General features: G+C 41.7%; 1 protein-coding gene and 3 pseudogenes across 4 annotated transcripts; all 4 read right to left on the bottom strand.

Annotated features, from left to right (window-relative positions):
- Positions 1 to 2,269: 2,269 nt before the first annotated feature.
- On the bottom strand, positions 2,270 to 2,417 carry LOC112624037 (annotated as a pseudogene).
- A 1,278-nt stretch (positions 2,418 to 3,695) lies between these two features.
- On the bottom strand, positions 3,696 to 58,771 carry LOC112622559 (annotated as a pseudogene).
- LOC112624036 lies at positions 37,258 to 37,406 on the bottom strand (annotated as a pseudogene).
- An 8,950-nt stretch (positions 58,772 to 67,721) lies between the features above and the next one.
- On the bottom strand, positions 67,722 to 82,821 carry LOC112622413 (HLA class II histocompatibility antigen, DRB1-1 beta chain-like). 4 transcript variants are annotated; one of them, XM_025382046.1, is made up of 6 exons: positions 82,615 to 82,815; positions 74,285 to 74,593; positions 71,767 to 72,048; positions 70,956 to 71,066; positions 70,486 to 70,509; positions 67,722 to 69,413 (listed from the first exon to the last, which is right to left on the bottom strand). In XM_025382046.1, exons 1-6 carry the CDS (start codon positions 82,712 to 82,714, stop codon positions 69,400 to 69,402), a joined length of 840 nt encoding a protein of 279 aa, XP_025237831.1. In that variant the 5' UTR covers positions 82,715 to 82,815; the 3' UTR covers positions 67,722 to 69,399. The 4 variants fall into 4 exon arrangements, with proteins under 4 accessions (XP_025237831.1, XP_025237832.1, XP_025237830.1 ...); XM_025382047.1 differs by having other exon boundaries at positions 74,285 to 74,554; positions 82,615 to 82,759; XM_025382045.1 differs by lacking the exons at positions 67,722 to 69,413; positions 70,486 to 70,509; positions 70,956 to 71,066 and having other exon boundaries at positions 71,377 to 72,048; positions 74,285 to 74,554; positions 82,615 to 82,821.
- Between the last annotated feature and the right edge of the window lie 19,428 nt (positions 82,822 to 102,249).

Below are 102,249 nucleotides of genomic sequence, written 5' to 3'. Positions count from 1 at the left end.
AAAAAAAAAAAAAAAAAAAAAAAAAGTATCTTCTAATTTTCTTTCTGATTTTATTTGACAAATTATAGATTATTTAGAAACATATTATTTTACTTCCAAAAATTTGGCCAATGTTCTTCATCTTATTTGTAATTTGATAAGACTGTGTTCAGATAATATACTCTGTAAGATTTTATGCTTGTGAAAGTAATTGAGACTACTTTTATCATCACAGTATTTGTTCTATTTCATGGATAATCTTTGTGCAATATAAATAAATAAACATTCTGTAGTTCTCAGATGTCAGTATATATGTCAATTATAAATGCCAGCTCAGTCAAGGTGGTTGAAAGCATCGTTCCTATCTTGATTTCCTTCCTGATCTTTGTTTGTATGAAGCTACAGAGATGTTTGTTGACTTCTATCTACCTCCCTAGTTCCCACACCACCAGCATGAAGTCAGAAAACGTTCTGGAAGGAGACTCAGCTGGCAGGGTAAAGTAGATATGTATTATTCAGGGGGCCTCTATAGATTTTAATGCAGCACACAAGCCCACGGGGCTGTTTAACACAACTCAGCTGCTTTGTCCTCAGTCCCTATCTCCCTTCTCAGCCATGCTCAATATTTCACCCCGTTAAGATTTCGTAAAGGGGTCAAAGAATAAGAGTGGACATTTGTCCCTGCTCACCTAAGTGGAATTTATTTATCTCTGGAATTTGGAATTTTTATGCTTTTTGATCTATGGCTCATTAAAATTTTAAAAATAAGATTATTTTCCAGTTTATCCATTTAGTCTAGTCTATATATTTTTTGTTCTTATAGTAACAATGACAATTCTTATAATTTTCTACTTCCTAATTGGCATTATGTTAGATGATTTTTTTTCAATTTATGTTGATAGTCCTCCATAATTTACTTAAAGCCCTGTATATTATTCCTTTCTATGTCTATACAATTTACCTTTCTTCTAAATATTGAGAATGTTTCTTTTCTCTCCTGCTACATTTTTTACATGTCATCACGGAAGTACAAGGAAAAATGTACAGAGACTGTAAAAACCTAGAGTGGAAATACTGTATTATCCACACGACTCAGGGTTACACCAGTCTATACTCACAGTGCCCCACACGACACCAAATGTCATCCTGCAGTGTGCTGTCACTTCACATGCTGCATAGTTTTTAGATGTACAAAATTTTTATAATCAAGACAAATTAATCAGTTTTTCTTTTAGAATTTCAAAATGTTTTTGTTATTGCAAACCATGGCTCAAAACAACCAATTTTATATTTCTTTGGGCTCATGTAGGATTGTTTCCTGAAGACAGATGTTTAGAATGGGATTTTTGTTGTTTTCATCAAGCATGTAACAATTGCATTTTGAGTTTTAATAGCACACTGCCATCCACAAAATCCTAATAATATAGAAGAATCTATTCCCATAGAATCTTCTAAATCCTTGGTTTTAAAACAAGCTATTGTATTTTCCAGTTTTTGGGGGGAGAAATTGCTGTTTGAATTTGGATTTTTCCGTTCGTTGGTGAGTTTGAGCAAATATTTGACTATTGGAATATTCTCTTCTATAGTCAGTCTATATCTTTTGCTCAATTTTCCGGGGCATTTCCATTAATTAATTTATTGATTAGTTAGCAATTTTTCATAAGGAAGTTAACCCATTGTCTGTCTTATGTGATCAAATTTTTTTCTGAGCATCATATACTTCTTTTAATTTTGTTATTTTCTTCAGGCAAAGAAGTCAGTAATTTTCTTCAAATATTTTTTCATTTGACAAAATCATTCTGGATTTTGTCTTGTTTACAAAGTCTTATTTTTTAAAAAAGAATTATTTTAACAGGATTCCTAAGGCTTCATTTACATACTATGAGATTCATTCATTCTATATGTAAAATGTAATGATTTTAGTAAATCAGTACATTTGTGCAATTATCACAACAATCCAGTTATTTTTTTAACATTTCTGTTATGTCCAAAATTTCTCCATTTACAATTAATTCCCACTGATACTCCAAGTCCTAGGCACCCAATGATCTGCTTTTTGCGTGAATCAATTTACCTCTTCTACATATTTCAAGTAAATGAAATCATACATTATGTAACCTTTTGTGTCCAGTTTCCTTCACTTAGTTAACATTATTGAAGTTCATCAGTTTTGTAGTATGTATCATCATTTTGTCCCTTTTCATTTCTTTTTATTTATTTTCTCTTTTTTCATTTGTGTAAATTTATAAGGTCCAAGTGTAGTTTTGTTACCTGTGTAGATTGCATAGTGGTGAAGTCAGTGTTCCACAGTATCCATCACCCCAATCACATGCATTGTACCCATTAAGTAATCTCTCATCACCCGGAGTGCAAGGGTTGAAACTTGCCTTGGGAAAACTACCCTCATGTTCATGGTATCTCCCCTGCCAGATAAGTCTGGTTTTGTTCCCTTTTATTGTTGAATGATATTGCCTTGCATGGATATAGTTTATCCATTTTCTTAATCCATTTACTAGTTGAAGGACATTTGGATTGTTTTCAGTTTGGGCCTACTATGGCTAATGCTGTTCTGAACTCTTAAACATGTATCTTCATGAGGACATACGTTTTTATGTCTCTTAGGTAGATTCCAAGGAGTGAAATTGCTGGGTCATATGGCAAACATATGTTAAACTTTTAAAGAAATTGCCAAATTTCCAGGTATTTCTAAAATCGTACACGCCCACCAGCAACACATAAGGGTTTAGAAAATCTGTTTGTCTTCAAACATAATTATAATGATGATGATAGTATTAGAAATAACCTCTGTCTTGTGAATTTTATATTTTCTCTTTATGTTTCAATTTTTATTCATCCAGGATCCAGTTGGTGAAAGAAATGACTTTGAAATACAACGTACCACACTGAAACTAAATCTTAACTCTTTCTGGTTCTAATTCTAGACTCTGTTTTACTGGCATATTTAACAAAAAATAAAGAATCAGTAACAAATTTTTTTTGTTTGTTTTTGTTTTATTTTTTGAGATGGAGTCTCTCTCTGTCACCCAGGCTGGGGTGCAGTGGCATGATCTTGGCTCACTACAAGCTCCAACTCCTGGGTTCACGCCATTCTCCCACCTCAGCTTCCGGAGTAGCTGGGACTATAGGTGCCTGCCACCATGCCTGGCTAATTTTGTTTTTTGTATTTTTAGTAGAGATGTGGTTTCACCGTGTTAGCCAGGATGGTCTTGATCTCCTGACCTCATGGTCCACCTGCCTCGGCCTCCCAAAGTGCTGGGATTACAGGCATGAGCCACCACACCCAGCCAACAAATGTATTTTTTGAAATAAATGTATAGAATGTTTTAGCACCTTATAGAGCTAGTCATTCCTATTTTACTTTTTCTCAAAAATTTCCCCGTAAAAACAACATGTCAGCATACAGAATTGAGTTCTCATATCAATCCTTTTTCCTTGCCTTTCTGTTTTATTCTAATTGAGTTCATGGCAGACATTTAATGCTCAATACATATGTATTAAAAAAGATCCAAAACGCTGAATGGAGGATGCCTATCAGGAATCTCTAGGCCTTCATGTTTAATTTAACTACAAATACTAACAACCTAAGAGTACCACAATCTATCATTTCCGTACCCTGAAATCAACCTCTCCTACTCTAGCCGTCATTTCTTTACTTTTAAAAATGTATGATTTTGCTCCTTTTCTCCCCATGTGCATCAGGCCCACTCTACAAAGGTTGAATCCTGGCCTGTCTGAGCCCGTGTGATCCCACAGTCATTCCAGTGAGAAAGTGGGTACTGGGAATACTCTGGAAACAGTGTAGTTGCTCCTTATAAGGGCACATAGGAAAAAGTGCTATCCTTTTCCTTTCTCTGAGAGCTGTTGTGAAAGAATAAGAAACCTAAAGCTGCTGCAGGGGTCCTTCTACCATCGCAGGAAAGCTGACGTGCTGTGTGTGACAGAGAGATGAGCTATGAAGTGCCAGGGTCGCTGGTGATGCCACTGGCCTGCTGAGTTGAGCAACCCTGGAGACGCCCAGCCTCATATCTATAACCTATGTGAGATCATGGGTCAAGGAAAAATAAAGCCCACTAGGTGGGATTTTCTGATATTTGCAGCAGAAGCATCTTCATTCAAATATTCATCCCGCATATTTTAGTTCCACACCACAAGTCTCATATAAAATGAGATAAATCATTTCCTCAACTTAGGGAACAAGGCCTGTTTGTTGCAACGCTGGGATCAAACAGAACAGACATAATTATTAACTTAATATATTCCTATAGGATTTATGTTCTTATAGGATTTATATGTACTTGTACTGATGTGTATGTACAAGTAACACATAACTAAAAATAAAATATGCATAAAATAAATATTGAATTTGATTGAAAACAAGTTGTCTCTGACAATAGAGAAATTATGCTCAAATGATTATTACTTTGAAATAGACTTTTGCATTGAGTATGTACTTTTTAGATTTGACATATTTGATACTCTCAGAACACAATGGAGAAAGCTCCATCTTCTAAATTTGTCTTTCTCTGAAATCTGTACAAGTCCTTTGGTAATACTATATTACTGAAGTCTCTGGAATGAAAAACCATATACTAATTTGCAGTAATAGACACACAATACGGTAGACAGGATTAAGAAAGAGCTCTGGGCTGGGCGCAGTGGCTCATGCCTGTAATCCCAGCACTTTGGGAGGCCAAGGTGGGTGGATCATGAGGTCAGGAGACCAAGACCATCCTGGCTAACACGGTGAAATCCCGTCTTTACTAAAAATCCAAAAAAAATTAGCCGGGCATGGTGGTGGGCGCCTGCAGTTCCAGCTACTCGAGAGGCTGAGGCAGAATGGTGTGAAGCTGGGAGGCAGAGCTTGCAGTGAGCCGAGATTGTGCCACTGCACTCTAGTCTGGGCAACAGAGTGAGACTCAGTATCAAAAAAAAAAAAAAAAAAAAACAGAAAAAAAAAGGAAAGAAAGAGTTCTGATGTACTTGCTAGCTGGTTTCTCATCTCATGTTGGCTAAGTTTCTTTCAGTTGTTACAGTCTCTTCTCAGTTTTTATGCATTGCTTTTGTAAACGTTAGGTTTACTTTTTTTAACTGACAAGTACAAATTTTATAGTGTATTTAGGTTGTAGAGTCAAAGTTTTGATACATGCCTATAGTGTGGAAAGTCTAAATCAAGCTATTAAACATATGCATTACCTCACATACTCATGACATATACATGAAAACCATTATTCTATTGGGAAATAATCTTCCCTTTTTCTTTTCTTTTTCTTCTTTGTCCTTGGAGCCAAATGGACCAGATGATTTTTTTCCACCTTCTTTATTATTATTATTATTATACATTAAGTTCTGGGCTACATGTGCAGAATGTGCAGGTTTGTTACATAGGTATACATGTGCCATGGTGATTTGCTGCACCCATCACCCAATAATCTACATTAGGTATTTCTACTAATGCAATCCCTCCCCTAGCCCCCCACCCACAGACAAGCTCCAGTGTGTGATGTTCCCCTCCCTGTGTCCATGTGTTCTCATTGTTCAGCTCCCAGTTATGAGTGAGAACATGCAGTGTGTGGTTTTCTGTCCTTGTGTTAGTTTGCTGAGAATGATGGTTTCCAGCTTCATCCACGTCCCTAAAAAGGACATGAACTCATCCTTTTTTTATGCTGCATAGTATTCCATGGTGTATATGTGCCACATTTTCCTTATCCAGTCTATTATTGATGGGCATTTGGGTTGGTTCCAAGCCTTTGCTATTGCGAATAGTGCCACAATAAGCATACGTGTGCATGTGTATTTATAGTAGAATGATTTATAATCCTTTGGGTATATACCCAATAATGGGACCGCTGGGTCTAATGGTATTTCTAGCTCTAGATCCTTGAGGAATCGCCACACTGTCTTCCACAATGGTTGAACTAATTTACATTCCCACTAACAGTATAAAAACTTTCCTATTTCTCTTCCTCTCTAGAATCTGTTGTTTCCTGACTTTTTAATGATCGCCATTCTAACTGGTGTGAGATGGTATCTCACTGTGGTTTTGATTTGCATTTCTCTAATGACCAGTGATGATGAGTTTTTTTCCATATGTTTGTTGGCTGCATAAATGTCTTCTTTTGAGGAGTGTCTGTTCATATCATTCACCCACTTTTTGATGAGGTTGTTTTTTTCTTGTAAATGTGTTTATTTGTAGATTCTGGATATTAGCCCTATGTCAAATGGACAGATTGCAAAAATTTTCTCCCATTCTGCAGGTTGCCTGTTCACTCTGATGATACTTTCTTTTGCTATTCAGAAGCTCTTTAGCTTCTACAGGGAGAAGAAAAACAAGTTGCTAAGTCTCCCTGAGCCAATACTACTGCAGAGCACTGGCCTTTTATTTTTTATTTATTCATTTTATTAGAGGGACTTTCACTCTTGTTGCCCAGGCTGGACTGCAATGTCGTGCTTACCACAACCTCTGCCTCCCGGCTTCAAACCATTCTCCTATCTCAGCCTCCAGACTAGCTGGAATTACAAGCATGCACCACCAAGCACAGCTCATTTTTTTGTGTTTTTAGTAGAGACGAGGTTTCTCCTTATCGATCAGGCTGGTCTCAAACTCCTGACTCAGGTGATCCACCCACCTCGACCTCCCAAAGTGGTAGGATTATAGGCGTAAGTGGAGGCGTAAGTCACTGCACCTGGCCGAGTACAGACCTTTTCTAAGTGGAGAGGAGGAGTTTTGGTGTAAATTGCCCGATCAGAAATTTGGAGCCAAAGTCTTTCCTATTATTTCTGTCTCATGCCTCATCACCTCTGCCATCATTCTAGGAAAGTGAATCTGTTTCTAAAAGAGAATGAAAAGGTATTACCTGTTGGCTGAATTCCATAGTGTCCTGGGGAAAATGGGAAAAGATATACACTTAAAAGATATGGAAGCAGGCCAGGTGTGGTGGCTCACGCCTGTAATCCCAGCACTTTGAGAGGCTGAGTCAGGTGGATCACGAAGTCAAGAGATTGAGACCATCCTGGCCAACATGGTGAAACCCCATCTCTATTAAAAATACAAAAACTAGCTGGGCGTGGTGGCAGGTGCCTGTAGTCCCTGCTACTCGGGAGGCTGAGGCAGGAGAATCACTTGAACCTGGGAGGAGGAGGTTGCAGTGTGCCGAGATTGCGCCACTGCACTCCAACCTGGAGATATGAGACTCCGTCTCAAAAAAAAAAAAAAAAAAAAAAGATATGGAAGCAAATCTGTCCTCCAACATAATATCCCAGCCCCAGATCTCCCACCTGAGATTTCTCTAACACCACAACCTACATGAACCGGGGCAGAGAGGAGAAGAAACTCACCACATGACCCATGAAGTGTGAAGTGTCTGTCACAGGATCCAGTGTAATTGCATTAGCTTTAGTGGCTCTGCCTTAATTTGCTCCAGAATCTCCAACCAAAGGATCCCTACTTGTTAGCCTTTTTTTTTTTTTAATCTTTGCAGGCCACAAGCTATTAAACTTTGACATAGTAACCATGCACTGATGATTTCTGGATTAGTGCGACACTGGAGGTCATCTGGGGAAAAAAAGGCTTTATCCAGGGCCACTCATATACTGAGAACTAACCTCAGCAAAGCCATATTTCCTTCTCCAGAAAAGTCTGTGGAGAGAGTCAGCTACCAAAGGCTCCTCACCTTTCTGATTCCTGAGGTAGATGAACAGCCCGGCCCCAAGGAAGAGCAGGCCCAGCACAAAGTCCCCGACTCCACTCAGCATCTTGCTCTGTGCAGATTCAGACCGTGCTCCTGAGAGAGGAAGCCAGGTTTAGTGATGTTTATCCCAAATGGAACCCTCTTTAACTGAGATCCTGAGATTCAGAGCTTTGAAAATGGGAAAAAAGACTGCCCTGCAAGAACTGAAATAACTATTCCTGGGGAAAAAAGGGGTTTTCAAATCACACTGAACAGTTACAAGGTTAGGCCTCAAACTCATTCAAATATTACAACCTGAGGTAAGGCATGACTTCAACATCTGATCAACAGAAATCCTGAGACTCAAAGAGGTTAAGTAGTTTGTCTAGAGTGACAGAGCTAGTAAAAGGCAGAGCTGGGATTGGACTCCCCTCATGCCAGGAAGGCCACTACACGTCTCTTCTCAGATCACAACAAACAACTCCAAGCAACAGCACAGAAATATAGTCTCAGACCCAGAGGCAGGGCCTGGAGCCCAGGGAGAGTGGGTGACCGTGACCTGTGCCGTCATGGGGAGGTTTAAAAGAGGGACAGCCTCTCCTGCCTGGCAGGCATGACTGCTTTCCCCGGGGTACAGGTGTTTTTAGAAATGATTACAGGGCTATCCCCAGTGATATGTGCTGATGGAGATGAGAACATGGAGCAAATGAAAATAGGATGTGGGAGAGGAGAAACCTGACACTCAGGGATTAGCAAAGTCCTCCACTTACCAGGTGAGAAATGTATGAAGTCAGAAAGCTGCTCACTCCATTCCACTGTGAGAGGGCTCGTCACGCTTAGAGTTCTCCACTTGGCAGGTGTAAACCTCTCCACTCTGAGGAACTGTTTCCAGCATCACCAGGGTCTGGAAGGTCCAGTCTCCATTCTGGATCAGGCCTGTGGACACCACGCCAGCCTTCTCTTCCTGGCCGTTCTGGAACCACCTGACTTCAATGCTGCCTGGGTAGAAACCACTCACAGAGCAGACCAGGAGGTTGTGGTGCTGCAGGGGCTGGGTCTTTTCAGGATACGCAGTCACCTTAGGTTGGACTAGGAGAAAAAATGGTAGAGGGAATGAATCAGGAAGACAGAGTAAGTCTCCTTGTTTGGCTGTTTGTCTGCTTCTCTGCAAACCCAGACTCTGACCTTGACCAGCCCTCAGCACAGCTGGCTACGTGGCCTCACAGTGTCATCAGCCTGGAATTTAATCTTGATAGTTAGCACCCATTAGATTTGAGAGATGCTGTGATAAATTATGTTTGTTTCTTCATAGCTTGAAACGGCATGCATTGTCATAGTGTTTACAAATCTTTGAAAGTACAGAGTGTCTTAATTAAAACTGATTTCTGAGCCAGGTTGCTGTTTTCACATCCAAGGTCTGCCTTTTACTCGTTGATCCTGGAAGAGTTTTTCAATTCTTCTGTGTCTCAACTTTCTCACCTATAATGGAGGATAATTATACTCATTTACCTCTTGAGATTACGTGAGGATTAATGCACATACAATATATAAAACAATGACTTAAGATAGCCCTCCTTTTATGAGGTCAGAAAGCTTCTCACTCCATTCCCCTGTCAGAGGGCTCATCACACTTGCGTGCTCCACTTGGCACCTACTTATCATCCTTGTACACCTTGAGAGAAGAATATGATTTAAAGCAATGTGGATAGATAAAGGGGCAGAGTAGGGCCCGGCGTGGTGGCTCACACCTGTAATCCCAGCACTTTGGGAGACGGAGGTGGGAGGAACACAAGGTCAGGCGATCAAGACCATCCTGGCTAACATGGTGAAATCCTGTCTCTACTAAAAATAAAAAAAATTAGCCAGGCGTGGTGGTGGGCGCCTGTAGTCCCAGCTACTTGGGAGGCTGAGGCAGGAGAATGGTGTGAACCCGGGAGGCAGAGCTTGCAGTGAGCCAAGATCGCACCACTGCACTCCAGCCTGGGTGACACAGTGACTCCGTCTCAGAAATAAATAAATAAATAAATAAGAGCATTTTACTTTGTACTCAGAATTGTACTAAGGGTTTTCTATACTTCATGTTTTTATTTAATTCTCATGTCAGCTCAGTAAAATAAACACCCTTTTCATGCTTACAGGTGGAGAGAATAAAACGATGGAGATAAAACAACTTGTGCAAAGATACAAAGCTAGTAAATGGTACACTATAGATTAAACCAAATTACATACCCCTCAGGCTCAGTCACTATATCATATTCCTTCATATTCCATTTCTGAGAATAATGTCCTTTGTATTAAAATTATTTATAACCCTCTAATTTATGGATGTGCACAGCAGTAAGACTACTTCTTTTAATGAACGGCAGCATTATACAATTTGAGGGAGATATTGTGTAGCAATTCTAGTTCCTCCAAAAGATTCCCCTCATCATCATTACCCTCCTCTGGAAATGACAAGATTTGCATTTTTCCTATGTGATGAGACCTGTAGCTCCTGAGAAGTTTCCTTTTTATTAAAGGTAACAGTGGCCTCAAAATTCCTAAATAGAAACTATTGCTCAGAATTATCATTTCATATTTCTCATCATAAAGTAGTAAATTTGACCATCTCAAAATAAAAGAAAAAAGTGTTTTATTTACTTTGGAAAAACACACCTCTATTAGTACAGAAAGTTCAAAATTTCTTGGGTAAAAGTGACTATTGTCCCTGAATTTGAGAATAGCTATGTCTGTATACCCCAATAATAATTCAATACTATTGGAAGTTGTCAGTTGCAACCAGAAGATCACATTTAATTTGGTCAACAGAAAATAACAATTTACTTAGAAACAATTTAGTCCCAGTACTCGGGAGGTGGGAGGATTGCTTGAACCTGGAAGGTCCACACTGTAGTGACCCAAGATCATGCCACTGCATTCCAGCCTGGGTGACGGAGATCCTGGCAAAAAAAAAAAAAAAAAAAAAAAGGCCGGACGTGGTGGCTCTCGCCTGTAATCCCAGCATTTTGGGAGGCCAGGGTAGGTGGATCACCTGAGGTCAGGTGTTCAAGACCAGCCTTGCCAACATAGCAAAACTCAGTAAAGTACAAAAATTAGCCAGACATGGTGGCAGGCGCCTGTAATCCCAGCTACTCTGGAGTCTGAGGCAGGAGAATCACTTGAACCCGGGAGGTGGAGGTTGCAGTGAGCGGAGATTGCGCCACTGCACTCCAGCCTGTGTGACAAGAGTGAGACTCTCTCAAAAAACAAAACTAAACTAAACAAAAAACAGAAAAGAAAAATAAAAGAAGAAATAAATTGTGAATAAAAGTAACTAATTGTGATGATGGTAATCTAGGAAACCCGGCTAAGGTTCACCTTAGTATTTTAGGATAAAAGGGTGGTGATGGCGGCAGTGACAAGCTGTCCAGAGTGTCCCACTACAGCGGGAAGTTGCAAGCAGTGGCGGCAGAAGTGGGACCCCTGTGCCCCATGTCTCCTGTGCCTTGTGTCCCTCAGGCAGCGCACTGTGCTGTCCCAACCCTTGAGCAGCCGGCGGGACCCACCCCCAGGCCCAGAGCCTCCACCACTCCTGTCTTGCTGCTTCACCCTGCAGCTGTGGGCAGCGCATGGAGCTGGGACCAAGCTTCAGAGGCCCAGAATGGGAAGTGGGAGTGGCCCTGCTTTGGGGACCTTGGCCACTGTCCCACCCTGTGAGGGTGCCCAGTTCCTACACCTCAGGAGGAGGCTCTGCCTGAGTCTGCCCAGGATTGTTTTCCGGGGGGTGGCCAGTGAGCCTGATACTCTCGATGGCCAGGCCCAGGTCGCAATCTGCTCCCCCAACTTGCCTCCCCCACCCCATCCAGGCAAGGGGGAGCCCTGGGTGAGAGGTGAAGCCGGCTGGGCTTCTGGGTAGGGTGGGGACTTGGAGAACTTTTCTGTGTCTAGCTAAAGGTTTGTAAATGCATCAATCAGCACTCTGTGGCTAAAGATTTGCAAACGCACCAAGACCCACTCTGTAAAAACAGACCAATCAGCAGGACGTGGGTGGTGCCAAATAAGGAAATAAAAGCTGGCCACCTGAGCTAGCAGCAGCAACCTGCTGGGGTTTCCTTCCCACACTGTGTAATCTTTGTTCTTTCATTCTTCACCATAGATCTTGAAGCTGTTCACTCTTTGGGTCTGCACTACTTTTATGAGCGGTAACACTCACCGCAAGGGTCTGCGACTTCATTCCTGAAGTCAGCAAGACCACGAACCCACCAGGAGGAATAAACAACCCCGGATGCGCCACCTTTAAGAGCTGTAGCACTCACTGTGAAGGTCTGTGGCTTCACTCCTGAAGTCAGTGAGACCACGAACCCACCGGAAGGAATAAGCTCTGAACACACCATCTTTAAGAACTGTAACACTCACCGTGAGGGTCTGTGGCTTCATTCTTGAAGTCAGTGAGACCAAAAACCCACCGGAAGGAACGAATTCTGGACACATGGGCACCCCTGAGTGCTAGGCGAAGAACTTGCAGACATCACTTTTGCACCAGATGCCAGCCTGGGCCGAGCGAGGGGAGCTGCCTACCCCAGGCTGCCAGAAGGTGTGTAACGGGCCACCTACCAGCTCCACTGACTGGGTGTGAGCACCGCCTTCCTCCCAGGAGGATCCAGGCCTCTGCATTCCAGGCTTTCAATGCCAAGAAGGGCCTCCTGTCCCTGCTTGGGGGATGTCTGCTTCCACTGCCTGACCTTTCCCAGCTCTCAGGCGCCCACTGTGATCTCAGAGTGTAGTTGGGGCCAAGCCCCAGTGCTGTCACATCCTGGCCCAGTGTGTGCATGCTCAGGGCAGCATTGACACACCAGCCTCTTGCCACCTCAGCCATAGGGAAGCCGAGGAAAAATGGGCAGAAGGCAACTGCTGCTGGCCTACAGGTGCCCCTTGGCATGAGCAGCCTGAGTGCCATGGATGGCAGTGGGAGGCAGACAGCCTCCTGGGCAGAAGGTGGCAGGTCTCTCATGAGGCCTTTCCTGCAGCCCAGGGAGGGCTTGAAAGCTGCTGGCTGGGTTGCCCGTCCTGCTGACAGGGTTAGGAACTTGTGCCTTTTCTGGACCTGCGCCATGGTGGTCCGTGGTGGATACTTCCTCCCCTCTGAGGCATTTTAAAGTCCTGAGCTCAGGCAGACATGAGCAGAGGATGGAGGAGACAGAGGACGGGGAGATGAGGGATGACCTGCTGCAGAGAGGAGTTGCTCTCCCCACGGTATCCTCTCAGTGGCAGAGTGGAACTGCCCTCCCAGGGTCTCCTCTCTGCTGAAAACTGAGGAGAGGACAGGACGATCAGCTGCAGAGTGGAGCTACTCTCTTTGCTGAGAGCTGAACAGGTGTCGGGACAACCTGGCTGTGGAGAGCAGCTGCCAACGGAGGATCTCTGAGCTCTTTGCATTGCTTAATAAAGCTCCTCTTGGTCCTGCCCACCCTCCACATGTCTGCATACCTCATTCTTCCTGGACTCAGGGCAAGAACCCGGCATCTACTGAATGGTGAGGCTAAAACTGTAACACAAACACGGCTGAAACATGCCCCTTGCTCGCCATGCTGAGCAAAGAGAAGAGCAGAGCTGTGGCTCTTCAGGGAGCCCGAACCTGGGAGCTCACCAAGACGGGGATGTGACTCCGTTTTTGGGGCCTGTGGTTCCTGGGGTCCCCAATCTTCCAGGTGCCACCATGTTCCCCAGTGCCAGTTGTGGAAGCTGTTTGTGATGGGCCTCGTCCAGCTGCAGTCTCACAGGCAGCTGGCACCCATGCTGGCGCCTAGAGCTGCCCACCCTGCACAGCCAACATTCCTGGCTCTGCACAGTGTCCGGATCACACGCTCACTTGCTTACACATCCCTCGCCACCTGACTCACCCTTGGCAGGTGTGGGATCCAGGCCAGTAGAGTGAGCCGAGTACAGCCTGCCAGGCGAAGTGGGTGGAATGAGCTCAGCTGGCCCAAGCAAAACTCAGGCAAAGGCGTTACCAGTCACAGGATTCTGGCAAGAAAACCAACACCGCAAATGATCCTGTAACAGTGACATGGTTAGGCTGGCTGTTTCCCCACCCAAATCTCTTCTTGAATTACAATCCTCATAATCTCCACGTGTCCATGGTGGCATGTGGTGGGAGGTTATTTGATCTGGGGGCCGTTTCCCCCATGCTGTTCTTATGATAGTGAGTGAGTTCTCACGAGATCTGATGGTTTTATAAGTGACAGTTCCTCCTACGGGTGCATTCTCTCTCACCTGCTGCCGTATAAGATGGGCCTCTTCCCCTTCTGCCATGATTGTAAGTTGCCATCCCATCCATACAGAACTGTGAGTCAATTAAACCTTTTTTCTTTAAAAATTACCCAGTCTCAGGTATTTTCTTATGGCAATGTAAGAACAGACTATTACAGGTGGCAAAGAAAAGTAATTCTTAATCAGTAACATACTGAAATACGGTTAAAAGGAGCACTTTCAAAACTTGTTCCCATCATTTTATTATCACCATGCAATGCTTCTGGAATATATTGCGTAGGATTCTTTCTCTACTGCAGAATTTTCCAAACATTCTATGGGGACGTTCTCCATGTAGTTATTGCTTCAAGTTTCTTCAAATAATGATTTTTCTGAATATACTATACTATTTTGATGGTTCTTTGGTGAATTTTCTGGTGTTTGAACTGGTTAATTGCAGTGAGGGGAGCGGGAGGATTTGTGTGATCCCTTCATCCTGAAATGTGTGAAGGTCGAATGTATCAAATAAGCTCGGGAATTGTCAGAGTAGACAGACAGCCCGAAATGAGCAGGCAAGGGAGCCCCTGGGAAAAGAAGTCTTGGAGTCACTGCCCACTGATCATCAGCACTGTGCACTAATAGCAAAAAGGACAATGGCCACACTGGCTATACCTGGCCTTGTGGTTGGTCCCTCCATCCCTGGAGGGAACTTACCAGGCCCTAGCCAGAAACAGCCATGGCAGGGACTCTCTGCACTGATGAAACGGTGCACTCCTCCAATAACTTCCCGTAGAATAGCCTGTTGCTCATTATAACAATAAAAACCACAGCGCTGAGTGGAGATTTTAAATACTGAGACATTCAACATGTGTAGTAATATGTACAACCCCAGAGCATATGCACCCGAGGAGTCCTCCCGAAACATGTGTGCAAGTGACACCCCCTCAGACCCCTTCATGAATAACCATGTGAGATTCTCATAGAGAGTCCTTCAGCACTGGCTGCTTCTGGCTCCTTCTTTTGAGCAGCCCACTCTGTCTCCTCTTTCAGAGCGTACTGTCTCTTTAAATAAACACTGCTACTACTATTTTTCCCGCTGGAACAGCCCAGAACCGTTTTCCACTCCTCCCTAGGAATGTACTTTATTTTCCTTCAATAATCTCTGCTACTCAACCCTTGCTATGCATCTCTTGGCTGAATTCTTTCTTCCAAGTTAGACAAGAATGGAAGATTCGTACACTTGTTAGTAACAGAATTAATCAGAGATATCCAGGCTCATTGGGTTGGTCTCTTTCTGAGCATGTGCAGGCAATTCTGTGTTCTCCTTCTGCGGAGGAAAACGCTAAAGCAGGGGTTTTTGTTGTTGTTGTTGTTGTTAAGAGACCTCTACTGGGCAATGGGCTCACAATCAGTTTTTGGTTCTTGAGCCTGCAAGTCAATGACATGCGTGTATCTTCAGTAGAGTAAATCTGAAATCCCAGGGTTTGGCCTCTGAGAATGGGTGAAACAGATGGAGAGGAGGAGATGGGGGTAGACTGAGGAGTAGAATGAGAAGACCTACAAATATGACAAGATTTACATATCAGCATTGCTCATTCCAAACTTAATGAGGACTGAGATCAAACACTGAATATTGACATTGCCTGTTCTTTAAGAAAAAGCCTTGGATGCCTGTTTTATTACCAGGAGAACAGTCTGACTTGTTATTGAAACCATCATATATTTGGACATGTGTATTTGGGTAGAAAAACTGAGTAATGGGAGCAGGGGCAGGATATAGCATTAAGATGAGAAGAAAATATTAGAAACACAGTGAGCTCTTGCTAATTTGTATGTAAAAGTACGACAGTATTTGTTTCTGAAATGGTTATGAGAACCTACCACGAAACATAAAGACAAATTATCCTTGTCAGTGTGATAGACTGCAAATAAATATGAGTTAGATTTGGATTTCACCTGGGCTGTATAACTCACTAGCTATGTTTTCACTGATATCTTGCCTACATTAGCCTTGGCTACTACCCTCATAAAAACCCTGATAGTAATTTTTACTGCACTGAATTATTATCAAAATTAAAGGGAAAATGTAAGCAAAGGAATTAGGCACCATGTTTGGTGATAATAAAATATTGCACAAACTATACTTTCCATTTGTTTCTCAAAATTTCCACACCCGAATTATAAAAGATAAAAAAGCACACCCCAAGCCAGCACGGCCTTGTAAGACTTACTAATAAATAACAAATTTCTCGCATATGGTTTAGAGAATCCAAGCAGAATTTCTAGCACATTACAGATAGAATAGGCATACATGTTTTTTTTAACATATCTATAATTTTAATATAAAATAAGTAGATGTGTAATAGAGAATGCTGTCAAATGCAGACAAATATGGAATAAAAAAGCAAAAATAAATCCATATCATTCTATGTAAGGAGATCATTTTTTAGAGTAGTTTTAAATGTACAGAAAAATCGCAGAGAAAGTTCAGGGAGTTGCCACACCCCTTTTTCCCTAAAACACCCCTCTGTTCAGTTTCTTCTATTATTGACATCCTGCATCATTGGGGTACACTTGTTACAATTGATGAACAAATACTAATACTTATTGTTAACTCAGGTCCATAGTTAAATTATGGTTCATTCTTATTATACAGCTCTATGGGTTCTGATAAATACATAATGCCATATATCCACCATTAAAGTGAAATGGTAGATCTTCAGGTCTTAAAGCTTGAAACTTACATTTGTTTTATCTGAGTTTCTTTCCAAAAACAGATCCTACAGATCTCTCAAAAAGTATAAAATAACGAACTCACCAGATCATCTCATCCAGACCATGAGACTCCCTGTTCCTCATTCATCATGATTGTTCCCTTACCCCTCCCTAGTTCCTGTTTTCCCATACCTAGCTACATTTCTTGCCGGATATATAAACTCCTAATTTTAGTCAGTCACACAGATGGATTTGACACCGGTCTCCCACCTCTTCAGCTGCAGCACTTGATTGAAGATTAAAACCTTCTTCTTTGGCAATACTCATTGTCATCTCAGTGATTGACTTTCTGTGTGGTGAGCAGCAAGATACAGACTGAAGCCCTTGTGTGCAAGACCTAGACTGAACCTGGTGTTTTAGTAACAAAAGTATCCTACGAAGTAGTTGCATTGACCTAAAATTGTCCCGGACTCCACCTCCTCATTCATTCCTCTTCCTCCTGAACCCCTGGAAACCACTATTTACTGTCTCTGTATTTTTGCCTTTTCCAGAATGTTATATAGTTGTAATCATATGGGATATAGTTTTTTCAGACGGGCTTTTTCACATAACAGTATGCATGTAGGGGCCGGGCCTGGTGGCTCATGTCTGTAATCCCAGCACTTTGGGAGGTCGAGGCGGGCAGATCATGAGGTCAGGAGTTCGAGACCAGCCTGGCCAATATGGTGAAACCCTGTCTCTACGAAAAATGCAAAAATTAGCTGGGCGTGGTGGAACACGCCTGTAATCCCAGCTACTTGGGAGGCTGAGGCAGAAGAATTGCTGGAACCTGGCAGGCTGAAGTTGCAGTGAGCCAAGATCATGCCACTGCACTCCAGTCTGGGACACAGAGCGAGACTGTCTCAAAAAAAAAAAAAAAAAAAAAAAAAACAAAAAAAAGAGAGAGAGAGAAGAAACAGTATGCATATAGGTTTTTCTCCATGTCTGTTCATAGCTTGATGGCTTGTTTCTCTTTAATGTAGAATAATAACTCATGGTATAGATATGCCAGAATTTGTTTATCCACTCACTTACTGGAAGATATATTGGTTGCTTTGAATTTTTGGCAATTATAAATAAAGCTGCTATAAGCATTTGTGTACACTTGTTTGTGTGGACAGACGTTTTCCACTCATTTGGGTAAATATTTCGGATTGCAATTGCAGAATCTTATGGTAGAGTGTGATTAGTGTTGTGAGAAACAGCCAGAGGGTCTTCCAGATGAGGCAGGAGAATAGGGTCTGGAGGCAGGGAACTTAAGGCGGTTTCACGCTGACTTCTTTTTTTTTTTTGAGACGGAGTCTCGCTCTGTCGCCCAGGCTGGAGTGCAGTGGCCGGATCTCAGCTCACTGCAAGCTCCGCCTCCCGGGTTCACGCCATTCTCCTGCCTCAGCCTCCCGAGTAGCTGGGACTACAGACGCCCACCACCTCGCCCGGCTAGTTTTTTTTTTTTGTATCCTTTAGTAGAGACGGGGTTTCACCGTGTTAGCCAGGATGGTCTCGATCTCCTGACCTCGTGATCCGCCCGCCTCGGCCTCCCAAAGTGCTGGGATTACAGGCTTGAGCCACCGCGCCCGGCCTCACGCTGACTTCTGAATAGAACTAAATTCAAAAGAAAACCCTAACTTTCTATGCCTAAGTAACAAAGTAACCAGAGACTCCTACTCCCTTTACAAACCCCCACCTTTTCTGCTTGGCAGATGGTAAATTGAAAGTACCTCTGATTGGTTGTTTTTTGCAACTAATCAGATGTTTGCATAGAAGTATAACTTTGTAACTTTATTTTGGCCTCTTATTGGTTGCAGAGTTGTTTTCCTCAAAATTTCTACAGCCTAGTGATAAAAATCTAAGAAAAGTAAGATAAAACAAGCACAAACCAAGGTGGCATAACCTTGTGAGAATTACAAATAAATTGTAAGTTTCTTTATCTGTAGTTTAGAGAAAGCTGACTCGAAAATGTTGCAAATAGAATAAGTTTTTGTTAACATATCTACAATTTTAATATAAAATAAATAGATGAACAATAGAGAATACACTCAAACTCAGACAAGTATAGAATGAAAAGCAAAACTAAATCCATATCTTCCCATGTAATAAGACCATTTCTAAAGCGGTTTTAAGTGTAGAAAAATATTTCAGAGAAAGTTTAGGGAGTTCCCACATACTTCCTTCCCTAAAACAGCCCTCTGTCCAGTTTCTCCTATTCACATCTTGCATCAGTGTGGCACACTTGTTACAATTAATGAACCAATGATGATACTTACTGTTAACTGAGGTTCACAGTTATATTAGGGTTCACTCTATTACACAGTTCTATGGGTTCCGATAAATACGTAATGTCATGTGTCTACCATTAAAGTGAAACAAACCCAATAGTCCCATAGATAGTTATTTGGATAAACATAGAAATTGACCCTTCTGCTCTTAAAACTTGAAATTTACATTTTAAAAATCTGAGTTCCTTCCTCAAGAAAGGATCCTGAGGTCTCTCAAAAATTATCAAAGAACTTTAACCCAGCAGATCATCACATCCAGACCATGAGATGCCAGTACCCATCTGGCAATTATGGAAACAATTATGACTGTTTCCTTATTGTCTGGAGTTCTTGTTTTCCCATACATAGTAACATTCCTTCTTTGCTACATAAACCTCTAATTTTAGTCAGTCAGGGAGATGGGTTTGAGACTGATCTCCCATCTACTCAGCTGCAGTGCCTGATGAAAAATTAAAGCCTTCTTCCTTGGCAATACTTGTCATCTCAGTGATTGGCTCTGTGTGTGGCCAGGGCAGGAGTCAGACAAACCCAGGGTGTTTCAGTAACAAAAGCATTATACAAAGTAGTTTTCCTAATTATGCCTGAGGCTCAACCTACTCACCCATCCCTCCTCTTCCTGAACACCTGGCCACTTACTGTCTGTATTTTTGCCTTTTCCACAGTGTCATACAGTTGTAATTATACAGTATAGAACTTTTTCAGACTGGATCCTTCCACTTAGCAATATGCCTATAGGTTTCCTCTGTGTGTTTTCATAGCTTAATAGCTTATTTCTCTTTACTGTAGAATAATACTCCACGGTATGGATATATCACAATTTCTTTATCCACTCACCTTGAGGACACCTTGTGGGCTTTCAATTTTTGGCAATTATAAATAAAACTGCTGTAAATATCCATGCACAGGTATGTGTGCGGACATAAGTTTTCCATTGGTTTGGGTAAATACTCAGAGGTGCCATCACTGGACTGTATTAAGAGTATGGTTAGCTTTGTAAGAAACAGCCAGAGTGCCTTGCAAAGTGGCTGTACTGTTTTGCATTCCCACCAGCAATGAATCAAAGTCCCTGTTGTTCTACTTCCTTGCCAGCATTTGGTTTTCTGAGAGTTTTGGATTCAGCCCAAAAAAAATTGCTTTTTTTTTTTGAGACGGAGTCTCACTGTGTCGCCCAGGCTGGAGTGCAGTGGCACAATCTCGGTTCACTGCAATCTCTGCCTCCAGGGTTCATGCCATTCTCCTGCATCAGCCTCCCGAGTAGTTGGGACTACAGGCACCTGCCACCACGCCCAGCTAATTCTTTTGTACTTTTTCTGTAAAGACAGGGTTTCACCGTGTTAGCCAGGATGGTCTCAATCTCCTGACCTAGTGATCCGCCCACCTCCGCCTCCCAAAGTGCTGTGATTACAGGAGTGAGCCACTGTGTCCGGCCAACAAAAAATTGCTTTTCAAAAACTTTTTACTTGGAAATCATTATAGAGTCACAGGAAATTGCAAAGCTAGTACAGAGAACATATACGTACCCTTTTGAGAGGTGAAACCAGCTGGACTTCTGGGTTGAGTCGGGACTTAGAGAACTTTTCTGTCTAGCTAAAGGACTGTAAATGCACCAATCAGCACTCTGTAAAACGCACCAATCAACACTCTGTGTCTAGCTAAAGGACTGTAAATGCACCAATCAGCACTCTGTAAAATGCACCAATCAACGCTGTGTCTAGCTAAAGGATTGTAAATGCACCAATCAGCACTCTGTAGAAATGCACCAATCAGTGCTCTGTGTCTAAAGGATTGTAAATTCACAAATCAGCACTCTGTAAAACCGCACCAATCAGTACTCTGTGTCTAGCTAAAGGATTGTAAATGCACTAATGAACATTCTGTAAAATGGACCAATCAGCACTATGTAAAATTGACCAATTAGCTCTCTGTAAAATGGACCAATCAGCAGGATGTGGGTGGGGCCAAATCATGGAACAAAAGCTGGCCACCCAAGCCAGCAGCAGCAACCCGCTAGGGTCCCCTTCCTCGCTGTGGAAGCTTTGTTTTTTGGCTCTTCACAATAAATCTTGCTGCTGCTCACTCTTTGGGTCTGCACTACCTTTATGAGATGTAACACCGCGAGGGTCTGCGGCTTGATTCTTGAAACCTGAGACCAAGAACCCACCAGAAGGAATATTTTTCCTTAGAATTCGGGGGCTAAATACCAGGCCCCTCTTGGCCAGTTAAAAGCGACTAGCACAGACGCTGGACTAACGACACTGGCTTTCTGGGAAAGGGCTCTCTAACAACCCTCTGTGTCCAGAATTGGTGGGTTCTTGGTCTCACTGACTTCAAGAATGAAGCCGTGGACCCTTGCGGTGAGTGTTACAGTTCTTAAAGATGGTGTGTCTAGAGTTTCTTCCTTTTGGTGGATTCGTGGTCTCACTGACTTCAGGAGTGAAGCCGCAGACCTTTGCAGTGAGTGTTACAGCTCTTAAAGGCAGCACAGCTGGAGTTGTTTGTTCCTCCCTGTGGATTCATGGTCTCGCTGGCTTCAGGAGTGAAGCTGCAGACCTTCACGGTGAGTGTTACAGTTCATAACGGCAGTGCATCTGGAGTTGTTCATTCCTCCCCGTGGGTTCGTGGTCTTGCTGACTTCAGGAGTGAAACTGCAGACCTTCACGGTGAATGTTAAGCAGTGAAGCTGCAGACATTCACATTGAGTGTTACAGCTCATAAAGGCGGCATGGACCCAAAGAGTGAGCAGCAGCAAGATTTATTGTGAAGAGCAAAAGAATAAAGCTTCCACAGCATGGAAGGGGACCTGAGTGGGTTGTTGCTGAAGGCTCGGACAGCCTACTTTTATTCCCTTATCTGACCCCACTCACATCCTGCAGATTGGTCCATTTTACAGAGAGCTGATTGGTCTGTTTTGAGAGAGTGCTGATTGGTGAGTTTACAAACCCTTAGCTAGACACAGAGTGCTGATTGGTGCATTTGCAATCATTTAGATAGAAAAGTTCTCCAAGTCTCCATCCATCCCAGAAGCCCAGCTGGCTTCACCTCTTACCGGCACTCGCCACGGGACTCTGTGGCACCCAGCCTGGGCACTCCAGCAGCCCAGAGGGAGCTCATCCCCTGATCATGCCCAGCAGGTGCCGGGTGTCCACTCTGAGTGTGGGGCCCCCTGAGCCCGTGTCACCCGGAACCTGCACTGGCCCGCGAGTGCCATGCACAACCCTGGCTCCTGCCTGCGCTTCTCACTCCACACCTCCTACAAGCAGAGGGAGCTGGTTCCGGCCTTGGCCAGCCCCAGAGAGGGGCCCCTCAGCACAGTGGCAGGCTGAAGGGCTCCTCAAGCGTGGCTAGAGTTGACGCCGAGGCCAAGGAGGCGCCAAGAGTGAGCAAGGGCTGCTGGCATGTTGTCACCGCTCACCCCCACTCTTTGGAGTTGGAAGGGTTGGTTTGCCTGGAGCCAGCTTCTGCTTTTCCTGCACTTCTGGCCTGAGCTGAGGGTTGACAGAGAGGAAAGTCATTCAGCTCTGGAGTCTTGACAACAAGTTGGTTGACCCTGCTGCCATGAGCGGAACTCTCAAAGTCATGTTGCCCAAGTGAGACTTGCCCATCTATCCTATCTACACTGATCCTTGCCTCCTGGGTCCTAATGCCTGTCAAACAAACTTCCTCTTGCCTCTCTTCTACAAGGCAAGTCCTGCTTCTAAAAACCACTCCCTGTGTCTGGTGCTTGCCTACTTTATCCTATAAGAATGATTTCTAGTACAAACCTCAGGACTCTGTTCCCTTCTTTAGGCACCCAGACTCACCAATCAGAAAGAAATAATTTTTGCCCAAAGCCCTGTCCGGTGGGTGGGACTATCTGGAATTTTAGGATCCTTCCTCAGACTAGCAGGCCTAACAAAAGCTATTCCTGAAGCTAGGATATGGGGAGCTTCAGAAATGATATCCTTCCTATTCAAGTGGGGACAAAAGGCGTCACTCTTCCAACCCTGGAGATCCCTTCCCTCTGTCAGGTTATGGCCCTCCAGTTCATTTTTGGGGCATAGCGTCTTTATAGGACAGGGGTAAAGTCCCAATCCTAACAGGAGAATGCTTAGGACTCTAAGAGGTTTTTGAGAATGCGTTTGTAAGGGCCACTAAATCTGATTTTTCTCGGTCCTCTTTGTGGTCTAGGAGGACAGGCAAGGGCGGAGGTTTTTGAGAATGTGTCAGTAAGGGCCACTAAATCCGACCTTCCTTGGTCCTTCTTGTGGTCTAGGAGGAAAACTAGTGTTTCTGCTGCTGCATTGGTGAGCACAACTATTCCAATCAGCAGGGTCCAGGGACCGTTGTGAGTTCTTGAGCAAGAGGTGTTTCTGCTGCTGTGTCAGTGAGAGCAACTATTCCAATCAGCAGCGTCCGGGGATCATTGGGGATTCTTGGGCAGGGGAGAAACAAACAAACCAAAGCTGCAGGCAGTTTCGTCTTTCAGATGGGAAACACTCAGGTATCAACAGGCTCACCCTTGAAATGCATCCTAAGCCATTGGGACCAGTTTGATCCACAAACCCTGAAAAAGTGGCCACTCATTTTTTTCTGCACTGTGTCTTGGTCCCAGTATTGTCTCTCTGATGGGGAAAAATGGCCCCCTGAGGGCAGTAGAAATTACAATACTGTCCTGCAGCTTGACCTTTTCTGTAAGAGGGAAGGCAAATGGAGTGAAATACCTTATGTCCAAGCTCTCTTTTCATTGAAGGAGAATCCACAACTATGCAAAACTTGCAATTTACATCCCACAAGAGGACCTCTCAGCTTACCCCTATGTGCTAGCCTCCCTATACCTCCCCTCCTATTAATGATAAGCCTCCTCTAATCTCCCCTGCCCAAAAGGAAACAAGCAAATAAATCTCCAAGGAACCACAAAAAACCCCGGGCTATCGGTTATGTCCCCTTCAAGATGTAGGGGGAGGAGAATTTGGCTCAACCCGGGTACATGTCCCCTTCTCCCTCTCTGATTTAAAGCAGATCAAGGCAGACTTGTGGAAGCTTTCAGATGATCCTGATAGGTATACAGATATCCTACAGGGTCTTGGGCAAACCTTCTATCTCACTTGGAGAGATGTCGTGCTATTGTTAGATCAAACCCTGGCCTTTAATGAAAAGAATGTGGTTTTAGCTGCAGCCCAAGAGTTTGGAGATACTTAGTATCTTAGTCAAGTAAATGATAGAATGACAGTTGAAGAAAGGGACAAATTCCCTATCAGTCAGTAAGTTGTTCCCAGTATGGACCCCCACTGCGACCTCGACTCAGATCATTGGGACTGGAGTTGCAAATATCTGTTGACCTGTGTTCTAGAAGGACTAAGGACAATTATGAAAAAGCCCATGAATGAATTATTTAATGGTGTCCACCATAACTCAGGGAAGAGAAGAAAATCCTTCTGCTGTCCTGGAGCAGCTATGGGAGGCCGTAAGAAAATATACTCCCCTGTCACCTGACTCACTTGAGGGCCAATTGATCCTAAAAGATAAGTTTATTACCCAATTAGTCACAGGAATCAAGAGAAAGCTCCCAAAGTGAGCTCTGGACCCTGAACAAAATCTGGAGGCATATTAAACCTGGTAAACTCGGTGTTCTATAATTGGGACCAAGAGGAACAGGCACAAAAGGAAAAGCGAGATCAGAGAAAGGCCACAGCCTTAGTCATGGCCCTCAGACAAACAAACCTTGGTGGTTGAGAGAGGACAGAAAATGGAGCAGGCCAATCACCCGGTAGGGCTTGTTATCAGTGTGGTTTTCAAGGACACTTTAAAAAAGATTGTCCAATGAGAAACAAGCCATCCCCTCGCCCACGTCCACTATGCAGAGGCAATTACTAGAAGGTGCACTGCCCCAGAGTATAAAGGTTCTCTGGGCCAGAAGCCCCCAACCAGATGATCCAGCAACAGGATTGATGGTGCCCAGGGCAAGTGCCAGCTCATGTCATCACCCTCACTGAGCCCTGGGTATGTTTAACCATTGAGGGCCAGAAAATTGACTTCCTCCTGAACAGTGGTGTGGCCTTAATCTCCTGTCCCAGACGACTGTCCTCAAGGTCCATTACCGTCTGAGGAATCCTGGGACAGCCTGTAACCAGTTATTTCTCCCACCTCTTCAGTTATAATTGGGAGACTTTGCTACAGATAGTAAGTATGCTTATCTAATCCTACATGCCCATGCTGCAATATGGAAAGAAAGGGAGTTCCTAACCTCTGGGGGAACCCCCATTAAATATCACAAGAAAACTATAGAGTTATTGCACGCAGTGCAAAAACCCAAGGAGGTGGCAGTCTTACACTGCCGAAGCCATCAAAAGGGAAGGAGAGGGGAGAACCACAGCATAAGCGGCTGGCAGAGGCAGGGAAAGACCAGCACAAAGAGAGAAAGAGAGAGAGAGAGGAAGTGGCAGAGACAAACAGGGAGTCAGAAAGAAAAGAGAGAGAAAGGGGGGAAAGACAGAAAGAGAGAGACAGAGAGAGGAAGAGACAGAGAAACAGAAAGTTAGAGAAGGAAAGAGAAGAAGAGACAAAGAAAGAGTCAAAGAGAGAGAAAGAGACAGAAGTAGTAAAGAAAAAACAGTGTACCTTATTCCTTTAAAAGCCAGGGTAAATTTACAACCTGTAATTGATAATTGAAGGTCTTCTCCATAACCCTATACCACTCCAATACCACCTCGTTGTCAGTGTAAACAAGAGCATAGCCCGAAAGCACTGAGGCCGCTGACAACCCATAGCCTTCCTATCAAAAATCCTTAACCTGACTGCTTGCGGTGGCTGATGCCTGTAATCCCAGCACTTTGGGAGGCCGAGGCAGGCAGATCAGAAGGTCAGGAGATCAAGACCATCCTGGCTAACACGGTGAAACCCCCTCTCTACTAAAAATACAAAACAATTAGCCAGGTGTGGTGATGGGCGCCCGTAGTCCCAGGTACTTGGGAGGCTGAGGCAGGAGAATGGCGTGAACCTGGGAGGCGGAGCTTGCAGTGAGCCGAGACTGAGGCACTGCACTCCAGCCTGGGTGACAGAGAGAGACTCTGTCTCAAAAAAAAAAAAAAAAAAAAATCATTAACCCATCAGGTTTCCTAGCAGGGGATCTAAATCTTAACTAATTACCATACAAAGGTCCAACCAGATCTAGGAGGAACTCCCCTCAGGACAGGATGATAGATGGTTCCTCCCAGGCGATTAAGGAAAAAAGACACAATGGGTATTCAGTAAGTGATAAGGGAACTCCTGTAGAACCAGAGTTAGGAAAATTGCCTAATAATTGGTCTGCTCAAACGTGAGATCTATTAGCACTCAGCCAAACCTTAAAGTACTTACAGAATCAGGAAGGAGCCATCTATACCAATTCTAAGTTAATGTGGACTCAATGAGGTCTTATTAATAGCAGAGAATAATTGAAATCCCAAACTTACAAGGTTTCCAACAAAAGTAAAGTTTACTAAAAGTTAACAGTGTAACATGTATTATCCTAACTTCTAATCTTGTAGAAATCAGACCCTATCTGTGCCCCTCAAAGCTCAAGTCCGTCAGCACAGGACCATACAACTAATACCCCTACTTATAGGGTTAAGAATGGCTAGTGCTACAGACACCAGAATAGCAGGTTTACCTACTTCATTATCCTACTCCCACACACTCTCAGAGGATTTCTCAGACAGCTTGTGAGAAATAACAAAATCTAGGCTTACTCTACATTCCCAAATAGACTCTTTGGCAGCAGTGACTCTCCAAAACCGATGAGGCCTAGCCCTCCTCACTGCTGAGAAAGGAGGACTCTGGACCTTCTTAGGGGAAGAGTGCTGCTTTTACACTACCCAGTCAGAGATAGTATGAGATGCTGCCTGGCATTTACAGGAAAAGGCTTCCTAAATCAGACAATGCCTTTCAAATTCTTATACCAACCTCTGGAGTTGGGCAACATTGCCTCTCCCCTTTCCAGGTCCCATGACAGCCATCTAACTATTACTCACCTTCGGGCCCTGTATTTTTAACCTCCTTGTCAAATTTGTTTCCTCTAGGATTGAGGCCATCAAGCTACAGATGGTCTTACAAATGGAACTCCAGATGAGCTCAACTAACAACTTCCACCAAGGACCCCTGGACTGACCCACTGGCCCTTTCACTGGCCTAAAGAGTTCCCCTCTGGAGGACACTACAACTGCAGGGCCTCTTCTTTGCCCCTATCCAGCAGGAAGTAGCTGGAATGGTCATCACCCAATTCCCAACAGCAGTTGGGGTGTCCTGTTTAGAGGAGGGATTGAGAGGTGAAGCCAGCTGGACTTCTGGGTCGAGTGGGGACTTGGAGAACTTTTCTGTATAGCTAAAGGTTGTAAATGCACCAATCAGCACTCTGTGTCCAGCTAAAGGATTGTAAACACACCAATCAGCGCTCTGTGTCTAGCTAAAGGATTGTGAACGCACAAATCAGCACTCTGTAAAACTGACCAATCAGCAGACTTGGGCGGGGCCAAATACGAGAATAAAAGCTGGCCACCCGAGCCAGCAGTGGCAACCCACTTGGGTCCCCTTCCATGCTGTGGAAGCTTTGTTCTTTCACTCTTCACAGTAAATCTTGCTGCTGCTCACTCTTTGGGTCTACACTATCCTTATGGGCTGTAACACTCACCATGACGGTCTGTGGCTTCACTCTGAAGTCAGCGAGACCACGAACCCACCAGAAGGAATAAATTCTGGACACACTTTCACCCAGTTTTTCCAAATGTTTATATCTTAAGTAGCTCTAGCACAATAGCAAAACCAGGAAACTGACTTTGGTATAATATGTGTCCATAGTTCTATGCCTTGTCTTATCATTTTTGCAGATTTATGTAACCATTACACAATCCAGTGGAGAGCTATTCCATCCCACAGAGATCTCCCCTTATGCTGCCCTTTAGAGTCACACCCTACTCCTGACACATCATCACCTTGACAACTGACAACCACTAATCTCTTCTCCACCAATCTCCATAATAGCGTCATTTTGAAAATGTTATGTAAATAGAATCACACAGTATGTGACTTTTGTGACTGGCATTTCCCCCTCAGCATAATGTCCTTGAGATCCATCCAAGTTGTTGCGTGTATCAACAATTTGCTCTTTTTATTGCTAAGGAATACTCCATCAGATGGAGGCACTGCAGTTTAACTATTTCCCTATTGAGGGACATTTCGACTGTTTCTATTTTGGGGCTATTACAAATAAAGTTGTTGTGAACATTTGTGTAAGATTTTTGTGTGAACATGTGTTTTTATTTTTCTGATTTTAATGTCGCAGAATGTAATTCCTGGCTCATATGGCAAATATATGTCTAGTTCTTCAAGATGCAACCAAACGATTTCTAGAAGGACTGTGCCATTTTACATTCTCACCATCAGTGTATGGAAGTCCTGTCTTTCTTCATTATTACCAGCATTTATCATTGTTAGTTTTTAAAAGAATTTTAGCTGTATTAAAAGGTGTATAGTGCTATAATATCAAGTTCTTAATTTGCATTTCCTTGATAGCTAGTGATTTGCATGTCATTTATTGTGCTTATTTGCCATGTATATATATAGTCTGTGATAAAATGTCTCTTCATACCTTTTGTCAATTTTGTAATTAAATTTTATAGCTTTCACTCTACTATGGATTTTATAGTAGAGCTTTTTTTTGTTTTTTTTTTTGAGATGAAGTCTCACTCTGTTGCCCAGGCTGGAGTGCAGTGGCCGGATCTCAGCTCACTGCAAGCTCCGCCTCCCGGGTTTACGCCATTCTCCTGCCTCAGACTCCCGAGTAGCTGGGACTACAGGCGCCCACCACCTCGCCCGGCTAGTTTTTTGTATTTTTTAGTAGAGACGGGGTTTCACTGTGTTAGCCAGGATGGTCTTGATCTCCTGACCTCGTGATCCGCCCGTCTCGGCCTCCCAAAGTGCTGGGATTACAGGCTTGAGCCACCGCGCCCGGCCTATAGTAGAGCTTTTATACTTGGTTATATAGTCAAGATAATGTATTCTTGATAATATATGTGGTTTTAAATATTTTCTTCATATCTCTAGCTTACTTTTCATTTCTTAGCAGGATACCTTACAAAACAAAAGTTTTTAAAGTTTGATAAAGCTCCATTTATTGATTTTTGTTTGTTTTTTTTTTGGTTTTTGTTTTTTACAATAGCACTTTTGGTGTCATATCTAAGAACTCAGAACCTAGACACCAGGCCCTAGCTCCTGATGATTTTCTCATGTTTTCTTCTAAACGTTTTACATGTAGACATGATTTAATGGGGTAAGTGTTTTCACAAGATGAGAGGATTTGTTAAGTTTCTTTCTTGCTTCTTTTTCCTTTGTTTCTTTTTTGTTTTTGTTTGGTTTTGTTTTTGTCTATGGATTTCCACTTTCTCCTGGATCATTGTTTGAAAAAACTATAGTCTATATTACCTTCATTGAATTCTTTTCCATCTTTGTCAAAACGAGTTGGCATAGGTGTATTTCTGGATTCTCTATACTGCTCCACTAGTCTCTGTCTATCCCTGCACTAATGTCAGTCAGTATTGACTACTGCAGCTGTAAAAATTCTGAAATTTGGTTACAGTTACTTCTCCATGTTTTTTTCTATGAAATTTGTTTGACCTATACTAGTTCCCTTGCTTCTCCATATACATTTTAGAATAACTTTGTCTACAACTATTACAAATCTTGCTGGAATTTAGAGAGAAATGGTATTAAACCTGGATATCAAATTGGGGAGAATTGACATGTTTACAATATTTAGGTTTTTGGTTAACACAGTAAATATCTCCATTTCTTTAGATTTTTTATTTCTTCATCAGCATTTTAGCATATGAATTGTGTACATGTTCTGTTGGTATACTTATGAGGTTTTCTGAGTGCAGAAAATTCATGTTTTTCTTTTTTTTTTGAGATGGAGCCTCACTCTGTCGCCCAGGCTGGAGTGCAGTGGTGTGATCTCGGCTCACTGAAAGCTCCGCCTCCTGAGTTTATGCCATTCTCCTGCCTCAGCCTCCCAAGTAGCTGGGACTACAGGCGGCCGCCACCACGTCCGGCTAATTTTTTTGTATTTCTAGTAGAGACAGGGTTTCACCGTGTTTGCCAGGATGGTCTCAATCTGCTGACCTCGTGATCTGCCCTCCTCAGCCTCCCAACGTGCTGGGATTACAGGTGTGAGCCACTGTGTCTGGCCTCATATTGTATTTTTAATATTTGTTTTGATTTCTTTGTTACTGTATATTCAAATAAAATTGGGTTTTTTGATTGATCTTAAATTGTGACTTTTGTGAATTTCCTCATTAGCTGAAGCAGAAGAGGAAAAGCATTCAGTCTTCCACCATTAAGTGTAATTTAGCCACATTTTTGTAGAAATTATTTATCAAGTTGAGGAGGTAGTCTTCTATTTCTACTCTTTTGAGGGATTTCTGTTGTTGTTGTTGTTATCTCAAATGAATGTTGAATTATGTCAAAGGCCTTTTCTACATCAATTGATAGAATCATGCGATGTTTGGGCCAGGCGCAGTGGCTCAGGCCTGTAATCCCAGCACTTTGGGAGGCTGAGACAGGTGGATCACCTGAGGTCAGGAGTTCAAGACCAGCCTGGCCAACGTGGCAAAACCCCATCTCTACTAAAAATACAAAAATTAGCTGGGCATGGTGGCGGGCGCCTGTCATCCCAGCTACTCGGGAGGCTGAGGCAAGAGACTAACTTGAACCCACGAGGCGGAGGTTGCAGTGAGCCGAGACTGCACCATTGCCCTCCAGCCTGGGTGACAGATGCGATGTTTCTTCTTTAGCTTGTTAATATGATGGATGACATTCATTGATTTCAAACATTAAACCAGACTTGCACTCTAGAATAAATGCTACTTGGCGTAATTTACGTATTTTTTCACTGTGGCTGATTTTTATTTGCTAACATTTTGTTAGGGAGTTTTGCATCTACAGTCATGTGGGTATATTGCTTTTAAATTTTCTTTTGCTGTTCTAGTTTTGTGTGCTTTTGATTTTAGGAAATGCTATCCTCATAAAATAAGCTGGATGTGTTCCGTTCTCTTCTGTTTTCTGGAGGAAATTTTGCAGACTTGTGTTAATTCTACTGAAATGTTTGGTAGATTTCTCCTGTGAAACTATTCTGGTCTAGAGATTTCTCCTTCAGCAGTCTTTATGTTATAATGTCTATTTCTTTCATAATTATAAAGCTTTTCAATTTATCTATTTCATATTGAGTTAGTTGAAATAATGTGTACTTTTTAAGGATTTTTTTCCATATCACCTAAGTGTTTTTGGTGTCCTCTTTTGGTGGAACATTGATGTCGAAGGACTTCTAGTGATATAACATGTTTCAATCCCAATATTGGTGTTTTTTCTCCTTTTTCCCTTTTATTTTGTCCCAGAAATTCATCAGTTCTATTAATCTTTTCAAAGAACAAACTTTTTCTTTCACTGATTTTCTCTCTCTCTCTTTTTTTTGTTTGAGACGGAATTTTGTTCTCGTTGCCAAGGCCGGAGCGCAGTGGCACAATCTTGGCTCACCACAAGCTTTGCCTCTCGGGTTAAAGTGATTCTCTTGCCTCAGCCTCCCAAGTAGCTGGGATTACAGAAATGTGCCACCACTTCTGGCTAATTTTGTATTTTTAGTAGAGACAGCGTTTCTCCATGTTGGTCAGGCTGGTATCAAACTCCTTACCTCAGGTGATCTGTCCCCTCGGCCTCCCAAAATGCTGGGATTACAGGCATGAGCCACCGAGTTCTGCCCTTATATTCATTTTTTTTTTTTCTTCTTCTTGCTTTAGGTTATTTTAGACTACTTTTCTAGATTCTTGAAGTGGGAATGGAGATTATTGGTTTCTGACCTTTTCTCTTTTTTAGTGTATAGGTTTTGTACTACAAATAGTTTTTCAAAGCACTGCTTTAGCTATGTGCCAAACATTTTCATATGTTGTATTTTCATTTTCACTTAGTTGAATACATTTTTATTTTCCTAAAGACATCTTTTTTGATCCACGGGTATTTTAAAAGTACGTTATTAAGTTTCTATGTGTTTAGAGTTGTACCAATTTCCTTCATGTTGTTGATTTCTGGTTCAATTCCATTGCTTCCAAAGAACACAGTCTGCATTATTTCAATTCTTTCACATTTGTTAAGGTTCCTTTTATGGTCCAGGGTATGGTCTATGTGTCTATGTTGGTAAATATTCCATGGACAGTTAAAAAAAGTATATTCTGTGGTTTGGTGTGGTGGTCTGTAAATGTCTATTAGATCTTACTGGTGGATAGCTTTGTTGGTTTTCTTTATCTTGCTGAGTTTCTATACAGTTGTTTTATTAATTTTTCAGAGATGTGAATTCTCAAAGTTTAACTGTGTATTTGTCCATTTCTCCTTCCAGTTCTGACCATTTTTGGTCTACTTATTTGTAACTTGGTTGTTTGGTGCACACACATTTAGAGTTGCTCTGCCTTCTTTGTGAATTAACATTTTTATCATTATGTAGTGTTTCTGTTTGTCTCTCAGAATATTCATTTTTCTGTGTATTTTATGTTATCTGATATTGTAGCCATTTCTGCTTTCTTTGACAAATGTTTTCACGGTTCACTTTTTTCCATTTTTCTATTTCAACCTTCTACTCTTGGAATATTTGCAGTAAGTTTCTTATAGGTAGCATATTGGTGGGTTATGATTTTTCACTCTGACATTTGTCTTTTTAGACAATTTACATGTAATGGAATTATTAATATGTGAGCTCTTATGACTGCCATTTACTTTTTGTTTTCTTTGTTGTTTCCTTTGGTTTTTGCTTCTCTGTTTTCTTTTTTTGTTTTTTGATGTGTTCCTGAAGCAATATTTAGAACTCCATTTTTTTTTTTTTTTTTTTTTGAGACGGAGTCTCGCTCTGTCGCCCAGGCTGGAGTGCAGTGGCGGGATCTCAGCTCACTGCAAGCTCCGCCTCCCGGGTTCACGCCATTCTCCTGCCTCAGCCTCCAGAGTAGCTGGGACTACAGGCGCCCGCCACCTCGCCCGGCTAGTTTTTTGTATTTTTTAGTAGAGACGGGGTTTCACCGGGTTAGCCAGGATGGTCTCGATCTCCTGACCTTGTGATCCGCCCGTCTCGGCCTCCCATTTTTAATCAACCATTTTTTGGTGTATCTCATTGTAGTGTTTTTGTGATTTATCTATCTATTAATATAACTTATCATAGTCTACTGGTGCTGACATTTTACCAATTTGACTCAGGTGTAGAAACTTTACCTCCTTTATATCCCTTTCCACTCCTGCATTTATAATATATATTTTTTATTTTCTTTACCTGCATCAAAAACCACATCTGATGATGTTGTAATATTTACCTCAACTATCAAATTAATTTACAAAACTGAAGAAGAGAAATCTGTTTTATCTTCCCATACTTTAACTCATTCTATTGTTTATTTTTTTCCTGATTGTCCAAGATTTCTTCCATTATCATTTCTATTCCAGTTCAAGCACTTCCTTTAGCCTTTGTTTTAGGATAAGTCTACTAGCATGAAATTCTCTTGATTTTCCTTCCTCTAAGAATGTCATGGCCGGGCACTGTGGCTCACGCCTGTATTCCCAGCACTTTGGGAGTCCAAGGCAGGCGATCCTCTGAGCTCAGGAGTTTGAGACCAGCCTGGACAACATGGGAAAACTCTGTCTCTACCAAAAATTCAAAAAATTAGCCAGGCATGGTGGTGCATGTCTGTAATCCCAGCTACTCAGGAGACTGAGGTGTGAGGATCGCATGAGACTGGGAGGCAGAGGCTGCAGTAAGCTTTGGTCATGTCACTGCCCTCTACCCTCCAGGGTGACAGAGCAAGACTTTATCTAACAAACAAAAACAACCACAACAACAACAACAACAACAAAAGAATGTTATGATAGAACCTTCATTTTATATTAATATTTTTACTGGATATACATTCTAGGTTAACATAACATTACTTTCAGCCATTAAAATATCTTGTGCCACTTCTGTCTGGTCTGCATGATTTCTAGTGAGCAATCCGCTGTCATTTAATTTATTTTCTGCTATGCATGAAGTGTCATTTCTATCTTCTTGCTTTCGAGATTTTTGGCATAAATTTCTTTGGATTTATCTTCTTTTGGGCTTTCACGGATTCTTGAATTTTTACATGTAAGTCTTTGTCCAAATTTTAAAATAGTCAATCTTCCTTCAAACATTCTTTGGGCTTCATCCATTTGTGATCTCCCTCTAAGACGCCAGTGACACAAATTTCTTATCTTTTGTTATAGTCTTACAGATTTATCAGCATGAAATAATATTAAATATTATGTAAAACTATACAAAAAATTTGCATATAATGAATAAGTTACTCAAAATGTACAATATACTGAAGCTGACAAATAATATAACATATGGCGAGTGCCATATCTCATACAGAAATTAAGCCCATTCTCTAAAGTTTTCCCAAGACAAGACAGCAGGTTGATCTAACTTCAGTAACTATTTTAAAATATTTGAGGAACAATCAACACTAACTTTATGCTAATTTCAAACATATTTGAAAAAAGGAAAAAACATTTGCAGTTACATTTGATGAGATCTGTGTAAACTTTAAGATCTGAAAAGAACTCTACAACAAATAAGAATTTATAGACACATAACTCTTTTTTTTTTCTTTTTTCTTTTTATTATACTCTAAGTTCTGGGGTACATATGCACAACGTGCAGGTTTGCTACATAGGTATACATGTGCCATGTTGGTTTGCTGCACTCATCAACTTGTCATTTACATTAGATATTTCTCCTAATGTTATCCCTCCCCGAGTCCCCCATCCCCAACAGGCCCCCCGGTGTGTGATATTCCCCCGCCCTGTGTACAAGTGTTCTCATTGTTGAATTCCCACCTATGAGTGAGAACATGCGGTGTTTGGTTTTCTGTCCTTCTGATAGTTTGCTGAGAATGATGGTTTCCAGCTTCATCCATGTCCCTGCAAAAAGGAGCTGGTACCATTCCTTCTGAAACTATTCCAATCACTAGAAAAAGAGGGAATCCTCCCTAACTCGTTTTATAAGGCCAGCATCATCCTGATTCCAAAGCCTGGCAGACCACATCCAGCAGCACATCAAAAAGATTATCCACCATGATCAAGTAGGCTTCATCCCTGGGATGCAAGGCTGGTTCAACATTCACAAATCAATAAATGTAATCCAGCATATAAACAGAACCAAAGAAAAAAGCCGCATGATTATTTCAATAAATACAGAAAAGGCCTGTGACAAAATTCAGCAGCCCTTCATGCTAAAAACTCTCAATAAATTAGGTACTGATGGGATGTATGTCAAAATAATAAGAGCTGTTTATGACAAACCCACAGCCAATACCATGCTGAATGGGCAAAAACTGAAAGCATTCCCTTTGAAAACTGCACAAGACAGGGAAACCCTCTCTCACCACTTCTAGTCAACATAGCATTGGCAGTTCTGGCCAGGGCCATCAGGCAGGAGAGAAAAATAAAGGGTATTCAATTAGGAAAAAAGGAAGTCAAACTGCCTCTGTTTGCAGGTGACATGGTTGTGTTTGAGAAAACCCCATCGTCTCAGCCCAAATTCTCCTTAAGCTGATAAGCAACTTCAGCAAAGACTCAGGATACAAAATCAATGTGCAAAAATCACAAGCTTCTTATATACCAATAACAGACAAACAGAGAGCCAAAGCATGAGTGAACTCCCATTCACAATTTCTTCAAAGAGAATAAAATACCTAGGAATCCAATTGACAAGGGATGTGAAGGACCTCTTCAAGGAGAACTACCAACCACTGCTCAACTAAATAAAAGAGGACACAAACAAATGGAAGAACATTCCATGCTCATAGAACCAATATCATGAAAATGGCCATACTGCCCAAGGTAGTTTATAGATTCAATGCCATCCTCATCAAGCTACCGATGACTTTCTTCACAGAACTGGAAAAAACTACTTTAAAGTTCATATGGAACCAAAAAAGAGCCCACATTGCCAAGACAATGCTAAGCCAAAAGAACAAAGCTGGAGGCATCACGCTACCTGACTTCAAACTATATTACAAGGCTACAGTAACCAAAACAACATGGTACTGGTACCAAAACAGATATATAGACCAATGGAACAGAGCAGAGGGCTCAGAAATAACACCACACATCTACAATAGTCTAATCTTTGGCAAACCTGACAAAAACAAGAAATGGGGAAAGAATTCCCGATTTAATAAATGGTGCTGGAAAAACTGGCTAGCCATCTGCAGAAAGCTGAAACTAGATCCCCCTCTTACACCTTACACAAAAATTAATTCAAGATAGATTAAAGACTTAAATGTTAGCCCTAAAACCATAAAAACCCTAGAAGAAAACCTAGGCAATACCTTTCAGGACATAGGCATGGGCAAGGACTTCATGTCTAAAACACCAAAAGCAATGGTAACAAAAGCTAAACTGACAAATGGGATCTAGTTAAACTAAAGATCTTCTGCACAGCAAAAGAAACTACCATCAGAGTGAACAGGCAACCTGCAGAATGGGAGAAAATTTCTGCAATTTACTCATCTGACAAAGGGTTAATATCCAGAATTTACGAAGAACTCAAACAAACTTACAACAACAACAAAAAAAAACCATCAAAAAGTGGGCGAAGGATATGAATAGACACTTCTCAAAAGAAGACATTTATGCAACCAATAGACACATGAAAAAATGCTCATCATCACTGGCCATCAGAGAAACGCAAATCAAAACCGCAATGAGATACCATCTCACACCAGTGATCCTGACCTTGTGATCCACCTGCCTTGGCCTCTCAAAGTGCTGGGATTACAGGCATGAGCCACCACGCCCAGCCACAATGTATTATTTTTTATAAAGGAATTATTTTAACAGGTTTACTAAAGCATAATTTATACACTACAAAATTTACTCATTGTATATATAAAATTTAGTGATTTCAGTAAATTAATAGATTTGTACAATTATCACAACAATCCAGTTTTATAACATTTCTGTCACGTTCAAAATTTCTCTATTTATAGCTAATTTCCACTGACACTCCAAGTCTTATGCACCCAGTGATCTGCTTTTGTGTCTATAATTTAACTCTTCTAGGTATTTTAAGTAAATGAAATTATACAACATGTAATCTTTTGTGTCCAATTTCCTTCACTTAGTTAACATTATTGAAGTTCACCAGTTTTGTAGAATGAATCATCATTTTGTTTCCTTTCTTTTCATTCCTTTTTATTCATGTTGTCTTTTTTCATTTGTGTAAATATATAAGGCACAAGTATAGTTTTGTTTCCTGCATTGATTGCATAGTGGTGAAGTCGGTGTTTCTACAGTATCCATCACCCAAATCACATGCATTGTACCCATTAAGTAATGTCTCATCATCCGGAGTGCAAGGGTTGAAACTTGCCTTGGCAAAACTACCTTCATGTTCATAGTATCTCCCCTGCCAGATAAGTCTGTTTTTCTTCCCTTTTATTGTTGAATGATATTGCTTTGCATGGATGTAGTACCATTTTGTTTATCCATTTACTAGTTGACAGACATTTGGATTGTTTTCAGTTTGGGCCTGCTGTGGCTAACGCTGTTCTTGAACGCATATCTTTGTGAGGACATATGTTTTTATGTCTCTTAGGTAGATTCTAAGGAGTGAAATTGATGGGTCATATGGCAAAGTATGTTAAACTTTTTAGGAAATTGCTGAATTTCCAGGTATTTGTAAAATTATACATTCCCACCAGTGCCACATAAGGGTTTAGAAAGTCTGCTTATCTTCAAACATAATTATAATGTTGATGATACTATTAGAAATAATATCTGTCAGCCAAACGCGGTGGTTCACGCCTGTAGTCCCAGCACTTTGGGAGGCCGAGGCAAGTAGATCACGAGGTCAGGAGTTCGAGACCAGCCTGCCCAATATAGTGACACTCTCTCTCTACTAAAAATGTAAAAATTAGCCAGACATGGTGGCACACACCTGCAATCCCAGCTACTCGGCAGGGTCAGGCAGGAGAATCACTTGAACCCAGGAGTCGAAGGTTGTGGGGAGCTGGGATTGCACCACTGTACTTCAGCCTGGACAGCAAAGCAAGACCCCATCTCAAAAAAGAAAAATAAATAAATAAATAACATCTGTCTTGTTAATTTTGTATTTTCTCTTTATGTTTCAATTTTTATTTATCCAGGATCTATTTAGTGAAAGAAATGAGTTTGGAATACAACTTACCAAAAACTGAAACAAAATCTCAATTCTTTCTAATTCTAGACTCTGTTTTACTAGCGTATTTAATGAAAAAAAAATCGGTAACAAATGGTTTTCAAAAAATAAATGTATAGTGTGTTTTAAAATAGCACCTTGTAGAGCTAGTCATTCCTTATTCTGCTTTTTTTCAAAAATTTCCCTAGAAAATATATTTACCTCATAAAATAACATGTCAGTATACTTAATTGAGTTCTAAAAACAATCCTTTTTGCTTGCTTTTTTAATTGTAATTGAATTAATGGCTGACATTTAATACTCAATGTATGCATATTATATATATATATATATTTATGCTTTTAAAGTATATATATTTTTAAATACACATATAATAAATATTTATGTATTTAAAAAGACCCAAAAACCCTGAATTGAGGATGCCTATCAGGAATCTCTAGGCCTCCATGTGGAAATTAACTACAAATACTAACAACCTAATAGTACCCTAATCTTTCCTTTCCCTACCCTGAAATCAATCTCTCCTACTCCATCCACCATTTCTTTATTTTTAAAAATACAGGATTTTACTCCATTTCTTCCCATGTGCATCAGGCCCACTCTGCAAAGGTTGAATCCTGGCTTGTCTGAGCCTCTGTGATCCCACGGTCATTCCAATGTGCGAGAAAGTGGATACTGGGAACACTCTAGAAACAGTTTAGTTGATCCTTATGAAGACACATAGGAAAAAGTCATATCCTTTTTCTGCCTTTGGGAGTTGTTGTGAAACAATAAGAAACCTAAAGCTGCTGCGGGGGTCCTCCTACCACCTCAGGAAAGCGGACGTGCTGTGTGTGACAGGGATGAGCTGTGAAGTTCCAGGATCACTGCTGATGCCCGTGGCCTCCTGAGTTGAGGAACCCTGGAGATGCCCAGCCTTGGATCTATCGGCAATGTGAGATAACGGGTTAAAGGAAAGAAAAGTCCACTAGATGGGATTTCCTGCTATTCACAACAGAAGCATCTTCATTCAAATATTCATCCCACACATTTCAGTTCTACCTTAGAATTCCACACCACAAGTCTCATATAAAATGAGACAAATCATTTCCTAAACTTAGGGAACAAAGCAAATTTGTTGCGACTCTGGGATCAAACAGAACAGACATAATTATCAGCTTAATATATTCCTATAGGATTTATATTCTTATAGGATTTATACATACATGCAGTACCGTGTATGTACAGTAACATATAACTAAGAACAAAATATGCATAAACATTTAATTTGATTGAAAATAACAGTTGTCTCTGACAGTAGAGAAATTATGCTCAAATGATTATTACTTTGAAGTAAACTTTTGAATTGATTATGTACTTTCAGATTTAACATATTTGATGTTGACTCTCAGATAGAAGACAATGGAGAACCCTCCGTCTTCTAAAGTTGCCTTTCTCTGAAATCTGTACAAGTCCTTTGATAATACTATATTATTGAAGTCTCTGGAATGAAAAACTATATACTAATTTAAAGGTATAGATTCAGAATATTGTAGGCGGGGTTAAGAAAAGTTCTGATGGACTTGCTGGCTGGTTTCTCATCTCATGTTTGTTGAGTTTTTTTCGGTTGTTATAGTCTGTTCTCAGTTTTTATGCACTGCCTTCTTGAATGTTAGGTTTACTTTTTTAATTGACAAATAAAAATTGTATAGTGTATTTATGTTGTACGAAGTATGAAGTATGAAGTTTTGATACATGCCTATAGTGTTGGATGTCTAAACCAAGCTATTTAACATGTGCATTTACCTCACCCGCTTATTATATACACATGAAAACCATTATTCTATTGGGAAATAATCTTCCCTTTTTCTTATTTCCAGTCCTTGCAGCCAAATGGACCAGATGATTTTTAACTCCATGTTTGAGAAACATTTCATAATGTAATGTATTTGTGGCACAAGGGGAGTACAGATGCACATGAGGCAGGAAAGTTTAGTTAAAGGGAAGCACAAAAGTTGAATATGAGGCGCTGCCATCAAGGCTGTGGGGCTTCAGGCCAAGAACAGGAGCTGAGGAAGCCACGAGGAAGGACATTTTCTGCAGAGTCGCTGAACCAGTAGCAATCTGGTCCTGAGAAAGCTCTTGCGGAAGAATAAGAGAGGTTCAAAAGAGGGACAGCCTCTCCTGCCTGGCAGGAGTGACTGCTTCTCCAGGAGGTACCAGTGTTTCTAGAAGCTATTACAGGGCTACCCCCAGTGAACCATGCTGATGGAGATGAGAACATGGAGCAAACGAAAATAGGATGTGGGAAAGGAGAAACCTGACACTCAGGGATTAGCACCCCTTCTTGGTGGGTGAGAAATGTATGAAGTCAGAAAGCTGCTCACTCCATTCCACTGTGAGAGGGCTCATCACGCTTGAGTTCTCCACTCGGCAGGTGTAAAACTCTCCACTCCGAGGAACTGTTTCCAGCATCACCAGGGTCTGGAAGGTCCAGTCTCCATTGTGGATCAGGCCTGTGGACACCACCCCAGCCTTCTCTTCCTGGCCGTTCCAGAACCACCTGACTTCAATGCTGCCTGGATAGAAACCATTCACAGAGCAGACCAGGAGATTGTGGTGCTGCAGAGGCTGGGTCTTTGAAGGATACACAGTCACCTTAGGTTGGACTAGGAGAAAAAAAAGGTAGAGAGAATGAATCAGGAAGTTAGAGTCTCCTTGTTTGACTGTTTGTCTGCTTCTCTGTAAACCCAGGGTCTGACCTTGACCAGGCTTCCAGCACAGCTGGCCATGTGACCTCACAGCATCATCAGTCTGGAATTTAATCTTGATAGTGTGGACCTATTTGATTTGAGAGATGTTATAAAAATTGTATTTGTTTCTTCATAGCTTGAAATTGGCATGCATTGTCAAAGCGTTTACAAATCTTTGAAAGTACAGCGTGTAGTAATTAAAATTGATTTCTGAGCCAGGTTGCCTGGTTCAAATCCAAGGTCTGCCTTTTACTGGTTGATCCTGGAAGAGTTTTTTGATTCTTTTGGGTCTCATCTTTCCCACGTATCATGTAGGTTAATTATACTAATTTACCTCTTGGGGTTATATGAGGATTAATTTACATAAAATATATAAAACAATGACTGAAGATAGCCATCAATTTATGAGGTCAGAAGCTTCTCACTCCATTCCACTGTAAAATGGCTCATCACACTTGGGTGCTCCACTTGGCACCTATTTATCATCCTCTTACACCTTGAGAGAAGAATATGCTTTAAAACAATGTGGATAGATAAAGGGACAGAGTTGGGTACATGCAGAAACCGAGTATGGATTTTTAGGAATACTGCCGCCATGCACTCACACCTTAGAACACCACAGAAATGGTTCTGACCCGGGAACGTGGGACAGACAGAAATGATTCTCCAAATCTTTATATTCCTAGAAAATCCTGAGATTTAGGAATTAAGGAACGTCATTTTAGTTTTGAAAGTTCTTATATTTACATTTAGGTGATCAATGCATCTCCTGTGCCAAACAAGCAGAAATGATTCTCCAATTCTTTTTTTTTTTTTTTTTTTTTTTGAGATGGAGTCTTGCTCTGTTGCCCAGGCTGGAATGCAGTGGTGCCATCTTGGCTTACTGCAACCTCTGCCTCCCGATTCAAGAGATTCTCCTGCTGCAGTCACCGGAGTAGCTGGAACTACAGGCGCGTACCACCATGCCTGGCTAATTTTTTTGTTTTTAGTAGAGATGGGGTTTCACCGTGTTAGACAGGATAGTCTCCATCTCCTGACCTCGTCGTCCATCCTCCTCGGCCTCCCAAAGTGCTGGGATTACAGGCGTGAGCCACCACGCCCGGCCGATTCTCCAAATCTTTCTCCTAGAAAGGCATGAGTCCTAAAGCAGCGAGAAGGATTAAGGAAAGCCACTTTAATTTTGAAAGTTCTTGTATTTACACTTAGCTAATCAATGCATCTCCCGTGCAAAACAAACATAACTATTATTAGACCTATCATTGTGAACTGAGTTTTTTTTTCATAAGGACGTTTGGATCAAGGCAGGGTCTGGGACTCATTACTTGGGGTGCTTATGCCCAGGAAAATCCCTGACACTAGCAGACTCTCAATGATACAATTTTTTGTGAGAAGGAAGGAGAAACCTGGAGACAACAATACCACAACATGGTAGATTTAAGATTGATTGTAAATCATTAATAAAAATTTGCAATATATTTTATTAAATAAAAATGTTCAGGCCAGGTGCAGTGGTGCAAGCCTGTAATCCCAGCACTTGGGAGGCCAAGGTCAGGAGTTTAGTCTGAGAACAGCCTGACCAACCTGGTGAAACCCCGTCTCTACTAAAAATAGAAAAATTAGTCGAGCTTGGTGGTGCCTGTCTGTAATCCCAGCTACTCAGGAGACAGAGGCAGGAGAATCGCTTGAACCCAGGAGGTGGAGGTTGCAGTGAGCCGAGATCACGCCACTGCACTCCAGCCTGGGCAATAGAGTAAGATTCTGTCTCAAAAAACAATGTGTTAAAACTTTAATTCAAAAAGTTAGTTTCACAATCATTTCAGCTATGTAAAAATATACACACTAAGAAAACAAACAAAAAAAGAAATTTACACCTACATAAGCTTCAGAATTGCCTCAGAGGTCTCCTCCGTTCTCCTGGAAGTTAATGTAATGCTTTTGCAAACAAACACCATGCACTTTTATTTCAGAGATTACATGAAGGGTGTGTGCCAGGGACAGTCTGGAACTGGCCTCCTCACATTATCCCGAAACTTCCATACCCCTCAGCTCTCCTCCCCTAAACCTTCACCCCCAACCACATACACCTTACACTTCCCTTCCCTGCATCTCTAAGGATCCAGGACAATCAAGGTCTCCTCTCTGTCCAGCCACCTGCTCCCACCTCCCATGTCACCTCCCCACAGAGGCTTCCAAGGATAAGAAGAAGCCGGCTGCTGTCTCCCCTCCCACAATGGCCACACAGACACAGACAAATCCACATTCTACAGACACCTGTGCTCTCAGAACTGCTTGCTCGGGATTGAGAGGACTCTAGGGTCACAGATGGCTCTCTGTCTCTCTCTCTCTCTCACACACACACACACACACACACACACACACACTCTCAGATTTCCAGCTCACTGGGACTCAGGCCCCGCCCCCTGTCGCTCTCACCTCTTCGGTGCTCTGTGAAGCTCTCAAAAACCCCGTAATTGTATCTGCAGTAGGTGGCCACCTAGTCCCGCTTCTCCTCCAGGATGCCGTTCTGGCTGTTCCAGTTCTCCGCGACAGGCCGCCCCAGTTCCAGTTCTCCGCGACAGGCCGCCCCAGTTCCAGTTCTCCGCGACAGGCCGCCCCAGTTCCGTCACCGCTTGGAACTCCCCCAGGTCGCTGTGGAAGCGCAGGTTCTCCTCCCGTTTATGGATGTATCTGTTCAGGTACTGCACCCGCTCAGTCCCATTGAAGATATGACACTCACACTTAGCCTGCTCCAAGAAACCTGCTGTGGGGACACGAACGATCCAGTCACAGGGATGGCCTCTGAGGAAGACACTGACACCGATGCCGCCATCCAGGGCTCCCTGGGGTGCAGGCCCTGGGAACCTTGATCCGCCCCACCTGCAACCCTGACCACCTACAGCCCAGGGGCTCATCCTCTGTCTTCCCGAGGCGTCCGGGGTTTGGGAGACCAGGTGGGAAAACTACCACTGATTCCAAGGCTTTTGGGATCCCCTCCCTGCCTCCAGCCTGTTCTGGAGACCTCCAAGCAGGAGCGGGAGGAGGATCTGCCAAGCACCGCAGCCCGCGCCGCCTTCTCCTGGGAGCCTCCACCCCAAAGACACTCTCTGCTCCTTCTCTCATCCCACACGCTTTACCCCTCCTTAAACAGCACCCATGGCCTTCATCCTGTGAACACTTCCTTAGTGCTGACCTTGTGCCTGCCTGCGCTGCCTCTAGGAATCCAAACAAGGGAAAACAGACCTCTCCACTCTGCTAGGGGAGATTAAAGAGCAGTGAAAGCGATGGCCAAAAACCAAACACACAAGAGCTTAGACAGGAATGAGAAATATCAGAAGTGTGGAGTTCTAGAACATAGAATAATAGGATGATCTCAATTACATTAGGGTGCCAGAGAAGGACCCTCTGAAGAGTGACAGTTCAGATGGGACTTGACAGGTTAAGCAGGTGTGAGCCAGGGGCAGAGTGGAGCCTGTGTGTGTTTGGACAAAATGAGGGAGACACATTTCAGGTTTAGGAAATCCCATAGACAAAAGCTTGAATTGATGAACTTCTTCAAGAAACTAGAACAAAGTTCACTAAAGCAGAGAGGCTGAGGGGAAGGAGGGTAAAAGATGAGCCTGGAGAAATCACAAGAAGCCAGGTATTTAAGAGTCTCGTGGATGGCGTTAGGATTTTGGATTTATACTAAAGACAATGGGAAAGTATCAAAGAGTTTTAAGGAGAATAAAACCATGATCCCTGTAAATGTCCACAAACCTTCCTTTGCATTTCTAAATCCACAAAGCTCAGAAATTCAGTTAAAAGAAATTTGTTCCCAAAACTCATTTGTCAAATCTCATCTGATAAGGGTAAGTGGTCAAAGGTGTCTCAGAGCTCTCATTGGTGACATGTGCTTCTGTAGTTTCAATACATATAAACATACATACATATACGTGTGGAAATATACACATATGTAAAACACTTTGCATGTATGTTTGATGTTTTGTCTTTATGTTTTATTGAAGTGTGAAAATGACAAAATTCACTTAAAATAATCCTGTGGGTAAAAGTGAAATGAATAAATAGGAGCATTTTACATTGTGAATAATATCAAAAGTAGAATCACTGCAGATATCTGAGTCATGTTAGTGAAAAATAATTGCAGCAGCATCACTATTTGTGACTTACAAGGGCAAACTGTTGAAAGTTAATAGAGATAGTGATGACCAACAACTCATGAAAATGTTGAAAAATATTGCATAAGGCAAAAAATAAATATGAAGGTATTGATCTTGCATTGACTAAATTGCCATGGTCCCTGTGGGACTGAACCAAGGAGGATGAACAGGGGAATAAAGACAAAAGACAGAAGAGTATATTTGGAAGAAGGGGTCAGGGGGCACCTTGCTCTTAGTGAACAAGGACCCTGAGGTTTGAGCTCCCTTCATATTTACTGAAAAGAGATAGCGAGAAGAGTGTGTGTGTCAGTCTGCTGCTTGATCCAGAGCAGGTTTGCAAGACTGCATTCCTCGAATAATAGGCTCTAGATGTCCCAGTACATAACCTCAAGGAATCCAGCATCAGGGAGTGATTGCCCTCAGCAAACCTTCTGGGGCCGGCACAGAAGCAAGTTTGCTCACATTCTGTATTCGTGATAAACAGTTTGCTGTTTGACCATATAGCCTCTGGGGAATGTTGAGTTGGTCATGATTCTCCAGCCTCCGGCTCTCTACGTTTCCCTCTTTCTGTTCATGTATTAATTGAAAGAATGTAAGGCCAGGTTGGGCAGCTCTCATTTTCTGACTGGTGGTCCATTCAATTTTACAGACTGAACAGAAGACAGAGACAAAACAACATTATTCCCAGAATTACATGTGAGATGTTAAGGTAGTGTTTTAGGTAGGTCCAAGGATTGAGGTTCTCCAAGCTTTGCTGGAATTCAGTCCAGGCTTATAAAGAAAGCTGAAATTCTTGAGTTTGCTTATTTAAGTCAAGAATTTTGTTTTGTAATTCACCAATATCAAAGGTGATGTCAGATGTGAAAGTTCCCTGCAAATGGACTTTCACAAGGTCCCATGGATACTCACTTTGGTTACATTCTGAGTTGGTTACACAAATATGAGTGTGATTAAAATGACAGTGCAATTGCTGCAACTGTAAGCTTTGTACTTGTTCTCCTAACCATAGAACCGTGGATTTCAACATTACCACTTCAGTTTTTAACTCAGTGTTAATTTTATTCTGAAGTAGCCATGCCTGGTCGGCCATACGCTTCCAGTTCTCCATGTAATAAGCTGTTTGAATAGAACTGTGCAAAGCTACAGAGGACATCACAACAGAAGTTATTAGTGTGACCAAGGAAACAAGAGCAAAAATTATCATGCCTAAGGCTGTATGGGCACGATGAGTAAGCTGAGTTAGAAAACATTTCACATAATACAAAGCAGGTGTGGCAGTCCAAGGCTTGGACAGACTAACAGGAGTTCATAGTCAAGGGACACGACCCAAAATTATCAAGGTAGAGATATTATGTATTTGCAAAGTGCTATGCTTAATGCAGTGATATAACTGGCAAGATTTACAGGTGAAAACACAAACCGTAAATTGAGTGGTGATATTCCCTACAAATGTAACATTAAAACTGTGTTGCTTACTATTGCTGTTATTGGATAATATCCCAACCCAGATGCTGCCATTCATAAATGGGAGTGCTGCCTTCCATAACATCTCTTGCATTGGTCCTTTCCTCCCTAGATAATGCCCCTGAGGAAGAGGCAGGCTAAAGCCTGCTCCATGCCAAGCAATCTGGGCAGCAGAATGGGATTGGAGCCTGGTGTGGTACAAGAAGAAGGATTATGAGCTTGCCACCAACGCCAGCGAAGTTTGTGCCATGATTTCTGATTATTAGCTTTTCCATCTAGTTGACCTTTAGGTCCCCAATCCACAATATCTCCAGTTAACATAGATTATTTTTAGCCAGTGGGCCAAGACACTGGGTCCACAGAGGGGGATAGGAACTATTGAAGGGAATCCATTCCATATGGTCAGTACAATTAGGGCGACTGGCCCGGGAATGGTCAGTTAGCACACCAGTTACATTAATAGAACCAAGACTTAACAAGTACATGATTTTTCCATAGTGACTCAACCATGTTTGAGCTTGAATTGTAAGACAACTATGGCTGAGCGATGTCTTTGCGGTGATACACAAAGGGGTCCTTCCAGTGGAGCGGTATAATTGATGACATTGTTCTGAGAGTCCAACTGTTCTATGTTAGGGGGAGTTAGGGGTCCTGGAGTCCACGCTCCCTGATCATGATAGATCTCAGGGGGAGTGTCACTCCAGGGTATAGGCCGTACTGCTGGGGGATTGGGAATATATGCCCAATATATTTTTGCCTCTGCACAAGGAAAACATACCACACAAGACATTAGGGCTATCATAGCCAAAAACGTGGAATCAGGAGTTTTTGCCTGTCCCTGATGCTCCAGTAGTTTCTTAGCTTCCTGCATGGTTTTCCTGAGTTGCCCCCAGTTTATGGGGGTTGATGTTGTTGTGACTCTGATTAGCCTTCTCTCTGTCTTCGCACTCAGGCTCAGCTGACTCACGGCTCGTAATGGAGGGACCGGGCCAATTGTTGACCACCCTGGGCTCCTCCAGTCTCCTGTTCCATGGTCGCACGCACCTTTAAGGCACCCACATGGTTTGTCCATCTCCTGTAAAAACACAAGCATACCCTAATCCCCATGTCAGCAAATCCACCGGACTTTTCCATTGTGCTTTTTCTGGAGATTTCCATAACACTTTCGGAAAACCTCTCCTCTTTTTCTCTAATAGTGGCCAATGTCTTCCTGCTGCAGTCTTACCATCCATACCAGCAGTCAAAAAATTTAAAGTAAATAAGGCTAAATGTAACTTTGATTGCTGTGGTAACTTGTCTCCTACTCCTCTTTTTTGTCTTTCCAATATGCATTATAATGTTTGATGTGCCTGCTCTATAGTGTCTTGTCCTCTAGGATTATAAGGAATTCCTGTTTTATGGGTTATAGCCCAAAGCTGTAGGAAATTTTGAAAAGCATGACTAGTATAAGCAGGTCCATTGTCAGTTTTTAATTGTTTAGGTATCCCCATATGAGCAAATGACGACAGACAATGTTGCCGCACAAGACCAGCTGTCTCACCTGTTTGATGTGCAGCATGTAGCATATGTGAATAAGTGTCTATAGGCACATGAAGCTTACCAAAGGCTGCTATGTGTGTAATATTCATTTGCCAAATTTCATTTGGAGCCAAGCCTCGTGGATTACATCCTTCTACAGGTGTGGCTCCAGGGACATGCTGGCAAGTAGGACAGGCTTCTATTATAGACCTACCTTGGCTGTGAGACAAGCAAAACATATGAGTAAGGGCAGAGGTGTTTTGATGCAGTAATACAAGAGAGGGTTGAGCTTGCTGAAACACAGAACCAATCAATGTATCTGCTCTATCATTACCTAGAGATAGTGCTCCAGGTAGTTGTGTGTGAGAGCAAGTATGAGAAACACAAAAAGGAGCTGCATGAGAGTGAATAGTTTGTTGAAGTCTTAGGAACAATTAAGTAGTTCTGGTTCTAGAGTACTTTTAATTATAGCAGTTTCTATATGACTGGCTACATGTACAACATAAGATGAATCACAGCCAATGTTGATAAGATCTGAAGCTGTGAGCTATAAAACCTGAATGATGGTAATCAACTCTGAGCATTGAGCTGAAACCCAGGAGGTCACTATTGTTTGAATATGCTTGGGTCCATAAATAGCTGCACGACCTTGGGAAGAGCCATCAGTAAAATAGGTTTGTCCGCATGCAATAGGCTTGTGATGAGTATTCGCAGGAAGAATGAAAGAATAGACTTTTTAAAATTTTGTCTGAGGGATAGTGAAAGCAAAGGTTTTTGTGGCTGTAGCCGGGAGGCACGTTGTTGCTGAAACATCTGTTCTACAAGTTGTAACTCAGCTTCTGCCTCTTTGATCTGTTGCCGCGGGGAATTTAATGAAGAATTTCCTTGTAGGGTTTGATAAAGATGTGTAAGTTGATAAGTGGCAATACCTAGCATCCGGTGCAGCCAATTAATATCCCCTAACAACTGTTGAAAATCATTTAAAGTCTGTGACATGTCTTTATGGAGAACTACTGTTTGAGGCCGTACACTGCTTTCAGTAACAATATTGTCTGAGTAATGGTATGGCGAAGTTGTTTGTGCTTTTTCTGGAGCTATTTTGAGATTCCATTTAGTTAAAGCCTGCTTTGTTTCTCAGAATAACTGATGTAAGACTTGATCTGTAGGAGCAGCCAAAAGAATGTCATCCATAAAATGAATGATATAAGCAGTAGGAAACATATTTCAAGGCTCCTTTAATGCCTGTCCTACAAAATGCTGACATAGTGTACGACTGTTAAGCATGCCTTGGGGTGAAACTCTCCATTGATAGCAAGAAACAGGTTCTCTTTGATTAATAGAAGGCACAGGGAAGGCATATGGAGACTTATCTTTCTCATGTAATGGTATAGTGAAGAAACAATCCTTAAGATCTATTGCTGCAAGAGGCCAGTCTCTAGGAATGACCACTGGAGTTGGCACACCTTGCTGTAACGGACCCATTGGTTTAATTTTTGCATTAACAGCTCTCCAATCATGCAGCAGTCGCCATCTTCCAGACTTTTTTGGAATAACAATCACTGGTGAATTCCAGGGGTTAACTGAATTCTCTATAGTCCTGTGTCCAATTGTTCTTATACTAGTTGCTAAAGGTGCGTCAGCTTCTCCTGAGATAGGAGCCGTTGATCCACCCGTATGGGTTTGTCACTGGCCATTCTAATGATAAGGCAGAGGGTGGAGGAGAAATATCAATGACCCCCATCAGAAATCCTGACGTCCTGGCCCTTTTCTATCAGTTTTTCCAGTTATTTATATTGGGTTAGGTTTTCCTCTTAGGAATTTCCCTAAACCTTTCCCACTCTGATATCCCATGTCCTTCAACATTTTAAATCCTGGGTTATCAAACTTTTCATTTGTAAGACTCACATTCCAAGTTGTAAATAAGTCTCAATCCCATACATTGATTGCTATATTTGCAACACAAGGCTGAAGAGGACGTGACTGTCTATCCGGACCAAGACAAGGTAAAATCTCAGCACTCTGTTGAACACTTTTAGCTGTTCCTACTCCCAGTAGGGATGTGGAGGTTAGTCTGAGAGACCATACTGGGGGCCAGTCCTTAGTGTCTATTACTGACACATCGGCTTCTCTATCCATAAGCCATAAAATTTCTTTCCTTTAATTTGTACTACATAGGTGGGTCTATTAGAGGCTATGGGCTGGGATAGATAGATTTCCCATGTAATTGTGCTCCCAAACCCTTTATTTCCTCATTTATCCTTTCATGGAGAAGGGTGTAATTTGCAGGGAATAAGCAACAATTAAGCAATACATTCTCCCAGTTCAAAAATCCAAAGATCTTTTGACATTAAAACTATTTGAATTTCTACTTCATAATTGGAGTCAGCTACTCCAGGGACTACAGTGATGCCTTGCAAATTAAGGGTCTTTTGCCTAAAATTAGTCCCATGTATTCTGTTGGTAAATGTCCCCAAATGCCAGTGGGAACTTTGGTAGGTTTGTCTCCTCCAACGAATGTAGTTCTTTCTCTGGCGGGGAGATCGAATCCTGCGCTTCCTGGTGTTCCTGGGGTGAGGAACACCAGGAATCAATGTTTCTCCTGAGACCCATCCCTGAAGTGGGACTGTGGTCTGAACTGGAAATGCCCTCATTGTTTGAGGGGCTCGGGTCCAGGCCCCCTTCTAGATTCCTGACAGGGGGTGCTGTTTTGACGAAATTTTGAGCGGCATTGATTAGCCCAGTGATTTCCTTTGTTACAGCGGGGACAAACTCCTGGTGTTTTCTTCCGCTGGGTGGGGCACCACATTGTAAAGTCCTTTCTGTCCTGAGATCTTTTAAAAAACATCCAGCTTTTCTGTAATTATAACATTTTCCTATTTTAGGATTTGACCCTTGGCTCCTTTTAGATTTGTCAACTGCTAAAATAGCCATTGCCTGAGCTAATATTGTAGAGCGATGAAGCTCAGTTCCCACATCTTGACAAGCTCTGAGAAAATTTCCCAAGTTTTTTGTACACCTCACAGGTGCCAATGCACATTTACAATCTGTGTTTGCATTCTCAAAAGCTAGAGTTAAGGTTAGCATTTCTGCAGCAGTGGTGTGAGGAATCTGATGCTTCATTGCCTCTTGTAATCATGCAAGAAATTGTGCATAAGGTTCCTGCAACCTTTGCATGATGTGTAAAAAGGATTGTACTGGGACTCCCTCTTCTGGAATTGTGGCCCAGGTGCATTTAGCAGCCTGAGTACACTGCTGGTGTTTGGGAGTGTCGTTTGATGTTCCGGGTCGGAATAAGGGCCATTACCTAACAGCATGTCCTGTGTAATGTCTGTGTGTCCAGCCACACAATTCTGTGTAGCCTGGTTTGCATACATTCCTTGCCAATTTAAATTCCATGTCAGGAATGCACTAGGAGACAAACAAGAGTGAGCCAAATGCTTTAAATCAAAGGGTAGAAGGCACATAGCACCAAATACAGATTCTAGCAATCCTAAAGTGAATGGGCTCCGTACACCATTGTTTATCACACTCGTTTTAATTCCTTCAACAACTTAAACTCTAGTGGAGTGTGTTCATGAATAAGCTGCTATGGATTATTTGGATCAGGCCTTACAGAAATAGGAAAAGTGTAAGGTCCTAAGGGCTCTCCAGCTATGGCAGCAGAGTGTAAAATTCTCTGTATTGGGGTCTCTATTTCTGCTACTGAAGGAAGCAGTATAGATGTTTCTGCTTTTGGAGGAGGTGGTATAGGCCAATTTTTATCCTCCCTCTCCTGTTTTTTATTTTTGATTGAAGCTGTGGGTGGGACAACAGATTCTTTCAGATTTTTAGACTCAGAGCATCACTCCTGCTGTCCAGCAAAATCAGAAGGAGATAATGGCAGAAGGACAGTACGGACTAAACTCCAAGTGGAGAAAACAGAAGGATCAACTTTGAGACATTTCTGTGGAGCCCATTTTAATCCTTCTGCTCTGTCCCAATTTTCCATATCAAGAGTGCCTGTCTGTGGGAACTATGGGTTAAGCATAATAACCTCCTGCAGCACCTTAGTTAATGTCTAGATCTAACCTGAGCACCAGTTTATTTCAACAAAACTTTAAGCAACTGCACATAATGTTTTTCTTCAATAGACAAATTCTGCCCCATGTTACCCTGATTGAGAAAACTTCCTGTTCCCAGTACTTCTTTAAAGCACTGCTACCAGTACCTCTTTAGGGCCCTCATCAGTACCTCTTTAGGGCACTGACCTTATATCTCCTGCCAGCAGACTCATCCCGGGGTCCCCATTTGTCTTGTCAATTTCAGTTCCTCTGCCCCAGCAGACCTTCTTTGTTCACATCCTCATGTCCCTGTGTTTGGAAACCACTATGGTGTTGCCCTGTCACTGTTTGAATGCCACTATGCTGTGGACCCTGTTGGACTGCACAAAGGAGGATGAATGTGGGAATAAAGACAAAAGACAGAAGAGTATATTTGGAAGAAGGGGTCAGGGGGCACCTTGTTCTTAGTGAACAAGGAATCTGACCTTTCAGTTCCCTTCGTATTTATTGAAAAGAGATAGCGAGAAGGGGGTGTGTGTCAGTCTGCTGCTTGATCCAGAGCAGGCTTGCAAGACTGCATTCCTTGAACAACAAGCTCTAGATGTCCCAGTAGATAACCTCAAGGAGCCCCACGCCATGATTGCCCTCAGCAAACCTTCTGGCAGCTGGCACAGAGGAGAGTTTGCCTCTATTCTGTATTCATGATAAACAGTTTGTTGTTTGATCATATAGCCTCAGTGGAATGCTGACTTGGTCGCAATTCTCCAGCCTCCGGCTCTCCACACTAAATGGATTCAATAAGAAAGTGGTTGAATGTATGCAACTGTCTAGTTTTTTATAATGAAACAAGCAAAAGTGAAGCATAAAGAAGTGAATTGGGTGCTGAGTGTATAAAACATGTAAGTCTAGAATTTTCAGAAGGAGCACAGTGTTAACCAGTGCTCTCAGACTCAGCACTATTGACATTTTGGATCAGATAATTCATTGTTGGTGATGGAAGCTGTTGTGAACATTGTAGGTTCTCTAGCAGTGTTTCTGGCTTCTACTCATTAAATATCAGAAGAAATCCCTGTTGTGATCACCAAAAATTCCTTCAAACATTGCCACACGTTCCCCAAGGGAGATGGGAGGGAGGAGAGGGGTGGTGAACTATCACTGGGCAAGAATCATGGGTGTGAATCATCTGAAAAAATCTGTGTTGAACAAGCCACTATTAGTTATGGAGCAACTGAGAATTACTTTGAAAAATACCCGTTGAAACTCTTGGTCCTACATAAAATCAAAGTGTTGTAGAATTCTGGTCCCAATACAGTGCTATGTTTCCAGAAAATGAACTTGTTGAGAACCAAGATTTACTGATTTCCTTGCCTTACCAATCAATCACCAAATCATATTATTTATCTTTCATAGCACCTTCTTTCTTAATTTCTGTGCCACTGGTCCACTAATTATCTGTAGTAGTGAATCACAACCACAGCTATTTTATTCCCATTAAATGCCCCAACTAACTCATGTTTTTCAGTCTCCTACTCCTAACAATACTGGCAGGCATCAAATTTCCAGCCTTGGCCAGAGGTAGAACTCTCAATTTTGTAGTCAAGTTGCCTCAGAAAGGGAGAAACCAAAAAAACGACATTCTTATACAGACAGTTTACAAAACATGAGCAGGTCCCCAGACTTTGAGTACGACCTTCACAAAGCTTCCTTTGCCCTTTAGAAATGATGCAGAGAGGTGTGCACCCTGGATCAAAAATGTCTGTCTTTTTATCCTTAAATTATCTAAGCACTTTCTTTACAGAGGGAAAGTTAACAAATAAACATGTGTGAAGTTGCTGTCACTGTGGCTTGCATGATTAACACTGTAATCCATGCTCATGTGTCCCAGTTAGAGTTGAAAGGTTTAGCAAATAAAACCAGAGGATGCTCAGTTTAATTTGGATTTCCAATAAATTACAGTGTGTATCTGAAATTCAGATTTAACTAGGAACCTGTATTTTATTTGGCAACCCCAGGTCAGCTTCCTAGTCAACCCTCAGAACAAGGAGTGATTTAATACTTCCTTGTGTTCTTCAACACATGCCCAGGATAGATATAGAACTTTTAAAATGATAAATGCAAAATGAACGAAATTTCCTCCTATACATTGGAACTAGCAGCCCTTGCATTTCTGCTCCCGCTTCAAGAAACAACCTAGTACATATGAATATCAGAGATTTTTTCAGTAATTCAGGCACAAACTGGTCACTACTCACTAATGATGGACAAACTCTCAATCTCTAGAATCAGAAAATCTGAATGGAAACATGACCTCTTCTACTTGGGTCAATTTTTACCAACCATAAGCCTTTTTGTAATTAGTCAAATGCATTTAATAATAGCATCATCCTCACAGGATTATTTTTAAGCGTAAAATTAAATAATGACTCTTGTTAGCACAGAGCACATAATAAACACTCAAATATATTTCCATTTTAATTTTTATGATCCCTTTAACTGAAGCTCACATTATTTTTCCTGTTCCTTGATTCTAAAGCAATTAGTATCTTCATCATGATTTTGCAATTGTTTTCTGTTATTCTATTAGTTTCATAAAGAATTGTCATTGTGAAAACATAGGGCAGAAACACTGGTTTATGTCTAGTAATGCAGTATACCTGAACCTCACACAAAAGGCATCTGCTGACATAGGAGAAAGGGACTTTCTACATGCTCAGATTTAAACTGCAATCTGATTTCTAGCACTACATTTGGGATATTGGGTTTTACTTGTATCTTCTCAATTTTATATTCCAGAGATGTATATATTTTTAAACACCACAGATACAACAGGATCCTTATTGAAATCGCATACTGAAAATTACAGGCCTGGTACACAGTCACTGCAAAATGTTACATGGCATATATTGATGGAGACCAGATTCATTTCAATCATCACTTCATTCTCATGACCTAGAGTAATAACTGGTATATTCTACCTCACAAATAAATATGGTCTGTATGAAATACTGGCCGTGTGACATTTTGCATGAGCAGTCACCACTGCACACAGGGACCCTCTCGTATTTCCTTGCCACTAATGACTGAGCATCTCTGGTTCACAGGTCCTCCTCCTTCTCTTCAACCTCCTTAGCCCTTTCCTTTAGATCCAGCTGGCTCCCGGAACCCACAGCACAGACCTTCCCTGAAGCTCTCTACTCAAAACAGTCAACCTTAACCTCATCCTCACTTCTTCTACTTGCTCTTCAAATGGTCCAATCTATTTTCCATCCTGGATACTCCACTGACTGCAAGTATCAACTCCAGCAAACCCAGCACTTGCTCCTCTCTCACATTCTCACTTCACCCACTTAGTGATACTCATTGGCTTCTCCCCTCTTCTTGAAAAAAATCTTTTCCTTGACTTACATGCATTATGTTCTCTTGGTTTTTCTCCAGCATCCCTGGGGCTCCCCCTCAGTCCCGTTTGCTGGCCTATGCCACCTTCTTCTTTCTACACACATGCTATTACCCTGTGTATCCTCTTCCACTCCCTGGAATTTAACACATTCCACGTATTGATGCTGTCAGCATAAACACCTCCAGCCCTGGACTCACCATGAGTCTCTTAAATTCCATTGACCTTCTGATTGTTCCACATAAATGTCAATAAATCATTTCCAACCACCCACTTCAAATAATTTCCTCCCACAATTTTCCCTATCTCAATAAACAACACCACCATCCACTTATTTGTCAAGACAAAATCCTTAGGAATAAGCTTGATTGTTCTATCCCCTTAACAGTAATCCATTAACAAGCTGAGCAAAATGCATGCTGAGTCTGTCCACTTCATCTTTTTCACTGTCTACCACTAACGCACACCAGGAAGCCATGAGCCTGTTTTCCCTGAGGATTCCCTGCTGTGCTCCTAAATAGGCTTCCTGACCACCTGTGAACCCCAGCAATCCAATCCCCCACAGAGTAGCTAGAATTAGTTTAAAAATTTGAATATAAATTGACTCTCCTTGTAACCATCCAGTAGCTTCCCATATCTGTTTAAATAAAATTAAAATTTCTTACTATGAACATCAGGGCCTAATATGATGAGGCTCCTGACTTCCTCTCTGCATCCTACCTCATCTTCTGCCTCTCCATTTCCTTGCTTCCTCTATATCAGCCCCTCTAGCCTTCTTTCTGTCCCTGCACATAAATTCTGACACCAGGGTTTTCCCCCCATTGTGTCTCCCTGGAACATTCGACCCTTAGATCTTCACATGGCTGCCTACTTATTTTGTTGTCTCAGCTGAACGTCACTTTCTCAGGTAGAGCTGCCTAAGCATATGAACCAAAGTTGGGTGAATCCAATTCTGTCTTTCCACAAACCTGATGTCTTTTCTTCTGTGCACGATGACTCTCTGAAATTTTCTTCATTGTTAAATGATTATTGCATTATTGTCTATCTCCTCTATGATTGTGTAAACTTCCATGCGTAGGGAACAACCCACTCTATCTTACTCAAATAGAATGATTTGAACCAGAAGGGAGCCCAGAATACAGTAGCTGCTGATAAAAATAACTGTGGTTCATATGAATAAACCAGAGTTCTGGGAGCTGATCACTGTGCGGATCCTGGAAAGCAAGAAGGGGCTCCAGCTCCAGCACTTTTTCATTTTGAGGTCACATTAGACCCCTTCTCTTCCCTGTGAGAAATACATGCAAACTTCTTTCTCCTCCTTCTAGTTGGAAGAAGAATTCACAGATAAGGAAACAGTAATTTTTAATTTTTAATTTTTTTCTTTTTGGGACAGAGTCTAGCTTTGTTGTCAGGCTGGAGTGCAGTGGCGTGATCTGGGCTCACTGAGACCTCTGCCTCCCAGATTCAAGCGATTCTCTTGCCTCAGCCTCCTGAGTAGCTGGGATTACAGGAACCCGCCACCACGCCCAGCTGGTTTTTGCATTTTTAGTAAAGACGGGTTTCACCATGTTGCCCAGGATGGTCTTGATCTCCTGGCCTCGTGATCTACCCACCTCGGCCTCCGAAAGTGCTGGGATTACAGGCATGAGCTACTGCACCCAGCCAAGGAAACGGTAATTTTAAGAAAAAAGAAATTTTTTTATTAAGATTCAACTCTTTCTGGCTGGGCATGGTGGCTCACATCTGTAATGCTAGCATGTTGGGAGGCAGGAGGATCACTTGAGCCCAGGAGTTTAAGACCAGCCTGGGCAATATGGTAAAATGCAGTCTCTATCAAAATTACAGTAATTAGCTGAGTGTGGTTGCCTGCCTGTAGTCCCAGCTACTCCGGAGGCTGAGGAGGGAGGATCACTTGAGCTTTGGCGGCAGAGGTTGCAGTGAGCCTCTACCACATCACTGCACTACAGTCTGGGTGACAGAGCCAGGCCCTGTCTCAAAAAAAGAATAAATTATCTCTTGTGATGAACCTCATAGTGCTCTGGGTCTTTGTAAGCTTTAAGGATTTCAGGAAATAATGACAACAAAGCTGGGGAAAAATAGAGAGAAACTGGAGGAAGAGGTAAGCAGACATGGCTAATTAAGAAAAGCCGAGGGCATGATGGGTGAACCTATAACATTTAGGACAAGACCTGAGTAAGACAATGTGTTTTCAAGACTTGCTCATTGACTTTCAGCCCTATGAGATGTGAACAATGTCCACATTGTTTCAGTAACTCCACTCAGAGTATATAGTTTGAACCTTAGCAAATTTCTGATATTTGACTATTTTTGACTTACAAAACAGAATTTCATATAATTTATCCTACATTCATTGAATCTCTTCTTGTGGAGTCTAGTTAGAGCATGTAGGAGATGTAGGAGAAGCCAGTATAGAAAGGTTAAAAAAGATTCATAATAAACACTATCCTGGGCCAGGTTTTCAGAGGATGCCTTAAGTTCTTTAGGCATCAAAGAACACCCCATAGATATTCTTTGTCTGTAGGGTGATGCCAAGTACTAAATATCTCGGCTTCAGCTCCAGGGATTTTTCTCCATAAGAAAGAAAGAGCACTAAGTATGACTTTTGTCAAAAAACCTACATACGCTACAGGGAAACAGGCTTTATAAACATTGGAGTTCAGAAAGAAAAGAAAGGAGGTAATGGTGAGGCCACTGGGTCCATCCTTACATACGAGGAAGAGGGGCCAACACCAAAGTTCCTGTGGAGGACATAACCCAGGATCATCTAGGAGAGACCCTTTGAATTCCCTTGACTGCCACAAAATTTTCAGTAAAAACCTCCTTTTGTCTGAAATAAGTCAACATAATAAAGGGAAGTGCAGTATTGGGAATTTATTTTAGCATCCTTATTTTTAAATCGTCTAAAGACCCTGACGACATGTGATGCAAAGGTTGTATTGGTGGAGATTTGAGAAGAAATGACCTGTACAAAGGCCCCTTACACAGTCTCATGGAGAGGGAAGTAGCCAAGCTCCTTTTGTGGAGGAAATAATTTGGGATCCACATGATAAAGATGGGCAATTCCTGTTGAAAACGTCACAAATTCTTAAGGGACATGGCCTGGGCACAGTGACAAATTTAGCACCTTACTTTACCCACCTTATAGTAGCTCAGCTCCCACAGTGTGCACTTTCGTCAGGTGTCCCCAGCCAAAGCTAGTGGGGAGCTCAGCACCATCAGTGTCACTGTCAGAGGTGCCATGCAGGAGCCTCCAGGGAGCCTCAGACACACCATGCTGGAGAACAGGACAGGGCCAGGTGCCAGGGTGGCAGGCAAGTCTTGCATTCACGGAGAACTATGACCTCCCTGTACTCACATCCCAAACAGAGGGAGTAAGTTACTAATTTCTTTGCTCCTGACTTGGGTAATCTCGTGTTGGAGAACCAATCAGCATTTGAGTTCAGTATCATCATCAGTTGTTGCTCAGAGATACAGTATGAAGGTCCTCTTCTGAAACAATTTCCTTCTTTAAATGATTGTTTTAATTTAGTACTTGGAAGGTTTGACCCAGTTGCATGTAAAACACTTTAATTGGGTCTTTATTGTGAGCCAGCTCTGTGCTGGTCAGTGATGTGTTCACAGGTTGGAGCCTTGTAAGAGCATTCATTTCCCACTTGACAATAGAAGTGTTTGCAGCAGTGACTGTGTTTAGGAGTAAATGAGATGGAGGGAACATGGTTGAAAATCAGGACACCTTTCATCTGGTGCTCACTGCACCATATCTTAATGTTGGAGATTTGGGAAAATTACTTCATGTCTCACAGTTGATATGAAGGCACTGTGATCTTTCGGGTCTTTCAATACTGGAAAATGCTGTGTTTCTGTGGACACCTCAAGTAGCAACAGCCCCTGGGTACCTGATGATATGATAGAATGACAGCTGTTGACTGGAGAATGTAATCTGTACCTATTCCCAGGTAGGGATGTCTTTAATCAGTTAAAGGAAATGGAAAGTTTGTTAACAATTTAATCTGAGTAAAAAGGTTTTTTTTTCAAGTTTGTCTCCTGACGCTGCCCCCAAGTTTAGTGGCACCTCCAGAACACACACATACAAGGGGTTTGCAGGGGCCACCTATGTGCAATGGAGGGTCTGAAGGTGCCTTTGTATAGCACTTACCCTAACAATGTGATNATGTGCAATGGAGGGTCTGAAGGTGCCTTTGTATAGCACTTACCCTAACAATGTGATAAGGTCAACTGTGCAATCCAAGTATTCAGGGGGCTGAGAGATCGATCAAGGACTCAAAAGTCAGTTGTTGACAAAACAACTCTGTTTTAAAATAATTAATATTTTATGTGAAGAGTGTTCAATCCCTCATTCCTGGTTCCCATTAGGATTTCCTCATTTGATTGAGGCTATGGCCCTTTACTATTACGCTTCTTTTTTTTTATCATAAGGGAAGACATAAGAAGACTTTGCTAACTAATATGTTACAGAATGTTCAGGAAAGAGAACCCTAGGGAAAATCTATGAAACATATCAGTTGATGTAATTTTGTAATTTTAAACATGTAATTCTACATTTAGATAATTATTATGCTTTATATTAATATAAATGTGACATCAAAGATTCAGAATGGACTTCAAAGTACCACTATAAGTATGAAGCTCTGCATTAATCCATACTGTGCCACAGTTCGGATAGACACTCATTCCTTATGTGCCTTAGTGTTTCCAGAAGCAGGATTCTCACCGTGCTGCAATAAAAATGAGCATTTTACTTTGTACTCAGAATTGTACTAAAAGCTTTCTGTACTTCATATTCATATTTAATTCTCACAACAGCTCAGTAAAATAAACACCCTTTTCATGCTTCCAGGTGGAGAGACTAAAACGATGGAGATAAAACAACTTTTGCAAAGATACACTAGTAAATAGTACACTATAGAGTGAACCAAATTATACACCCCTCAGGCTCAGCCACTAGATCACACTCCTTCAGAAAGAAGGAGAAAAGAAAGAGAAGAAGAAAAAAAGAAACAAATTGTGCAAAAAAGAAACTAACTGTGATGGTAGTAATCTAGGAAAGCCAGCTAAGGTTCACCTTAGTATTTCAGGATAAAAGGGTGGTGATGCTGGCAGTGGTGAGCTGTCCAGAGTGGCCGGTTGCAGAGGGAAGTTGCAAGCGGTGGCAGCATGAGCCACTGTGGGAGCAGTGGCCGTGGTGGGATCCTTGTGCCCCATGTCCCCTGTGCCTCGCGTCACTGAGGCAGCCGACTACACTGTGGGGACCCTTGAGCAGCCGGCGGGACCGCCCCCAGGTCCAGAGCCTTCACCACTCCTGCGTTGCTGTGTTGTGGGGAGGGCATGGAGCTAGGGCCACCCTTCAGTGGCCCGGGGTGGGACGTGGGAGTGGCCTCACTTTGAGGACCCGGCCAGCGGCAAGGCCACTGTCTCACCCTGCCGAGAGCGCCCAGTTCCCGCGCCTCAGGAAGAGGCTCTGCCTGAGGCCACCCAGAGTTTTGTCCCCGCGGAGAGCCTGATGCTCCTGACAGCCAGGCCCGGGCTGTGATCTGTTCCTCAAGGTGCCTCCCCCGCCCCATCCAGGCGAGAGGGAGCCCCGGGCACCCTGAGTGCTAGGAGAATAACTTGCAGAGACATCACCCTTGCCCCACATGCTGGCCTGGGCCCAGCGAGGGGAGCTACCCACCCCAGGCTGCCAAAAGGTGTGACAGGCGCTACCTGCAGGCTCCAAGGAATGGGTTGGAAGCCCCGCCCTCCCGGCCCTCCCCGCAGTCAGCGGGATCCAGGCCTCTCTACACTCCACGCCCTCAAGGCTGAGAAGGTCCCCCTGTCCGTGCAGGCTTGGGGGTGTCTGCTCCCACTTTCTGGCCTCTCCCTTGGCCTCACCGGGTCCCGTGTACCCACTCTGACCTCAGAGTAGAGTTGGGGCAAAGCTCCAGTGCTGACACAGACTGGCTGGGTGTGTGCACACTCAGGGCAGTGTTGACACACCAGCCTTTTGCCACCTCAGTGACAGGGAAGCCAAGAGGAGATGGGCATGTAGTATTTGCAGAAAGTTTCTTATAGGGAGCATATCGATGGGTCATTATTTTTCAGTCTGACATTTGTCTTTCTACACCCTTTACATGTAATGCAATTATTAATATGTGAGCTCTTATGATGCCATCTACTTTCTGTTTTCTTTTTTGTTTCCTTTGGTTTTTTCTTCTCTGGTTTCTTTTCCTATTTTCCAATGTGTTCCTTAAGCAAGTTTTAGAATTCCGATTTTAAATCAATCATTTTTTGGTGGATCTCATTGTAGAGTTTCTGTGATTTATCTATTAACATAACTTATCATAGTCTACTGGTGCTGACATTTTACCAATTTGATTAAAGTGTAGAAACTTTCCCTCCTTTATATCCCTTTCCACTTCTGCATGTGTAATGTATATTTTTTATTTTCTCTACTTGAATCGAAAACCACATCTGTCAATGTTGTAATTTTTGCCTCAACCATCAAATTAATTTATAAATCAGAAGAAGTCTGTTGTATCTAACCATATTTCTACTCATTTATTGTTTGCTTTTATCCTGATTGTCCAAGATTTCTTCCATTATCATTTCTATTCCAGTTCAAGCACTTCCTTTAGCCCTTGTTTTAATGTAAGTTTGCTAGCATGAAATTCTCTTGATTCTCCTTCCTCTAAGTATGTCATGGCCAGGCGTGGTGGCTCACTTTGGAAGGCCAAGGCAGGCGGATCCCCTGAGCTCAGGGATTTGAGACCAGCCTGGGCAACATGGCAAAACCCTGTCTCTGCCAGAAATACAAAAATTAGCCAGGTGTGGTGGTGTGTGTCTGTAATCCCAGCTACTCAGGAGGCTGGGGTGTGAGGATCACATGAGCCTGGGAGGCAGAGGCTGCAGTGAGCTGTGGTCGCACCACTGCCCTCCAGCCTGGGTGACAGAGCAAGACTCCATTTAAAAAAAAAAAAAAAAGAATAAAATAAGAATGCCATGATAGAACACTTTATAATAATTTTTTACTGGATATACATTCTAGGTTAACATTCCTTTCAGACAATAAAATATCTTGTGCCACTCCTGTCTGGTCTGCATGATTTCTAATGAGCCATCCACTGTCATTTAATTTATTTTCTCCTGTGCATGAGATGTCATTTCTCTCTTGTTGCTTTCGAGATTTTTTTTTTTGGTCTAAATTTCTTTGGATTTATTTTCATTTGGGTTTGCACAGATTCTTGAATTTTTACATTTAAGTCTTTGTCCAAATTTGGAAAATAGTCAATCTTCCTTCAGACACTCTTTGGGCGTCACCCTTTGTCATCTCCCTCTAAGACTCCAGTGACACAAATTTCATACCTTTTGTTATAGTCCTACAGATTTATCAACATGAAATAATACTAAATATTATGAACAACTTTAGAAAAATAAATATGAATGTAATAAATAAAATATTCAAATATACAATGTACTATGCATGTAATGAATAAATTATTCAGAATATACAATGTACTGAAGCTGACAAAGAACATAAAATAGGAAGAGTTCTACATCTCATAGAGAAGGTAAGCGCATTCTGCCGGGCACGGTGGCTCAAGCCTGTAATCCCAGCACTTTGGGAGGCCGAGACTGGTGGATCATGAGGTCAGGAGATCGAGACCATCCTGGCTAACACGGTGAAACCCCGTCTCTACTAAAAAATACAAAAAACTAGCCGGCAAGGTGGCGGGCACCTGTAGTCCCAGCTACTAGGGAGACTGAGGCAGAATGGCGTGAACTCGGGAGGCGGAGCTTGCAGTGAGCTGAGATCCGGCCACTGCACTCCAGCCTGGTCAACAGAGCAAGACTCCGACTCAAAAAAAAAAAGAAAGAAAGTAAGCGCATTCTGTGAAGCTTTCCCAAGACAAAACCCCAGGTTCATCTAGATTCAGTAACTATTTTAAAATATTTAAGGAACAAACAACACTAACTTTATACAAACTTCAAACACATTTGAAAAAAGGAAAAGCACTTGCAGTTATGTTTGATGAGATCTGTGTAAACTTTACTTCAAGACCTGAAGGGAACTCTACAACAAATAGGAATTAAGAGACCAGTAACTCTTATGAGCCAAGTTCTTAAGAAAACATTAGCCAACTGAATTCAGTGATACAAAAGATGGCTACTACATCATGCCCAAGTGGAGTTTATTCCAGAAATGCAAGGTTGTGTGAGCATTTGACAATCCATTAGTGTGATTCACTACATGAACTGAAGGAAGGAGAACACACATGCAGCCACCTGGATAGAGTCATGAAATGTGATTTGACAGAATCCAGCACTTGGCCTTAAGTTTTTAAAAACCTGCTTTCATACTTGTATTAAAAATATATTTCTTAAATCTGGGAAATGATAGCTACCCAGTTGCGCACATTAGTCTCATCAGTGAAATAGAGCTGTCTCCTTCATGTCTGGAGTACTAGAGGAGTTAGGCAATGATAATGGCAAGAAAAATATATGAAAGAGATAATAATTGCATCCAGGTAAAATGGTCATTATTTACTCTTGACATAATCAGGTACTTAAAAAATAAAAACAATAGACAAGTTCACAGATTTAATAAGTAAATTTAAATAATATTGCTGGTTACAAAGTCAGTATTCATTAAACCAATTACATTATTGATAGAGTTTGGATGTTTCTCCCCTCCAAATCTCATGTTAAAATGTAACCTCCATTGTTGGAGGTGAGGCCTGGTGAGAGGTATTTTGGTCGGGAGGCAGATCCTTCATCAATGGCTTGTTGCCATCCTAGCTGTAATTCGTGAGTTGTCACTCGGTTCACACAAGATCTGCTTGTTTAAAGGAGTCGGACTCTTCCCCACTTTCTCTGTGCTCTTGCTCTCACCATGTGATATCCGGGCTCCCCTTTCCTTCCCCCATGATTATTAACTTCCTGAAGCCCTCACCAGAAGCAGTTGCCAGCACCAAGCCTCCTACACAGCCTGCAGAACCCTGAGTCAGTTAAACCTCTTTTCTTTATGAATTACCCAGCCTCAGGTATTTCTTTCTGGCAATGTAAGAATGGACTAACATAATTATGCTCTATCATAAACAAATAGAAAACAAAACCAAGAAAATAATGTTATCGATTTCCTCACCTCTTTGCTTTTTTCCTCTACTTTTTTCAACTTAAATTTGCTTTATTATTATTAAGTTAAAAGTTTACACCTTTGATTTTTACATATTTATCCTTTTAAAATACAGGCATTTAAAACTAAATATTTTTCTCTAAGGACTGCCTTGGTTACATCTCGAAAGTTTTTAAAATTCATTTCAGTATTATTTTATTTAAAATTATTTTCTAATTTCCTTCTGATTTCCTCCTTGACAAGCCACAGATTATTTAGAAATGTATTATTTTAATTCCAAAAATTTGGGCAGTTTTCTCAATCTTACTAATTTGTCATTTGGTAAGATTGTGTTTAGAGAACATACTCTGTATGATTTTATTCTTGTAAAAGTACTTGATACTAGTTTTATAGTCATAGTATTTGTTCTAGTTCATGGATTATCTTTGTGCAATGTAAATAAATAAATATTCTGTAGTTGTCCGATGTTGTCAATTTATGTCAATTACAAATGACAGCTAAGTCAAGATGGTTGAAAGTATTGTTCCTATCTTGATTTCCTCCCTGATCTTTGTTTGTACAAAGCTACAGAGATGTTTGTTGTCTTCTATCTACCTCCCTAGTTCCCACACCACCAGCATGAAGTCAGAAAAAGTTCTGGAAGGAGACTCAGCTGGCAGGGTAAAGTAGATATATATTATTCAGGGAGCCTCTATAGATTGTAATGCAGCACACAAGCCCACAGGGCTGTTTACAACTCAGCAGGTTTGTCCTCACTCCCTCACAATCTCCCTTTCCCAGCCAGGCTCAATCTTCCATCCGTGTTAAGATTTAGTAGATGAGCAAAGAATGAGAGTGGACACTTGTCCCTGCTCACCTAAGTGGAATTCGTTCATCTCTAGAATTTGGAATTTTTATACTTTTTGATGCATGGCTGGTTAAAATTTTAAAAGTAAGATTATTTTCCAGTTTATCCATTTAGTTTAGTCTATGTATCTTTTTGCTCTTATAGTAACAGTGACAATTCTTGTAATTTTCCACCTCCTACTGGCATTATGGTTTATGATTTTTTTCCACTCCATGTTGATAGTCCTACATAATTAACTTAAAGGCCTGAATTTACTTGAAGTCCTTTCTATGGGTATTCCACAGTTTATCTTTCTTCTATTTAAATGTAGAGAATGTTTCTTTTCTCCCCTATTACATTTTTTATATGTCATCATGGACTTATGAGGAAGAATTTATGGAGACTGTAACAACCTAGAGCGGAAATGCTGTATTATCCAAACTACTCACAGGGTTACACCAGTCTATGCTCACAGTGCCCCACACAGCACCAAATGTCATCCTGCAGTGTGCTGTCACTTCACATACTGCATAGATTTTAGGATGTACAAAATTTTTATAATCGAGACAAATTAATCAGTTTTTTCTTTTTGAATTTGGAAATGTTTTTGTTATTCTAAATCGTGGCTCAACAAAAGACCAATTTTATGTCTCCTTGGGCTTATGTAGGATTGTTCTTTAAGACAGATGTTTAGAATGGGATTTTTGCTGTTTTCATCAGCATGTAACAATTGTATTTTGAGTTTTAATAGATATTACTACACTGCCATAACTCAAAATCCTAATATGAGACAGCCTATTCCCTTAGAACCTTCCAAATCCCTGATTTTAAAACAAACTATTGTACTTTCCAATTTTGGAGTGGGAGAAATAGTTTATTACATTGCTGTTTGAATTTGGATTTTTCTGTTCATTGGTGAGTTTGAGCAAATATTTATATATATCGACTATGAGAATATTCTCTTCTATAGTGAGTCTATATCCTTTGCCCAATTATTTATGGCATTTCCAAGAATTTATTTATTGATTAGTTAACAATTTTTCATAAGAAAGTTAGCCTTACGTGATCAAAGTTTTTCCTCTGCGTCATATACTTCTTTTAATTTTGTTATTTTCTTCATGCAAATAAACTAGTAATTTTCTTCAAATATTTTTTCGTTTGTGTCTTCTGGATTTTGTCTTGCCTACGAAGCCTTACTTTTTAAAAAAGAATTATTTTAACAGGTTTACTAAAGCATAATTTCCATACTACAAAATTCACTCATTGTATGTGTAAAATGTAATGATTTGAGTAAATTAATCGATTTGTGCAATTATCACAACAATCTAGTTTTAGAACATTTCTGCCATGTCCAGAATTTCTCTATTTATAGTAAGGTACCTCACCCAATGATCTGCTTTTTGTGTCTATAAATTTATCTTTTCTAGATATTTCAAGAAAATGAAATCATACAACATATAATCTTTATGTCCAATTTCCTTCACTTAGTTAACATTATTGAAGTTCACAAGTTTTGCAGTATGTATCATCATTTTGTTTGTTTTCATTTCTTCTTGTCTTTTTTCATTTATGTAAATTTAAGTACATAAGGTACAAGTGTAACTTTGTTACCTGCATCGATTGCATAGTGGTAAAGTCGGTGTTCCACAGTATCCATCACTCCAATCACACGCATTGTACCCACTAAGTAATGTCTCATCATCCAGAGTGCAAGGGTTGAAATTTGCCTTGTGAAAACTACTCTGATATTCATGGTAGCTCCCCTGCCAGATAAGTCTACTTTTGTCCCCTTTTATTGTTGAATGATATTGCCTTGCCTGGATGTAGTAGAATTTTGTTTATTCATTTACTAGTTGAAGGATATTTGGATTGTCTTCAGTTTGGCTGTTCTGAACACTTGAACACATATCTTTGCAAGGACCTATGTTTTTATGTCTCTTAGGTAGATTCCAGGGAATGAGATTGGTACTAAATCTCAACTCTTTCTGTTTCTAATTCTAGACTCTGTTTTACTAGCATATTTAATAAAAAAAAGAACAGTAACAAATGCATTTTTTAAAGTAAATGTATAGTATGTTTTAGCACCTTACAGAGCTAGTCATTCCTTATTCTACTTTTCTTTCAATAATTTCCCTGGAAAATATGAGAGATCCAAAACCCTGAATTGAGGGTGGCTATCAGGAATGTATAAGCCTTCGTGTGGAAGTTAACTCAAATACTTACAACCTGATAGTACCACAATCTATCATTTCCCTACCCTGAAATCAATCTCTCCTACTCCATCCACCAGTTCTTTATTTTTAAAAATATAAGATTTTGCTCCTTTTCTTCCCATGTGCATCAGGCCCACTCTATAAAGGTTGAATCCTGGCTTGTCTGAGCCCATATGATCACATGGTTATTCCAACGTGTGAGAAAATGGGTACTGAGAACACTCTGGAAACAGTTTAGTTGCTCCTTATAAAGGCACACAGGAAAAAGGAGTATCCTTTTCTTCCCTTTGGGAGTTGTTGTGAAAGAATAACAAACCTAAAGCTGCTGCATGGGTCACCCTACCATTTCAGGAAAGCTGACATACTGTGTGTGATAGAGAGATGAGCTACGAAGTTCCAGGATCGCTGGTGATGCCCCTAGCCTGCTGAGTTGAGCAATCCTGGAGCTGCCCAGCCTTGGATCTATTGGCTATGTGAGATCATGGGTTAAAGAAAAATAAAGCCCACTATATGTAATTTCCTGCTATTAGCAGCAGAACTCATCTTCAATGAAATATTCATTCCACAGATTTTGGTTCTACTTTGTAATTCCACGCCCCAAGTCTCATATAAAATGAGAAAATCATGTCCTCAACTTAGGAATCCTGAGGCCTATTTGTTGCAACTCTATGATCAAACAGAACAGACATAATTATAAGCTTAATATACTGCTATAGGATTTATACTCTTACAGGATTTATATGTACTTGTATTGCTACGTTATGTACAAGTAACATACAACTAAAAATAAGATATGCATAGAAACAACTTTTAATTTGATTGAAAATAACAGTCGTCTCTGACAGTGGAGAAATTATGCTCAAATGATTATTACTTTGAAATAGACCTCTGAATTATGTACTTTTAGATTTGACATTTCATACTGACTCTCAGCTAGAACATAATGGAGAATCCTCCGTCTTCTAAATCTGTCTTTCTCTGAAATCTGTAGAAGTCCTTTGATAACACTATATTATTGACGTCTCTGGAGTGAAACACTATACACTAATTTACAGTTATAAATGCAAAATATTGTAGACCGGGTGAAGAAAGAGTTCTGATTGCCTTGCTGGCTGGTTTCTCATCTCACGTTGGCCGAGTTTGTTTCAGTTGTCATAGACTGTTCTCAGTTTTTATGCATTGCTTTTTTAACCATTAAGTTTACTTTTTTAATTGACAAGTAAAAATTGTATAGTATATTTATGTTGTACAGCGTGAGGTTTTGATATATGCCTGTAGTGTGGAATGTCTAAATCCAACTATTTAACATATGCATTACCTCACATACTCATGATATACACATGAAAATCTTTATTCTATTTGGAAATCATACTTTTTCTTTTCATTTTTTGTCTTTGGAGCCAAATGGACCAGATGATATTTAACTCCATCTTTGTGAAACATTTAATAATGTAATGTGTTTGTGGTACAGGGTGAGTATACAGATGTACAGGAGGCCATAGGGTTTAAGTAAAGGGGAGCACAAAAGTTGAAGATGAGGTGCTGCCATCAATGGTGGGAATTCAGGCCAAGGGCAGGAGCTGAGGAAGCCACAGGGAGGACATTTTCTGCAGTTGCTGAGCCAGTAGCAACCAGGTCCTGAGAAAGCCCTCTCTTGTGGCAGAATAACAGCCAGGCGGGAAAGCTTTTCACCCTGCAAAGCTGGGGCAGAAAGTTTTTCCTTGAATGTGGTCATCTGCACTTCAGCTCAGGAGTCCTGCAAAAGACAGAGGAGAGTGTTGTTTTCAACCTGGCTCTACTAACAGTTTCTTTTCCCGTCTTTCAAGGACTCCGAGGAGAGCACTGCAGGAAGAAGAAAAACAAGTTTCTGAGTCTCCCAGAGCCAATAGTCCCGCAGAGCACAGGCCTTTCCTAAGTGGAGAGGAGGAGTTTTGGTGTAAATTGCCTGATCAGAAATTTGGATCCAAACTAATTCTTTTTTTTTTTTTTTTTTTTTGAGACAGAGTCTGGCTCTGCCGCCCAGGCTGGAGTGCAGTGGCGTGATCTTGGCTCACTGCAAGCTCCGCCTCCCAGGTTCATGCCATTCTCCTGCCTCAGCCTCCCGAGTAGCTGGGACTACAGGCGCCCGGCACCTCGCCCGGCTAGTTTTTTTGTATTTTTTAGTAGAGACGGGGTTTCACCGTGTCAGCCAGGATGGTCTCGATCTCCTGACCTCGTGATCCGCCCGTCTTGGCCTCCCAAAGTGCTGGGATTACAGGCTTGAGCCACCGTGCCCGGCCACTAATTCTTATTATTTCTGTCTCACGCCTTGTCACCTCTAACATCATTCTAGTGTGTCCGGAGTTTGTTCCTCCAGGTGGGTTTGTGGTCTCACTGACTTCTAGAATGAAGCCACGGACCTTCGTGGTGAGTGTTACAGCTCTTAAAGGTGGCAGCGACCCAAAGAATGACCAGCAGCAAGATTTATGGTCAAGAGCAAAAACACAAAGCTTCCACAGCACGGAAGGAGACCTGAGCAGTCTGCCACTGCTGGCTGGGGTGACCAGCTTTTATTCCCTTATTTGTCCCCCCCCCATGTCCTGCTGATAGGTCCATTTTACAGAGTGTGGATTGTTCCATTTTACAGAGTGATGTTTGGTCCATTTTACAAACATCTAGCTAGCCACAGAACACCAATTGGTGTGTTTTTACAGAGCATTGATTGGTGCATTTTAAAAACCTCTTGTAAGAGAATTCTCCAAGTCCCCACCCGACCCAGAAGTCCACCTGGCTTTACCTCTCCTTAGGGAAACCGTATCTGTTTGTAAAAGAGGATTAAAAGGTATTACCTGTTGGCTGAAGTCCAGCGTGTCCTGGGAAAAAGAGGAAAAGATATACACTTAAAAGATATGGAAGCAAATCTGTCCTCCAACACAGATTTCTCTAACACCACAACCCACACCAACCAGGGCAGAAAGGAGCAGAAACAGACCATGTGACCCATGAAGTGTGACGTGTCTGTCACAGGATCCAGTGTAATTGCATTAACCTAGTGGCTCTTCCTTAATTTGCTCTGGGATCTCAAACCAAAGGACCCCTACTTGTTAACCTTCCTCTTGTCTCTGCAGGCCACAAGCTATTATGCCTTGACGTAGTAACCATGCACTAATGATTTCAGGATTAGCAGGACATTGGAGCCGTTTGGGGAAAGAAAAGCTTTGTTCAAGGCCACTCATATACTGAGAACTAACCTCAGCAAAGCCATAGTTCCTCCTCCAGAAAAGCCTATGGAGAGAGCCAGCTCCCAAAGGCCCCTCACCTTTCTGATTCCTGAAGTAGATGAACAGCCCGGCCCCAAGGAAGAGCAGGCCCAGCACAAAGCCCCCAACTCCACTCAGCATCTTGCTCTGTGCAGATTCAGACCGTGCTCCTGAGAGAGGAAGCCAGGTTTAGTGATGTTTATTCCAAACTGAACCTCTTTAATTGAGACTCTAAGATTCAGAGCTTTGAAAATGGGGAAGAAGGCTGCCCCACAAGAACTAAAATAACCAGCCATTTCTGGAGAAAAACAAAGGATTGTAAATCACACTGAACAGTTACAGGGTTCAGACATCAAACTTATCCAAATATTACAGCCTTGATGTAAGGCACGAGTTCAACATCTGATCCACAGAAAGCCTGAGACTCAACGAGGCTAAGTAGTTTGTCTAGAGTGACAGAGCTAATAAAAAGCAGAGCTGAGATCAGACTTCCCTCATGTGAGGTAGGCCCCTACACTTCTCTTCCCAGATCACAATAAATAACTCAGAGCAACAGCATCAGAAACTCAGTCTCAGACCCAGAGACAGGGCCTGGAGCCTGGGGAGAGCGGGTGACCCTGACCTGTGATATCATGGGGAGGTTCAAAAGAGGGACAACCTCTCCTGCCTCACAGGCATGACTGATTCCGCAGGGGGTACAGGTGTTTCTAGAAACTATTACAGGGCTATCCCCAGTGACCTGTACTGATGGAGATGAGAACGTGGAGCAAATGAAAATAGGATGTGGGAGAGGAGAAACCTGACACTCAGGGATTAGCACAGTCCCCTTCTTGGTGGGTGAGAAATGTATGAAGTCAGAAAGCTGCTCACTCCATTGCACTGTGAGAGGGCTGGTCACGCTTGGGTGCTCCACTTGGCAGGTGTAAACCTCTCCACTCCCAGGAACTGTTTCCAGCATCACCAGGGTCTGGAAGGTCCAGTCTCCATTCTGGATCAGGCCTGTGGACACCACCCCAGCCTTCTCTTCCTGGCCGTTCCGGAACCACCTGACTTCAATGCTGCCTGGATAGAAACCATTCACAGAGCAGACCAGGAGGTTGTGGTGCTGCAGGGGCTGGGTCTTTGCAGGATACACAGTCACCTTAGGTTGGACTAGGAGAAAAAATGGTAGAGGGAATGAGTCAGGAAGACAAAGTAAGTCTCCTTGTTTGGCTGTTTGCCTGCTTCTCTGCCAACCCAGGCTCTGACCTTGACCAGCCCTCAGCACAGCTGGCCATGTGACCTCACAGTGTCATCAGCCTGGAATTTAATCTTGATAGTTAGCACCCATTAGATTTGAGAGATGTTGTGAAAAACTGTGTTTGTTTCTTCATAGCTTGAAATTGGGATGCATTGTCAAAGTGTTTATAAATCTTCAAAAGTACAGAGTATAGTAATTAAAACTGATATCTGAGCCAGGTTGCCTGGTTCAAATCCAAGGTCTGCCTTTTACTGGTTGATCCTGGCAGAGTTTTTTGATTCTTCTGTGCTCAACTTTGTCACCTACAATGAAGGATAATTATACTAATTTACCTCTTGGAGTTATATGAGGATTAATGCACATAAAATGTATAAAACAATGACTGAAGATAGCCTTCAATTTATGAGGTCAGAAAACTTCTCACTCCATTCCACTGTGAGAGGGCTCATCACCTGTGGGTGCTCCACTTGGCACCTATTTTTCATTCTTGTACACCATGACAGAAAAATATGATTTAAAGCAATGTAGATAGACAAAGGGACAGAGTTGGGTACATGAGGAAACCGAGTATGAAGTTTTAGGAATACTACTGCCATACTGACACCTTAGAACACCACAGAAATGATTCTGGCCCTGGGAAGGTGGGACAGACAAAAATGATTCTCCAAATTTTTACATTCCTAGAAAAGCATGAGTCCTAAAGCAGAGAGAAGGATTAAGGAACATCATTTTGGTTTTGAAAGTTCTTAGATTTACATTTAGCTGATCAATGAATCTCCCGTGTAAAACAAGCATTATTATTTTCAGGCCTATCATTGTGAAATGATTTTTTTTTCCAGAATGACATTTGGAATAAGGCAGGGTCTGAGACTCATTACTTGGGGTGCTTATGCCCAGGAAAATCCATGACACTAGCAGACTCTCAATACGTACAACTATTTTTTTTTTAGAAGTCAGGAGAAACCTAGAGACAACAATACCATAAAATGTTAGATTTAAGATGGGTTATAAATCATTAATAAAAATTTTGCAATGTATTTTATTAAATAAAAATGTTCAAATTCTTAACATGGAAAAGAATTTTCAAAATCAACATACAAACCACAAACTGGAGCAAATGCTGAATCAAATATCAATAAAGTGTTAATAATCTTACAGTACAAAGAACCCACAAAATCACTGAGAAAAATACTAAGCCTTGAGATATTAGACAGTAGATCATTGTCCGTTCCCTACCAAATACAATAGGGAATTCTTAGAGTGGTAAGTATAATTAATTGGTCAATAAATAGGTCAAAATAATTCAAAAGAGTTACAAATGAAAAAATATAAATTAAAAATTAACCAGAAACATACATTTTCAACTTTTGGAGAATGTCATAATAAAGGTCAACAAAGGAGAAAGTGAGGTGAGTTGTGTCACAACTATTACATATGAAAGAATAATATGTAACTACTAGAAAACTATTAGCATTATAACAAAATAGTAACTGTGTGAAAATTTTAATTCAAAAAGTTAGTTTCACAGTCATTTCTACTATGTAAAAACATACACACTAAAAACAAAAACAAAAAACTAGGAAGAAATTTAGACCTAAAGAAGCTTCAGAGATGCCTCAGAGGTCTCCTCAATTCCCCTAGAAATTAATCTAATGCTTTTACGAACAAACAGCGCACGCTTTTATTTCAGAGATTACATGAAGGGTGTGTGCCAGGGACAGTCTGGAACGGGCCTCCTCACATTATCCCAAACCTTCCTTACCCCTCAGCTCTCCTCCCCTAAACCTTCATCCCAACCACATACTCCTTACACTTCCCTTCCCCGCATCTCTAAGGACCCAGGACAATGAAGGTCTCCTCTCTCTCCAGCCCCCTGCACCCACCTCCCATGTCACCTCCCCACAGAGGCCTCCAAGGATAAGAAGCAGCCCCCTCCTGCCTCCCCTCCTACAACAGACACACAGACACAGACACAGACAAATCCACACTCTACACACACCTGTGCCCTCAGAACTGCTTGCTCGGGATTGAGAGGATTCTAAATGCTCACAGATGGCTCTCTCTCTCTCTCTCTCACACACACACACACAGACACACACACAGATTCCCAGCTCACAGGGACCCAGGCCCCGTCCCCGCCGCGCTCACCTCGCCGCTGCACTGTGAAGCTCTCCACAATCCGGTAGTTGTGTCTGCAGTAGGTGTCCACCGCGGCCCGCCTCTGCTCCAGGTAGTCCTTCTGGCCGTTCCAGTACTCGGCGTCAGGCCGCCCCAGCTCCGTCACCGCCCGGAACTCCCCCACGTCGCTGTCGAAGCGCACGTTCTCCTCTTGGTTACTGATGTGTCTCTGCAGGAACCGCACCCGCTCCGTCCCATTGAAGAAGTGACACTCACACTTAGCCTGCTCCAAGAAACGTGCTGCGGGGACGCGAACGATCCGGTCACACGGGCGGCCTCCTGAGAAGACACTGACAGCGACGCCGCCTTCCGGGGCTCCCTGGGCGGGGTACGGGCACTGGGAACCTTAACCCGCCCCACCCGCACCGCCCACCCCCAGCAGCCCAGGGGCTCATCCTCCGTCTTCCTGAGGCGAACGGGGGCCTGGGGGACCAGGCGGGAAAACCCCTTCTTATCCCCAGTCTTTTGGAAACCTCTCCCTGCCTCCAGCCTGTTCTGGAGAACTCAATGCAGGAGCTGGAGGAGGATCCGCCCAGCACCGCAGCCCGCGCCGTCTACTCCTGGGAGCCTCCACCCTAAAGACACTCTGATCCTTCTCTCATCCCACAGGCTTTACTGGTTCCTTCAGCAGCACCCACCGCCTTCACCCTGTGAACACTTCCTTAGTGAGGACCTTGTGCCAGGCCTGCGCTGCCTCTAGGAATCCAAACAAGGGAAAACAGACCTCTCCACTCTGCTGGGGGAGCTTAAAGAGCAGGGAAAGTCATGGACAAAAACCAAACACACAAGAGCTTAGACAGGAATAAGAAATGTCAGAAGTGTGGAGTTCTAGAGCAGAGAATAATAGGATGATCTCAATTACATTAGGGTGCCAGAGAAGGACCCTCTGAAGAGTGACAGTTCAGATGGGACTTGACAGGTTAAGCCGGTGTGAGCGAGGGGGCAGAGTGGAGCCTGTGTGTGCGTTTGGACAAAACGGGGGAGACACATTTCAGGTTTAGGAAATCCCATGTACAAAAACTTGAATTGATGAACTTCTTCAAGAAACTAGAACAAAGTTCACTAAAGCAGAGAGGCTGAGGGAAAGGAGGGTAAAAGATTAGACTGGATAAATCACAAGAAGCCAGGTATTTAAAAGCCTCGTGGGTGGTGTTAGGATTTTGGATTCATACTAAAGACAATGGGAAAGCATCAAAGAGTTTTAAGGAGAATAAAACCATGATCCCGGTAAATGTCCACAAACCTTCCTTTGCATTTCTAAATCCACAAAGCTCAGAAATTCAGTTAAAAAAACTTGTTTCCGCAACTCATTTAGCAAATCTCATCTGATGAGGGTAAGTGGTCAAAGGTGTCTCAGAGCTCTTATTGGTTACAAGTGCTTCTGTAGTTTCAATACATATAAACATACGTACATATATGTGTGAAAATATACACATATATAAAACACTGTATATATTTTTGATGCTTTTGTCTTTATGTCTGAAGTGTGAAAATGACAAAAATTACTTTAAAATAACCCTGTGGGTAAAAGTGAAATGAATAAGTAGAAGCATTTTACATTGTGAATCATATCAAATGTAGAATCACTACAGAAATCTGAGGCATGTTAGTGAGAAATAACTTCAGCAGCATGACTATTTATGACTTAACAAGGGCAAGTTGTTGAAAGTTAATAGAGATAGTGATGACTGACGACTCATGAAAATGTTGAAAAATATTGCATAAGGCAAAAACTAAATACTAAACTATTGAGCTTGCATTGACTAAATGGATTCAAGAAGAAAGTGGTTGAATTTATGCAACTGTTTAATTTTTTATAATGAAACAAGCAAAAATAAACCATCAAAAACTAAACTGTGTGTTGACTGTAAAACAGATGTGAGTCTAGAATTTTCAGAAAGAGCACAGTGTGAAGCAGTGCTCTCAGCCTCAGCACTATTGACATTTTGGACCAGATAATTCTTTGTTGATGGCAGAGGCTGTTCTGAACATGTAGGTTCTCTAGCAGTGTCCCTGGCTTCTACTCATTAAATATCAGAAGAAACCCCTGTTGTGACAACCAAAAATTGTTCCAAACATTGCCACCCCCAAGGATGATGGGAGGGAAGGGAGGGGTGGTGAACTATCCCTGGGTAAGAACCACAGATGTGAACCATCTGAAAAAATCTGTGTTCAACAAGGTACTATTAATTATGGAGCAGCTGAGAATTGCATTGAAAAACATTTGTTGACAATCTGGGTCCTACCTAAAAAGAATATTTTGTAGAATTCTGGTCCCAATACAGTGCTGTCTTTCCAGAAAATGAACTTGATGAGAACCAAGATTTAATGATTTCCTTGCCTTACCAAGCAGTCACTAATCATATCATTTATCATTCACATCATATTTTTTCTTAATTTCTCTACCATTGGTCCACTAATTATCTGTAGTAATGAATCACAACCACAGCTCTTTTATTCCCACTTAATGTCCCAACTAACTCATGTCTTTCAGTCTCCCACTCCCAACAATACTAGCAGGCATCAAATGACCAGCCTTGGCCAGAGGCAGAACTCTTGGTTTTGTAGTCAAGTCCCCTCAGAAAGGGAGAAACCAAGAAAATGACATTCTTATACAGACAGTTTCAAAAAATGAGCAGGTCCCCAGACTGTGAGCAAGACCTGCGGAAATCTCCCTTTGCCCTTTAGAAACGATGGCAGAGAGGTGTGGAGCCTGTATCAAACAATGCCTATCTTTTTATCCCTAAATTGTCTAAGCACTTTCTTTATAGAGAGAAAGCTAAAAAATAAACGTGTGGAGTTGCTGTCCCCGTGGCTTGCATGGTTAGCACAGTAATCCATGTCCATGTGTCCCACTTAGGGTTGACAGATTTGGCAAATAAAACCAGAGGATGCCCACTTAAATTTGGATTTCCAATAAATTATGATGGTGTATTTGAAATTCAGATTTAACTAGGAGCCTGTATTTTATTTGGTAACTCTAGCCCACCTTGCTAGTCAAACCTCAGAAGAAGGAGTGATTTAATACTTCCTTGTGGTCTTCAACACATGACCATTATAGACATACAGAACTTTTAAAATGATAAATGCAAAATGAATGAAAGTTTCTCCTATACATGGGAACTAGCAGCCCTTGCATCTCTGTCCCCACTCTAAGAAACAACCTGGTACATATGAATATCAGAAATTCTGTCATTATCAATAATTCAGACACAATCAAATCACTACTCACTAATGACAGACAAACTCTCAAACTCTAGAATCAGAAAACCTGAATAAAAAACATGATCTCTTCTACTTGGGTCAATTTTTACCAACCGTAAGCCTTTTCGTAACCTATCAAGTGCATTTAATAACAGCGTAATCCTCACAGGATTACTGTTAAGTGTAAAATTAAATGATGACTCTTCTGAGCACTGATCACACTCAAATACATTCCCATTTTAACTTTTATGATCCCTATAACTGCAACTCACATTATTTTTTGTATTCCTTAATTCTAAAGCAATTAATATCTTCATCATGATTTTGTAATTGTCTTTTGTTCTTCTATTAGTTTCATAAAGAATTGTCATTCTGAAAACATAGGGCAGAAACACTGGTTTATGTCTAATAATGCAGTATACCTGAACAAATCTCACACAAAAGAGATCTGCTGACATAGGAGAAAGGGACTTTCTATATGCTCAGATTTAAACTGTAATCTGATTTCCAGCACTACACTTGTAATACTGGGTTTTACTTATAACCTCTCAATTTTAGATTCCAGAGATGTATGTTTTTAAATACCACAGATGCAATAGGATCATTATTGAAATTGAATGCTGAAATTCATAGGCCTGGTACACAGTCACTGCAAAATGTTACATGGCATATACTGATGGCGACCGGATTCATTTTATTCATCACTCCATTCTCATGACCTAGAGTAATAATTGGTATATTCTATGCCACTAATAAATATTCGCTGTGTGAAATACTGGCTCTGTGAAATATTGGCTGTGTGACATTTGCATGAGCAGTCATCATTGCACGTAGGGGCTCTCTGGTATTTCCTTGCTAATAATGACTGAGCATCCCTGGTTCACAGGTCCTCCTCCGTCTCTTCAGCTTTTTTAACTTTTTCCTTTAGATTCACCTGGCTCCCTGAACCCAGAGCACAATCCTTCCCTGAAGTTCTCTACTCAAAATAGTCAACCTTAACCTCGTCCTCACTTCTACTTACTTTTCAAATGGCCCAATCCAGTTTCCTCCCTGGATACTCCATTGACTGCAAATATCAACTCCACCAAACCCAGCACTTGCTTTTCTGTCACATTCTCACTTCCCCTTCCTCTTAGTGGTACTCACCACAATTGGCCTCTCCCTTCTCCTTGAAAAAAAATCTATTTTCCTTGACTTACACGCATTATGTTTTCTTGGTTTTTCTCCAACATCCCTGGGCTCTTTCAGCCCCCTTTGCTGGCCTGTGCCCTCTTCTTTTTTCTCCCCNATCCCTGGGCTCTTTCAGCCCCCTTTGCTGGCCTGTGCCCTCTTCTTTTTTCTCCCCACAATCCATCTCCCTGTGTAACCTCTTCTAATCCCTGGGATTTAACACACTACACGTATTGATGCAGCCAAGATAAATATCTGAAGCCCTAGCCTACCATGAGTCTCTTAAATGCCATTGACCTTCTGATTGCTCCAATAAATGTCAATCAATCATCTCAAATTTAAACAAAACTTTTATTTCCAACCACCCATGTCAAATCATTTCCTCCCATAGTTTTTCCTATCTCAATAAACAACACTACCGCCCACTTATTTGTGAAAACAAAATCCTTAGGAATAAACTTGGTTGTTCCACCCCCTTTACAGTAATTCATTAACAAGCTAAGCAAAAATACATGCCAAGTCTGTCCACTTTATCGTTTTAACCGTCTTTATCAGTAACGCACTCCATGAAGCCACAAGCCTGTTTTCCCTGGAGAATTTCCTGCTGTGCTCCTAAATAGTCTTCCTAACCACTTGTGAACCGCAACAATCCAATCCCCACAGAGTCGCTAGAATTAGTTTTAAAAATTGAATATAGGCCGGGCAGAGTGGCTCATGCTTGTAATCCCAGGACTTTGGGAGGCCAAGGCCAGTGGATCACGAGGTCAGGAGATCGAGACCATCCTGGCTAACACGGTGAAATTCCATCCCTACTAAAAATACAAAAAATTACCTAGGTGTGGTGGCCTGCGCCTGTGGTCCCAGCTACTTGGGAGGCTAATGTCGGAGAATCACTTGAACCCAGGATGTGGAGGTTGCAGTGAGCCGAGATTGTGCCACTGCAATCTAGCCTGGGCAACAGAGCAAGACTCCATCACACACACAAAAAAAGTTGAATATAAATTGACTCTCCTTGTAACCATACAGTAGCTTCTCATATCTATTTAGATAAAATTCAATCTGGGCACAGTGGCTCACGCCTGTAATCCCAGCACTTTGGGAGGCCAAGGCAGACAGATTATCTGAGGTCAGGAGTTAAGACCAGCTTGGTCAGCATGGTGATACCCCATCTCTACTAAAAATACAAAAAATAGCCAGGTATGGTAGTGGGTGCCTGTAATCCCAGCTACTTGGGAAGCTGAGGCAGGAGAATCACTTTAGCCCGGGAGGCAGAGGTTGCAGTGAGCCAAGACTGCACCATTGTACTCCAACCTGGACAACAAGAACGAAACGCCATCTCAAAAACTAAATAAATAAATAAATAAATAAATAAATATAAATAAACATAAAATAAAACTTAAATTTTTTACCTTGGACATCAGAGCCTAATATAATGAGGCTCCTGGCTTCCTCTCTGTGTCCTACCTCATCTTCTGCCTCTCCATTTTCTTGCTTTCTCTACATCAGCCCCTCCAACCTTCTTTCTCTCCCTCCATATAATTTCCTACAACTGGGCTTTCCCCGGATTCGGTCTCCCTAGAACTTTCGTCCATTAGATCTTCACAACTGTCTTCTTATTTTGTTGTCTCAGCTGAATGTCACTTTCTCAGATAGAGCTCCCTAAACATATGAACTAAAGTAGGTGAATCCACTTCTCTCTTTCCACAAACCTGATGTCTTTTCTTCAGTGCACTGTGACTCTCTAACATCTTCTTCTTTGTTAAATGCTTATTGGGTTAGTGTCCATCTCCTCTACGCTTGTGTAACTTCTGTGAGAGTAGGGACCCTCTCTATCTTAATCAAACAGAATGATTTGAACCTAGAATGGAGCCCAATACACAGTAGCTGCTGAGAAAAAGAAGCGTGGTTTACATGAATAAACCAGGGTATGGGAACTGATCACTGCGGGCATCCTGGAAAGCAAGAAGGGGCTCAAGCTCCAGCACTCTTTCATTTTGATGTCACACTAGACCCCTTCTCCTCCCAGTGAGAAATACAGGCAAACTTCTTCTTTCTCCTTCTTCTAGTTGGAAGAAGAATTCACAGTTAAAGAAACAGTGATTTAAGAAAAAGAAATTTTTTTTTTTTTTTTTTTGAGACGGAGTCTGGCTCTGTCGCCCAGGCTGGAGTGCAGTGGCCGGATCTCAGCTCACCGCAAGCTCCGCCTCCCGAGTTCACGCCATTCTCCTGCCTCAGCCTCCCGAGTAGCTGGGACTACAGGCGCCCACCACCTCGCTCGGCTATTTTTTTGTATTTTTTTAGTAGAGACGGGGTTTCACCGTGTTAGCCAGGATGGTCTCGATCTCCTGACCTCGTGATCCACCCGTTTCGGCCTCCCAAAGTGCTGGGATTACAGGCTTGAGCCACCGCGCCCGGCCAAGACATTTTTTTATTAAGAGTCATCTCTTTTTGCCTGGACACGGTGGCTCACATCTATAATCCTAGCACGTTGGGAGGCCAAGGCAGGAGGATTGCTTGAGTCTGGCAGTTTAAGACCAGCCTGGGCAACATGGCAAAATCTCATCTCTACCAAAATTACAAAAATTAGCTGGGCGTGGTTGCCTGCCTGTATTCCCAGCTACTCTGAAGCCTGAGGAGGGAGAATTGCTTGAGTGTGGGAGGCAGAGGTTGCAGTGAGCCTCGATCGCACCACTGAGCTACAGCCTGGGTGACAGAGCCAGGCCCTATCTCAAAAAGAAAAAAATTATCTCTTTCAATGGATCTCATAGTGCTACAGATCTGTGCAAGCTTTAGAGATTTCTGGAAATGATGACAACATAAATGGGCAAAAATAGAGAGAAACTGGAGGAAGAGGTAAGTACACATGGCTAATTAAGGAAAGCTGAGAGCATGATGGGTGAACCCATGAAATTTAGTACAAGACACCAGTAAGACAATGAGTTCCCAGGACTTTGCTCATTGACTTTCAACCCTATGAGATGTGGACAATGTCCACATTGTCTCGGTAACTCCACTCAGAGTATATAGTTTGAACCTTAGGAAATTTCTGATATTTCATTATTTTTGACTTACAAAACTAGAATTTCATATAATTTATACTACGTTAGTTAAATCTCTTCTGTCATGTCCAGTTAGTTCATGTAGGAGATGTAGGAGAAACAAGCATAGAAAGGTTAAAAAAGATTCATAATAAACACTAACCTGGGCCAGTTTTTCAGAGGATGCCTTAAGTTCTTTAGGCACCAATCATAAATGCTCTGTATCTGCAAGGTGACTCCAAGTACTGAAAGATCTCAGCTTCAGTTCCAGGGATTTTTCCCCATCAGAAAGAAAGAGCACTAAGTATAACTTCTGTCGGAGAACCTACATACACTACAGGGATACAGGCTTTATAAACATTGGAGTTCAGAAAAAAAAAAAAAAGAAAGAGATAATGAGGAGGCCACTGGGTCCATCCTCACATATGAGGAAGAGGGGCCAACACCAAAGGTCCTGTGGAGGACATAACCCAGGATCGTCTAGGAGAGTTCCTTTGAATTCCCTTGACTCCCACAAAATTTTCAGTAAGAACCTCATTTTGTCTGACATAAGTTAACATAATAAAGGGAAGTGCTGTATGTGGAATTTATTGTAGCATCTTTATTTCTAAATCCTCTAAGGACCCTGAGGAAATGTGATGCAAAGGTTTTATTGGTGGAGATTTTAGTAGAAATGACCTGTATGGAGGCCCCTTACACAGTCTCATGGAGAGGGCAAGTAGCCAAGCTCCTTTTGTGGAAGAAAAAATTGGGGATCCCGTGATAAAGATGAGCAATCTCTGAAGAAAACATCACAATTTCTTAAGGGACACGGCCTGGGCACAATGTTAACAAAACTCCCTATTTTCCCCACCCCATAGTAGCTCAGCACCTGCAATGTGCACTTACGTCGGGTGTCCCCAGCCAAAGCCAGTGGGGAGCTCAGCACCATCAGTGTCACTGTCAGAGCTGCCATGCAGGAGCCTCCAGGGAGCTTCAGACACACCATGCTGGAGAACAGGACAGGACCAGGGTCCAGAGGAGCAGACAAGTCTCACTCAGGGAGAACTATGACCCCCCTCCACCCACATTCCAAATTATAGGAAGGAACTTACTGATTTCCTTGCTCCTGGATTGGGTAGTCTCGTATGGGAGAACCAATCAGCATCTGAGTTCAATAGCATCATCAGTCGCTGGTCAGAGATTCAGTATGAAGGTCCTCTTCTGAAACAGAATTTCCTTCTTTAAAGGATTGTTTTAATTTAGTACCTGAAAGATTTGAAGCAGTTGCGTGTAAAACACTTTAATTGGGGCGCTATTTTTAGCCAGCTCTGTGCTGGTCAATGATGTGTTCACAAGTTGGAGCCTTGTAAGAGCATTCATTTCCCACTTGACAACAGAAGTATTTGCAGGAGTGAGTGTGTGAGTGTGTTTAGGAGTAAAGAATATAGAGAGAACATGGCTGCAAATCAGGAGACCTTTTATCTGGTCCTTATTGCACTATATCTTAATGTTGTAGATTTGGGAAAATTACTTCATGTCTCACAGTTGACATGAAGGCACTGCAATCTTTCAGGTCTTTCAATACTGGAAAATGCTGTGATTCTGTGGACGCTTCAAGGAGCGGCAGCCCCGGGTATCTGATGATATGACAGAATGACAGCTGTTGACTAGAGAGTGTAATCTGTACCTATTTACAGGTAGAGATGTCTCTAATAAGTTAAAGGAAGTTGAAAGTTAGTTAATAATTTAATCTGATTAAAAAGGGTTTTCTCAAGTTTGTCTCCTGATGCTGTCCCCAAGTTTAGTGGCACCTCCAGAACACACACAGGCAAGGGGCTAATAGGGGCCACCCATGTGCAATGGAGGGTCTGAAGGTGCCTTTGTATAGCACTTACCCTAACAATGTGATAAGGTCAACAGTGCAATCCAAGTATTCAGGGGTCTGACAGATCAATCAAGGACTCAACGTCAGCTGTTGACAGAACAACTCTGTTCTAAAATAATTAATATTTGATGTGAAGAGTGTTCAGTCCCTCATTCCTGGTTCCCATTAGGATTTCCTCATTTGATTGAGGCTATGGCCCTTTACTATTACGCTTCTGTTGTTTTGTCATAAGGGAATATATAAGAAGACTTTGCTGTCAGGACGCGGTGGGTGATGCCTGTAATCCCAGCACTTTGGGAGGCCGAGGTGGGCGGATCACCTGAGGTCAGGAGTTAGAGACCAGCCTGGCCAACATGGTGAAACCTCGTCTTTACTTAAAAAAATACAAAAATCTGCTGGGCATGGTGGTGCATGCCTGTAATCCCAGCTACTCAGGAGGCTGACGCATGAGAATTGCTTGATTCCCGGGAGGTGGAGGTTGCAGTGAGTCAGGAACACACCACTGCACTCCAGTCTGGTCAATAGAGTGAGACTCAGTTTCAAAAAAGAAAAAAAAAAAAAAAAGACTTTGCTAACTAATACATTACAGAATGTTCAGGAAACAGAACCCTAGGGAAAATCTATGAATTACATCAGTTGATGTGATAATGTAATTTTAAACATATAATTCTACATTCAGATAGTTATTATGCTTTATATTTATATAAATGTAGCATCTAAGATTCAGAGTGGACTTCAGAGTGCAACTATACAGATAAAGTTCTGCATTAATTCACACCCTAACACAGTTATGACAGGGACTCAATCCTTATGTGCCTTAGTGTTTCTAGGGATGGGATACTCATCATGGTGCAATAAAAATGACGAAAATTTCTTGAGCAATTTTTGAGCATTTTGCTTTGTACTCAGAATTGTACCAAGAGCTTTCCATACATCATATTTTTATTCAATTCTCACATTAGCTGAGTGAGGGAAATACCCTTTTCATCCCTACAAGTGGAAGAATAAAATGATGGAGATTAAACAACTTTTGCAAGGATGCAAGGCTAGTAAATAGTAACTCGGCCTCCCAAAGTGCTGGGATTACAGGCGTGAGTCACCGCGTCTGGCTATCAAAGTCATCTTATATCTTCCCTTACAATAAAACAAGAGAAATGGAGTAGTAAAGGGCCATAACCTCTAACAAATGAGGAAGTCACAATGGGAACCAGGAGTAAGAGATTGAACACTCTTCACATAAAATATTAATTATTTTAAGGCAGAGTTGTTCTGTCAACTCTATTGAACCAAGTTATTATATATGTGATTCCATCACTCTCAAGTTCTGCCGTTGTTTTATACTACCTCACATTCAATTTCTAAAGAGAATTATGTCCCTTATACTCAAATTATTTTTATCACTTTAATTCATGGCTGTGCAAATCAGCAAGACTACTTCTTTTAATGAATGGCAACATTTTATAGACTTTGGGGTAGATACTGTGTAGCAATTCTAGTTCCTTCAAAAGATTCCCCTCATCACCATGGTTACTCTCCTCTGGAAATGACACAATTTGCCTTTATATTACATAAGGACTTCCAATGCTCCTGCACAAATCTACTTCTTATTAAAGACAACAACAGCCTCAACATTCCTAACTCCACTCTATTACTCTCAATCATTATTTCCAATTTCTCAGCACTAAGTAGTGCAAGTTTGATCATTTCAGAATAGAATAAAAATAGTGTCTCGTTTACTTTGGAAAAATATATTTCTGTTAACGTGGGAAGTTAAAGATTTCTTGGAGAGGTTGGGTGGAAGTCACTATTGTCCCTGGATTTGAGAATAAACAGTGTTCCTACACTACAGTGATCATTCAGTACTATTGACTATTGTGCAATTGCAACCAGGAGAATATCACATTTAATTTGATAACAGGAAATTGTAATTTACTAATTAACTAATTGTGATGTAGTAATTTAGGAAAGGAAGCTAAGGTTCACCTTAGCATTACAGGATAAAAGCGGAGGAAAAAGTAAGTAATTCTACATCAAGAATGTACTAAAATATAGTTAAAGAGAAACTTTCAAAACTTGTTTATATAAATTTGACACACTGTTTATAAATCATACAAATTTATATATAAAAAGATGATCAATGGCAAAGAACTAAATTCTGTATGTTTCATACATTTATGAGTAACAAAGATGTTGTTTTAGTTCATTTGTGCTGTGATAAAATATGGTAGACCGGGTAATTTATAAAGAGCACATGGAGGCTGAGACGTTCAAGATTAAGGCACCAGCAGGTTCAATGTCTGGCAAAGGGCATGGTCTCCACTTCCAAGATAGTGCCTTGCATCCTCCAGAGGGGATGAACGCTGTATACTCACATGGTAGAAGGTGGAAGGGCAAGAAGCTAAAAACTGTGTGAAGCATTTTTTACAAGGGCCTTAATCGCAGTCATGAATGAGGAGCCCTACCTGAATTTTAAAGGGGACACTCTTAAACTACAGCAGATGTGCTTCTTTAAATTATGTATCTCACACTTTCTTTCAATATTCAATATAAGGATAGTTCAGGCTAAACAATGTAGCAACCGTCGCTAAACCATCAATCATACAGGTGATCTCTAGGCTGAATTTTGCACTGAAAACAAGAGAAGAATCCTCTCAACTCTGCTGTGTGTGAGAGGTGTCAAATACAAGAGCTTATTTCCTAAAGAAATGGCAATTAAATTGGTTTCTGGAAGAAAGTGGTTTTTAGTGTGGAAGTTCCATGGTCTCCGGCCTTGATACATAAAACCATCTGTTTGGTTTTGGGGGAAATAAATCCCAACATTCCCAGGACTAAACAGGTAAAATCAGAAGCACAGACCTTTGTTGAACAACAGGCGGATTGACATTGGTAAGATTATGGAAGGTCTTGAGTCCTACCGATTGTCACAGAATGGGGCTCTCTTGTAGTAAGCCTGAAAGCTTGCAACACATTTTGGAAAAATAGGCTCTTTTGGCTCTCAGCAAGCCTTAGTTATCACAAAATGTCTGCCACTTGTCCAAGTAGTTTCAAAATGTTCTCAGGAGTTTTCAGAAAGCAACTAACACTAATCTGGAATTTAAAGTAAAAAGCAGGTTACTAATCCTTATAGCTAAAGAAAAAATGATACTAGCAATAAATGGATAAACAGAACCAGTTTCTTCTTAGCATGGAAGATACGTACCCTGAACAGAAAACTTTGCCATTTAAAGGTCTTATTCGTATTCATCACACTTGACAGGACCCTTTCCAGTAAGATCTCAGCAATGTCCTCCATTAAGGAACTTTGGTAGTGCCAATCATTACACCATTGTAGCAGGATGAGCAGCAAACAAAGCTCCTCAGACACCGAGTTAAAGAAGGAAGGGGTTTATTCTGCAGGGGGCATTGGCAAGACTTCTGTCTCAAGAGCCAAGCTCCCCAAGTAAGCAATTTCTGTCCCTTTTCAGGGCTCACAACTCTAAAGGGGTGTACGTGAGAGGGTCGTGATTGATTGAGCAAGCAGGGGGGTACATGACTGGGGGCTGTGTGTACCGGTAATTAGATCGGAACAAAACAAGATAGGGATTTTCACAGTGCATTTCTATACAATGTCTGTAATCTATAGATAACAGAACCGATTAGGTCAGGGGTCGATTTTTAAATACCAGGCCCAGGGGCAGTGCCGGGCTGTCTGCCTGTGGATTTCATTTCTACCTTTTAGTTTTTACTTCTTCTTTCTTTGGAGGCAGAAATGGGGCATAAGACAATATGAGGGGTGGTCTCCTCCCTTAATGACACTATCTAGGTCAGTTGTCAGGACTTCTTCAATTTCCAAATGTCATTCTTTGACTCAGCTGTTTTATAACAGAATGCTTGCCATCGTGTAGTTATAGAGAGAACAACTAGAATTCCCATAGGCCTTTGTACGAATATTGCAAGTACAAAGAATTTTCTTTTTATTTCTCTTTCTAGACCTTATGTTAATTGTGCTGTGGTAATAATATGCACTAATAAATGAATACAGTAAAGTTGCAGCATATAAAATCAACACACAGGGGTGGAGCAAGATGGCCAAATAGGAACAGCTCCAGTCTCCAACTCCCAGCACGAGCCACACAGAAGACAGGTAATTTCTGCATTTTCAACTGAGGTACTGGGTTCATCTCACTAGGGAGTGCCAGACAATCAGTGCTGGTCAGCTGCTGCAGCCCAACCAGCCAGAGCTGAAGCAGGGTGAGGCATCACCTCACCTGGGAAGTGCAAGGGAGAAGGGAATCCCTTTTCCTAGCCAGGGGAACTGAGACACACAACACCTGGAAAATCGGGTAACTCCCACCACAATACTGCACTTTACCAAGGGTCTCAGCAAAGGGCACACAAGGAGATTATATCGTACACCTGGCTGGGAGGGTCCCATGCCCACAGAGCCTCCCTCATTGCTAGCAGAGCAGTCTGCGTTCTAACGGCAAGGCAGCAGCAAAGCAATGGGCGCCCACCATTGCTGAGGCTTAAGTAGGTAAGCAAAGCCTCTGGAAAGCTCGAACAGGGTGGAGCTCACAGCAGCTCAAGGAGGCCTGCCTGTCTCTGTAGACTCCACCTCTGGGGACAGGGCATAGCTAAACAAACAAATAAAAAAAGCAGCAGAAACCTCTGCAGATGCAAACGACCCTGTCTGACAGCTTTGAAGACAGCAGTGGATCTCCCAACACGGAGGTTGAGATCTGAGAAGGGACAGACTGCCTGCTCAAGTGGGTCCCTGATCCCTGAGTAGCCTAACTGGGAGACATCCCCTACTAGGGGCAGACCAACACCCCACACCTTACACGGTGGGGTACACCCCTGAGACGAAGTTTCCAAAGCAAGAATCAGTCAGGTACACTCGCTGTACAGCAATATTCTGTCTTCTGCAGCCTCTGCTGCTGATACCCAGGCAAACAGTCTGGAGTGGACCTCAAGCAATCTCCAACAGACCTACAGCTGAGGGTCCTGACTGTTAGAAGGAAAACTAACAAACAGAAAGCACACCCACACCAAAACCCCATCAGTACGTCACCATCATTAAAGACCAAAGGCAGATAAAACCACAAAGATGGGGAAAAAGCAGTGCAGAAAAGCTGGAAATTCAAAAAATAAGAGCGCATCTCCCCCTCCAAAAGAATGCAGCTCATCGCCAGCAACAGATCAAAGCTGGACAGAGAATGACTTTGACGAGTTGAGAGAAGAAGGCTTCAGTCCATCAAACTTCTCAGAGCTACAAGAGGAATTACATACCCAGTGCAAAGAAACTAAAAACCTTGAAAAAAGAATGGAAGAATCGATAACCAGAATAATCAATGCAGAGAAGACCATAAATGAACTGACAGAGATAAAAACCACGACACAAGAAATAAGTGACAAATGCACAAGTTTCAGTACTGGAAGACAGAGTATCAGTGATTGAGGATCAAATGAAGGAAATGAAGCAAGAAGAGAAGTCTAAAGAAAACTGAGGAAAAAGAAATGAAAAAAGCCTTCAAGAAGTATGGGATTATGTGAAAAGACCAACTCTACATCTGATTGGGGTGCCTGAAAGTGAGGGGGAAAATGGAACCAAGTTGGAAAACACTCTTCAGGATATCATCCAGGAGAACTTCCCCAACCTAGTAGGGCAGGCCAACATTCAAACTGAAGAAATACAGAGAACGCCACAAAGATACTCCTCGAGAAGAGCAACTCTAAGACACATAATTGTCAGATTCACCAAAGCTGAAATGAAGGAAAAAATGTTAAGGGCAGCCAGAGAGAAAGGTCAGGTTACCCACAAAGGGAAGCCCATCAGACTAACAGCAGATTTCTTGGCAGAAACTCTCCAAGCCAGAAGAGAGTGGGGGCCAATATTCAACATTCTTAAAGAAAAGAATTTTCAACCCAGAATTTCATATCCAGCCAAACTAAGTTTCATAAGTGAAGGAGAAATAAAATCCTTTACAGATAAGCAAATGCTTAGAGATTTTGTCACCACCAGGCCTGCCTTACAAGAGACCCTGAAGGAAGCACTAAACATGGAAAGGAACAGCCAGTACCAGCCATTGCAAAAACATGCCAAAATGTAAAGACCATCCATGCTAGAAAGAAACTGCATCAACTAATAAGCAAAATGACCAGTTAATATCATAATGACAGGATCAAGTTCACACATAACAATATTAACCTTAAATGTAAATGGACTAAATGGTCCAATTAAAAGACACAGACTGGCAAATTAGATAAAGAGTCAAGACCCATCAGTTTGCTGTATTCAGAAGACCCATCTCACATGCTGAGACACACATAGGCTCAAAATAAAGGGATGGAGGAAGATCTACCAAGCAAATGGAGAACAAAAAAATGCAGGGGTTGCAATCCCAGTCTCTCATAAAACAGACTTTAAACCATCAAAGATCAAAAGAGACAAAGAAGGCCATTACATAATGGTAAAGGGATCAATTCATCAGGAAGAGCTAACTATCCTAAATGTATATGCACCCAATACAGGAGCACCCAGATTCATAAAGCAAGTCCTTAGAGACTTACAAAGAGACTTAGACTCCCATACAATAATAATGGGAGACTTCAACACCCCACTGTCAACATTAGACAGATCAACGAGACAGAAAGTTAACAAGGATATCCAGGAATTGAACTCATCTCTGCACCAAGCAGACCTAATAGACATCTACAGAACTCTCCAACCCAAATCAACACAATATACATTCTTCTCAGCACCACATCGCACTTATTCCAAAATTGACCACATAATTGGAAGTAAAGCACTCCTCAGCAAATGTGAAAGAACAGAAATTATAACAAACTGTCTCTCAGACCACAGGACAATCAAACTAGAAATCAGGACTAAGAAACTCAATCAAAACTGCTCAACTACTTGGAAACTGAACAACCTGCTCCTGTGTACATAACAAAATGAAAGCAGAAATAAAGATGTTCTTTGAAACCAATGAGAACAAAGATACAACATACTAGAATCTCTGGGACACATTTAAAGCAGTGTGTAGTGGGAAATTTGTAGCACTAAATGCCCACAAGAGAAAGCTGGAAAAATCTAAAATTGACACTCTAACATCACAATTAAAAGAACCAGAGACCTGTAATCCCAGCACTTTGGGAGGCCGAGACGGGCGGATCACGAGGTCAGGAGATCGAGACCATCCTGGCTAATACCGTGAAACCCCGTCTCTACTAAAAAAAAATACAAAAAACTAGCCGGGCGAGGTGGCGGGCGCCTGTAGTCCCAGCCACTCAGGAGGCTGAGGCAGGAGAATGGCGTAAACCCGGGAGGCGGAGCTTGCAGTGAGCTGAGATCCGGCCACTGCACTCCAGCCCGGGTGACAGAGCGAGACTCCGTCTCAAAAAAAAAAAAAAAAAAAAAAAAAAAAAAGAACCAGAGAAGCAAGAGCAAACACATTCAAAAGCTAGCAGAAGGCAAGAATAACTAACATCAGAGCAGAACTGAAAGAGATAGAGAGACAAAAAACCCTCCAAAAAATCAATGAATCCAGGAGTTGGTTTTTTGAAAGGATCAACAAAATCAATAGACCACTAGCAAGACTAATAAAGAAGAAAAGAGAGAAGAATGAAATAGAAAAGAGAGAAGAATCAAATAGATGCAACAAAAAATGATAAAGAGGATATCACCACCGACCCCACAGAAATACAAACTACCATCAGAGAATACTATAAACACCTCTACGCAAATAAACTAGAAAACCTAGAAGAAAGGGATAATTTCCTGGACACTTACACTCTCCCAAGACTAAACCGGGAAGAAGTTGAATCCCTGAATAGACCAATAGCAGGCTCTGAAATTGAGGCAATAATTAATAGCCTACCAACCAAAAAAAGTCCAGGACCAGATGGATTCACAGCTGCATTCTACCAGAGGTACAAGGAGGAGCTGGTACCATTCCTTCTGAAACTATTCCAATCAATAGAAAAAGAGGGAATCCTCCCTAACTCATTTTACGAGGCCAACATCATCCTGATACCAAAGCCTGGCAGAGACACAACAAAAAAAGAGAATTTTAGACCAATATCCCTGATGAACATCTATGCAAAAATCCTCAATAAAATACTGGCAAACCGAATCCAGCAGCACATCAGAAAGCTTATCCACCATGATCAAGTGGGCTTCATCCCTGGGATGCAAGGCTGGTTCAACATACACAAATCAATAAATGTAATCCAGCATATAAACAGGACCAAAGACAAAAACCACATGATTATCTCCACAGATGCAGAAAAGGCCTTTGACAAAATTCAACAACCCTTCATGCTAAAAACTCTCAATAAATTCGGTATTGATGGAACGTATCTCCAAATAATAAGAGCTATTTGTGACAAACCCACAGCCAATATCATACTGAATGGGCAAAAACTGGAAGCATTCCCTTTGAAAACTAGCACAAGACAGGGATGCCATCTCGCCACTCCTACTCAACATAGTGTTGGAAGTTCTGGCTAGGGCAATCAGGCAAGAGAAAGAAATAAAGGCTATTCAGTTAGGAAAAGAAGAAGTCAAATTGTCCCTGTTTGCAGATGACATGATTGTATATTTAGAAAACCCCATCATCTCTGCCCAAAATCTCCTTAAGCTGATAAGCAACTTCAGCAAAGTCTCAGGATACAAAATCAATGTGCAAAAATCACAAGCATTCTTATACACCAGTAACAAAAAAACAGAGAGCCAAATCATGAATGAACTTCCATTCACAATTGCTTCAAAGAGAATAAAATACCTAGGAATCCAACTTACAAGGAATGTAAAGGACCTCTTCAAGGAGAACTACAAACCACTGCTCAGTGAAATAAAAGAGGACACAAACAAATGGAAGAACATACCATGCTCGTGGATAGGAAGAATCAATATCGTGAAAATGGCCATACGCCCAAGGTCATTTATAGATTCAATGCCATCCCCATTAAGCTGCCAATGAGTTTCTTCACAGAATTGGAAAAAACTGCTTTACGGTTCATATGGAACCAAAAAAGACCCTGCATTGCCACAACAATCCTAAGAAAGAATCCAAGACAATCAGAGTGAACAGGCAACCTACAGAATGGGAGAAAATGTTTGCAATCTACTCATCTGACAAAGAGCTAATATCCAGAACCTACAAAGAACTCAATCAAATTTACAAGAAAAAACAAACAACCCCATCAAAAAGTGGGCAAAGGGTATGAACAGATACTTCTCAAAAGAAGACATTCTTATAGCCATCAGACACATGAAAAAATGCTCATCATCACTTGTCATCAGAGAAGTACAAACCAAAACCACAATGAGATACCATCTCACACCAGTTGGAATGGCAATCATTAAACAATCAGGAAACAACAGGTGCTGGAGAGGATGTGGAGAAATAGGAACACTTTTATGCTGTTGGTGGGACTGTAAACTAGTTCAACCATTGTGGAAAACAGTGTGGTGATTCCTCAAGGATCTAGAACTAGACATACCATTTGACCCAGCCATCCCATTACTGGGGATATACCCAAAGGATTATAAATCATGCTGCTATAAAGACACATGCACACGTATGTTTATTGCGGCACTATTCACAATAGCAAAGACTTGGAATCAACCCATATGTCCACCACTGACAGACTGGATTAAGAAAATGTGGCATATATACACCATGGAATACTATGTAGCCATAAAAAAAGGATGAGTTCATGTCCTTTGTAGGGACATGGATGCAGCTGGAAACCATCATCCTCAGCAAACTATCGCAATAAGAGAAAACCAGCACCGCATGTTCTCACTTATAGGTGGGAATTGAACAATGAGATCACTTGGACCCAGGAAAGGGAACATGACACACCGGGTCCTATTGTGGGGAGAGGGGAGGGGCGAGGGATAGCATTAGGAGATATACCTAATGTAAATGATGAGTTAATGGGTGCAGCACACCAACATGGCACATGTATACACATGTAACAAGCCTGCACATTGTGCACATGTACCCTAGAACTTAAAGTATAATAATAATAAAAAAGAATATAATGGGAAAATATTGGGGCAAGGCCACTGATTCCCACAGGATATTCTAGAAAAGCTCTTGACTAGGCCTCCAAAGTAAACACATGGCTGAGGCTAGCCCCTTCTCACTCAATGGACTCCAGCATTTGGTGAGGAAATGAGGAAATGAGAAGTGAATCTCAAGAGGTCCTGAAGCAGGTAATTGTATAAAGTATCAGGATCCAGTTTTGACAAGACTGTTTGTGGATATACCAGAAGAGCAGGAGAGAGTTCCAGAAGACCCAAACATCCGGCATCCAGATCTTTTGTAACTGGTAATTAAATTATGAAATGAGGACTGGTGGGCATCACTGAGAACGTGATTTGGGAGCCATTTAACCCCTTGTTCACTAGTCAGTTCATCCTCTTGTTTTCTACAAAGATGTGGTTTATCTGCTTCTCATAAGAGAAGCTGTTGTGGGAGCCACACAGGGTGGTAACAGTCAGTGGTAATTTGGTGAAAAGAATTTTGTAGAAGGAATTGTCCTTCCTTCACATATTTCCATATATAAATCCTCAGTCAGAAAAAGTATTCTTAATATCTCTCATATCTTTTGCCGCACATAACATTTGGTAAATTTTAACTGAGCATCCACCATATGCACATGCACATACACATGCAATCTAGATGGGGATATTCAATCACAAAAAGTGTGTTCAGTGCTTCCTTTGTGCAAAAGATTCTTCTAGTGCTGGGGATACAAAGATTCACACGAATCAGATCCTACTTTTAAGTAGATCCTACACAGACAAAAGAGTGCATTGCAGTGACAGACATAAAAAATTCATATAAAAATGGGGCCAGGCGCAGTCGCTCACACCTGTAATCCCAGCACTTTGGGAGGCCGAGGCGGGCAGATTACGAAGTCAGGAGATCGGGATCATCCTGGCTAACACAGTGAAACTACGTCTCTACTAAAAATACAAAAAAATTAGCCTGGCGTGGTGGCAGGCGCCTGTAGTCCCGGCTACTCGGGAGACTGAGGCAGGAGAATGGCTTGAACCCAGGAGGTGGAGCTTGCAGTGAGCCGAGATCACACCACTGCACTTCAACCTGGGTGACAGAGGAAGACTTGGTCTCAAAAAGAAAAAAGAAAAAAAATTCACATAAAAATGTCACAAGATCTACAACAGACATATCTATAAAAAACAATCAAACACAGTTTGGGGTCATTAATTTTTAAGAGAAAAATTTTTAAACAAAAATGGTTAAAATTAGTAATAAACTTATATTTACAACAAGAAGGAAGCATTTGTATAGACGTGAGTTCCAGAGGCAGTGAAATTCACAGCACAGAGGAATTATGTTTCAGTTAGGCTAGAGACTCGCTGGGGAACAGGAACTATCATCAATTACGTGTGTGCAGGAAGCAGGAGTCAGGAAATGGAAATAGAGATAGAGCGGAGTCTGTTAGACAAGAATTGAAAAGCCCCCATAAATAATGCTGGAAGATCAGAGTGGATGTGCAGAGCTGAAGTACGCTAAGAAAGGCATTGAAAATTTGGCAAAGATGTTATATCTTTTAGAAAGAAGTGGATGGACGCAGGAAAAAATATCGAGTAGCAAACCTTTTACAATCCAAGGTTAGTTGTGAGGGATTGGACACAGAGATCAGTGTGGTGACAACAGGAATGGATGATGGGAATACCATGCTCCTTTTAGGTTTCCAGATGTGCATTAGAACTGGTATTTGATGAATAAGGGAGGAACAGAAGGTCTTTTAGAAGGAATATATTTTCTTTCCTTTTGTAGGTAACACCCAAAGGGATCAATCTTCCTATTCATCGGTGTGTTGGTTCTTTCCTTCTGGTTGAGACATATTGCAGAAAAAAAAGAGAGAAATTTACTGGAAATCCCCGTCCCTTCACAAATAGTTGTTGCTGTTTATCCCTATAACCAATAGGGATAAAGACTGAAACAACATCACTTATCTCCAGCAGATACATCTGACCAGAAGGGCTTATATAAAGTCTTGGAGAGAAGTTGCAGGAGAACAGGATGAGTAAATTAGGTGTTGATAAGAAAGGCTGAAAAGTTCCTTTGTGGAATAAATTAGGACGTAAGTAGTTACCAAATAAAGAGTATTTGTAGAGTAAAGCAAAATGTGCAGTGAGGATTGGAGGAGCTGAGCATTTAGAGTGATAGAGATATAATGCCTGGTTTTCCATTCCTGTGCCTGGATAGTATTAAAAGCACAAATAAAAAGCGATCCTGCTGCTATCTGCCTGCTATTCTTCTAGAAGAGATGGAGACTGTCAGAGAGATCTATTATGTCAACTCTGGTTGCCATAGGTTTACGCACAGACAAATGAAGGGAAAATAAAATAATGAGTTATTGTTTATTTTATACCAGGCTGTCCGGAGCTGCGTGCCCCGGCCATAGCGAATAATAATTGACGATTAACGCCTAAGCTCTATTCATTTCCACCTCACACCTCCTCCCTAGGTTTGCCTTTTTCCCTGTATTAATATCTCATAAAAGATGGCACTCTTCCTGCTTCTTCTTCACCCATTTTTCCCGCGCCCGCGAAAATCACTACCTGACAGCGCAGGCGCAACATGACGTCCCACCGGAGAAACCGAAACCTACCTGGCCACGCCCTCCGCGATGAGATCATTTCCGCCTTGGCCCCACCCCTGCCCCTCCAAATGTATATAAGGCACTGCATTACCGCCATTAAACGAGACTTGATCAGAGCACTGTCTTGTCTCTGTTTCTCGTGTCTCTTGTTCCCCAAATTCCCACCCCCTCTTCCAGGGCCTGCTTCGACGATCCCGCGGGCCGGGATACCAGGCACTGAATTTTCTACTTCCAGACACTTTGCTTCATTTAATTCTCATCATAACCCTTCAGTGGATGTACGTATCACACTATGTTTTCAGTTAACTGCTACATCCCCAACACATTCAATAATGCCCATCATTTATAGTATTTTAAAAATATTGATTATGGCCAGGAGCGGTGCCTCACGCTTGTAATCTCAACACTTTGGAAGGCTGAGGCAGGCAGATCACAAGGTCAGGAGTTCGAGAACAGCCTGACCAATATGGTGAAACCCTGTCTCTACTAAAAATGCAGAAATTAGCTGGGCGTGGTGGTGGGCGCCTGTAATCCCAGCTATTCGGGAGGCTGAGGCAGGAGAATCCATTGAACCCGGGAGGCAGAGGTTGCAGTGAGCCGAGATTGCGCCACTGCACTCCAGCCTGGGCGACGGAGCAAGACTTTGTCTCAAATAAATAAATAAATAAATAAATATTTCTTTATTACTGAGATATGATCAGGAAACCAAATGTGTTACATTTTTAACATTGTATAGTGACATAGAACACACGTATAGTAAAACATGTAAAGCACAAATGTACAACTTAATTGATCATTACAATGCCAACATCCATGGACCCAAATCAAGAAACAGCACACCGGACCAGAGCCAGAAGCTCTCCCGTGCCTCTTCCTGTCCACATTGCTCTCCCTTCCCACCAAGAAACTCACCATCAGACTTTCATAGCAATCCCTTAATTGCTTCTTAGTACACCTTCAAAATCTAATATTTATTTCTAAACATGCTTAATAACATTATACAAATTAAACTATACAGTATGTTCTCTTTTGTGCCACTTTTGTGATCTAATAATTGTCAACTTAGTGACCCAGAAAGAATCAGCCTGTCAGTAAATGCTGCTGGATCAGTTGTATGTCCTTATCGAAAAAAAAAAAAAAGAAAGAAATTTGACACCTATCTCACATTATACACAAAATTAATTCCAGTAGAAAACATATCTAACTATAAAAATCAATATAATAAAACTTCTAGAAGGAAATATTAGCCTGACCTTGAAATAGAAAAAGATTTTTACAATGGAATCAAAAATTCAGAATCATAAAAAAGGTTCATCAGTGCTCACAAATATAATGTATCTAAAACATGGACAGTAAGAAATTACTGGGCATAACTAGCAGGTGCTATGGAATATGCCTGGAAAGCTTCTCATGACGACCTACCACAAGCCTATCACACTCGTGCTAGGACCTCTCACCAGGGGCTTTAGTATTTGTGGTTATGAAAAGAGAAATAAGAACAACAGCGGAATGCACCCTAAGGTACTTTGGAAGTCACAGGAGGGAAAAGGACTGGAAAATCGGAAACATTTGCATACATGTTAATGAATGTTTTTTGTAGTTAAATTGAAGCTGAAGGAGAGTACGGAGTGAAGGACACTGGAAGCGGGGGCTCTAGGAATAGTTCTGTGATTTGGTTGGTGTTTCCTGTATATAGTTCCAGTTCTTGTCAAATTTTTTGGCCACTAAACTGTTCCTTTCTATATGTTAAGGCAGGTTTCACCTCCTTTCTGACTTTAGAATAAGTTGGTAGAGGGCTTCACAGAGTGACAAATGCCCATTGACTTCTATAGGAAGGCAAACTAAAATATGCACATGCTTCTATAAGAAGCACGGAGTATAACTGATGATATTCAAAGAGCAAATGCCTATTGAACGTCTCCCATGTTTCAAAGAGTGTGGTAGGAGCTAAGGTTCCAGGATGAAGATCTCATGAAGATCAGTATTTACCAGGAAAAAAAGATATATATACAGCACACACTCCATACATCAGAAACTTTGTGCCCTATTCTCTCCTCGGTTCCTAGAAAAATGCCTGGTTCAAAATAGATAGTGGTTAATAGTTGTTGAATTAATAAATAATATATTAAGTATAAATATAAACATAAATTGCAATGAAAATACAAATGGGGGTTGGGGGTGGTGGCTCACACCTGTAATCCTAGCACTTTGGGAGGCCAAGGAAGGCAGATTGCCTGAGCTCAGGAGTTCAAGACCACCCTGGGCAACATGGTGAAACCCCATCTCTACTAAAAATACAAAAAATTAGCCAGGCGTGGTGGCGCATGTCTGAAATCCCAGCTACTTGGGAGGCTGAGGCATAAGAATCACTTGAACCCAAGAGGCAGAGGTTGTTGTGAGCTGAGATCATGCCACTGCACTACAGCCTGGGCAACAAAGTGAGGCTGTCTCCGGAAAAAAGGAAGGAAGGAAGGAAAGAAGGAAGGAAGGAAGGAAGGGAGGAAGGGAGGGAGGGAGGGAGGGAGGGAGGGAGGGAGAGAGAGAGAGAGAGAGAGAGAGAGAGAGAGAAAGAAAGAAAGAAAGAAAGAAAGAAAGAAAGAAAGAAAGAAAGAAAGAAGAAAGAAAGAAGAGAAAGAAAACGAGAGAAGAGAAAGAGAGAAAGAGAGAGAAAGGAAGGGAGGGAGGGAGGAAGGAAGGAAGGAAGGAAGGAGGGAGTGTAATTTAAAAGTAACAAAATTCAAGAATATTAGATAAAGGGTATATTCATACAGATTGGAGTATTTGGAGAAAACTTGAAAATATAGTTCATTTGCAGAAGTAAGACTTGAAGCAGAGAAGAGGAGGAAATGATTCCGAGGAACAGCAGTGGGGAAGGAACCATCAAGAACCGCATGAGTGAGAGCAGTACTGGCAGCGGGGCTGGGACAGGGAGTGGGTTGATTTAGGGACAAGCCCAGATTGACTGGAGTCAACATCTAGATTAAAGAATAGTATAGGATAAGAGAAGATGCACAGAGAGGACCTGTTTTTATGAAAGGCCTTAGAAGCTGAGCAGTCACTTCTTAGGAAGGTGATGAACTGAAATGTGCAAATGTAAAACAGCAAAATCATCTGTTGGTAAGGCAAGTGTCGTATAGGTACAGGAGGAGCATCAAGGCTCGGGAAGTGACGGTGAGACTAGCGGACTGGTTTTACTGAGTGCCTTGTGTCCTTCCAAACTTGTGCAAAGTACTACTATCTAATGGGTAGAAAGAGAAAATGTGGAATTTTTTAAGACCTCTTTTCATCTTTCAGAGATAGCATCCAAAGACTGAGTTCTCAAATCCCCAGGTTGATTACCTATCCTGGTTCCCAGTCTCTGTGCTTTAAGATGAAGCAGGTCAGTTTTCTGGACAAAGGGACTTTATGAAAATCTCCATTACTTATCAGTTTTCTTCCTATGCAACCACTGGGTGAAGTAACATCATTTGTGTCCAGCAAATAACACTACTGCAATAGTCCTAGCATTAGTCTGGTTTCAAGACTCTGTGAAAAGGTGGAGTAGGGGCAAATTATTGATTATGTGGTACGAGAAAGATATAATACCTGAAATTTGTAGAAAGAAACAGGTGATAGCTGTGTGGATTGCCAAGAACTCTCCCCTTTTCAAGTAAGATCAAGCATGCTTAATGAATGTAGAGCGTGAATCAGGATCCTTGTTCTTTTTCAGAGATAGCTGGAAAGTCCCTGTCCAGGACTAAATGAAAAGAAAATTACTGTAATGCTAGGATCCCATCACTAGTAGAAAACTAAAATCTGTGGTAGGGAGGCAATTGAAAGGAAAAAAGAAAGAGATTGATTAAGGGTCATCTCCCCACCTGCTGGTTATAAGAAGAACGTGCAGGGACAATGATGGAAAAGAGAATCAATAGTTCCGGGGTCTGCTTAGCCATTTTCAATTATCTCATTTAATCTTTATAACAACTCTGAAAATAACCTTTTGTACCCCTTTTGGAGGTAATGGTAGAGACATGGGAATTATATTCTGACTTGAAGAAGGTGACATTTATTCCTTTGGGGGAACATTAAAAAGTTAATACTGCTGCAATTGTGCAAATCATTCTTCAAGGTTATGCGTTATTAGGATAAATAGGATCTGTAGATCTTGTTTCCTGGGAGTTCAAAGCCAACATAAACTTGCTATAACACACTGCAACAAGCACTGCAATCGATTCGTTTATAAAATACAATAAGAGCATAACTTTGTTGGTTTTCAAACACGAGCCAAATTGTTAAAATGGTTTACACACTGGCCAGGTGCAGTGGCTGATGACTGTAATCCCAGCACTTTGGGAGGCAGAGACAGGTAGATCACCTGAAGTCAGGAGTTCGAGACCAGCCTGGCTGATGTGGCAAAACCCAGTCTTAACTAAAAATACAAAAATTAGCTTGGTGTGGTGGCACACGCCTGTAGTCCCAGCTACTTGGGAGGCTAAGGCAGGAGAATTGCTTGAACCCGGGAGGCAGACGTTGCAGTGGGCCAAGATCTCGCCACTGCACTCCAATAATAATAATAATAATAAAATGTTTTACACACCTACATGAACCCTAAAAATTAAAGATTGGAGCTCTCTATGTGTATGAGATAGTAACACTCATTAAAAAGGGCAAGTTTGGTTAGTTAAGACAGTAGAAGGGGTAGAGAAAATATAATGAAACGATATGTAAGGGAAACGAAGAATGAAAGATGCAGGCAGGGAGAGGAGTACTGTCTGATGGGAGTGAAGATTCTTCCTTAAGGAATGGAAGGGGATGTACAGAGTGAAACCACCCAACCAAAACAAGACTTGTATAGCTACAGATGGAAGGGAAATCAACCAGGAAATTATTTTGGAAACCCCAGTGTAGTTACAAGACTAGGAAGTAATGGTTAGAATGAAGAGTTTGGATTTACTGAGCACTAATATTCTCATAATCATGCTAGGAAATATCACTCGATAAAGAGAAAGATGAGTCGTTTTAGAAGTACATCTCTCTTTTCAGAGGCAGTACCCACAGACAGTTCTCAAACCCAGAATCTGCCTCATCAGTCTCAGTTCAGGTTACTTCGTTTTTGGGGAAGGCATTCCAGCTTCTTGCACTACGCGTTTCAAGAAAGGAAAGCATTCCTGGAAATCCCCAACCATCCACTGGCATGTTTCTTGAACCAATAGTAATAGAGAATGAGGCAGCATCACTTGTCTCCAGCAGATATATCTGCTAAGAAGGTCTGATCTAATCCCTGGTCTTGGGGAGGAGGCAGGGAAGGAGCAGAATGACTCATAAGTGGTGAGAAGAATGGCTGACGATGTAGTTTCATGGAAAGAAATAAGATACCCCATGTGGAGAGACAAGATACCATATTTTGTAGTTGTGAAGCAGAGTAAAGACTGAGACTCTTAGTATTTAGTATTGGTGGGGGAGAAGAGGTTACCTGATATTTTTCATGCCTCTGTGGGAAGTCCCTGGTCAGTTTTAAAAGGGAAGGGTATGGCTATGATGTTGGATTCTCACTGCTAGTGATGCATGAGCGTCTGTGGTGAATGAGATGGAAATTATGAAGAAGCCCATGATTCCACCTGCTGATTGTCATAGGACAATTTGAGGGAAAGTCACATTATCATGGACTGGTTATTTTGCTCTAGCAAAGTAGTACTTCCAGGTGTATTATCTCAATTAATCATTATTTTTGTTAACTGCTGAATGTTCAGTTCCCAGCACCAATAAATATTTGGAAAATTAATAAATACATGAGTAGGTTACTCAGAATTAGCAATTTTAAGAGATTACTAAGAATTCATGATTTTAAAGAGTGATTTTAAGAAATTGTACTGATTTAAGAGATAATTATCAGGATTAAAATCCTGTTCTGCCTAAACTCAAAGCCCAGGAATTAAAATGATTGGTTTATTTGAGATCAGCAGGGTATCTAAAATAAAATTCCAATACCCCTCTCATACTGTAGCAGGACAAGCGGCAGACAAAACTCCTCAGACACCAAGTCA

The sequence above is a fragment of the Theropithecus gelada genome, chromosome 4 (genome assembly GCF_003255815.1).
Source record: "Theropithecus gelada isolate Dixy chromosome 4, Tgel_1.0, whole genome shotgun sequence".
Lineage (NCBI taxonomy): Eukaryota > Metazoa > Chordata > Mammalia > Primates > Cercopithecidae > Theropithecus > Theropithecus gelada.
Note: the sequence above shows the minus strand (reverse complement) of the source record. Positions and strands in the feature narration are given on the sequence as shown.

Excerpts from the sequence above, each read along its gene's own strand:
- LOC112622413 (XM_025382044.1), bottom strand. The coding sequence starts at position 82,714 with ATGGTGTGTCTGAAGCTCCCTGGAGGCTCCTGCATGGCAGCTCTGACA. Across the intron at positions 74,594-82,614 it reads TTTGGCTGGGGACACCCGAC|GAGGCCGCCCGTGTGACCGG; the intron begins GTAAGTGCACAT and ends GTGTCTTCTCAG. Across the intron at positions 72,049-74,284 it reads CTTCACAGTGCAGCGGCGAG|TCCAACCTAAGGTGACTGTG; the intron begins GTGAGCGCGGCG and ends TTTTTCTCCTAG.